The sequence below is a fragment of the Tympanuchus pallidicinctus genome, unplaced genomic scaffold, assembly GCF_026119805.1.
Source record: "Tympanuchus pallidicinctus isolate F22 unplaced genomic scaffold, pur_lepc_1.0 scaffold5, whole genome shotgun sequence".
In the NCBI taxonomy this organism is placed as follows: Eukaryota; Metazoa; Chordata; class Aves; order Galliformes; family Phasianidae; genus Tympanuchus; species Tympanuchus pallidicinctus.
Genome location: NW_026294769.1, coordinates 32,126,065 through 32,227,778, shown reverse-complemented (window position 1 = coordinate 32,227,778; position 101,714 = coordinate 32,126,065). Strand labels below are relative to the sequence as shown.

Here is a 101,714-nt window from a genome sequence, read left to right as displayed (position 1 = left end):
TAGGGGTGTTCCTTCGCTAGTTAGTTTTTTTCATGGTGACTTTAGGGAAGGGGTGTTAATGTGTTCTTCCAGACAAAATACCTTCAGTACTGTCTTGTGTGCTCTCACAAGGGCAGAAAGCAGCAGGACAGACTACGTGTGTAATTATGGTGGGTTTTCTGGAGAGAGGAAGGGATGGCCGGGGCATGATGGAACATTTGGCCAAAAGTTGCCATCATCCAGAAACAAGGCTGTGGTACTCCTTCATTCTTGAGGAGGAGGAAGAGGCTGTCACAGCCTGGAGCATGGCACATTAGTCTCGGCGTGGGGCTTCCTAGGGCAATCTCTGGTCATTTGTGCTCTTCCAAAACATCAGCAGCTCTTCCTATCTCAAGGAGTGCTATTTTGATTGCATGGCCCAGCCTGTGCAAGTGTTTGAATTACTCCAAGAGATGGCTCTGTCTCATTCAGCTCCATGGGTCTAAACTAGAGACTCCAGTTCCTCACCACCCATCTGCCAGGGCTCAGCCTGCCCACAAGCAGGGCAGCAGTAGGAAGGGCAGAGACAGGGAGCACAGCAGCCATGCAGACTGGGGCACTGGGAGGTGGGGACGAGCATCTGGTGCCAAGGAGGATGGCTTCCTGTGAGCCTTGCCACCAACTGACCCCAGAGCAATTGAAAACAATGAGGGAAATACCCTTCGGAAACTGCCCAGATTTTATAGTTGAAATTTAGACCACCAGTCTTGTGATTCCTGGAGATCTGATTCATGCTTTTTGAACGTGTGGGTTTGGCAATCCTGCGCTCGCATTTTGAGCCGTTTCCCAACCCCTTATTTTCCCCAGAGGCATTCTTACTTTTAGCATTTTCGCTCCCATATTCAGGGAACAAACTGCTTGGGGGGCTCCGAGAGTTGTAAGCAAAACCTATCCATTAAGTCTGTTCACTGAACAACACACACAGCCCCTTCCCCAGCTCCGGCTAAGGACTATGGGATGGCACTGAGGGCCTCCCTGGAGTCACAGGACAGAGGGTGGCTGTGGTTAGGGGATGAGCATGAGTTTGAGATCCATATTCAGTCAGGGAACAAAACATCCTGTTGTTTGTTTTTTTTTTAAGGCTGAAGGATTTGGGGTTGCTGTGGGAAAACCTTTTAAAGGAATCTTCATAAAGGGGACTTCAGGAAAGTTAAGAAGGGAGCTTTTTTCAGGGAGTATAGTGATAGGACAAGGGATAATGCCTTTAAACTATAAGAAGGTGACTTCAGATTAAACATGAGGAAGAAATGCTTTACTCAGAGGGCAGTGAGGTGCTGGCACAGCTGCCCAGAGAAGCTGTGGTGCCCCTGGAGGAGCTCAAGACCAGGTTGGATGGGGCCCTGGGTAGCTGAGCTGCTGGGTGACAGCCCTGCCCACAGCACGGGGTGGGACTGGGTGGGCTTTAGGGTCCCTCCCAACTCATACCATTCTGTGATTCCACTCAAATCTTTTTTCATCCAGTTGTTGTTAGACCTATATATTTATCAGCACAGATATCAATCAGGGAATAAGTGCTACCTTCATGCAGAGAAACAACATTAATTACACAGAGCCTCTGCAGTGTGCCACTTGCTTCCCATGGGTAGCCTGCTGCAGGCAGAGTGCAAGGAGAGCTCCACGCCCTGGGGAGTGGAGGCTGTTTTCAGTTCCCTGTGAGAGGCATCCCTGCCTGCTTGGGAAGAAAACTGCAGTCAGAGAGCAAAGGGAGCCCCTCTGTGACACCCAGGGCTTGCAAGCAACGGGCAGCACCAAATTGCCACTGGCTCCAGGGAGCCAGTGTGGGAGGTGCTGCAAGATGTAGCTTTGTTGGAGGGCTTGGGACACAATTATGTGCCAAGGAGATCCCCAAAGTGTGGCAAGTGGGAGGGGGAATTACCAAAACTACCTGCAGGGAAATCCCAGATGCAGGGATGTAGGTTGTCAGGCTGCTGAGAAGTGTTTCCTTCTTGCGGTGTTTGTTGCAATGCTGCAGAAGCCTAACAATAGCAAGCTTTTGTTGGCAGTACAGCAAAGCACATCTTGAAGGAGACATCCAAGAGAGAACAGCTTAATAGCTTAAAATAGCTACAGCTGTGTGGGACAGTCTTCCTCCTCCTTTTTGCTTTTGATCCCAAGAGGGGTCTATGACAGGAAAACTGCTCCATCTCTGTTGCCCTCTGGGGAGAGGGGAGGGCAACACCTCAGGAGGGCTGGAGGGTGTGGGCATTGGGATGATGGTGCATTGCAGACCACTGCGGCCAGTGCTCCCAAGGCTCTCCAGACATCCCATCCCAGATCTATAAGCTCTCAAAAGCTAAAGTGTGATGTTGCCTAACAGTTAACAAAGGTCACCAGAAGAGGAGGTAACGGAACCCTCTTTTAGTTCTGTTGAGTTGTTTCCACACATATGAAGGATATCCAAATACTCACCATTTCTGTCTGCATGGGGGACAACAGGTCTGCCATAGAGATCTGTGACCCCACAATCCGGACATGTGGACATGTGACAGCTGAAGATTTGTTTGTGCACATGCCCTCCTATGGAAGGAAACCAAGACATCCAGCCTAGGGAGAGCTAGGATAGAACGGTCATCTTTTGAGGGGGAAAAAAATATTTCAGGCATGGAGAAAGCTTTGGGGAAAAGATATGCCTGTGAAGCTGTGCAAGATGAGGTTGAAAACAACAACTCTGCCCATTGTGAGGCCATGGGAACTCACTCAGGTCACTGCACCCTGACTTCAGGCAGCCAGATTTGGGGCTCTTAGTTCAAAAAGTCAAGGAGTATTTATGCCATATCCCCAAGTCGCCAAGCCCCTTATATGTGGCATAATGCCCTCAAAGGAATCTGGAGACCTCAGCATGCATCAACAAGCTGTGGAGAGCAGAGGGGCAGGGCAGTCCCCTGGCCCTGGGCAGGCCTGGCTGTCATCAGAAACTCAGCTTTCACTCAGAACTGCAAAAACTTCAGCCTGTTACAGAGAAAAAGCCTGAAAGAGCAGTCATGTACCCCAGAAGCTGAAGGAGCCTCATCCAGGTGTAGCGAGCTCTAGAAGAATTGGATCCTGGCAAACTCTTCTGAAGGTTTGTCTTGATCAAGCATATAGAGACTGCTCTTAAAAAAAAAAAAAAAAAAAAAAGAAAAGCAAAAAAAAAAAGCAGCTTCCTGACTCACTCTCTTCCCAAGACTGCCCTGGCCCAAGGCATTTTCCCTGCCTTGGGAAGTGTTGCAAAATTTGAGCTTGCCCTGGAGGTATCTCTCACTAATTACTGGATATCCTGGTTTTGTGTAAGGACACAGCCAGAACTTCCCACAGGCTCTTCTTTATGGCATGGGAAAAAAACTAGAAACACTGATTTCTGTTTCGGCATCCTACAGCAGACTACTGAAAAGGGCTGATTAAACACTCAAGGGGATCTCTTTCTGGAGCCATCCTCTCCAGCTCCAGGGCATCACTCACCAGCAGTCTCTAAGAAGCAAGGAATTTCAAAGGCAAAACCTACTTCACTTTCAATATTTGCCTTTTGTACCTGAAGCTTGGGTCACTTTCAGTTTTTCTTTTTTTCTTCTCTGTAATAAAGAAGGTTAAAACTTTCAAGTGAGAAGCAAAGACTCTGAGAGCTCTCTGAGACGAGACCCATTTGAGTTTGCACCACCTTCCAGCCAAGTTGCAAAGGGCTAATGAGCCAGCTGGTGAAAGGCAGAGTGCAGAAAATTACAGCCCTCGCCCTGACAAGAGGTAGCGCAACCCTGATGACTGTGTCAGCTCAATGCTAGGCAGATGGGCTATAAGCTTCCTCCCATGTTTGTTTTCACATCAGTACAAACTGCTCCAGCTTTGAGATACTGAACAGATCATGCCATATCTACTCATCCTGGCTTGCCAGCATCAGTCGGGACACTGATCCCCACGGAAAGAACACATTCCCCCACATCTGGCAGCACTCCAGCTGTGTGCCTGGAGTGCAGCACTGGGCTGAAGCTGGTGGTCTCCTTTCATGCTATTCCTTCAAAGTGCAGTGATAGGATTACAGAGGATTTCTCCAAATTTTGAGAAACATAGAGGTGAAAACTGCCTTGAACAGGAAGTAACAATTTAAGGATTTTTCCCAAGTAGTAATTATCCAATAAGTCTGCTTCATTAAAAATACAGCCTGCATACACATACTCACCTACCTCAATGGACCTCTTCTTCTACAATGGCAGTTTTATACAATTTCTGTTTACAAAAAAAAAAAAAAAAAAAAAAAGCCTATGCCAGAAAGCATGTAAATGTATCACCAGAGTTGCTGAGAGAGAAGAGAGCTCAGTTCTCAGTCTCCTTTTCCTACCTTCCTTCTTGAGTACTTCAGCTCATCAGCTCTTCAAGGGGGTCTTTATTCTCTGCACAATTTTGCACAAAAGTATCAAAGGATTTTAATATGCTGACACTTGCAACTTCTTCAGGAATTTCTCTCTCCTTGTTGCTGGAGTTTCACATCCAAGAGCTGTTACAGCTCAGAGCTTAGAGGAAGTTGCGCATTTCTTTTAAAGATAGGTTTTCACCTCAAACTGATTTTAGAGTAACTTTCTCTATGATCTGGCAGAGAGAATAAATTGTTTACTGATAATTGAAATTCTTAAGGAAAACACTGAGCTGCAGAGAGAATGACTTGATAGTGTTGGCTGTATCACAGAGACCAGCTTTGTGGTGCAGGAAAGAGAATGGATGAGTGTCAGGTAGGGTTCTAGGTATGAATCACAAAATGATTTCCAGGTTGAAAGGGACCTCCAGTATCATGAATCTCCAACCCCCCTGCCAAATACTAGATGGCAGAGCCACCAACCTCTCCATCTAATACTAGACCAGGCTGCCCAGTGTCCCATCCAACCTGGCTCTGAAGAAAGATACCTGCCAAGGAAATGTCTTGTAAAAGGTTAGGAAGACTGCTGCAAGGACCTGTAGAAAACCCTTGAATATAGCAGGGTCTAGAGGTAGAAGCCTTGGCCACCATGAAACACAGACTTCCTGTGAGAATGAAAAGAAAGCTCTAAGGAGAATTTATTGCATCTTTTAATACTTAAGAGGAGACTTATAAAGATGAAAAGAGACTTCCTGTGAAGGCATGTCGTGATAGGACAAGAGGTAATGGAAGCTGTAAAATAGAGGATCCTGAGAAGGGACAGGGCCACACAGTTAGCAACTAACACGCAAGAATAGTTACAGATAGCAGGAAAGGAGTAATCAGTTCATGTCTATAACAGAAAAAGCACTAGGAACGATGACCGACTTTTCCTTCCTTGGAAGGACAAATCTGGGTTTCTTGCCTATGCCTTCAAAATAACAGAAAAGCCCCAGAGGGGTGCTTGGCTAGCTGGCAAAGGCCTGCACCAAGTGTAACACAGACCTTGTGACTTGCAGGCATGCAAGGCAGCCTTCTTACTGGATTGAGTGGGACAAACCACTGACTGGTGAGAAGCCAGTGCCAGAAATGGCAGAATGTCAGGTGTGATAAGCTCTTCAGGCTTTGTACTACTTTTGTGCCCATCCGAGTGAACCCTTTACTGTGGATTCCTGTAACCTCCAGAGCTGCAGGCTCCAACCCTGAGTCCACGGATAACAATCTCACATGTGCAGACATCAAGTGTGGTACATACAGAGGTAAACACGTACAGTGCTTGGCCTCAGAAATTCAGCAGCTGTTGTTTGAGAAGTTACTGAGAGCAAGTCCAATCACTTGGACAGCCTATCCCTTTAGGACATCCTCATTTGCTTTTGTCTTTCCTTCTTAATCCCACTGATCGCAAATGAAGAGAAAAGCAGAGAGAACACAGCAAACACATGAACCCGGAGAGCAGCTGACAGCATTTTTTTTCCAGGCAAAGTGCACTCACATGGTAGGACACAGGTGCCTACAAGAGAGCAGGCCTAGAACAACTTGATGCAAACAGTAGCCTTAAGCTACTCGTGTCAGTGTCCAAGAGAGCATGATGGCTTTGAGGAATCATCTAGCAGTCTCCCAGGGCCCTGCTACCTTCCTCATTAAACGTAGAACAAGGCTGCAGGGTGTGTTTGTGTGCTTCAGCTAGTCCTTCCCAGGGGGAGAGCTGGAGTCAAAGACAGTGCAAAGAGCTGGCAAGTGGATCCAGCATTAAGACTCAAAAATGGCAATAAAGGAAAAAAGCAGCAGAGGGAGAAAGAGCGCAAGGCCTCTTTCGTCCCCACGTAACTTAGAAAATCCTGTGTAGTACAATGTTGTTAAAATGGTATTAATTGAGCCAGCAACAACAGCTTTCTCCCACACAACTGGATATACTGTTTTCTCTGAAGGCAAAATATTTGAATGCCATGGATAGTTCCCTGGACAGCTTGGTGCATCAGAAAGAGGCACTACACTAACAGACCATCTGGACAGCAGGAAGTGCCTGGAGTAAGCTTTAGACCCATTGCAGCATCCATGACATAAGTGGCTCTGCTGCTAAGTGCCGAGGCTGGAACACAAGCATCCCAGCAACCAAGAAGCACGGGAGAACAATGTCAGGGTTTGTCTTCATCATCTCATAACTGAGTGTTTATTGTGTAAAAGACAGTTCACCTTCCCATAAATGATGGTGAGTCTGGGAAAAAGGGGAAGATAATCCCATGGTCATCCCTCCTTTAACTCCTGGTGTGGCAGAGCAAAGAGGTCACTTGCTCTTCTCAGAAGCAAAGGTGAGCTTAAATGAGACATAGGAGGTAGCCTCAGGAAGAAGACAAGTAGTTTTAGCCTTTGCACCTTCACCAAGGCTCCTTCTGTCTGAAGTCAGGCTTGAAACTGCTGAAAAGCTTTTGGAAAATGCCTGTTCTTCCTCCTAAAGTTTTGAACAGAGACAACTTGCTGTGACAGCAGTAACGAAAGCACATAATCTCTATTGCAAGCAGGCAATAAAACATTCAGTTGTCTTTTGAAGTTTATTATGTATATCTATTTATCATGTAATTCATTTTCTCTAATATCTTTTATTTTAAAGTCTCACTGGTTTAAAGAACAGGCAGGCCCATATGCAGATGCTCATCTGTGTTCTCCTACCTGCACTTAATTAGTTGCGAGTTGCTTCAAAAACAATCTAGGACAGTGCTTCCATTGCACACCTCTGAGGTCTGAGAAGCTTCCTGTGTTCCTACTTCCCAGAATATGTCCTAAGTACTTCTATTCATCTGATAAAACAAAACAAAACAAAAAACAGCTCTGTGCTGACTGACAGGGAAAGTTGGACAAATGAGGGGTTGCTTTTACTCTGCCCCCTCCCCATCCAATTTTTTTGTAATTTTTTTGCTCTGTCACCCAGTTGTGTTTAAAAACCTTCGAATACAGATGCTTATCATTAACACTTCAGGTTGGGTAACCGTGCCAATCAGCGTGATGGGCAGATAGCTGGGGCTCATTTTCAGAACCATGCCATTAGTCGTGGTGATGACAGCTGCAGACGCTGAATTTCTCATACTAGGAAATAAACAAAGTTAGCTATTTATTATTTTTAATAAAATAATTGCTTTAATGCAGTATTTAAAATAATTTTAAACATCTGATCAATAAGATACAGTACACAAATATGGAAAATGCTGCACTTTACATAAAAAGTAAAGCTAAGCATTTAATTATACAAAACAATTTTGCCTGATGCTATCAATATCTTGCAAACTATAGCTTAGTCAAAGTACTGCTTTTCTTATATATATATATATATATATATGCCATATATACATATATAAATAATTTACAGCATTCATTGGCTAGATTTGTTTACTACTGTTTCAACACCAAAAAAAACCTGACTCAAAACTTACTGAATTTGGTAACTATATGCAGTGGTTCTGATGGTAGAGGATGTTTAGGTTATCACTTTAAAGTTTTGAAGTAGCATGCCAAATAACCATAGGAAGCTTGTTCCTTGAAAGAAAGTAAGTTTTAGCAGGAAGCCATTCAATATATCAGTGCCTTTCCCACTTGTCCTGGGAAGCAGCCATGCTATGCAGCACTGTGTCATGGGAGGCAAAGTGTCTGGAGGCTGGGGAGAAGGGTAACCTGGAGCTTTTCCCTCCTACCACAAGGCAATCTTTACCAGCAGAGCAGAAAATCTTTGAATCTATTCTAGCAGTCTTGGTAGTCTGAGCATCCTCCTCACTGAATGGAAACAAGGCAACTGACTAAACTAACTACTTTCTACTTGAAAAGTTTCCCTGTTATACCACATTAAGGTATGATAAACATTAAGCTGACAACTAAATCAGTATTCTCAGTAAAGCAGTGAATCCTCTGCTTTGCAAACACTATGCTTCTCCTTAAGAGTCTCTAGCTGTAAAGTTTCAGAATATTTAACGCATCTCAAGTCATCCCTTTCTTGCAGTAACCCAGGCTTTGGTTTATTTCTTTCTAAATATATGCTTAAATCCATTGCCTTTTTTTTTTTTTGTTTGTTTGTTTTTGTTACCTACACACCTGTAAGAGATCAGTTTCTTTTTTTACCCTTCTTTTTCAGGCTTTTTTATTCCCGGTATTCAAGTTCAGTAACTCCAAATTTTCCCAAACATCAAAGTATGCCCTACCTACAACTGCTTGGTGTACTTTATCCACAAGAATGACCAATTTGTTCATCCTCCCTCGATCGCTTTTCTCCGCAGAAAGGGGAGGGGGACAGTTTGGAGTGATGTGTAGAAGACGAAGTGTCCCTCACTCCTTCTGTTTGCTACTTTGCTCCACAAAGTAACATTCAGTAGTAATTCTAAACCCAGAACATTTAAGGACATCTGATTTAAGGAGATTTGTTGAGACAAATAGGCATTAAATTAGCATTGACTGCTGGTTCATGAATAAATACAATTGTCATGCTGTGCAGTGCCTTTAAAGAGTTACTTGCCCCCTAGATAAGGTTGGATTAGAAGAAGGCACTACAAACAGATGTTGCAGATTCTGGAGTACTGAAGCAAGTAACATACATAAACTAGTACACACATCGAGCCCTCAGAGCCTGCAAGACACACAAATGCAAGGTAGTCAGGGGCTTGTGTGTACAGCTCAGTGTTTTCACTGGTTTACAGACTGGTTTAAGCCAAACATTATTAAAAACCCTACCGGTGCTAAGTTAGGTATTTAATAAAAATGTTTATCTGTAAACAAGAGTTATCCTTACAACGGATCGTTTTCCAGAAATTGGAATTTCAAGACAGTGCAACAATGCTTCAGTGTTTTCTTTGGCAGTAGACAGCAAGTTGAAATGTGAAATTCAAATCACTTCAGAAGAGCACGGTACAAGGTTAGAGAATGCTTCATCTCCCTCTCTTGTTCCATGCAGAATATCAAGTCCCTGAGACAGACACGAGTTATTCTTGGACGAAGAAGCTGTTTTGTAAGGCTAAAATTTGATGACCCAGGAGCAATTCCATTGCTGTTCAAACCCTAAGAGTAGAAGGGGAAAGAAAAAAGAAAAATATTAACATTTCATGTCAATACAAGTTTTTAAATCAAACTGGTTGGGTTATAATGCCTACGTGCATAGAAGCAACCTGTTGATATTCAGCTTTACTTATTACAAGCCAGAAATCCAGATGCCCTTGGTACATTCAAAAGACAAAGCAAACATGCCAGTTAATGGTTTACTCCAGTCAAAGCAATGAAAAAATTCTTACTAAAAAATTCCTTTTTTTCCTTAAACTGTATTGTTGTAAGATAGGTACTGCTGTTTCACTGAAGTCATACTGAACAGCTGTGCTTTCTCACTACAAGCTCACAACAAAGGTGGTACTACCACTGTTCCTGTGCAGAGCTGTGTTGTGCTCCTAGTTGCAAGAACTCCAGATGTTTACATCTCTTCTTAAAGAAAACCATCACCTCGATGGGCATGAGCCTTGAAACGTGGCCAGGAGAAACTTTTATCCTGGCCATCACCTCTCAAATGTCCTTTACAAAAGCAAGACATAAACACAGTCCAAGCATCTGTGCATTCAGAATGCTGTATCCAAGCCTACTCATTTCAGACAGCAGCCTCACTTGGTTATGAAAGCACAATTGGTGTGCAGATGATGATGTTTAGTAGTTATACATTCAGGCTATTGGAATGAGCAACCCCCATGCATTCCAAAATGTCCCAAGATTTATTATTAGGGGTGGGGAGCAGGAAGAAGATTACCATGAGCTGCACAATAGACTGGCTACTTATCTTGGAGCCAATCTATGCTACACAGCCAGTCTCTTATCACTACTGGAGGGTTCTTGGTAATGAATGCAATTTGTACAAATACGAGTGCTCAGTCTCTGTAACTTCAGCAAGGCAATGCCTGCCAGCATCAACACCACTTGGAGATGGTGTTGCTTGGATGCTGTGCTAACTATATCAATTCTTACCCTAACACTCTGTAAGACTTCAGCAAAATGACTTTGCCCACTTTGCTTAGGGAAATCTGGTTTAAAAACCCATATATTAGATACAAATATCAGTAGTGGACTATTTATAGCCGTGAATGCTACTGTTGTTAGGAGGAAAGCATTGAAATATATTTACCAAAAAAAAAAAAAAAAAAAAAAAAAAAAAAGGAAAGAAAAGGATTCACCAGAGAGCACGTACTAGCCACGGAAAACCCAGGGCATACTGCAGAAATGGAAGCTGTATTTCTTACTAGCAGCATGCAGGGTATTCAGCACCATTTCATTTGCTTTACAGTCGATACTATTAAACACTATGAAATGCCATCATTTGAAACTTTCAGTTTGTTAAATGGCTTGGAACAAATGCGTGTGTGGGGAAGACTGCTGGCCACATAGCACAGAGAGGGCACTGCTGTCCTGGTAAGACACAAGGGGGTCACAGTTCAAGTTTGTCATATGACAGCCCCGAAGGATCCAGGGAAAAGATAGCTCTGCAATGCAGCTGCCAGCACGGGTTGAAAAGGAGGTCAGTCCAACAGGATGCGGCAGAAGGCCTGAGGCAATGTTATAAATGAAACAAACCCCAAGGGTTTGCAGGAACCCAACAGTAATGTCCTTTGTAATTCAAAGAACTTTATGGAGGGGAAAGTATTTTCTCTCTAAATAGTCATTAGACTACGAGACTTACCTTTAGAAAGATGCAAACCAAAGCCACCTCAATGCAGTTTTCCTCCTTACAAAAAGAAGGCAGACATCACAAATCTCCGAGTCTGCTTTGGAAGCTATCAGAACAGCAAGCTGTTAAAACAGAGAAGCTGCCCATGCTTGAGACAGAATTATGGATTTGTTTATGCTTAAATTCTTTCCCAATGCAGGGACACAGAGTGATGTTTTGCAGTAAAGTCACTTCCAAGGCCAAAGCTTCTGTTTGCTAAGACAGTTCACATTTTTCAATTTCACATAGCATCAACAGGCCTATCAGAGCTGAGTACAGTATTTGAGGGGCTCTTCAGTCAGCTACTGAACCTATCTAAACTAATGGCTGCCACGTCCATGTTAAAAAAAAAAAAAAAAGGCCCCTCTGTGCAAGATGGTTTAAAATCACAGTAGTCACACAGCACAGCAGAGGTCATCCCAGCTCAGATTGGACTACAAACAGGCTCTGTATGGTCAGGAAACTCATCCTACGTTACAAAACGTCCTGCATGTCTCTGATCAGTTTACACGGGGATGAGCAGTGACCAGTTGCCTCTCACAGCTGCATGGAAGATGGGTCTTTTACAGGTTTTGAACACTGGAACAAACAGCGCAGGGTGATAGAGTGTCTGTTTTTAATAAAACATTTAAGGAACCAGAAGTAAAAAAGTTGAAGTTATGTTGTCACCTGCATACCACAATGAACCATCACACGCAAGCTTCAGTGTTCCCAGAAGCCTGCTCTTGAGCAAGTTCCTTCATCCTTCCTTAGACAAGTACCAGCAGCCTTTTACTTTGCATTTCATATGCCTCTTCTTGAAAGAAGATCCCTGATGCTGCTTTTCAGACATTAGTATTCATGTTAGAACAACACCAGTCTGCTGTACCTTACTCCCAGATATCTCTATTATGTTCCCTCCAGTGGGGCAGCAAATTGCTATGCAAAAAATAGAAAAAACTGTCTTGTTAGTCTGGGAGGCTCTTCATAGCAGAAGTCTTCTTTCTACCCTCAGACACATTTGTCATCCTTTTCTGAAGAGAACTGAAAAATAAGGCTTTTAATTATCAGTACCTCAATGAGCAAACAAACAGGAGAATTACCCAGCACAGGTACTGCCTGCCCAACAGGGTATCAGCAGCAATGCTGCAGCTTTAGTATAGCTTACAGACCTCATCTGTAAGTTAAGGAAGGTACTGCAGCAACTGGGCTCTGCGCTACTGGAAACCAACTCTCACAGGATGCAGGGCAGCTGGCTTAAAGCCAGCAAAGCTAGGCTACACAGGCTGCAGTTCTGTGCTTCACATACCCTCAGAGTCCAGTCAAATCAGCAGCACTGTCAGAGCAACCGCCTTTGTGATCCTCATAGCCTTCTGTATATTCCTAACAGAGATCAGTTACTTTTACTGACTGTGGCAACAGAAAATACTGTGGAGCTCCTGCAGCAGTTCCATACCTGTTTTGCAGCTCCTATGGTCAGGAGCCTGCTCCCGAAACACAACTTTAAGATCTTTAGAGCTCTCTCCAGTGGCCAGATGAAGAATTAAATATTGATTCTCATTTCAAAGGCAAGAGTGAATTTGACCAGAGCCACAGCTGTTACGACAGTAAGGCAAGACAAGACCCTTCCTTTACCTGAGCTATCATCATTCTCCTAATTCCTAGTCTCCCAGGTACTGGAGCACACAATATAGAAGTCTGCATCTTAAACACTGCAGGAATACCAGAGCTGTTCAGAGCTATTACACAGGACTAGAAGCAACACTCAAAGGTCAACAGAATCCTGCCTTCTACAAACCTGCATAAGGCTCAGTGAGCTCACCTGGCAGAGTATACATTCCCTTCCCAAATTTAATGGCTTCCCATCAACTGCATTCAGAATTTTCAACTCTTGGTGTGGTTTTGCAGAGGTGCACTTTAAGGCAGCAAAACTTCAATCAGATGTTAAAAGTAGAGTCATGAGCTCTCATTTTAATTTATGGCGAGGCATAAATACTTCTAAGCCTCAATGCCAAGAGAGTAAACTATCAGTGCAGCTTTGCTGCGCATTACAAAAATATCACCAAAAAACTGAAACAGTACGGAGACAGTTTTCAATGGCATTTGTAGACACTGAGAAGTTGCAGCTGTTTGTAACAGATACACTGTTGGAAGGCGGTACAAACAGCAGCCAGCACAACTACTCTAATTCAGGTTCAATCCCCAACTCACTTGTGGCCACACTGAGTTCTGTGATAGCCAGTGTGTCCTGTACATCAGTCTCCTGTCTCATAGAAGAGAAATAGAAGAGAAAAAAGGTTAAACAAAAAAAAAAAGCCATAAACATGTAAAATGCTCACTTTTCTGGATCTCAACAAGAAAGGCAACCTGTCAGAATTCTGGAAATGTTGATTATGCAAATAAGTGCATAATTTAGGCTAGAGTGAATTTAGGCAAAGTGAAAGAAGTTGATACTTCAGTGGCAAACCAGCATACTGATTCTGCCTATTCTGTCAAGCCTCACAGTCTGCTAGAAATACTCCCACACTCGCAATGCTAAAATGCTACGCTACTCAATGTTTATAAAAATGATTTATTTTTTAAGAAGTTGTTTTTGCTGTTGTTGTTTTTCATGTGTTGACATTTAAATCTCATAGACCATTAGGACAGATCAAGCTGATGTCTGAAAGGCTCAGATCTGTTTCCTGACTGTTTTCGCATACAGCTGAAAACAAACATGTATATTTATGATGTTATCTGTAGTCTACAAAGAAGTCTCACCAAGCTGTCAGATCTATACAACAGAGAATGCTATCCAACTACACATTTTCCTCAGATTTCATTGCAACATTCCTACAAGTCCTTTCATATGTAGGCAACAACATGCTTTACATATTGAAACAAATTACTGTGAATGCAACGTCAGTTTATTCACTATTATGCCCAAGATTCATGTACGCATGTCACTTCGTGTGGCTACATCAGATGCTTAATCTGTACCTGGAGGTAATGAGTACTATACAAATATGTCATGTTAGTTAATAGACAATTATTAAGCTGAAATTTTCTGGCTCTTTGCCACATCTTTTTAAGCAATGTATTGTCAACTAAATTATAAATTGCTTGACCCTTCACATGTCATCAACATTTTTGCGTTACCAATATGTTCAGCCTAAAGCTACAGTGCAATTAGTCATTTAAATTGCAGATATCTTTCACACATAAGAAGAATTAAGTTCCCATCTAGCACAGAGAGAGCACAATGTGGGCCGATGAACTGTGGTTCTGAAATGAATGAATGGCAGGCAGGAATATTTTGTCCTATTTACAGGGGAAAAAATTCACATCAAGTGTATGTATGGCCTAGACTGACAGCAGCCAGAAAATTCAGAGCTCAAATTGAAACTCCATAGCTGATAGGGCTTTGCCCACGTATCTGCTGCAAGATCTAACTAGTATAGCTTCAGTATCTTTTCTCATACCTTCCCCAGAGGTATAACTACACTGTAGACTCCTCAGTTGTCCAACAGCTTGAATTAAGAACTAGAAATCAAAATAAAAAAAGTCTGCATATGTTATGCATATGCAAAGTAGAAAAAAAGAAAAACTCTCCTGTATCGCTTTAGAACTATGTCAAAATGGGCTAGGACAGGGAAAGGAGAGAGAGACCAACACAGAGAGACACTCACTGAGAGGAAGAAAAAAACCTCTCAAGTGTAGAAAGATTTTGTAGCCTGGCTCTGAAGACCTAATTACATGCGAGTAGTCTAATTTAAAGTGATTGATTTTAAATTCATTTTCTGTAGCTTTTAAGAAAATACCTTAGCAGTAGTTAGAAGCTTCTCTGTACCCCACAGATACAGACAGGGCAGCAAACCCGTCCTCCTTCACCGCAGAATCAAGTTTAATTCACATTCAGGCACAGCCACATCCTTCGCACAAATATCAAGGGAGATGGATTATGCTATTGTGTCCTCTCAGGAAGTCAAAAAGGTGGCATTAAGTTCTTAAGCTAATACTTCTAATAGTGTAAAGCCACATGCCTCTTCCCTTGACTGCCATGCATCCCTTTCTCAAACATAAAAAAAAAAAAACCAACCAAAAAACCAAACCAACATGGTAATTTGATTGTCACACTGTGGGAAAACAAACTCTCTCTTCCTCAATCATTTGGTTTTCCTTCATTTTGCAAGAAAGGACTTGTTGCTCAATGGCTCAGATCTTCCTAGGTCAGCCCAAAAAATATCTCCAAAGCTTAAACATGCACCATTTACAGAATATGTTTGATCCACATGCATACTGGCATCCTAATCTGTAAAACAAGCAGAGTAAATTTAAGTCCTGCTAACAATGATCAGATGTGGCACAGAGCTTGCCCTAAAAGAGGAGACGACAAGCTGGCTTTCTCCACACACATTCAATATTAAAAATGGAACAGTGACCAGCATAGAATATGTATTTCTCTTGTTTCTTCTTGCCAAATTTCTTTCCAGAAAGAAAATGCCAGCTTAGTTGTGCACTGCAATATTGGAAGCTGTGCATCACCTCCAGAAGTACATTATTTTATGCTTGTTGACAAGAGCTAGGTGTTTTACAGAGAGAACGTATCTGAATACCTATTCATTGACCCCAAGATTTCAGCCTCACCATTTGCTTCTGCATCAGTAACCCAATGGGACCAGCCTGGGAGAAGATGAGTGAAGGATACAGCACAAATAGCACTCTGGGGCAAAGCAAACCTCAACACTTCCAAACGGTTGCTATATTATCATTAAGCTAGAAAACAGATGAGGAAAAAAGCACTCCTCCAAAAAGTTACAGTGACATGCAGGCATTCAAGAAAGTTTTACTATGTAAAGTAGGAGAATGGTCCAACCAGTTGTTTTTTTTTTCCATGCTGATCAAAAGAGTAACATTCAGTCTCCTTACTTTCAAAAAATAGTTTTTTCTTCCCTACTGTGTGATAAGGTACAAAACCACTGCTCTTAGTTCACGATGGAAGACAATGTGGGAACTGTAACACTTTCAGTTAAAGGAAAAAAAGCTTACAGATTCAGAACTGCAGCCTGATTCCTCAAGAAAAAAAAAAAAATAAAGGAAGTAATCTGCATGGGTTTTCAAACTTCTAAGATTCCAGCTATAGTGAGAACTAGACAAAACCGTTTTCAGAACGACCTTGACAATCTTGACTATTTCTCAATATTGAAAACATCACAGTGTACGTTACTAACTAATAAAAAAGCCATGAAACAGCACTTGAAATCAGGAAAATAAATCTGTGGCTTTGTTTTTATAAGAAGGGGTCTCCCTTTCTCCAAGATAAGTTATGTCTCAAGTCTTCCTACTGTAATTCATTAGTATTCCCCACATGCCCCCAAGATGGGGAAGCATAAAGAGGTAACAAATATACAAACCCCGAAACACACATGAATCAAATCTAAAAGACTTTCTCACACTTTTGTACTCAGAATAAGGTCCAGAATGAGAGATGAAGATATTACCACTTCTGAAATACCAGAAGCACCAATTACCACAATAGATGTATTTTCTTAACAGGATCTTCTGAAATGGTTATTTCTGAACAACATTCCAGTGTCAAGTTGCAATAAAGTCAACGTGCAAACTAAAATTAACACGAAAAACTACTCCCAACTAGCGTTAGAAACAAGAAAATTGCAGAATTTACAATAAATGGTTATTTTTCCAGGACCTGACTTTTTAATTTTGTGATCTTCATGGATTTGCCCCTACTATTGTTTCAAGTGTGGCAATGTGTAAAAAATAAACAAACAGGGCAGGATACAATTTACCCCTTTTATAATGCTTTTAGTTGAGAATTAGTTCAAATTAGATCATCAATTAGATGAGAGAAACTCCTCTGTTCATTTGTTACCCGCCACTCTGCGAAGTGGTGTGCCTGCTGTTAAACAGACTTTTAATTGTAAAGCACATGCTTGTGCTCCATCACGTTTTAGGTCCTGAATTAAATAATCCATAGCAGGTCTACTTAAGTAAAGAAATCATAATTCAAGAGAATAAGGTGTGGTAAATAAGTAATGATCAGAGATTCAAATACCCCAGGAAAAAGGACTTTCCAGAAGAGGTACAAAGCCCAGTGGTTGAGTGTGAAAGAAGCAGATACTCAGAACAGAGGAACCATCTCAAATAAACTTTCTTTTGTGGAGAAACAGTCTGCTAACAAAATGCTGTTTCACACTCTTTACGCTCACTGTTACTACACCAGAAGATATTAAAACCAACTCCAACCACGTTCTTTAAGCTGCACTCTTTCAGTATCCATTACTTTTTGGTAAGGGATAAAGGTATATATGAAATTTGCTTGCAGTACTTCACTTTTTTAACAGTGTAACTGATTATTTCTTCCCTGCCTCTCCAAATACCTCAGGGCTTCAGTTTACATCAATAACAGCTTGAAATAATTCATTTCCTTTAATTACTACAGTAGGCAATGATTAAAAAAGCTGAATGCACAACTTTGCTGCAACAGAGACTAAAGAGATACAGACTCTGTACAAAGAACATTAAGCAAGTTGAAGAAGTCTGTTAAAAAAACATCAGTGATTTCATTCAATACTATCAAAGGATCACTCATATTCAGGAATAACTCCTTCCATCATGCCTGTCTGTCAAGATATTGGGCTTAAAAAACGGTCACAGGAGTATTATGCACAGATTTACTTTTTGACATTGCACAGTCGGGAAGTTCTGACATTTAATATTATTTGTGAGTGAAGCTGTCTGTATTTGCAATTTGAAATAAGAAAGTACATCCTGCCTGTTTAAATTATTCTCAGACAGGTTGCCCGAAAAAATGATTTTAAAGATGCCCAAATGTGTATCAGCCTAAGGCCATATAGTATTTGCTTTCAGTTTCAAAACCTCCTTTCATCTCTGAAGAATGGAATGTTGTTTACTGCTCAGAATGTTTTGCCATGTTATCATGAATGTATTACAAATGTTCTGCTTCTTGAAATATAGTGTTTGTCTGAACCATTTTTTATTCTACATGGGAAGTCTTAAGCCTTTTATAAATTTGTTTGGATATACTGGGACACTTAAATGCTTAAGTATAAAGAGCCTTCACAAGTATGTCATCCTGCACAATTTCACAGAAAAAGAAATTCTGCAGGGAATTAATTTCTGGTAGCACGAAGCTTAAGTACTAGGCATTGGAATGCATGTGAGAACAAAAGTAGCTTCATTAGCAGAATTACCTTCCCCTTCTTCTCTTACAACTCAATAATTAGTAAGGCAATCCGTGAGAGAAACATCTTAAAAATAGCAGATACATTTGTGATAATGTTTATAGTGAGTTTTAGACACAGTCTGCACATTCCTTTTAAAAATGACAGTGTAAATAACGGATCGCCACCTTACAACTCCAGCACTTTTCCATTTCATTTTGGCACAATTCTGTAAAGCTTTTAATAAAACCGATACATTGCAGCTGATGAGAAATAACTGAAAAGCACCCAACAGGCAGACTTGTTAAATATTCAGAAACAAATCTGGCAATAATTGTAGGAAACCACTATGAAGAAGTGGAACAGTTATTTGATAGAAGCTTAGGAAAAAGAGAAAAGGAAGGGGAAGAGTTCTAATGTTGAACGCTGTTTTCCAAATGTTTCCAGGAGTAGTATAAAAAAATAATCTGTGCTTCCAGCTTCATAAGAATATGCATTAAAAAACAGGAGAGAAGTGAAGAGTAGCTACTCAAAAGCTTATCATGTTGCTTTCTATTGCTTGTTTAGATAGCAATTCCTTCACTTTACTGGCAGTAAATAGTGAACCTTTACAGACTTGTGTGTCTGACTCCTTAACAGAACAAAAAAAAAAAAAAAAAGGAAGTTTACCCCACCTCCTTAGAGAGGTCTTTTGTCCGGCTGAAAGGAAACCAACAGGCCAGATACCACAACTGTCTCAGTTATGTTGCAAATATCAGTTAAGCTTTATACAAGGTCTTCCCAGATTCCAGCATACAATACTGTGAGAGTATTTTCACTCAAGCATATATTTAAGCTTCTGAAAAAAAGCCTTAAGACAGGAAAAGCACTACTTCCACCACAAGTTCCTTCCTGGGGCTTCTGCTCGTTGTGTTTAGGTGACAGGCCAAGCATCCATTCACTCATGCAGCATTGAGGCCTCGTGAGAAAGAATGGCAAATCTGGCAACATTTGTAATGCAGCTGGCAATACCCTTCTCCCATTTTCAGCCAAGATGATGATTTCTAACAGAAGCAGGCTGTCAGTCTTCTTGGAAAGAATTTCAGCAGCCTCATTAACTGTTTCCAGGTTTTGGAAACAGTTAATCTCTAGCAGAACATTAAGAGATATGTTCAGACCAAGGTCTGTTAAAAGCACCTTCAAGGCATTTTAAAGTGCTGGATGAGACAGAAAAAGAGATCTGACTCACTGCAGGAAGAGAACGGTCTAGCTTTATGTATTTATTTATGGTGGGGTTTTTTTTGGTGATTCAGCCAAGGCAAACTCAGAGCATAGTGAAAAAGAGTCCCTATGCATTGCATATAGAAAGAAGTGCACAAATGCCAAACTCATTTCAAAAAGCTATCCAAAGCTACCATGAGTTCAACTGGTGAGCCATGACATCTAGCTACCACAAAAGACTAGTACAGCAGCATTATCCTCCAGAAGTTTCTCTGAGCCACCACTTCATTCAGTCAACACACAACATTCTTCATAGTTCTGGATATAAGACACAAACATGCCAATTAATTTACCAGAAGTAACCCTTGCAAGTATCTAACACATGAACTGGTTTCCTTACTGTAGGTAATCAATCATTTTGTAAAAAGAAAATTCTTTTTCCCTGTACGAATTTCCTCCTACAAGGAAGAACGAAAATAGTTCAGTATGAAGATACAATGCCATCATGTGAGTCTGCAAACCATCTCAGTACCTCCATCCCAGATCCAGCATTTGATGAATCCAGTGGTCTCTTCTTCCTTGGTCCAATGGCTGCCAAAGCTGTGAGGTTAGCTTCTCTTTGTTGCATTTGTGCTAATTCCAACTGTTGCATCTAATTCAAAAAGAAAACACATTAAATACAGTACACAGTATCCTAAAAGGCTAGTGTTTTATTTTTTTTAATCATTGTTTCAGACAGTTCTATAATGCTTACTGCATATATATACTGCATATATCAGGAACATATTTGACAGCATCATTTCCTGTCTTTCTGGACACTCTTGACAAATTCCAATAAGTTGTTCCTGAAATGTTAACAGTCCTACAGGCAGTACTGCATAAATAATGCTTTTTATGGAGACTGTACTGTAATATCAACGGAGTCACAACAGGAGCCTTTCTGCTGGTTCCTTACATCAGAAACCACTGCTGATTAGCAGAGAACATTTCGTCAGAAGTGATGTATGTGACTGCATTAGTATTGTAAGTTGAAGCTATTGAGCTCTATGGAATAAGAATATGCTTAGTACCCAATACCAATTCACAACTGTGAATTCACTGGAACTCTTCAAGCTGTTTTACCCCAAGCATAAGCTTGATGTAACCACTCTGAAATATCTCACTGTTCAGATAAATAGGATGCTTTCAGTTCACTAACGTTTTCCCCTGCCCTCCCCTGATAAATATTTGAATCTCCAAACATATCACACAAGTTAGACATGTAGATTTGTTGGCATATATTTGGTTTTCAGTCACCTCCAAAATCCTTCAATGCAAAGACATTCTTATAGACAACCTCTACCTGAGTTAGGTAGACTTAGGATGGGATTATTTATTTAAAGCCAGACCAAGTAGCCAGCAAATCTCTTCAACAATATTTTTATGAACCTCAAGTAACAAAGTAAGACTTCCCTTTCTTTTACATGTCTGAGGATAGGAAATAGCCTATGGAATAGAGAAGGAAGGAAAGAAGGAAAAAGAAAGGCATATGTCCACACTTCAAGATACATACTATTTTGCTCTGCTCAATAGATGCCAGTTGTTCTGGAGCTCAACCCAGGCAAGACTGCTGACAGACTTGCTAGCTTGGATTGCCCTTTTGCTAATACAGCTACACTGCTTTCAGATGCTTCAGCTGTCCAGCTGGGAGCACAGGCAGAAGGGAAAACTCTCCCTGAAGAAAACACAACTTCTCTATTTCATCAGGCTGAGTTTGTCCTTCAACACAAACCTCTAAGTTTGATACCAGTCTTTGGATTATCTGACGTGCAACTTCAACAGTTCCTCAGCCAGCACTCTCCCTGCTCTCAGAACTTACAAAATCTGTTTGGACCGGAGTTCTCTGCATGCATGTGCATGCAAATGTTTTTAGAAAAGAACACACAGCCACAGCATGGCAGCAAATTATCGAGTTCTCCTCCCTTCCTCCCCCCAAGTCATTAAAAAATTAACAGGGATTCCTCATTCAGTCAGTACAGTTATTTCACTTATCAAGCCTGAAATACACTGCTTTTATTTTTGCTCACTTTTCAGCTGAGATTTCACTTGGAGAAAAAATTCAACTTGAAAGACCACCTGAGCTTGTTGCTCCTACATTAATTATCTCCTTCACTTGCTACTACTACATAAATCAGCATCTGCAATAAAGAAATACTGTTGCTGTTGTTTGTTTGGTCAGTGGCAAAGAGAGGGTTTTTTCCCCTTTTGTAATTTTGCTTTGATGTCATTTTTTCTACCATTTTATTTAAGATAGGCTTGTTCTTATTTTACTGATGCTGGCAGCTTCACATCGAGCAGTGAATTAGCTAAGCTATTAAAAAAGAAGAAAAAAGAAAAAAAGGCACTTCAGAGAATGATTCCTAAATGGATATTTTTCCATTTAAAACTCAAAAAAAACCACACATTCTCAAGATTTTTCATCAGAAATTGGGGAATGAAGGCCCTGCTATGAGTAGTTGCCTTTTTTCTTATGTGAGAATGAGACAAATAATTCAGTTATGTAAACAGCAAAGTTTACAAGTCAGCACTGATCACAGTATTTAGGCTTTTGCTTATAGAAAAGTAGCAGTACTTCTGCAACACTAGTACCATCATTCACTTAGCACATGCTATTCTTGCTCTTCTGCTCAATGTAAACATATACAACTTTATTCATCAAAATTAACATAGTTCTGTGTGCTTAGTATCTTCCCCTCAAAGCATTTTTTTCTTCCAGTTACACCACTTTGTTTACAAGAACATTTTTAGAGATTGTAAGGTTTTATTTATCACTTAAACTTGAGAAGTGTTAGTGCTCCACCTTGTCCAAGGCTACCTCCAGCTGGTAGTATAAAACATATTGTATAAAATGTTTCAGAGCTGATGGATCTTTCACCAAGCAGTCCCAAGATGATGCTGGGAACACCTATACACTATAATCTGCTACTGCAGTAATTTCTCCACTCTGTAACTAGTCGGATCATTCAAATCAGTTAGAACCAGGCACAGACTTCAGAGTAAAAAGAAACAACAAAAAAAGGAAATTGCTGTCTTGTTGCATTCTAGACATCTTAGACTTCTTTTTGAGATCATAATTAAGACAAACGAATTTAAACATTCAGTTTCATAATGTACTCAACAGATTCCCATTCAGAAATAAAGGCAATCATCCAAACTACAGCAAAGCCAGCAAAATCATCATTTCAACAAGCTCTGTTCCCTTTAAAAGTGTGGCATTAATGCCCAAACATTGTGCAAGCAGTTAAGAAAATGGTGAAGATAACATCAAGGGACAGCTGAGGATACTGACTGGCTAGCTATTGTTGCATTTTCCTAAACAAAATTAGGAAAGAGCAAGAGGCAACTAGGCGGAGTCAAATTTTTTTTTTTAACTGGCATATTTGTAGCACACAAAGCAGAATGATCACTACAATACGCAAAAGGCATTAAGACTAGTAACTATACCTTATTGAAATACAAAGCAAATACATCTAGCATTGTTTCTCATCGTTGGACTGCTTTTTTTTAGTATCAGTATCTCTGAATAAAATAGGATATAAATAGAAACTGTCACATTCAGACTTGTATCTTGAAAACAGATTTTTTTTTTTTGTCTTCAAGACAGAAGTATAATGGCAATTTAAGAGAGATAGGGTGAACCTGTCATACATTGACCCACAACGCAGGTTTCCCCCTCAATCTGACCTGCTTCACCTACTGAAAGATGCTGCTGTTTTGCCATGACATGGAGACAAATGCACATTCCATCCCAAATTCAGTCCTCAGGATCAGTGTGAAGAGGGGACAAGCTCCAGGCAAGAGGCAGATGAGTGCTCCTGCTCCCCCTTTTCTGATCTTTATATACACGAAGAATTACAGTACAAAGAGTTCTAAAAACCTGTGTATAAAGATCAAATTGCTATGAAAACGTCTCAGAACTTGTAAAATAGTCTTTGTTGCTGCTGGCCTTTTTAATAATAAAAATAGGGTTTAAAGTCTGGTCTTGCAGCAAGCAGGAATCTCTAGGGTGACACAATAACCATTTTAGCTAATCTGACCTGCAGCACAAATCAAGAAGTAAGGTATGTTTTAAAGGCCTCTCTTATACTGAAACGGCATTTGCAGCATGACTGTAATCACACAAAATGAAAGGTTTTCAAATTGACCTCTCTGTTCTTCACTCAATCCTCTACTGAGGAAAATATTTCTTTTTCTGCTCACAGAAATTGTAGTCATGATGCCTCATATCCACATTTCACAGAAAATATGCAAGATCTATTTTTACTGTTACATCAGTGACATTTTTGGTGGCATTTTAGTATTAACAATTAAATTTCAAGCTGACAACAAGAAGCACTTGGGATGAAGCGTTGAGACTACATGTTGCTTTTAAGCCTTTTGAGCTAAAAACTACATGACACGCGATTGATCACATTATCAAAGCTCTGATAATTCAAACCCTGTAAATCTAGTAAAGTTTTCCTTAAACCTGCAAGGAAGAATCTCTTAAGCACAACAGAAGGAAGGAAAAAGTATTCTCTACTAGAAATAAACTCATTAACACCAAGTAATCCATGAAGCAAATGGCAGCAGGTGACTAATATCAAGTAAGGAAAAAGGAGAGAATTGTTGAATGCATCTCCACTTTTGAAAAGGAGTAACAAAAGCACTTGTGTTCAGTCACAAAGCAGAACACGATTCCATACTCGGTATAAGCTTTCACAGAAGAAAAAGTGCATGAAATCTTTACTCTCTAGATAGTCAGTAACAGGTCTGAGGTTAAAGAGGAGCCAAACAGACAGCAGTCATCCAGCACAATGCTGGCAGATGACAGACACCTCAAGAAATGCATGCCACTGCCCACATCTGCAGGAGTTCTGATACACAAAAGTATTAGGAAAAACACTCAGAAAATTCTGAGAAGAAAAAAAAATAGAGGCGCTAGGAAGTTATGTTTGGGGAAAAAAAAAAAGAAAGTCTTGGCAATGCGGTAACAAGTAGAGATGTACGGAAATGGGCTCAGAAGAAATGGTGCTAAGACAGATGGAAAGCTAAACACTGCAATTCTGGATTTGGTTTTAACTGATACAAGGGAAGAGACTAAAAAGTGTATCTAGAAGATACTGATATCAAGAAAAGCGCAAGGATTGGGATGTCTCCACATACGAAGCTGTAGACTGACGAGTATGGGACAGATTAAATAAAATATTTAAAGTAACAGAAGAACTGGCAAGAAAAGGCCAGGAAGAAAAGAAAGCAGGGAAGGCTGAAGACAAGTTAATGTATGCCTAAGGCTTATGTGTGCTACCCAGCAATAAGTACATCAGGAGTAATAAAAGCACTACAGCAGATGAACAAGAATTTGTGTAAGACTTGCAGGAAGGAAAAAAGTAAGGGCTGCAGGCATACAGAAGAGGTATAAGACACAAATTCTTCCAGCTTCCACAATGAAGAAATTAAACAATAAGTTGATTAATATCAAAATATTATAGATAAGTCAAAGCAACGGTCACCAAATGACAACAGTTCCTTCTAACTAGCTTGCAGCCAAACACACGTGTACATACTCTTGCCCCATTCTAAATGTTTTTAAGCACCTCAACATTCAGTTCTTTAAAGTGGGGCACAAAACACACTGAAATTAATTCTCACCTTTTTATCCATTCTTTTCTCCAACCACCCTTTTCAGTTGAAGTTTCGTTGTGTTTCACTGTGTCCCCCATCAAACGTTTTTAAATCATCCCGTTCTCAGTTGCTTCTTCCCTTTCATTGTCTTTGGAAGAAAGCTTTCCAATTTTCTGCATTCCCTTTAAGCATTTTAAGGAACTTGTGACAAAAATGAAAAACAAACCTTAAAAATCTGTTTTTGGTTCTGTGTCTCTCATACTGGTTGTCATAAAGCTCAATAAGCATTACTGCCTCTGGCCTCTACCTTTCCTATACAAAATGTTCTGCCCTACAGGTGAATGCTGCTGAATAGCAGTTCTCATACAGGGGGTATTCTCTGAAGAAAACTGACATTTGAAGGCAGCATATTTAAACATTTACCATCCTCTCCTCTTCCTATAATGCAATTTCTCTTCTTGCAATTGCTTTCTTTCAAACTGTTTTAATTAGCCATACAATTAGTTTCTGACTGACTTTTCCCTCTGTTGTAATTTAAAAGTAGAAAGACAGAATAGCAGGCACTGAGTTGATAATGCAGCCTAACTTACAGGGTACTACCAACTACTGTAGATTTCTTCCAAGTTAATACTCCACACAGATGCTTCAGTGGCAAAACAGGCCTGAAAGTAGCTGCATCCTCCAAAACCAGATGCCTTAAATATTTATACCATAAAGGCTGCAAAATATTTTGGAAATTTTAGCAACACAACCATGCAGCAATCAACCACAGGTTAGAAAAAAATTGAGAAGTTTTATTTTGCTTCTCCTTCAGTAGATACTCAACATTTTCTAACGTATAAATAACTGGTACCTACAGATTTAAATAAAGATTTAAAGAAAAAATCCAGGAGTTAAGAAGCTACTGCACCCTAATTTTGCCCATTCTTATTAAGAATTTCTCAGGTTTCGATTGCCTATTTCATTTTACTGGCTTTTTAACAAATACTGATGCATTTCTGTGCTCCAGAACAACTGGAGTATGCTCAACCTCTGCATCCCATCAGTTTGCCTTACTTAGAGGCCCAGAGAAGTTCATGTGTGTCTAGCATCCAGCAGCAAGAGCATCAAGCTCTCTTTATGCATGTTGTTAGACACAGCTGAGGCTACTTTTATTGTAGGCCAATAAAAGGCTACAGCACCCTGCCAAAGCTATCAGCTTCTCCATAGTTTTCATTGTTTCTGATGCTATTTGTGAGAAGACTGCTCATCATTGCCATCGGACCTGCATTACCACAACAGAAGAAATGGACTTGGGGGTGTTGATCGATACTCAGCTGAACATGAGCCAGCAGTGTGTTCAGGTGGCCAAGCAGGCCAGTGGCATCCTGACTTGTACCAGAAATAGTGTTGCCAGCAGAAGCAGGGAAACGATCATCCCCCTGTACTCAGCCCTGATGAGCCTGCATCTGGAGTACCGTGCTCAGTTTTGGCTGCCCCACTACAAGACAGACATTGAGGCTCTTGAGCATGTCCACAAAAGGGCAAAAAAGCTGTGAGAGGTCTGGAGCACAGGTCTGAGGGGAGCAGCTGAGGGAACTCGGATTGCTTAGCGTGGAGAACAGGAGGCTCAGGGGAGACCTTACCACTCTACAACTGCCTCAAAAGAAGCTGTGGCAAGTTGAGGGTCAGCCTCTTCTCCGATATAACTAGTCACAGGATAAGAGGGAATGGCCTCAAGTTGCACCAGCAGAGATACAGGTTGGATATTAGGTAAAATTTCTTCTCCAAAAGAGTGGTCAACTACTGGAATGGGCTGCCCAGGGAGGCAACGGACTCACCATCCCTGAACGTGTTCAAGAAATCTTTTTCTTATTGCAACCACCACCAAAAAACCAACAAACAATTATGCCTATTCGATAATCATGCTTTTTCAAATACCATAGAAGCAGGTAAGAAACACCACAGAAAAATAAAGACAATATAAATCAGGTAATTAAGTTGAAGCTCTCAGGAAGTCAATGAAAGCTCATGAAAAGCCCATTTATGGCAATGACATCTTATTTGCTTTTTTGCACTGGAAAGGAAACTGAAGAATTTTATTTTATCCTGCCACAAGAGTAGTCTTACAGAATTCCAACTGTTAGATTCAGAAAACTAAATATAGAAGCAGCAGAAGAGTTGTGGGTAGGAAAGGAAACAATTCAATAGCTCGAAAATTGAGAGATGGAGATGGTAGGGAGAACAATTGAGTTAGAGTTATTTGAGAATGTGAGGGGAGAAAGAGTTAGGATGGACACACGAAATAAAGTGAGATGATTTTTGAAAAAAGATAATACAGAACAACAGCATTTCCAGCCATTAGATAACTCCCAGGAATGCACTGGAATCATGCTGACTTCAGTGTTTTCTGTGGGGTTTATTTTGTCTTTACAGAAAAGTAGTGTTCAATCTTTTCCTCCAAAACAGTTAATGAGAAAGGTAAATTGAATTTTCTCAGTATCTCATCTGCTGCCATCTTTTAACATCTGCACCAAAATCATAATAAAATAACTTGTAGGAACAAAGAACTAGAAAGACCTGTGAAGTCATCAGAATACAAAGTTGCCAGAACAGCCAGGGAGGAAGCAAGCAAGTTTGCTGTTTATCATCAGGTAGGCACTCCACGTGCTCTTCCCCTTGTTCAATATGCAGCTGCTCACCTTTTTCACTGTTGGGTGCATCAAGGTAAGAACAGAGGTGAAGGCCACTAATATGGATTAAACAAAGATGCTATCAGTATCATACCTGCTCACCTGCTTAACGTGAAGAAGCACTCTTGCACACACAAAATCCAAATGGCTTGCCCAGTTTCCACCTTAAACTTTCTACAGGTGTAGTACAAACAGACTCACTTTTCAAGATGACAAAGAACAAAAAAAAATCAGAGTTTGTATTTAAGTTTACAGTACACTGACGCATACTGCCATTTTTACAGGTTGTCTTTGATGTACTATGCATATACCATGCTTGCTGACTTGATAGCATCCTACACTTACTTAAGTGGTCTCCTTTCAGAAATAGAAAGGAAGCTAGAGATAAGCTGTAAATACAACTATAATAATTGTATCAATTGAATATTGTTTATAACTAGAAGTATAGTTGGAAGTAGAACATGAAGTATCAGAAAGCACCTGAAAAAAAATGAATTTTAAAAGTACAAGCATCAAGGACAGAGCAAGGACTGCATCTCTCTCAGTTTGAACCTGCAGCTAAGGGTGAATGAAAAGCAGGGGCAATTCATCCAGGCTTTGGAAATGCAGTTATACAAAGAGCTGGCCTATGAGGTGAGTAAGGACAAAATCCTTGAGTGGATAAAGGAGCAGCTTCAGGCAAGCCTAGCAGCTGTCTCAGAAAGAATGTGCACTTTCTGTAGCTATTAAAATTTACTGAAACAGGTGAAAGGGAGAAGTCAAAGACTTAATTCATAGCCAGCTATGTAGCCTAAGAATATAGCAAAACAAATGATTTATTATAAGGGAAGTTTTAGGTAATAGGTCATGTGAAAAGGGACAAGAAGGTCACAGCAATTACGTATAGTCTTTTAGATAAAAGAATCCACTACCAAGTCTCTGGATGCACTTCCAGCAATTTCAAGAAGCAGCCCCCAGCTACTGGATGACAGTACATCCTGGATTTAAAAGTATTCATTGTTACAATATACACCCTATATTTTGGGAAACACTGCTTTAGAAAACATCCAGAATGTCCAGTGCCATTACCCCACAGTCTTTCCATACTCCCAGCAGGTCACCATTAGCATACAGAAGATAGCTCTGAGGAAGGAAGACCCATATTCATTCTTTAAGACCTACAAAGGGACAATTAGATTAGCTTTTCTAGTGGATACTCAACCACAGTTGCCTGGAAGGGATTCGATTCCAGCTGAGAGATGAATTGCAATTCCTACCTTTGGTTTGCTAGGAACAGTCTACACTCATAGCTTGACCAGTAAGAATGACAATGGTGAGCCTTTTCAGGCTTTCATCCCAGCACATCCTACAACTAGTTTTAGGTTTAGGATGTTTGTTAATTTCAATTTTGCTCTTATTGCAGACCTACTTGCACTTGCATTTTTGTACTGAGCTAACCGTCAATAAAGTGTCAAGACTGACCAGTTTCATGTGGGCTCCTTACAACTTAACCTTGAAACAGACAAAAGAAAGCACCAGGAAGGTGGGTCTCCTGCACTGCTCATGAAATCTGGTGAAGTTCTGGCTGCCCCATACTCAGGAGAGCAGAGGGTAAGGCAATACGCATGAAAAGATCTTCATTGTCTAAAGTGGCATATCTGCCTGCTTTTCCTATGATGAAGCAGTTGGAGACCACTCCGTGATTGGCAAAGCACAGACAAAACACAGGACAAGCACGATTAAGGCAGTGCTAATCCAGCACAAGATAAGATATAGGAAAGATATCTTTCCTGTATATATCTTCATAAGATATATGAACTAGAGGATTTTATACTCAAGCAGTCCTCTCCACTCTGTTGGCTACTTTTTTGTATACCTAGAAGAACCAAAGTACACTGTTAAATTTCCTTCTTCTAAATATCTTGAGTCATGGAATATTTTTCAAGACCCTCTATGCTATTGTTCAAAGGCAAAGAGAAAAGTAGTTGCATAAACTAATTGCTAAAATGCAGGTTTGCAGTGGTTCAATAAAAAAACTACAAAAACAATCATATGATCTAGAAGTAAGGCCACCTACAAGACAAGACAAATCAGCGTTTACCCACTGATTGTTGAACCTGGTGGCAACGAGGGAAACTGGAAAGAGCTTAAAGGCAACTTCTGTACTGACTGATTATTCTGTAAGCATGAAAAAGGAGTTGTAAGGAGGGAAAAGGAATTAAAAGATAGATAGTAAAGCAAGTTTTCTCTCCTCTCATTTTACAAATTTCTTCTACTTTGGTGCAAATCCAGAGCATTGATTCTAATACTATTTTACTGGATTTCCATTTGTTTTGCCTCAGCTCCTACATTAATCCAAACAATAAGGGCCTTTAAAGCACTCATAAATAACCTGCTGCTGCTCCTGGCACCTAGGAGCCAAGTGCAGCAATGTTAAGCAACAACAAATTTCATAGTTCAAGAGGCACAGTTAAGGAAAAAGGTTGCTCAGAAAATCACACTCATTTAGCACAAAGATCCTTAAAAATTGCATGAAATCAGTCAAGTAACTATAGAAACCAATTTCTTCAGCTCTGTATCACACGTCTCACACCTCAATTGTCTTTATTATCATCTGCTGTCAGATCCTTAATCAGAAATGTGAACAGGCTTGATGATTTATTCAGCAGGGAAAAGAATCTGTAGGTCAAGTGAAAAATTTCACACACACATACACACACATCTTCAACCTTAGGTACTTTCATTTCATTCTGTTCCCAGTAGCTCTGGGGGCAACTCCAGTGAGATCCAATATTAAGGCTCAATTAAAATAAGCTCCAATTAGTGGAGCTTTTTTCTCTCAGGCTAGAAAAGTCAGGAAATGGATATTGGGAAATGTAAAAAGTCAGCTACTGAGAGGAGGCTGCAGACATAAATGAACTTATTTGTTGATTTCTACAGTTGCTATGCAGAGGCCTCTGGGAGTAAAAGCTTAACCAGTCTAAGCTATAAACTAAAACCCCTGCAGCTAAACATGAACTGTGTGAAACAAGGGCTCCATTCCAGAACAGAAAACTGCTGGGCCCAGAAAATTAAAAGCCAGAGGCGTTTTCCATTTAAACTAAATCCCAGTACCGCCTCCCAGCCAAAGAATTATAAGCAGTATCAGATTTACAAAACGAACAATTACCCTGGAAAAATGTAGCCTATTGTACAGTCCCAGATGCTAAATCTCAAAGTTTCTTTTTTTTTTTTCTAATCCCACATTATATTCCTACCAAGTGTACTGCTGTAGTTTACAAAGAGCCATTTCTAAACAAGACTAGAACTACGAAAATAAAATGTTGAAAGAGATCTCATAACTCATTGACCTCGTTTAAAGCACTGCCCTTGCCTGTAGCAGTTCCTGTCCTTCCCCAAGGCCTCTGCAAATGGTATGCAACAGCAAAATAAACCCTGACCTAATTGCCAGGACAGGGCTGCCAACCTTCTCTCAGCACACAAAGGCAAGCATGGTAACTTGAAAGACCTACCTCTTTCACTTTCTGCTTTAAACGCAGATGCTCTGGATCTTCTTTATTGGAACGGCTCTACCAAAGGAACAAGAAAAAGATTGAATAGGAATTACTAGCATCCAAACACCACTGCATACATACATTAAATATTTAATAAATGACAATTTTCTCCTGTGATTGAAAGATTTTGCTCCAGGGGTGAATGCCTCAATCCAGACTGGCTCCCCTCCCCCTCCACATACATACACCCTCCCCTCCCCCTCCCCCCATCTGGGCTGGCTGCCTCTGCTCTAGCCTGAAGCAAGATTAAACTGAAAATGATGCTAACGCTGTCAGTCAGGTCCAGTCTAGGCATGATGCTGTTCATGTCAGCAGCAGACACTTACAAAGGACAGGAAGTGCAGGAAAGAAAAGGAGTCATAATTCTGTACTTCTGCAAGTACAACCTGATTCTTTCCAGTCTGGATTACATTTCCACCCAAGGGGATCCAGAAGTCAGCTCAAAAACAAAACAACAAAATAGGAGAGGATCGAGTCTCATGTGATTGTGCAAGATCTACTGATTTGTTGGGTTTTTTTTGTTGCTGTTTGCTTGTTTTCATTTCTGCTCTTGCGGGGAGAGAAGTGGGAAGGATACTTATTTCTGTTCTGATTCTCAGATGCAAGTGTACCAGCTCAAAGTCGAACTCTCTGAACTACAGAAAAGAAATATACCTGTCAGGGCAGCAAATCTCCCCAAATTCCAGGTGTGGAGAAGGACAAGGGCATTTTCTGAACTCAAAACTGAGCCATAAATGAAGTTTATGGCTATGCGAATATTACTTTTATTTCATTTTGTCCAGAAGGAATAATCAAAAGAAGAGCTCACTCTTACCTGAAAGAATTCCTTACCTACTTACCTGAAAGAATTCCTATGGTTTTTAGAAGAATGTAAAAAGCCTAAAACCCTTTTCTGTATGGTTTGAGTTATCCTAAACATTAAAGACTAGTTATAAGGCCAGTGTTTCAGCTCTGAAAAGCAAGAAATGATGTTCTTACCTTGGCTGCTCGTAGCAACATTTCACGTTCCTCTTCATCCTTTCTTTGCTTTTCTAGGTGATCAAGCTTTTCAAGAAATTTTAGCTGTGCTCTGGTGTCACTAGATACAATGTATGTATCACTCCCCTGAAAAGAGAATTTTGTTAGACAGGGCTTTTTATACACCACTAGAACTAATAAATGGAATCAGCCTGAAAATAATGCTGTTTTCTCAAGCTGAGAAACGTAAGATGCTTTAGAAAGACTTCAGGTGGTATCTCCTCTCCACTCAAGCATGCTTCTTTGGATCTGTGACTAGCAAGAGGTTATGGAGCAATTGACAAAATTAACACCTCATTCTACTGTCTATTGACTATAATAATACTACAATTGTAGTCTTTATGAAAGGCTATCATAAATTTCATAACCAGTAAACAAACAAGATTGTCTTCTGGATGGATTATTAAGAGGAAAAAGAACAGAACTGAGAAGAGATCATCATACACTTTCCCATTTAAAGACAGTGGATAAAAACATAAGACCCAAACTTTTGAAGTTTTTGCCATTTAATCCAGAACTTGAAATAAACCTTGCCTGGTGGGGAATCAAACTGGTTATATTAATTTTGTGGTGGGGAATGTGAGGTGATTGTACATAATTTATTGTAGCTCCAGAAATATATATTTCTGCATCAGGGGATGCTTTCAAATCACGGAATAGTTTATGTTGAGAGGTGATCTATAAAGTCACCTGGTCCAATCTCCAGCTCAAAGTTGGGCCAAATGAATATTATTGACTAGTTGTAACACTAACTGAACATGTATGCGTTGAAACAAGACTACAGTCATTTTAGTACGTACATAGATATAAACAGATAGCAATCAGTAGTTTGCTTTTCTTATCATTTTTTTTCCCCTTTGGAAAGACTAAGTAACTTAGATTTAGCTTGTCTCAAAAGGAAGAACAACAGAAGGAAAGATCTGAAACGTTGTCAGCCATGAAAATCTATTTTTTTACTGCTTCTGCTCTTCTGCATTGGGTATTGAAATATACACATCGGACAAAGGACATCAAACAAAACAAGATATTTATTTAAACCACTCTAATGTACATCCTAGAGTTTTCTGTCTCTGTTATTTTGTGATCTTCTCTTTTCCTGATACATTTATATTTAGGCTTTTAGCAACCAAACATATGTATTTTCAGCAGTCCTTCCTTATACTCCATCCAATCTCACACTTAAATGAAGCAACTCTGACATGCAATTCTTATGGAACAAGCACAGGATGTTTTACAGGTATATTCTAAGGGAGGGTGTACTTCACATATATAAACTATCAGTGACTTCAATTTCCAAACACTTAAGTTTTCAGACACAGTATACTCAGACCCTTCTTCCCACACTCATATACTTCTAAAAGTTGGAAGAAAAGTAAAAGTCACATTGTGAGTCACTGCTGTCTTCCAAACTCAATTCTCACAATTCAGACAAAGCATGAAATCAATCCCTCTTCTTGTATTCTGTTCGCTCCTTTCAGTGAGCCACCACATTGTCACGTATCACCAATTGTGGCTCAGACCACACCATGTGTTGCAACTAAGGAGACTTTGTCCTTCTCAAGAAGAGTCTGTGGTTCTGCAAAACAGTCTGACAAGCCTTTCTCTTCCCTCTTGTTACTGCTCTCAACTTTTTACTGCTCCCCACAAAACACACACTCCATGAGTCAGCCTCAGCACAAGTACAATTTGTTTTGGAGCAGTAGTTTATAATCCACCACCATGCTGCAATCCTTTTAACAGGACAAAGAAGAAAGCCATATTACCAGAAGATTATTTTTTGAAGTTTAGAAACGCTTCATTCTGGAATGTTGAAAGTCAGGGTTAGATGATTACATTTTTAAAGTCCAATCAAAGACTCGATGCCAATTAGTGATGCAAGCCACCCAATGAGAAGTACCCCAATGCAGTATCATAAAGCCACAGGGGACAAGAACTAGGAGGATTTATTTATTTATTTTACACAATTTTTACTCAGTAACAGAGGCTTAACACGTCTGAAGTTTCTTAAGAACCTCCAGTTACATTTTGTCCTTTCTATGCAACAAGCTTATTCTGTTTTCTGTTAGCACTGTAATTGCTTAGACAGACAACGCTACATTGTATATGTTCTATACCTGCACATACCTTGTAACCTCTATTGTTATGAGGAAGCAAGCTAGATTAGTTTTTGTTCATATAAATGGATGAATTTGTTCACACAAGGCCAGACAAACCTCACCTACAGCAGTGTGACCCCTGCAAAAACTGAAGTTACACACAGGTTGTAATTAGGGAGAGAATCTGAGGATTTAAGTTAGTGACAAGTAATGCAAGTAACCACAATACAGAGCATGCCTAAATATGTGGGGACATCCAACAACAAATTAAAGGGAAAGCTGTACACCTTGTTCACAGTTTGCAAGCTCCTTTCTAGACTGTCATGTACTTCTAAATGAATTTGAAATCTAAGGTATTTCCAGTTTGGTACTAGGAAAGTATTTTATGTCAAGAGGTACAGAAAAAAAATACGCATGCGGAAGCTTCATTCTTTTCAGTCCTCCAGGAGTGAAGCTGGAAGAATCCCATACAGAACAGTTCTTCTCCAGGAGCTGAACAATTCAAAGCATGTTGAAAAGCCTTGCTGAGGACAGAGTATGGACACAAGAGGTTACGGAGGATCAGCTACTCTGTGGGAACTTAGTGAGCTTCAGCTTTACCTAAGCCAAGTTAAAAGCAGAAAAGTCTCTAAACCTCTCAGGAGTTACTTCTCTCTGCAGTTTGATGGGTTAGAGGTGGGCAGGGGGCAAGGGAAAGAAAAGAAGAAAAGGAATGCTGACACTTTTCACATCAAGGAACATTTACAGCAGAGTTTACCCCTTTAACCAAAGGAGCTGCAACATCATATTGCCATATTGACAGGATGGTCTAGGCTGCCATACTTCATTGATACTGCACACTAAGACAATGTTGTCATTAAACCAGGTTTACAACAGCATACAACTCTCAAAGCCAGGAGTTCATGGCTCCAAATACAGGGAACACGGAATAGTTGTCTGATACTGTGCTAAACCCAATCCACAACAAAAACATTTTTAATCACTACACAGTTTAGCTGTCACTATTAATTCTGGTCTTGGCTATCATATGATGTCACAGGCACACTCATACCTCAGCAGCTCTCCAGATCACAGAAGAGAAGCAGCTGAGGAATGGAACCATTTAGCTGACTGTCTTTATTGTCTTACTAGGCCTTTCTCAAGGAATCACAGTAAGAGCTGCAGAACAGACATCAGCTTATAGCAATTTAAAAGGCTATTCCCTGCTTTGGATACAGATCACCAGAACAGTTCAACACTAATTAAATTAGTAACTTACAATTACAATTAAGTGTGTGGCTTTTCTTTTTCTTTTCTTTTTAAGCAAAAAATGGCAAAAGTGGGAAAGTCTACACAGTAGCAAGCTGTGATACAAAGCCTTTAACCTGCCAAATCTCTTTGAAAGGCTAGTCACCAGATGAAAGTTGCTAGGCACAAGCCTAATACAATACAAAAGGTCTCCTTGGTATTAACCCATGAATTACTAACTTTCACAACAGCTTCTACCCTAGTATAGTTACCTTGATTTCACCACATCTGTCACGATACTCTCTTTTTCTAATGAATATATGCCAATAAAAAGCCCTGGGGGGCAACTATCCAACCCTCATGTAAAGTGTCTGGATGATTTTCTGAAATGCATGGAGTCCACAGAGTCCATAGCCTAGAGGGATAAAAGACAGCAGTGGCAAGCACTGGGGGAGATAGAATACAGGCCTATACAAATACATACCAGTGCACTAAGACCCTGAAGTCTTCTGCTCTTGAACATAGATTTCTAAAAGCCTATCAGCATATTTGCAATATTATTCATGTGAGAATAATCACAAGTGCAATCTTCCAGGGTATTCACCTGTAATCTAATACCACCTTCCTACTGAAAAAGGGCACCTGTGCCTCTAAGATTATCATGACCAGTACAGGTTTTTCCTTTTTTTTTTTTTTTTTTTTTTTTTTTGAGAAGAAGTTTATTGCAGTCATACAATCTTATCTTCGCTTCTGGCAATTCAATCATATCAAAACCAACCAGATTTCCCTCTGTTTTCATTGAGGAAAGTCAGTCTCTCCAAGCCCACTGTCCAAAAATAACCCTCTTGCCATCTTTAGCATTCATAAGGCACTGAGTGCTACCAGAGCCCTTCAAGACTTCAGCTTCAACCTCACTTCAGCTCACAGATATACTGCATTGCCTACTTTGAAGACAGCACAACAACACAGAACAAAGTTTTCTCATAAAAACTGTACACATCTTCTGCACTGAATTTTTTAAAAACTCTTCTGGCAAGGAATAGTATGCTCAGCTGCTCTGGATGTCATCATAATACTTCAAATTTTCCAAACAGTTCCTGCTCTTTAATACTGCTTCTTCATTATCTAGAAGCCTATAAAAAGGATTCTACTAAAAAAATAACTCCTGTCCTGTCAGTTGATTGCTCTTATTATATTGAAATAAAGTTCCTGTTTGATACTGAAAAAAAAAAAATATAAATTCATACCTTTGTTTGTAAAGAAAAGTCTCAAAGTGCTAGCTTGGTCTTTTGTAAGTTAATGCTTCCTATTCGTACCACGCTGGCTCAATGATATCAGACCTCCTTCATACTCAGTGAAGTTAATACCACAGGAAGGAGGCTTTCAGTAACACTGGAGGTACATAAATCCCTGAGACTAACATCAAAGGGTCTCTACTTTCACATGGAACTGAAAATAAAATACTCAAATTCTCCAGGCCTTTTGCTGAGAAGTACCATGGTTCCATCAGCAGCAAACAAAATAAGCAAATGCAAGCCCCTAAATCAATCCAACGACCAATAGCTTTATGTTTACCATGTAAAAGGGAGATTTTTACATGACAGCCACCGTTTCTATGGAAAACTACAAATGCATTTACATTTGGTTTTAAGAGTGCTTATCTAACAAGTTGAATGGAAAGTATAAAGAATAGTTAGAGGCTATTAAACAGTTAAAGAAAATCAGCCTTCGGTAGACACTGAAAAGAATCACATATTGCATATGATGTACCTATGCTTGGAAGAAGTTTAGCTTGAAGGCGGTAAAGCAGGAAAACTTTGGCACAAAACTTGCTTAATGATTTCCTTTACCTTATGGGTTGATACTCTGTGCTGAGCAATTACAGTTAGTTTTTCTAGGAGCCCTCGTAATCTTTCCTGTGTAGCATGGGAGATCAAGTTCACAACATCAGAGTTAAGTTCCATAATGTCATGCCTTTTACCTGTGGAAGCAGAGAAAATCCATTACGTGTTTTAGTAGTAGCTGATAATTGAAATAATTAGCACAGCAGGTATTCTGTTCCCCCTGGAAGTCATACCCATTATGAATAAAGGTTTGGAGATTATGATTTTCCTGGTAAAGTCACAACTTCAAAGATCTTAGACACTACATTAATAAAACTTAGCCTGGAGCTTCAGAAAATATAGACATTGTTTCACTTAGCCTCTAGAATCACTCTCCTTGCAAGGTCATTTGTAGGACAAAGTTAATAAGAACACAAATCAAGCTTCATGTTCAGGGATGGGGAGATGTGGTAGCTGTAGAAATTAGTGCCATATTCTGTTAATTTCAGTAATTAAAAAAAATAGAGAATTACATTTTGCCCTGCTTGACACCACACTTGTTAACAACTCATCACATTTATTCGATGAACAGGGAAGACTTTCGCAGTGCTCTCCAAGCATATGAGACCCAGGCATCCTCTCACCTACCTCGACCAACCAGTCCACAGCAGACTGACCCAGCTATCCTAAGGTAGAAGCTTTAAAAACAAAGACATAAACCAACTGGGGTCATCGTGCCTTCAACCCATTTCTCTCTGGCTGACACCACTCTCCCTGTTCACTGACAAGTACTGCTATTCCTCTGCACTTCAGCAGCTGCTTTTGAGGCTGCCCAGACCCCATGCTCAGGGTGAGATGCCACCTCGCACCTTCCTGCAGGCTGCAATGGAGCAGCATGCCTGTGGTTGACACAGTGCAGCTCCCTCAGGACACCTGGAAAGCACTGCCTTGGGGGTAAGGCTGACAGTGCTTTCACACACTTTCTGCACAGTACCTACCAGAAGCTCTTTTCCTTGCCCCTCATAGCATTTGCAATAGCTGTTAAGACTTTATGATGCAACACATAATAGCATTCAAAATCCATTTTGATATTTATTGCCAAGTGAAGTGTTAAGAATGGATAAACAATACACTGTAAAAAACTAATCACCTATTTCATCTGCCTTTATTATATATTTTCAGTTAGAGTAGCAAGTCGGGGACAATCTACAATGTTTTCCCACACTATGATCAAAATGTTCCCCCTGTTGAATTCACATGGTAAATATTAGACCGTAGTTCAGTTAAGTGCAAAGCACATTTTGCTCAAGCATCTTTTAATGCTTCCTCCATAATTTACCACTAGACAATCAGGACACATGAAACTTCAGTTTAAGACCAGAATTAAATTCCCCCAACCCTCAGAACCACCCTCCACATACACTTCCTGAACAGAAGAGGGATCTCAGCTAAGGAACATAAGCATTTATTTTCTAAGTTGTTGTAATCCCTGACAGTACTCCTTGCCTCACTATCAAAACATTTTTCATTAATAATAATTCATGTCATAAACGTACAACAGCTATCATGCAAGTCTTGAAAGAGTTGTATTTATGTTTTCCATCTTTAAATAAGTTACTTGAACATCACAAAACAGTTGTTGTACAAGCATGTGGGTTTGTTTTGTTTTGTTTTGCTTTGTTTTTGGTTTTCAGAACTCTGTTTTCCTTATGTGTACTGCCTGGATAACTAGATAACCTTCTGCTAAACTATGAGAAAAGCTTCTATGCTCCAGTTCCAACATATATATTCCCCTTTCAATTAGTAACACAGCACTACCTTCACTAAACCATACCCTATGCAGTTCAAACTGCAGATCTGTGCCAGTGCAGAGTACATGGAGTACGAAGTACAGGAAGGTAGCATATAGAATTTGCAAGATACATGCTTTTCACAAGCTAGTTGCATTGCTTGGACTGGGATTAAGTTGCACATAGAAACAGGAAGTCTTTCTGATCATCTAACAAGACCACTTGTATTATGGCCTGAATTATGGCTGCACATATGAACTGGGGGCTTTATATTATAGATGCTGAGCTGCTAAACTCACTGTTACAGAATGGCAAGCTACCAAGCAGGGAACAGGAATAAGGCACTGAAAAATATCCAGCTTGCTGTAAACAATGCAGTGCTATACAAATGCACGCTCCACTCCCTGCTTTGACATAACATACATTCCACAGTATTATCCACTCATACAGACAGATAACTAACATCTCCTTTTGTATGTAACTCAGTGAAAGAGTTTTCCATAGAGGGAGTCATAAGCAAAAGCCTGCCCTGTGCATGTAAGGTAGATGAGCCACCATCCCTGAATGTGTTTTAAAAACGTCTAGATGTGGTGCACAGGCACATGATTCAGTGATGGGTTGTTAAAGTTAGGTTAGTATGGTTGAGGTTGGACTTGATGATTTTTGAGGTCTCTTCCAACCTGAGCAATTCTGTGATTCTATCAGCAGCATGAAATTTCTTCCTAACCACAGGGGCAGGATCTGCAACCTTGGTCAGCAGAATATATACAACCCCAACCGGCTAAGGAATGCACATGTTTTTAGAGAAGTCAATTTAATGTATCCAATTAGGAGCTGCAGGAATAGAAAAGCATACTTCAGCATGTGAAATTAACATCTGTATGTTTTTTATGTACTCCACTAAATATAAGAGTAGTAGTAGCTAACTTCTTGTAAGTAAAAGTGGCACCGGTTTGTCTTCTCTCCTATTGCGCTTCAATCTTCTACATAAAAAAAAAAATTGAAGATTATTTCTCTACTAGAAGGGGTCGATAGATTCAGTAGAAACACATGAACGAAGTTGACAGATCTTAGAGTTCTGACTCCTTCAAAGACGAGAGTCTGGCTAATGAAAGAGGCAAGGACACACTACATCAGCACATACTAATCACGTTTTATTCTCACCGATGTTCAAAATCTTCTTCTGAAGTGCTTCAGAAAACAGAAAAGGTTCATCTGCACAAGAGCGGATCACAGTACCAATGAGCTCTGAATTTGTGGCCAGAATGCATGCGCTCTCTTCGTTAATGTTGACTCCAGCCATGGAAGTCACATCATTTATGTCATCTTCATCTTTTCTAAAGAGAAACACAACATTTTATGCTTCATTCAGAATGGATACAAAGAAAAGGGCGCTTCTATCAACAAGTATGTTCACATATTTTGGAGGCTACCTCTATACTACAGGTTTTTGGTGTGGAAGCGTTTAGGTAAAGAAGCCTCACAACAAGCCTTCACAATTCATTCAAGTTTCTCAAATGTTAGTTTGACTAATGTCTCAGTTGCTAGGTATGCAAATTCTTTAGAAGAAACTTAAATTCTGAATAACCTTGTAAACAAAGGGCTGAGGTAAACCACGGTTTAAAATTCCCATGAGATTCCCCATCTCCACCACTGATCTTACAGCAGTGGTATTTATTAGCGGCATTTATTATTCAGAAGTCAAGGTTCCTCTTGGAGTTATTAAAGTCACAAGTTAAATTGGAATTTGTTATAAAAACACAATTCACTGAATAGCAACAAGTGAAGAATAAAGTTGAACACTTGTTAAACTAGAAGCAAGGCAATTTTCTAACAGATATGCCTGTCCTACAAACTGAAGATAGCAGGAAAAGCGTATTGGCACAAAGCTGATTTCTACTTCTTTTTTCAGAGTTCCCTTCTTGCCTGTATGCTACAATCAACTCAGATCTTCCTCTCTGAATCAGCCCTATTGTACAGCACGTGGCATCCTCCACACCGCGTGCAGACACTTCTGAAGAACAGTGGCAGAGATCTAGTTCTCAGCATTCCCTTGTAAACTGGATTCTGTTGAAGCTCAAAATAAAAATCCAACTGTGGAACTTTGGACTAACAAAGCTAGAGCTTCAGAAAGCACTGTATTGCCTAGATAACTCTTGAATCAGGAGCAGGTCAGAAACTTCCTATTCCTAGATGAAATGGGATCTCTTGGAGAATGCTTTCTGATTAGCAATAGGTATAAATTGAATTTATTGGAAAATGGGTTGGGTTTTAGTGATGCTCAAAAGATGCAAGAAAGTGATGTTTGTTTTTCCTTAAATTATAGAATTCTCTTTTTCGGACTTTAATGGCATTCTGTGGTGTAAGACTTCTCCCACAATATTATGAAGAGGAGGCAAGGAAATTAATCCAGCCTTCCCCTACCCTTCCTGCCTTTCATTTGTATACTTGCATGCCAGACAGCTTCTGTATAATTTGCTTAGGGAAAAGGAGACCAACAGATTCTCAAATCAGTTTCGTACATTAAGTCTTACCTAGACATAGCTTCCTGACCAGGCTTGTGCCTCAGATTCATCACACTAAAAAAAGGACCCTTGTTTATGGAGTCTACATTAGGATGCTTGTAGCACAGGTAAACTATTATACCATTTCAGTTTTTAATCTGGCTACATACTCCAAATACTCAAGAAGGCTACAAGTAACCTTTTGGACTATACATCTAGCTACAATTCTATGTTTCACCTCACATTATCAAGTAACTATTTTTTTCTATATTTCCAATCATTATCTCTCTTATGAGTGCACACGCATGAGAACTCATGCACAAGTAGCCATCTCTACCCATGCTGGTTCTGAAGACCAATTCTAACTTCTTTACTGCAGACATAAGACTGCATTAAGTTACTAGCTTTGATGAAAGATTCTTTTGCATTTAGAAAAACACCGCTGCACTTATTTTACTTAGCTCAAAGAATGCACCACAAAATTTCCCTAGCAATAGTGCTCACTAGCAAATAACATAAGTTTCAGAAGCCAAATGAAGTCTGCACTCTTTACTGTTCATTTTATCTTGTTATTTTAACAAAACTCAATCATTTTAGGCACTGTACCATGTATTTAGAGTGAACTATTAAAATCGTTCCAGTAAAGTGATAAATGAAAAATATTCTAGAACACACATGGAGGTGTTTGGTTAGCTGCTGACTTGCTTTCATCTTCAGCAAAACCTCCACAAAATCCATCATCTTTATCACAGCCATTAATACTTTTCTGCATTTGCTCATATCACATCCAGAGGCCAACAAGAAACACTCTCCTAGCTGTTATAGATCTCCAGTGATTAAAGTTGTCAGGACAAACAATAAAACAGAATGCTCTGCTGTCAATGTTATCCTGTATGGAGTCATATTTGACATTCAAATTGAATACTCAATTGGAGAAATATGTTCAAGCAATGCAGATGTACTTCCTATGTTACAGATTTGGCTGTAGTGGCTGAAAAGTGAGTCTGTGGCACCCTCTGGTGTTTGAACAACGCATTCATTTTCTTCACATTCAATTTTCTAGTTACTCAATGATTTACTTATTTTTTTTTTAATAGTAAAAGTGAAAACTACTGAAAATATACTTAACCCAAACTTCCGTGCACTACCACAGACAACTACAGGGGACAGAACAGTTCCAGCAGAGCAAGACTCACCAGCACTCCTGATCACCAAGGGCAGGACAAGAGGCTGCCGAGATTTTTCCACTCTGCTATCTCACTCCTGCTTGACTAACAGTTCTGATTTCTGGAACTTCCCAATCTAAATTTTCAAATCAGCTGTATCCATTTTTGAAAATAAAAGATACAACAGGTGCAAGAAATGCACAAGTAGTTTAAGAGGTGAATATGCACCTTTTTTTTTTTTTTTTTTTTTTTTTCCCCCAGGGTGCTCCAGTATATACTAGCTTTGCTGTTCAACAAAGCAAAAGGCAAGGTTTTGCACTTGGGTCAAGGTAATCCCAGATACGTATACAAACTGGGAGAACTCTTTGAGAGTGACCCTGCTGAGAAGGACTTAGGGTTCCAGTTGATTAAAAATGTAATGAGTCAGCAGTGTGCATTTACAGCCTGGAAGGCCAACAGTATCCTGGGTTCTATCAGAAGATGGGTGGCCAGAAGGGCAAGGGAGGCAATTGTTCCCTTCCACTCTGTCCTCACGAGGCCTCAGTTGGAGCACTATGTCCAACTCTGGGGTCCCCAACAAAGGAAAGATAAGGAGCTTTTGGAAAGCATCCATAGGAGGGCCATGAAGATGATCAAAGGGCTGGAGCACCTCCCCTATGAAGAGAGGCTGCAATATTCAAAGGAAATTCACAAATATGAAGGAAATCAACTTTTTACATGGGTAGACAGTGACAGGATAAAGGGGAATGGTTTTAAATTAACACCAGGGAGATTTAGATGAGATGTCAGGGGGAAGTGTTTTGGTTAGTTTTTGTTTTTGTTTTTTTTACTGAGAGCGGTGAGGTGCTGGAACAGGTTGCCCAGGAGTTTATAAATGCCCCATCCCCAGAGGTAGTTAAAGTCAGGCTGGATGGGACCTTGGGCAATCTGATCTAGTACTTCACTTAGAAGTTGGCAACCTTGGCTGTAGCAGGGGGGTTGGAACTTAATCCTTGAGCACCTTACAATCCAAGCCATTCTATGAGTCTGGGATACTTTACCAGATAAGTAGAACAGTTATAAAACTCTTGATGTTTGCTTTTAAACCAGACCGCTCCTTACAGTGCATTCTACAGGACAACCGACTCTCAGTGATGTGCAAGGTTAGCTGAAATCTTACTTTTTCTAGGAAGACTTTTCAAAATTGAAACAAGAAAATCACCCCTTCCCATTCTCATCTCTAGCAATCAAAAAAGAAACACTGTGGAGTACTGCATCCAGTTCTGATCTCCTCAGCTCAAGAAAGACAGGGATCTTCTAGAGAGAGTCCAGTGGGTTCGAAGAAGATTACGGAGTATCTCCCTTACGAGAAAAGACTGAGAGACATGGGACTGTTTAGCCTAGAGAAGACAAAGAGGGGATTTTAACACCTAGTGGCCATGTCTCAAGCGGATGGGAACAGGCTCTTTTTGTTGGTGCTCAGTGAGGGGAAAAGGGGTTGTAATAGGCACAACCAAGAATACAGGAAATTCCTGTATCACATCAGTTACGAAAACATGCTCTCTGTCCATAACAAATCCCATCACAAAACCTGAAAGGGGGCCATCGTGTTCTCTACCTCATTCATCAGCTGGCTGATGGATCATAAACCAGGAAAATTAGCTTTGCTAGGAATAATAAATGACAGAAGAGAGCAAACTACTTCAGGACTCAATGGGGAAAGTCTATTGTCAAGGCTAGAATAATGCTAAGTGATGCCAGGCCTGCTTGGTTGCATTGGTGAGTACAAGAATCGAGAAGATATCTGAAGAGATAAATTCTTCAGGGATGAGAAATCTATTAGAAAAGAGTAGGTTAAGCTAGAGATTTCAAACCTGAGTTGTCAAGTACTTCAGCTAATTAAAATTCATAGTCCAGCAGAGCAGAAATCCATCTTGGATCACACTGCAGAAGCACAGTTTTTTCTAAATACTCTAAAAACCTGACAAGATAGAACCTCAAGAAACTCAGTTCAAACTTCTTCATCCTAGAAAGTTAATTTATTTTTACTGGAGGAGCACAGAAAAATCTCATTCCTAGGGAGAATTGGGTTTTGCTTTTTGAAATATTTATCAGGCATTTTGTTGGTTGTTTTTTTTTTTGTTTGTTTGTTTTTATTTGTTTTTGTTTGGGTATGCATCAGAATACACATAGCCATAGCTTTCAAACAATGAGAAGTCAATGGGTCAAAAGCACAAAGGTGTCATGTCTGCTTTTACTTCTGGAAGACTAACTTCAAGTTTGCCTTAAAGTCTTAAAGCTAATAACGCATAATTATGGCAGCCTATTACTATTTCAACATTAGATTCTAGAGCTACAAAAAAAGTATCATTTCTCCTTTTTAAAAGTTAATCAGTTATTAGAACTAGAAGCTTTAAGCATTCTTCAAATCTGAAAGCCTAGAGAACATGCCAGAAGCCACAATTAGAGGTGTAGTCAAAGAGTTCCACCTCTACATATAGGAACAAGCTTGCATGAAGAGTTTATAAAAGATATGTAATACAGCACACAGCTTTAAACAGGTTGCTAGCCAGTCCAAATTGCAGCTCAATGCTATCTGGCTGTCCATAAGAAGTAGTAGTTATATCTGACTTAATACTACGGAGAGCTTTTAATACAGGGTAACTTTAGTTAGCAGTACTCACAGGATCAAGATCAATGTCTCCTCTACAAATGAAAAACTGATACATACTGATGTACACCGTTTGGGTAATTACACTCTTGAAATAACAACGAAAAACCTAACTCACTGAGACAGTTATCCTATATTAGGAATAAGATCTACTACAAGGTCTGAGTTCTTAGATTCCTGTTTGACAATTTATAAGATAAAAACACCAATCATAAGTCTCTAAAGAAAGCTGCTTTCATCTGGGCTCTATTCCCTCTTCTATATGTGCTGTTTCTTTTGTTCCTTCCTGTAGTAAACTATATTGTTTATTTTTACCTGAAGGATGTTGTTCCATTCTCTTTTATTTTAGTTTTCTGAAGAGGAGACGCTTGAAGCGACAGAATTTTATTTCCTGGCAGGGTAACTTGTTTCAGAACAGAGCCTAAAACAAAACAAAGAACATGCCATAGTAGAAAGCAAAATGCTTTTTAATGCTGTTTAATCAGTTCATACTTCTAACAAAGGTACTGCAGACTCAGTAACAACCAGGAAACCAGACACTCTAAAGTGCTACATTCTGTAAGGCCAAAAATCCTACCCTCTCAAACACCCTCCTCTGTTCTGACTAGTGAGAGGTTTAAGTGAAAACTTGTTGGCTGCGACAAAAACTTATGTTATGCATCAACCTGGATCTGCTGAAGGAAAAAGTCTCTTGACACAATTCTCAAGATTATGACAGTTCAAAGAAAGTTTACTGCAAGGATCTTACAGTATTTTAAAAATTAAATTGCTATGGAGGCAACAGAACTGGACATGGTGCTGAGCTTCTTATCGGGATTCCTAAAACAGAACTGAATGCCCCAATATAAAACACCTTACTTCCCTGCAATCTACCAACAGCCCACACTTATTTTTACACCTCAGTAGTGTTCGCCCTTCTCCATTACAAAAGTTTCTCCATACCAGCAGGAAATTGGTTTGTTTGAACAAGCGTATTCAGTGGCATTCTCTTCTCAACAGGTGTCTGAAGAGTCAGTGTTGAGGACTGTGGAAGTGTGGATACTTGCTTTACTATGGTTCCTGGTGGTTGTTGGACTACCTGCAAGTGGGATAACAAATATGAACAGTGAAAAGAGTGAAACAAATATACAGAGAACTAGATAGTATCAACATGTTCATTCCGTCAGAAGTGCTGCAGGGCATGCATGTATGCCTAGCTCTCAGTTTATAAAAAACAGCATGCTCAAAGAAAAATTACTTTCAACTTTAAAGTCAAGAAACAATATCTTAATGACTAGTGTCGAGCTTAAAGCTTATTCAGCAAGCTCTAACAGGCATTTCATCCCTACTCTCAGTAGCTATATCAGGAAAATTTCACTGAATTCTACAGTCTGCTACGCTAAGAACCTTTCCTAAGCTTTTCTTAACAGGCTACCAATTGAATATTGAGACTGTCTGCCAACAAGCTCAAAACAGTAGGTATCACACACATCTAGTTTCACAAAAAATAAAAATCACCAAAACAAACAGAAGCCTTGCATGAAATTCTTTTCCTTTAGTGAAGAGTACAGACTATGAAGTTACTGACGCATTTTTGGAGCTGGAAGGTCAACTGTAAATTGAGATGCCAAGTTTTGAAGTGTTAAACAAAAGTACATGAAATGCACCAGTTAGATGGAACATAAGTACTAACTAGCAACACCTGTACTGAGGTGTTTGCCTCTGTGCAAAAACAGTAGTGCACTGCTGAAGGGTAAAAAGGGAAGGGCTGATAGTGTTGTTTAAAGAGGCTCTTGAAAGAAACACAACCTGACAGCAGGATGTCATCACAACACAGACCTAAAGGCACAGCCTGTAAATACTAATTCTTCCTCTTCAGGGGTAACCATTAAAATGCAAGAAAGCAACAGTGATATCCCCAAAGCTTCATTTCCAAGGCTCCTAGCCAGCAGAAATGTGGACTGCAGCTTTTGATATATCCTCTGCAAAAGCTCTTAATTACAAGTTGCAGAAAGACCTTTTCACCAAGGATTAAAAGTTACCAAAATTACTAACATTTTCAGATTGAATCCTAGCTGGTTAGAGGCAAGAAGTCAACAGAAAAATGGTTGAGAAAACACATTCTCTGCTTTTTAAGTCTAATTTCAGAAAGACTAAAGAATGCTCAAGCAGTGTTTGTATTTAAATAAACTACACAAGTTTAGAGCTAAATGTGAAGAATTGACATTTATTGCACTTAAAAATTAGACTGTCTCCTTCTGCCAACTAACTTCAAAATTTAATCAGCAAACATCACGAGCACCAGAAAACCACATGTTCACAAGAAAATGTGCTCTGCATCTGAAGATGTCAAGGTACACTGCCCAACAGCTCCAGTTATAATATGCTGCTTATAGCATCATGATTTGACAAAACAGTGGTAATGTAGAACAACTGAGCTGAAGGTGGTGTTCAAAAACTAGACAAAGAACACACCATTCTCGAGGAAAAAAACACAAGATGCATATCTCTCTACGTTTTTATGCAGATGAAACAACCATAGGAATACAGACACTGATTGTGGACAAAGTCTCACACACAGAGCACTTCATCACAAACAAGTACAGACACTAATGTTTGCTTCTATTTGTTTTTAACCAAGACACAATTTGATCTTTCTGAAAAGATCCAGCTTCTGTACGCTGGAAGTCAAAAACGTTAAGAATACAATTTATATGTTCAGATAATTACTGAACAACCAAGCAGCTTGGACAAACTACTCACAGGATCTGCCAGCGTCCATACTGACAGGCACCTAGAGATCTTCCCTACCGTCAGTGAGCATGGTGCTTCATCTTCAGCATACAACAAACTGAAACAGCACAGGAGGAAGCATAAGTATTCAAGATTAAGGTGTGGCAGACAAAAGAACAGATGGGCAATGTTAAATCAATAGCCTAGATGGAGACTGGAAAAATATATCAAGTGACTGATGAGACTAGATCAACCTGAAACTAGAAAGGATGCACTGGCAGTAAAGCTGCTTTTGTCTGCCATTCTAGACGCTAGGCTAGCAAAAGCTGAAAGTCCTTGGAACCAGCAAAGGGTAACAATTCTAGAAATTTCAACAAGAATCTAATGCCAGTAACTAAAATTCTACAAAAAGAGGTATCTATAAGAAAAAGAGTTACTGTCTCTTTCTTTCTTCAGGTTAGTATTCCTTAAGGAAATTGACAGAGACATCAGAATAAAGAGCAGCAACACTTAAAGTGCAATTCAACACCCAGCTGACAGCTCAGAAACAGCCTGAGAAAGACCTGAGCTTCAGCCACCAGCAGTAGCAAGTGAGCACACCTTACCGGTGGCTGCGGGGACTGCACCACGAAGCTCTTGTTCTTAATGCTTTAAGTTGCAGTTTCATTAGAAGTCAGCAGCTGGTAACAAACTTTGATTTACCATGTCTTACTGAGAGAAAGCAATGCTATGGCAAGACACGCTTTATTTCTCAGGTGAAAAATCTTTGCTAATAAGTGCACTTAAATTAGTTCACATTAAGGAAAGAAGTCACAGGGAGGGTAACCTGCAGAGTGTGCAGCTGCTGGGAAGACAGCACAGACACTCAATCCAGTTCCAACAGCATCCCATAAGAGCAGATCCCTCAGAGTGCACCATACAGACAGAGTTGTGATAATCATGTTCCAGAAAAGAAAGAGCTGCATGCTGCATCACTCCCATCACAGTTTTAATACGAAATCACTGCAGTGTTGAAATCTGAAGCATCAATGGCATTACAATAGAACTGGCACATGAATGCACAGAAGATGCTCCCTTAAATTCCTTGAGCACAAGAAAGACAAATTAGAAATGGACATGCAGAGAGAATGTATGGCATCAGACAACCCTGAGGGCCAGAAAGGAAAAAAAAAATTGCTGGCAGCACTGCATGGACAGATTTGCACAGCTGGCATGTGCTTCCTTTCAGTTGGCAGCAGGACCCTTCTCTTTAGGGAGGCAAGATCTTGATTTGTTTTCTTGTGGGAACAGGCAGACCCTCTTCCTTTTAAAAGACAAAGCATCAGGGAAGTCCTAGAAAATGCAGCCACTTCCACCAGCTTGCTCCTTGTGCTTACTGGCTGCCTGAACAAACACCAGCATCCTGATATGGCTGAGCCGCCAGTGGTCAACTAAACTCTTCAACTACATCTAAGACCAAAATTAAACACCATTTTTTAAGAGAAATTATTTTAACTGCTATGCTTGGGATCTACTTAAACTAGATTAAAATATGCTCTATATTTTATATAATATAAGTCAATGTTTATAACACAGAATAAAGAAAAGCAATTCATTAAGGATGCCACGCTGCAGTATCGAAGGAGGCAGAAGTCATTTCTGGGTTCAACAAAATTGTATTCACAAAGCATCTTAACTCCCCAGTGCAGAGTTACATTTCCTCATCTAGATGTACAGATGGTCAATCTTTCCCCTGAATTACATGCCTTACCATGGAGCCAACAAACGTTCTCCAGCCTTTGTACAGCCTAAGCAGCTCTCATTTTCTTCTGGCTGGAATTTCAAATTTAGTCCTTGAAGAAAAGGTACCAATTCTTTTTCCAATTTGGCTCTAGCTACTACTATCCAAGTTTGTTACTGCTTAGTTTTTTTAAGAAACACTCATAAAAAGGATCCTCCCCTATATAGTTCAGTATTTTGCTCTTCATTAAGTCTGAAGAGGTGAAAACCTGGTAGAATTAGCTCTTTACTAAGAATAATTCCTATATTACATTTTCCTTACGCACTTGGAAAGGAAGAAAACAAATACAAAGTACTTCAGTGAATCTGAATACTATTAAATCAGGAATATACAGTAAACAAACTACAATGGAAATTCACACAGTACTATACTACTACACCTGATGTAAGCAAATTTAGCTTCAGAGGAAGCATATTTTCCCTTTGTTTGAAGGAACACATTTTTACAAGGAAGTTCTATACAAGAAGTTATTTATCTGCCAAAAGATGACTGTTCTCCCAATTTTCCATGCAGGTAAACTACTTACACAACAGACTCCTCATTATCTCAAAATCTAACTTATTTCACAACGTTGTTCTGATGGACATATATCAGTGGATCCACATTTTCTGATATTTACCATTAGCATCCATAAGAAGTTAACCTATGCCAAGAAGAAATGTTAACACATTGTTTTCAGGAGTATTGTTTTAACACGCTTGTTCCTCCTGGAATTTGTTACCTATTGAGGCCTAATAGAAAAAAATAAACTTTGGATGACATTATGACTAACATATCTTAGTAAAAGTGGGGGTCAGAATTCTCCTCTGAAAAGCTCCTTGAGCTAGTTCATACCTTTCAGTTAGTGTATCGCTACATATCATCAAGTCACCTATTTCTGAAAAGTGCAGTGTCTATAAAGGTAGGGAGACTGGAATCCTTGGGGGTCAACACAGGCACAGCCCACACAGGGCATCTGATAGTAATTAACATAAAGATCCCATCATCAATTTCTTTTTCTGACACAAGCATTTCCTGCCTTTTCTTTCATATACCAAACTAGCACAGCTGCATGCACACCAGGAGTCCAAACACATGTTCTCTCACGTTTCAATCTGGATGCTCAGTCTGGTGGAACAGTGGTCAGTACATCTTGCAGTAGACCTCACAGTCTGGCTTTAGATTGACCTCTTCAACAACTGCACAACACTCACAACTATCTCAGAATTGGTTAACTCATGACAGGCCAGCTTCATACGACAAAAGAACACTTCTAAGATGCAAACTGACAAAATTTAAAGAGTCAAACAAAAGAAGCCCAGTTATAGAGGAAATTAATCTTACCAACTGTTTCACTTTAACCACCTGCTGAGTGGCCACTGGCTGTGCAACGATGGAGTTGGGCTGTGAGATTTTAATACTGATGGGGGTGCCCATGACAGGTTTCAAAGGCTGGAGAGGGGTTGCTGCTGAGGGTGCCACTGTAGAGACGAGCACTGGCTTTACAGACTGGAGAGATGATGTTGCTACTGCAGAGGTAAAGACTGGCTTTACAGTTTGGATAGCAGTGAGCCCTGATTTCGATATTGTTGTGGTGAGGACAGAAGGTGCAGGACGAAGAGAGGCTGTCACCACTGCAGATGCAGGAACAGGCTTCATAGCCTGCAGAGAGGCTGTCACTGATGCACTGGAAAGGACTGGTTTTATAACAGGAGCGGCTGTGACTGTTGTGGAGGCAGACACCGGTTTTATAACAGGAAGAGAATTGGTTGCTACAGGTGAGGTTACCACTGCTGTGGAAGGAGTTAGTGCAGAAGCACAAGTTGAAATGGCTTCTTGGGTCGGAGCAGGCTGCTGCATACACTGCTGGATAAAACTCTGAGCATTTGGCATTAGCTGCCGTAAGGCAAGCATACTTTTCTAGAAGACAAAAAGAAAAAAAACAACAGAATGACACTAGAAGAGTCTTCAACAATAGCGAATATTACATTAGCAACTGAACCCACTTCCTCACATTCCAATTTAATTTCTTAGCATCAGGAAATAATCTGATTATTCCAAACAAAATATTTTGCTAGAATTCATAGAAGAAACACAAGTATTCTTGAAATGATGGAGATAAGTTAAGAATCACCAACACAGGTTGAATAAAGACAACAGTCACCGTGTCTTCAGTACCTGGATGCAAACAGTACTTATGGAGACATTTGTTTCCAAGTTTCTTCTGTTTAGAATGTTTCAATGTGCAATTTATGCTCCAGAATAAGACCAATTGAACTATTCTATCTCAACATTTTTCATTTTGCCAAAAAAAAAAAAAAAAGTCTGCTATATCATAACAGCTGTGTTTACTCCATTTAGCTTCTCCAACAGAGAGCTACAAATTATCCAATAAGATCAGAAGCAAGTCTGCAAGATGCGAGCACTTGTACACCAATACAGCTGTATCTACACTAGGGGGGGATACCACTTTACTAATGTCTGAATAGCTGCAGCAGTACAGCTTAAGCCAGTTAAGTTTTCTGCAGCTCGAGAACACTAGTAAAGATATCTGGCAACATCTCACTTTTAGTACAGCTATGTTTGAGAAGGTTAATGGACAGAATAATCTTCATGCCCTCCATAGATTTTCTCCTTGACTATTTACAATCTGTTATGGCTCAGAATCAGGGGAAATAATTTCTACAGCTACCAGCATATTCACACAAAAACTTTTTTCCCTTGACAATTTTTGAAGTTTGTATGTCTCCAGCATAGTACTGTTGCTCTGGGCTTCATACAACAGGAACGTGATGTCTTGCTAATATACTGAGTGAGTAAATTCTTTGTACATCTGGGCTTTCTACAGCACTTCTATCTTTAATGTTTGCTTCCTCATCTTTTAAAGGATTGCTTAACTTTCCTAATGTTCCTGATGCAGTTTATTCAGGAAAAGCATCCAGCACAGATATGAACATCAAGATGCACATCAAGCACTGCAGCCAAAGTCAATGCTCTTTTCAACCTGTTGGAATCAGTGAAACAAAATACATGCAACAGCTGCATTGAAAGCCGCAGCTCAAAAGATAAGGACAGAGAACCTTCCCCAAAATTACACTTCACTAGTTAAAATGAGTTGGCAACAACCCTTATCAAACCTCTTCCCAGACTTGAGACACAAGTGTTTCCCCCAAACAAAGTCGGCAGTGAAGAGAAGTGCCTGTGAAGTCAGCTGCCATTTGGCACTCAGTCCCATAGCAGCTGCCCACAGCACGTGCCAAGCAAGCCTGGTCTGTGCTACATAGCCTTAAGGTATGTCAGAAAAAAAGCAACCAGGGTACAAGATGCTTTAAGGGATGGGTAATGCTATTACATCAGTTAAATTCAACCATTGTGCTTGAACAATGCTGAAGTCACAGTATTTTGTTATTAACATAGTGTACAACTGGGAGAGGGTACCTCATTAAGGATTACAGGGATGTGGATACAGCTGAAAGCAGAAAAGCCTATGTGGTACCTGACAGCACACAGCAGCTCTGTGTGACACCAGCCCAGGCCTTACACACGTCAATCTAAGTCCCATGGAACTGCCCTGAGGTCCTTACACCAAAACTGACCTGCTCCCCACACTGTGGGACAGCGTATTAACACGGGATAAGCATTTACATCAACACATGAGGACAGGGCTACATGTAAACTAATGAACATCTGAGGAACTCAAAGGGTTGTAGAAGTGTTAGTAAATGCAATGCACCAGCTCCCTGGTTCTTAGGCATGAGCTGGTCCAGGGAGCTTGCTACCTCCAGGCTGAGTTCTGGCTGTGCCAGATGCATGCTAGAGCTCTGCAGTGATACTGAGATTCCTCCACACTGCTCTGGGAACACAGCTAGTGTCCAGCAGGGATTCTTAGCCAGGGCCCTGCAGAAGGCAGACACATTACTTACAAAGCCAAACTTGCCCTGGCAGCTACCAGAGCTCAAAGAAAAGCTTTGTTAGTTGTGCTGACCCTGCATGCACAGCCTGGTCATTCTGACGCCAGGATAAAGCTGTCCAAAAGTAACAGAGTACTCTGTGCTGCAATTGTTGTACATGTTATTCCAGAAAGTTTACATGAAAAACTACAATATGTCATAATAATGCAAATAGGATAAAGGGAGAACTGCCTTTTGAGTTGCCCTTGAGTTTTTATAAGGAAACACCAGGAATTTAGACAGAGTAAAAAAAAAAAAAAAAAAGACAAATAATTTCATTAAATCTAACAGAGAATCATAGATTGACTTAGGTTGGAAGGGATTTAAAGCCCATCCAGTTCCACCCCATAACATGGGCAGAACTGCCACCCAGCAGCTCAGCTGCCTTAGGGCCCCATTCAACTGGCCTTGAGCACCTCTAGGGATGGAGCACCACTCCTAGGAGTGGTTGCTCCAGCCTTTCAATCATCCTCATGGCCTTCTTCTGGATCTCTTCCAACAGCTCTACTAGCTTCTACAGCTTCTATTAGAATACTGTAGTCTTCTAGTCTAGCAAACTTACTATCAAAGCATTTGAAGGCTGCCACTATAACAGAAATATCCCATACCTGAACAGATCAGCACTATGCACCCAAAGTAGTAGCAACATTGCAAGATCATTGTTGTATGAACCTTCAAATATTAAGAAAACACCACTTAACTATTCTTCCTTGATGCACCACTGTGCCTATACTGAATGTCAAGGAAGTACAGATCTATCAGTTCTGAGAACACTGTACATTGCAATTAAGTAAATATAATGAAGTTTCCCAAGTTTGCTGGGATTTAGTGATTGTTACATGACAAAGACATTCATTTTTTGTTTTGTCAATAAACTATTCTACCATATGATTAAAAAGTATGGTAGGCACATACACAGAAGAAAGGATTTTCTTATTTATACAATTATTTCCCTGAATGGAGATAGTTATCCTCAATTACTTTCTCTAAGTTGCAGCAACCCTGTCAGAAACTTTCTGGAGAAATAAGAACTTTTGTTTTTAAAAAAAGCAAAACAACTGTCTGCAATTAAACACAAGCCAGCAGACAACAGAATGCCAGCGTTATGCAGATTCTTTAAGCTTAAATACTGCAAAACAGCTTCTGTTGTCGCTCTTCTGTATTAGAATTCAAAGCAACTACAGCTTTGCTGAGCAAGTAAAAGGTCATCTTAGTGTAACTGTTCTACTATAGATGTATCAGCTTCCAAAAGATTCGTCTCCAGTAATAACTGTAATTACTCTCCAACCTGAGAATACAGCTGAAGGTAGCTCTTCTGAAATCCCCCCACAAAAACCTCTGTCTGTCCAAGCGCAGCAGTCACACAGCATTAGCTTGGCTAAGCACCATTTCCTCAACTGATTGGAGGAAATAACAATTTGAAAGCAATTAAAACATTTTCTGATCCTCCGCCCTCCCCTCCAACTAAATACTTTATATCCACAATCAGACACTTACCTTGAGAAAAGGAACTAAATAGGGCTGTGGAGAAGACTTGAGCTCTACATACAGTTTCTTTGTAAATTCTTCTGGTTCAATTTTTGCTTCCTAAGAGAAAAGTGTAATTGCAACAGTAATTCATAGGTATGAATCTTTTTTTTTTTTTTTTCAGGTGTATCAACAATTCATGAAAGTTTACACTATCATGATGTTGTTCATTTTCAGTACTCAAATACATCTTTCCACCTGTATGTTTAAAGAAAGCATTTTAGGATAGACTGATGTTATAATCTAGATATAGTATTAGAAAATTAAGTTTCTTTGTTTACCCACAGACACTGCAGCTGCTAATACACATGAGGATATCCGTTCAAATATTCACTAACGTGATTCAAAAGAAACAAATTTATAAGTAACATTGATCCTTTTGAGTACATCTTTCATGCAGAAATACGCAAAATCCATCAGGAGTACTTATTGCTATAAAGGTAGTTTATCAGCATGAGGATCAAAATTTATGTAGAATGGAGACAAAAGACAGCTCCATAGCTTTTGTAAAATGATTTCAGTCTAATGCTCACGAAAGCATAATAAAGTGTAATACTTAATGTTTCTTTCTGAAGAAAGGGAAAGATCAGAACATCACTTCTGTATACCATTAGGGTAACAGTCCTCTCAATCGCTCTCTTCAATGCTCTTTACTCTTCCTGCCACAGACATCTATTTTAGTGGCTTCAGGTTAGGAAGCTGCAGCAGACTCCTGTGATCCCCTTATAGTTCAGTGCCCCAGCAACCCAGATGAAGTGGCATGCAGCCTCAGACTGGTGGCTACTGCTCACCCTGCCAGGTAAGACCTTTCCTTCCTTCAGAAAGGTACAGAAGACAGAAGGCAGAGAGGCCCTCTTAACAAACCAGAGAAGTCAGCAGAGAAGTTATGCCTTTCGCCTCTATCCTCCCACAGAACAACTACGTGGTCAGAGCAGGGGGCTTAAGGACCATGAAGAACAGAACTTCAAGCAGCTCAATTCTTGTCATTGGATCTGCTGCCTGTCTGGCTGTGGATACAGGTCACTGAGGTCCCACTGATACAACTGCAGGGATTTGGTACAGCACATCTCAGTGCACATTAAGGTTCTTGACACCCACTCCATGAAATGCTGCCTTGAGGACCACTTTACTTTACAGCTGCTGTTTACGTGTTTCCCCTATGCATATGAAACATTAATTTATTCTGCATTCACACCATACACACATACTGAATAACAGAAAAACAGCATTTTAAAAATACTGCAAAAAGCAAACAAATGCACAGTTAAACAATTTATTAATGGCTGGTAATTACTGTTCTTTATAAAAAGCACTGTAAGCACAACAAGGATTAATTCTAGCACGCTCCAATGGAATTGTAGTGTATAGTCCAGCAGGGACAAAGAAAAAGGCAGTGGGAGAAGGGAAATAAAAGATTTTTGCAAGGCTGCATCTTAAAGCAATCTGTTCTCTCAAATTACACCTCTTTCTACACTATGCTTTTCTAGACTAAGAAATTCCTTCAGTACGACTTGCAAAATCATCTCCCTCTACCAGCACATATCCTTCTGCTAAAGTGGTGTTATGGTTTTGTGATTTTTGGTTTTGGTATTCCACATCATAACATCACGTGGGGCACTGGGAGTTTAACAGTTAATGCTCAACTCCCGGGTACCTGCCCAGAAGAGAAGAAGAACTACATTCCCTAGGGGAGAGGAGATACAACTCCTGGCAAGGTCACTTCATGCGCTCTTTCTTGTTTGCTCTTCGTCAGTTCTCTTCCCGTCTCCCTGCTGCTCAACTGGACTGCGCATCTCACCTCAGCTTTATGGTGAGGCCTATCCACCTTTCACACATTCTCTCTCTCATTATATTTGATTTATTAGCTTCAATTCTGATTATATTGTATTATGGTGTGTTATCTTGCATTCCGATACTATATTCAGTAATTAGTTAGGCAAGCAGACAGGCTAGCAAGCCATCACATTATTTTCTCCATCCCACTGTCTAAAGACATGGGTAATTTCACACTCATTTCAATGGAGCTTCACCATCAGTGTGCAACTCAGTTCAGTCCTGGAGTAATAGAGACTCAGTAGTGAACTACAATCACCACAGCAAAACCCTTGCTATTGAGAATTCAAACCTACACTAATGTAGTCTAGCTCAGACCCAAAAACTACATAAAAACAATAAACTGTTCCTGTTGTCACAGTTACCTGTGTGCATAAAATGAAATTGGAATGAGAGGGGAAATTACAGTATGGAATCCATTTAAAATGCATATTATAATGAAATATTTTGGAGGATCTGATGTACTCTACCACAACTCGAGCTGTTTAAAAAACAACACACCAACACAAGTAGAAAGAGAAGAAACAAAATTATGAAGTCAAAATTAAGATCAATATAAAATCAATATATAAATGTCACAACTTTGCTTTTAAAAAAAAAAAAAAGTCTCACCAATAGATTTTGCACCAGATTCTTCACATTCTGCCCCATCTCAGTGGCTTGAGGTCCACTACTAGATGCCAGTTTTATTAGCGTAGCAAGGAAATTCTTGCATTTCTTCACATTCTCTAGCATCTCCTATGGTGGAAATAAAGACTGTTAGATGTCAAGTTGGCTCTCCAACCTCTGATGAATGTAGAGAATGTTAATTTTTAATTAAAAACTTTTTTTTTTCCTTACTGTAGAAGTGCTGGTCTGTGCTACTGTTGTGCCCTCTGCTTTCACAGAGACTGCCTTTTGGGAGATGGATTGTGCAGGTGGTCCTGTAACTGGAAGTTTTACAGGTGTTCCAGTACTCAAAGGCTTTACAGCAGTAACTGCAGTAACACTAGCTGCTGCAGCTGCTGGCTGAAAAGAAAAATTTAACACTTCTGAAACCAAAGACTAGCACAAATAACACACGCTATATTCTGCTAGCATATTACGTAGCACCCTTCCTCCTCACTCAAGATTATTATTTAAAACATAAATGAACAAATCTTATCTTTATTTTCAGAATTTTGATTTTTTTTTTATTTTTTTTATTTTTTTATTTTTCCTTTGAAAGACTATTTAATAATCTAAGTCACAGAACCTCCATAGCAACCTGTTTTTAAGTCTGTGAGTGGTAGGGAAGGACAAACGCTTACCAATATTAAAAAAAGTGCCTGTAACTTCAAGTGAAGGAGAAGAAAAAGTAGTTGTGAAGAAATACATAGTTCAAAACCAACGTTCAAACTTTGCCATGCTTCTGTAGTTTAAGACTAATCAATTTAATACTAAGCCAAGTGACAGTACTCTGAAGATAAATACAATTTCAGGTAATTATTTATATTCCTTTCTTCCCATTTGTGATATTCCTTATGTTTCCTGTCACACAGGCACCAGATGAAAAGTGTCGTGTCCATTTTGGAAGGATGCACCAGCAAAAACCAGATGAACAAAAGCACCTAAGTAGTTCTTCCTGTTTTTTCTTCATGGGGACCAATGTCAAACTGTCTCAAATTCATCAAGACACAAACCCTGTCACAATTCATGTATGAGTTTGAAATCTTTTCAAATCTCTTTATCTATCAACGAAACAGAAGCTCCAGTAGAATAAGAGTCGTGAAGGCTTAGAAAAAACAATACACAAATGTCTTTCTCCTTTGCAAACTAGGCTAAAAAATACTAGTTGCCAAAGAAAACCTACTAAATATGAGTATTTCTATTTCAGGTCTAATTAGAATAAAAAACATCCAGTCACATCATTCTTCTAATACAACATAACACAAGTAAGATTTTGTCCCCCACTCCTTTTATTTTCTCAAGTTGCCTACTAAAAAGCCACAGATTGAAGCCATAGAATACAGAAACAAGCAAAGGTTCAGTTTAGCATTTGAAGCCTGCAGTTAGGTTCTGTTTCTTCCTCCAGCCTTTCCCCAAAAGTCTCAAAAGAAAGGCTGTTTTGTAGGTCAAATTAATGTTTCAGATCTGCCCAACACAGCTGCTTTCACTGACTCCTAATACATTTAAACATCACCTTCATTTAGCAATCACACTGCTAATTGACAGTTAGTCATAAGATGGTAATGCAAGAGCCCAACTTACCTCATCATCAATTAAAAAAAAAGAAATTAAAAAATCAGAACTGGACAGAACATGTGTAGAATATCAACGTGTTTTTAAATATTTCAGGACAGGGAAAATTAGTGAGCAAATGCTTAAAGCTAGAGCAAAACACTGGCACTTTTGTTAAATTTTCTTTTTCCTGGGTGTATCCTGCTCCCCCACAAAGTGCTGCCAAGCTTGATATGAAAGAAGCAGTCAGCTACCAGAAAGCTTTCCAGCTTGGGCTCCCACCATTGATAACACTTTAATAGCTCTCTGCAGGATCTTTGCCACCACCACTGCCTCTTCCAAGGATGAAGCTCATCAGCTCTAAGACCACAGGGAGGCAAACTGGGCATGAGAATCCCACAAACAGATGGAAGGGAGGAAGACAGAAGGGGACAAAGTACAGAACTGTCAAGCTGCAATGCCCTGGGCTTTTAAAAACTGAAAACATGAGGTTTGCTGGAGCTGCTCTCTTGCAAATTCCAGTGTGTTTACACATCAGGTCCAGAACAGTATTTTATCAGCTGAGGGAGGAAACAACAGGAAGTCTGCCGGACCCTTTTCCCAGGAAGACAAGTATATGGGAATTAACTTCTGTCATCTGCCCTCAACCTTTTTACACTACTGACAATTCTCATTCTCACTTTGAGCAACAGAAAAACAGTCACACACACACACAAATGGCATTAATCCTGCACATTTTGAAGTCATTTCAAGAGAAGTGCTCTGCATCTAAATGAAAGTGCCCCAGCATGACGCTAATTAGATACTTTGCAACCATGTTATTCCATCTGGGAAGAAGGAAAAAAATTAAAAAGTGCAGGTATTTTGTACAACCTCTGAGCTCAAACATTCAGGAACAAAAACAAATATTTTTGTAGATGAGGAGAACAGTCCTCGAGCCAGCAATCAGAGGGAGTTTTGCAGTGTACATCAGGTTATACTTCAAACGGGATAAGAGACAAATGAAGGCAAGTATCATTTCATCTCAACTTTTTATGTTCCCCACTTTTTGTGAGGACATGCTTATACACCAACATTCCCTTTCTGGACCTCAAAAAACATCTAAGGCTAAGACCAACGAGTTCTTTTAGAACTTCTGAACAACTTTGTAACCAAGGAAGCCAGGCTCAAGGCCTCTCTTCCTTTCTTTCCACAGGCAGTTCGTGCTACCTTACGTGCAGGCTCCCTTGACACACCTCTTCCTTTTGGCTGCCCCAGAGCTAACACTGTGGCCCTATGATAGTGTGTATCCATACTGCACTTATTTACTCTATTATAAAAGGGACTTGTGCAGAGTATTTTGCAAATACTGTGCAAGACATGCTCTGAGAAAGCCATTCCAAACAAAAAACAGCAGTATTAACTTTTCCTAGTCATCCCTCCTGCAGCCTAAATCAAGTTGTGTGCTCATTAGAAGTGTTCAAGTTTCTACAAACTTTCTTGCCAAAAATACTGTCTACCTCTTTAAACACTTCACAAAAATCACAAGTTGAACTGATTACATCAAAGATGAACCAAGAAAGTACAGAAGAACCTTTTTAAACACAAATGTAAGTGAAATTAGTTAACAGAATGATCAACATTTATTCACATTAAATGGTGAGGATGTATGCAGCTTCACCCATCTAATGGAAAAAAATCTTTACATCCATCTCTTCCCTGCAGTGTAAGGATAGCACAGCAGATGATTTTTGCTTTTACATTCCAAAGACTCCTGTGTAGAGATCACAAGCACACAGTTTGCAAGCTAGTAATCCAAAATAAAAATAGGTCAGGAATATCCACTATTATTCTTGACAGACACAAAGCATACATTGCTTCCAATTCTAAGTGAAATAGAAAATGTATTAGAAGAGGTCTCTGGGTTTCCCCTTCCATTCCAATACTACCCACCTATAGCGAGAAGGAAGAGAGAAAACATCACAGACAGAGCTGTGGGTAGTTCTCAGTTACTAATACAGAAGAACAGCAGGAGGACAAATCTGTAAGTCAGACTATTAGTTACTGCTGTCAGCAAACTTATCTCTCCATCTTTCAAACACCCAAGGTCAAGAACATACATCCAGATTGGATTTTTTTTTCTCCTCATTTTCTGAATGCTTGGTCAACTGTTACTGCTCAAGTCAGCTTGGCCACAAAAAAAAAAAAAAAAAAAAAAAAAAAAAGACAAGTACAAACAAAATCTCTGATTTCTCCCCCAGTCTACAGGGAGAACAGAACAGAAAGAAGCAGTTCGCTTTTCGTCACATGTGCACACACATATATCCAAACCCGTGGTCCCCTGGAACAGAGAAACAACTGGATCTGTGTCTCATATTCTACAAGTATCAATGGGCTCATTGGAGTAGTCCTATATCATTTCACTCTGCTAATGAGAAACAAGACAAAAAACACAATAGAAAAACAGTAATACATTTCCAGTAATTGTATATCTACATATTTTTGCAATCTGTCTACTAAGTTCACTTAATTCACTTGGAGAAAAGAGGTCTTCAACCTATAATGAGAAAAAGGAAACAAAATCTCAAAATCTCAAACTTGAGGAAAAAAAAACCTGACTGGTGTTACAGATAGCTCATTTTCCCTTCAGCACCATTCTTAACTATACTTCCTCCCCACCCCCCAAAGTAATCAGGGAACCCAAACATAAAAGCATTAGGAAGTCTCCACTCCCCAGAAAAGCTTCAGCTGGAGCTTGGAGGAGCTCAGTCACAGAGCACAAATGCACTGAAAATGGTTCTTTAGACTATTTATTTTACACATTGTTCAATGCTATTGTGAGAGTGCTTTCTACTACAGTGAGGGAAGATGATCTGACACATGCTGGCAGAGGCATAATTAAATTAAGAGCAGAAGTTATCAGCTTAGTGAAAACCACATTAGTTAGAAATAACAAGAATGCATCTATGTTTTCTTCAGTTCTCTCCATCACTTCTTCCATTGTACAATGAATCTTGCCACCTACCTGCATAACAGCAGGTGACTGAACAGTAGAAGTCACAGCATTTGTTGTTTGAGATAATGGTTTCAAAGGAGTAGGTACTGCTTTCTTTATTAACTGGGTTCCAGAGTTCTTAAAAAAGAAAAGTAATAACAGTATTCATACACATGCAGAGAACAGTTGTCAGACAAGCCAGTGACAAAACATACCCTGAAGTTAGGATTTGTTCTTGTTGGATATAAACCACTCATAAAATAACAAGACAAGTAACATTCATACAACCAGTATGCTTGAAACGCTTTCCAACAAAGCTATCTGCCTACTGGTTTTCTATGTGAGAACATATTCAGAGACAGTTAGCCACTAATCCTAATCAAAATTAAATGATTAAAGGATAATAATGTTGGTTGTATTAAGTAGATGCCTCTTTTTTGGATCAACTCTTACTTTCCATTGTAAAAAATGTAAGCAAAAAGCCAGCAGAGTTTAGGGAATGAGAAGGAACATCCTTCAAGGGAAGAAGCAAAAGGTTCTCAGTTTCCTTTTGCTCCAGAGAAGTATCCCATCAGAAAACCAAAAAGCTGCAGTTACACTAGCAGTAACCATTTAGGTAGCAGCTGGTTTAAAAAAAAAAAAAAAAAAAAAAAAAAAAAAAAGGAAAAATACAGAACATCGTTCTTGTAATACAGGAATTCCTTACTTTGTACAAACCCAAATGTAACAATTAGCAGTTTGAAAGACAGAAAGATAGGCACAGTGATGTTCATGTACAAAACACACCAATCACACTGCTGAGAAAACATTCAAATGCTTAGTTAACTCTTAACAGCTTATTTGCAAGCCCTGCTATGACCATGTTAACATACAAATTAAACCTGTGAGGGAATTTACCTGTACAGCACATATTCTCACTGCAGGTGTGCTGCTAGGTACAGACACTCGTACACTTGTGTTATTTTGTGGTTGAGGTTGTGCTCGTGCTATTGCTTGTTGAGATACTAGCATCAGTTGACCATTACTGCTTCTGATAAGAACAGTTCCTGTTGGAGAAAAACATCCAGTGTTAGAAATTAAGGGATGTTATGGCTTTGCTGTTTCTGTGGAAGAAATAGCTAGACCACATTGATAAGCAAATGTAACATTTAGTTTCTTACTCCAAGGAACAGCTGCTCAAGAAGTAAGCACTAAAAGCCCACAACAGTTTTACTCTGCATTTTATGACAGTAAACAACTCCTAAAGTAAAGTGACAAACTTGACCAGACAGCCATACCAAAACTTTACACGACTAATTGCAAATCAATCCATCATTTGAGTCAAAAGAAATCTGGGATTTTGCCATTCCTCCCCACCACCATACAGACTTTCTGGAATCACTTTAACAGTAAACACCCTTCAAACAGTTCTTCAGTCTGAAAAATGCATCACCACTATTAGAATTAGCCGCTTCTACACATTTTGACTTTCTGAACAGTTAGCTGCACGCTTACAGGTGAAGACACAGTTTAGAGGAAGCCTGTACAGGAAAATGGAGCCTGAATAATGGCACTTCGCCTACCTACATCAAGGCCATCCCCTTAAACAGAAGGCAGTGGTCCCTCACTGAAAGCTAAGCCTATTCACACATATGAAGGTGTCCCTCTGTCAAGGATCTGTCCAAAAACATTCAAATTTATGGATTTAATCAAAGTTGAGTACAGCCAAACAGGAAGATTTCTTTGAAAAAGTAGACTCTTCTGCTTTGTTTCTTTAGTGTTTATTTTTCCTTCTAAGCCCACAGAGCACAACAGAACACAAATGAGCCTACCACCTTTCTCTCATCCTGTCAAGCAATAATGACCAACAATTTAACAATTAACAAACAGAAGTATTTTTTATTAAAATATTACTTTCAATTAAAAGTACACTAAAGAAAATCATATGCTACAACACAAGTATCATGCACTCTGCATTTGGAAGCCACTCAGCTACCAATGCCCTCCCTTCCTCCCTGTCAGTCCTTACAAGGGCTGGACTCCTGAAAATCCAGATCTTTCATCAGGGTCACAATTACAAAAAGCCAGATGGATTCCTGGCCTCAACTGCTGCAGATCCTTTACAGCAGCTACAGAGCTGCTTGTTTTTGCTGGCACATCACCTCCTTTTACCTCCTTTTACAGCTACTACCATTGCCCCACACAGTAGTTGCTCACACATCCCAGTACATAACTACATCCCAGTAAATAAATAAGAGTCAGTAAAAGTATTTAAACTTATTTTTTTTCTTAGAGGGTTGCATAGAACTCCAGAGAATCTGCTCTAGCAGGGAGGAGATTGATCCCATCCCTTCCAACTCCTACAGTTCTGTAAAGCTGAGAATTTTCTTGCAGGCTAGCCAATATCTGGAGAATCCCATATATTCAGTGCACACTTATAATATTTTCTGGTGTATAATAACTCTGTATCAAGAGAATAATCTTTTCACTACCTGGCTTGTTTAAAGAAGTCAAAATACAGCATACAATATAACCTAAAATTTTTCTTTTGAGTTAAAATAAACAGCACACTTAAAGCAGCAAGCACACACAAAAAAGCCAATAAACACAAAGCTATAGCTATGTGCTTAGAAGCAGCTTTTCATCCCAAAAGCGAAAGAGGAAAATGCAAGGCAGCAAAAAACTTTGCATAAAACTCTGAAAAGACAACACATCACTACTTAAATAACACAAACTAAGACTGAAGAAGCCGCATCTAGAATGATTCCCCCCATTCTCAACCAACCTTGCCAGGGCAGATTCACAAGACAGTTGCAAATCCAGAAAAACACTTGCTCCATTTGACAACTCAGCTTTCTCCTGCTCCTCTGAAATCTTGACTACAGTTACATTTCGGTACAGATGGATGTTTTAATCTAATCCATGAATGCCTGGAATCACAGAAGACATACCTGGTTTTCGATTTTCCTTTCACACTATCTTATTTAAACAGTGATTCATTGCATGCAATTTCTCATCAGTCAGAAAAAGTGCATTTTTCCTTGTTCACATCACATGTTTATGCAGATTCCAGGGGAAGAGAGAAAGCTGATGATGCACACATTTTGATAGCAAGAGCATTTCTCTCTGCACTAGGTCTATATCCAGGACTGTAGAACTATTACTTCTACTAGTTTTAGGTTTTCTCTTTCTCAGCTTACTTAAAAATGTTAATGCTAGCTCTACTCTAAGAAGGTGCCTATAAATTTAATTCAATTCCTTTTGAGATTTGGAACATATTATACTCTTTGTTTTCATATATTTGGATATTTTATCGTTTGATTTTTTTCTTAGCAAAACTGACAGAAGCACAGATGCTGTATCTGTGAATTCTGTTCCATACGATACGATAATTACCACAGTTAGCACAGTTATATGGTTCTTTTTTGCACTGGTGTGCAAAGTTTCAGTTAAGCTCCACCAGAAATGAACATCATGCCTGAAGAGTATTCTCTTCTCCAGTCACCTCAATGGGAAGCGCTTCCAGCAGGCTCCGCTTGACAAGAAATTAGCACAAGAGATACACTGGCAGCAAGCTTATGCAAATACAGTACAGTTTATAAGCAAATTATTGAGCAATTAAAAGAAAAGCACAAAAAACCCTTCCAACCATAAATACTGACAGCTTGCAGTAACCCATTTCATTGTGACAGTCAACTAACCCATCAGCATCATGCACTGAAACACAAGGCAACTTTCCACCCAGTAGCAGAATTAATTTGCAAAAGGACATCCATGCTTCATCAAAGCTGTTAAAAATGCCTTCAAGCTTGTTTTGGGTGAGAGCATCCATAGCAGAAGTTACCCAAAGCTACTCCAGTCTTGTAGGCCTCTCTGGCATAACAGGAACCTTTCCACTTAGAACAAACTTAAAATTCTGCTCTATTTGTACAACTCAGCAGAACTTTTATACAGTGAAAGCCTCTTCACGTTCATAGTTTTTTGCAACAACTAGTGAAACTAGAACTCTAAAACCAACAAGCCCAATGCGATGGTAACTCACCACTATTGTTCTTGCAGGTATAATACCCTAAATGGCTGACTTTAGAAAATATATTAAAACAAATTTGAAACTTCCACTATTGCAATCGGTGTTACGAAAAGCCATAAGACATCACTTCAAAGCCTCAAACACACAGTTTGGCCATTACAACCCAATGTTAAGAATTGACAGCAAACCAAGAAATGGACCATCTAAAGAATTTCCATTTCTGATTGTGACAAATTATACTTTCCCATATCTTCAAACAAAAAAACCCACAACCCTTGGATACTTCTCTTCCACCTTGAAACAGAAGAAATGACCTAATGCTGAAGTTACTAATCCTACCTCCAGATGCAGTCCTGGAGGAAAGCCAAGAGGGAAGGAGCTGACAACCTGACCCAGCTCAGCTCCCTCTGAGGCTAACCAGAAGGAACCACACTACAGGTTCTCACACTGAAGTCTCCCTGACAGCTCTCCTCAGTGACCTGGCTTCTCCTTTAGAGAAGCTCCGGGAGCTCAGCCTTCAGAAAGGATGCCCAGCACCACTCAGACCAGGGCTGGGCAGTCACTACTCACAGCACGTCTTACCCAGCCACAACAGCAGCTTGTGCTATGGAAAACCAAAACCTGTCTATTAAATTCCCATTTGCTACTTCAAATACAAGAAAACCCAGCTGTAAGTTTATGCTTTGCCAATCGTACCTGCCAAGGAAACCAAGCTTTTTCTAAACATATTAGAATCCAATTTGAGTTTTCTAAACCATGGCTGTGCTTATCATCCAAGTTGGAAATAAAAAAAAGAACAAACACAGGTTAGTGGAAGGAGCAGCTTCCAGACACCTGATAAAGTTGAGGGACAAGTATCTCTTCATTATAACCAGAAACATCAAAGACAAAACATTACCAGATATGTAAACAAAGTGAGATTAAGGCAGAGATCTGCTTATATCATGGTAACATCACCTGCATGGCTTCAGGGAATAGTGTCAACAAAACTGCACTATTGCAAATAAATTTAAGTTGTGCTACCAAGCAAAGCCCAGGGCTTCCCCAACAGTGCCAACAACAATGAACCTTAAAAGCATCCCACAAGGGCAACTTTCACCATTCAATTTCTGTCAAGGCCACTTCCAAAGGAGAACAGCCAAAAGGAGTTTGCAGGTACCTGAGATGCACTAGCTAGCAGGTGTGCTCCTGTGGAGATGCACCATATGTTGTTACATTTGAAGCTTAAACTGTCATGTTGAATTGCTGCTTTGATTACATGATTTCCAACAGAACTGCTTAGCACAACAGCTCTTTAGAACTGCTTTGCAATAGTAGACTGCAGTGCAACATAAGAAAGTGAAAAGAAGTCTCCTACTTAGGAAATCATACCTTTCACACCTGCTTCCTAAATAAAACACAAGCAAGAACAAACTAAAAAAAAACAAAAACAAAAGGCATTTTTTCTTGAGTCATTTAAAAGTTACAGATTTCAGGAGTAAGACAGATCTAAAACGCTCGTTTTTAAAGACTGACTACTTAAACAGTGACCACAGCAAGGTGCACTGTGTTGTAGATAGGCTGTAAAAGTCCACTACAGATAAAGTTTTTATGAAATACCATGAAAGACAGGATAGGTGAGTTAGATACTGTGTAACCCAACTTGTACATGACTCAATATGCTGGGACCCTATTTTTTCAGATTAAGTATGGACCCCACAGCATGCACAGTAACTACTTAATCCTCACAGCCCCCCAACCAGTATCTGAATTTTCCTGAATATCTACTTCAGATTCCTGTACTGAGTACGAAGAAAGGAAGACAGCCCAATCCAGAGACAACATCAACAACAAGTGTAACTTCTCACTCTTAAAATGATGCAACCACAGAGGTTTAGCTGCTAGGTTTAGCACCTAGTCCACCGAGATGAATGCTATCTTCTATTCTAAATTGAATACAATTGTATTTGGACAACTGATCTTCTGGAGAGCCACAGGTATCTCCTGCTTGGGATTTCTTGTGACATCTCTTAAGAGTTTCCAGACAAGCAGGACAGAGGGCTTGTCTACACTACACAGACCAAACTGACTTGCTCAGCTTGTAGTAGACTGCATTCATAAAGCACTTCACTGCATGAGACAATCATCACAAACCTGTGGAAGATGATGTCAGTAGATGCAAGAGAAATTCAATCATGATTGGAACTCAGGAACTGTGATTTGGATTTTGCAGTACCACCTTAAGATACTTAATGTTTACTTCTAATTGAAGACTCCTTGTTTTGCACAGAGGTACATGGATCTCCACATCAAGAAAAGTATTCAAAGGGAATAATCCTAATTTGCGTTTATGCTACAAGAGAACAGAGATAGGTTTGATAAAGCACAAGGGTGCAGGGAAATACCATATCCAACAAGTGCTTAAATGAGTTGACTGCATCTTTGCCAATTGCACAAACACCACAACGTGAACTTATGAACTCTGTCTTCATTTCAGCTGCAACGGAATTGGTTTCTTCAGAGCACCTGATATGATGCTGTTTTGGTTCTAGGAGAAAAACACTGTTGGTAACACACACGTGTTTACAATTGCCTGCTAAACTGTTGTGCAAAGGCAAGGCCATTCACAGAGAAGGGTCCAAGGAGCTAGGAGGGAACAGAATTAGGACAGCTGACTTAAACTGGCCAAAGAGATATTCTATACCACATGATATCAAGCAGAACAGGTCTTGAGGGAGGGGGGGAGTTCATCTCTCCCTCTTCTTCCACAGCTCAGAGGGCTGGCTGGGCATCAGTCAGAGGGTAGTGAGCAGTTACTTGTGCATCATTTGTTATGTACATTCATATATACCTACAGCCATAATTATTTTCTTTTTCTCTAACTTAGTAAATAGTTTTATCTCAACCTGTGAGTTCTACTTTGGTGGGGCATTTTTTTGTTTAATTCTCTCCCTCACCCCACTGAGAAGAAGGGGGAAGTGAGCGAATGATTGTGTGGTGATGAGCCAGCCACCTGCTAGGTTAAACCACAATGCTCTGGCCTATAACTTCTAATGTAATAAAATGCTAAAAACACAAATATCTGAAGTCAAGTTTCGGGCACAGCTTAATGAGTAAGTTATCCAAACTGCTGGATGCTAGCTGCTCACTAATGCATTTTTTGTGCCCAGACAGATATCTGTTCCACAGACCAGCAGTCCTGCCCTCTCCTCCCCACAGCATTTACACCTTTTCACAGATTACATGCCCGTGCTCCCATTAAGAGTTTTCCTGCACTCTGCACAGAGTTAAAACTTCATTATTTGAAAGTATACTAATATCCATGCAATTTTACAGAGTTACAGTAAAAACCCCATACAAAAACATAACCAGCCCATCTGCAAGGTAGAGCACTCTTACTTACAGCAAAGAAGAGATGTTCATATCAAACACTGAAGACAACCTGGACATTGTGTTGGATTTTGGAGGGGCTGTAAATAACTGACAGATCCTAGATGTTTTCTGGGCCTAGTTCCAAGATGGCACTACTGCTTCTATTCAAATTCGAAGCGTATTTATTACACTAGAATCCCAAGAGTTTCTGGTTTTATTACGGGCAAGCATACGGGATTCCAAGCCAACTCTGCATTCCACTAGGCAGTCTTCTCTGATATCATGAGAACATCTAACTCACATTCTTGAGCCATGTCTTTCAGCTCCTGGGATCATTCTATGGTTCTATGATTTCCCATCAGCATTTCCACATCTTATCTCCGTGGCTTGCAACTTCACTACATAAAGCTTGGCTTCTTGCCTGTCTAAGGAATCAGTTATAGGACTTTCTATAGATGAAGTGATCTGACTGAGTTCTAATGGACCCAACTTACTTCATGAAGGAGTTCTGTGTATTTGTAGAGGACTCTGCTGATAGCAACGAAACACTACCTCAGAGGAGCCCATTTCCTTGTTTTCTAGAGAATTTCTGCTACAAAAAGGTACTGAATCCATATTCCACACCCTCTTATAGCTAGCCCTGAAGTCCTAGTCTTTACTGAAATTATTTAAATCTGCAGTTTGAAGTCTGAGACATGGCAGCACACAGCTTCCTAAGAATCAGTACCCTGCACTTCCCATTTCCAGAACGCTCTTACAGAGAAGTTGTTAGAAAGAAACGGGAAACTCATTCAACAAATATAAAAATTTAAAATCAAGAGATGGTTAAAAAAAAAAAAAAAAAAAACTGGCACCACGACAGAATTCTAATACAAGGCAGCATCATCCCCCTTTAGATTCCTGTCTCCTTTAAATAAGAGGAGAATTAACTCAATCCAGATTAGCTTTACAATGAGACTTTTGTTTTCTTAGAGTTCACGCAGAGAACAGCAGCAGCAGCAGGTTGAATTCCACTTGATTTTCTAACAGCACAAATTCACCCCTCTTTTGAATGGATTTTCATATATTTCAGTAAGACAGGCAAGGGGCTTAACACTGAGTTTTAACACTGATTATCGCCCTTCTCCTAAACAGGATGGAGCAAACAAAAATTCTCATAGAAGACAGCAAAACATTTATGGAAGTAGTAACTCCTCTCTACACAGATACTGTTGAAACTGTAACTAACTGTGTGATATTTCAACAGTAATAAGAAGTTACATAAAGGCATTCTGAAGAAAGAAAATGGAGATGTGAAGGGTCGTATGGGGAGCATCTGAGATAACTGTGATGGCTTGGTGGAGACTTTATCACTAAATTCCCTGAAAGGAGGTTTTACTGAGGTGGGAGTCAGCATCTTCACCCAGGTAACAGCAATAGGATGAGAAGTAATGGCTTGAAGTTGTGCCAGGGGAGGTTCAGATTGGACATTAGCACAAATTTCTTCTCAGGAAAAGCGGTGAGGTATTGGAACAGGCTGCTCAGGGAGGTGGTGCAGTAACTGCCTCTGTAGGCTTTCAAGAAAAGCATAGATGTTGCACCGAGTGATGCGGTTTAGAGCAGTAACAGACATGAGTTGATGTTTGGACTAGATGATCTTGGTGGTCTTTTCCAAGCTTAGTGATGCTATGAATACACTTAACTCTTTCAATACAAACATTCCCTTGTAGTACACTACCAAATAGACGGATCTGGCTTCCTGAGGGCTCCACATCAACTATCTGGCATCTTCCACTTGGCAAGCTGCAGGTGAAAGCCTTCAGGAGGTGTGCCAACCAGAGGATATTGCATCACCCACCTTTCAATTCTGCCTGAATATCCACACAAGAAACTTTCCTATGAGCAGCTAATACTAACAAACCCACTTCTCCTGCCTCCGACAAATTGGGACTGTGCACTGAAAGAGGCCTGCAACCACGAGCTGTGAAAACCAAGTGCCATAACATCCATCTGCTCCACCAAGTTACCCAGCAAGAACACTGAGCTTCATGAGTTTTCCAGGCTTAACAGCAACTAGATTTGCTCATTAGTAACAAGGATTTTCTATTTGCCATCATGTTTTCCTTACTTCAGTCTTGATTACAGAGTACTTTCCTGCAATACTGGTAGAAAAAATCTGCCAGAGAAGAAGTACATTACCTGCCTCTATTGTGGTATTTTCACCTTTGTAAATTAAACATCTTTTTCTGGAGAAATCACCAGAATTTTCAGAGAAGTAGCTTTATGCAAAAAACTTCAGATGACAAAAGACAAAGACAAGCCCTAGAACAATACAAATTACTCATTTTTTATATTCCTCAAAAGCTTTGCAACTTATACCAAGACTTGCATAAGTAACTGTAAGATGCAATTCTACTCAATAAGCTTACCACAGATTTCCACCACATGGCACAGCAAATACTTGGTTCTGTAAAAGAACTTAAAGAAAGCTGTTATTTCAAACTGCTTGAAATAAACAACTCAAAGCTTATCTACTTCACCAGTCTTTGAGAAAGTAATACTGAATTATCTTCAGTATTTTTTCATCCATTTGTGCATGGATGATGCTATTTTTACTGCTGTAACCTAAAGGGTCCTCTAAATACCGCAAAGGCAATCGAAGTCAGGCTCACATTTTCTAAGGATTAAGTTAAGCACTCACCAATCAACAGCTGTAATTCTGTGCAATACAGCCCAATTGACTTTAAGATTGGAACAGCCTAAAACACTAATTTTCCTGAGCATCGTATTTCAGTGCTTCAGTATTCAGAGCGCATTTGTTTTTATGTGAAAACCATAAATCTAGAAATTAGCTTTATATCTACTGCCAAGATTGAAATCATAATTCCCATAGGGCACCACATTTAATGATATGAAGGCATTGTTGTGCTAGACACATTCAGTTGTGAAAGTCAAATCAAATCCTATGGAGCAGTTGAAATTCCCACTGGCTGCAGCAGAAGACTTTTGCTCACTACCTGCTAAATTTGAATTGGTTCCTCAGGTCTGCCACAGCTTTGACAAACACTCAGGAAAGAGCTGACTGGCATTGGTGCTTTTGAAGAGAGAAGTTTTCAATCAACTCAGGTAAACCTGGCTAAGCAGAGGATACCATTGGGATATTAAAGTTGAAAGAATGCATCATTTAGCACCTTCTGGTCATCTACAGGACGAGTTTTATACTTAGAATTCAAGAAATTGTCCACATCCAAGAACTGCAGACTTTGAAGCAAAGTCTCTAGCTTCCTGATCTGCTGGAAGAACATTTTGACTAACCACTTACTAAACAATCAAAACATAAGAAGTTAAAAATTAGCACTTCTATTCTAAAGCAAAGGACTGATGCAACTATGAAAACATCAAGCAGCTTTACAGCCAAGAAACAGCATCAGAATGGAACAAGGGAGATTCAGAGTGCAGTACAGGAAAGCCACTATGCTGGCTGAGACGTGAATGATGATATTTGTCTGCTTTCACCTACACAAACAACCTTAGAGCCACACAATTAGGAGAAACACAGGGACACTGCTTCAGTTCCCTCCTCCTTCCTGCAGGTGCCTGCTTCACTGTTCACCTGCCTCCTGCCACAACACTCAGTTGTGCCTTCTCAACAGCTATCTGCTATCAGCCCAGATAAGCTGCAGGCAGCAGAAAGCTTGCCAGGGACAGGCCAAAATAAACAAGTGAAGACAACTGAGCTGCAAATAGGAGCCAAGGACCTGTACCTGTCACTGTTTGGCCTCCAAGGCAGATGGAGAGGAGATTTGGTGTAGTAGCTGAGCCTCACACAAGCATGCTAGCCTAAAGTAAGGCAGAGTCAGGACACAAGCCCAGATGTGTGAAGTGGACACCTCCAGCGGTACTGGCTCACCAGCAGCACCAACCAGAGCCAGGCAGATCAGCTCTCTCCCACAGAAAGCCCACCACAGTAAGCAGATCCAAAGGTAACAACAGAGGATCAGCCAGATGAGCTCTGCAATGTTTTGTCCCTTTGGGAGAGAAGCAGATACAACTGACTGTCTCTTCCAACACCTGTACACAATTTGAGGGACAGGGACAGTGTAAAATCCACACAGACACAGAATTGCATTCAAAAAAAGAAAAAAGGAAATCAAATGCAATAAAGATAACCAGAAACCTCACCACTCCTTCTCCTCCCCAAGCCTTTACCCATTTCCTTCTTTTAGCAGCACAACCCAACAATTTCCTCCTGCAATAGGAAGCTTAAGTTAACCAAGGGTTCAATTCCCCATTAAGAATGTGGACTATGACAAGATATTTGCAGTTTGGGGAAGAGTTTTGGAACAGCACAGACCACAGCACCCAGAGCTGGGGTCAGAAGCATATGTTATTGGCAGCACTGCACTCTGTCACTGCCTGGCCTTCACCAGTCATACAGACAAGTTGATCGAGTACAAAACTCTGAAATGCTGCAAAAGTTAACAGTGACAGTAACTGACGATCATAGATATTCCTTCTATTTAGGAAGAGACAGACCCATCATCCAGTCTAAGAGCTAATAGCATTTTAAGGGCAAAACACAACCACCAAAGCTTCAGGGTAAAATCTGTCTTGTTGAAAGAGGTGTGTGAAAGAGTCCTTGGCTGAAAACATAGCACAGGCAGGCAGGGTCTCCCACCTCATGACTGCTGGTACAGGAGATACTCTAAGGACAAAAGAGGAACACAGCACTAGTCTGGCTATTCAGCCCCGAACCTGCATTTTGAAGAGGAAAATGATTAAATACCCTTGTTAGTCATGTACAAGTCTGGTTCTGTATGCAGGGCAGAACTTGTGAAGCACAACAATCTTCCATGGGAAACTCAGTGAAGTAGCATTTGGCAGAAGCATAATCCAAGCTCAGAGGAGTGAAATACCTGGTCATCAGACATTAACTTTCCCACCTCTTCGCTTTACTCTGGGCAAGGAAGAGAAAAGCAAAAGCTGAAAAAGAAAGAACAGCCTAAATCCATGACTTTCAAGAACTTTTTCTGCCCCCCAGACAATAGAGTCAAGTTCTGCTGTCCTGGATGCCTTTCTTTTCTGCAAACAGCAACTGTCTATAAAGCTAAAAGAGCAAAACCTGCTCTAGACTGCAAGTTCACAAGTACTGCAAAATGACAAATAAAAGTGCTGTTGTCATCCACCTTTTCTTAAAAGAAGCCATTTTCAATGCCTCCAACTGCAGTCCAGAGAGAGCACACTTTCTGCATGCATTTTTCTTACCAGCTTTCACAGGTACTGCAGGTTGAATGTCACTGTTCTAAAGCCAGGTGCAATCTACCTAGCTCATTTTAGGCCATATGGCTAGGTTTTATAATTTCTTTGGAATAAACTCTGCAAGCTTAAGGATTCAGTATTTTATTCCACTGTCTTTTCTAAGTAGTCCAACACTTGTAGTTTTAATGCTATACCATCTTACAGCACCTGGATGATTTTTACATCAATTCAATTTTTAATGAGTAATAAAGACAGGGGTAGAACATTAACACTTTATCAAGCAAGAATGCATTTTTAAAATTGTCCTTAGGATGATCATTCTGAAGCATTTCCTGGAGACATTCACCAATTCATAAGAAATCCAACATCTTCGGTGCCCTTTTTGGTGTATTAAATTCTAGCTAAAATGTTGCAGAGTACTGGTACCTCTGAACTTTCAACACAAAGTCTTCTTTCTTAGTTTGTCCCAAGAGCAAGGAAAACAAGATGATGCAACAGAATGGTAACACCACTTTTGTTACATTTGCCAATTGCCACAACACAAGCCAGTTTATACCCTGCACTATGCCTTCACTTACCTATATCAAGCTACAGCAGAGAAAAAAGAAAGAAAAAAAAAAAAGAGAAAATAAAAAGTATTGCTAAGTTGCACTTCCCAAACTACCAGCTAGTTGTACATGCCTTCACCTGCATGGAAAGATGAATGCCAGTACATTCCAGAGAGTAAAGCATTAGGTAAAAACCCTGAAAATTTGAGATCCTGACTATTAAATAATAAAGAAATAAACAAACATTTTCACCACATTTCATTTCAGAGGAAAGTTGGCAGGGAGTTAGACTCATCCCTGACTGCTGACTTACCCAGATATTACAGCACATGTGAGTGCTGGGAAACCCAAAGCAAAACTTACTTATTAAACACTTTCTTTCCCCTTATATTAACAAATCCCAAAGAGACATGTGTCTTTGAAAAAGAAGCGGAAAAAATAAAGAAAGAAAAATGAAAGAGAAACAAAAAAGAGGAAATGCAAACATGCAGCAGCAGAGGACAGAACGTACAGTCAGACCTCCATTTAGGCAGCATCCTACGTGGAAGTAACTGAAAAAGATGCTCCAACAAAGGAGCTGTCCTAGCAGAAAATAACTGCAGCAACAATCGCACTGAGGCAACTGCGTACCTCAGGAGAGTAAGAGTAGTGGTATCAGTCACTGTGGTACAGGTAGGAACACCTGGGCAGTCCCTGATAGCATCCCAAGTCATAGCTACCACAAAGGTAGCACTGGGTGCTACACCAGTGTTCACTTTGCTGCTCCATGAAGTACATCCACAAACTTATTTCCTGCACAGGTGTGATAAAAAGACAAGCCCCTCGAGCATTCTCACTGCACACCTTACACAGAGTGATGCTTTGCTCCACGAAGGTCTCGCAGGGGCCTGGTTAGCCACCACAGCCATAAGAACTCCACTGTAACGGCTTGCGCGGAATGCAAAACAGTTGCCTTACGCGGCAGCTTCCACATCCATCCTGAATCCGCCTCAGGTGCTCTAAGCACCCCTAATAGTGCCCGACTCAAGCCACCCGTGCTCTCCACGTCCCTCAAAGCAAGCGAACACCCCACCTCACCCACCCTCCTCACAGGGCAGAAAAGCGACCGGCTCCCAACTCCTGGGGCACTCGTCCCAACTTTCCCCATCTCACCCAGCTTCCTGAGCTCCCATTTGCCCACGCGGAGGGACGAGGCGGGAGGACACGCGTGGGGCCCCGCGGCTGGGGGCACGCACTCACCTGGGGGCAGCTGGAAGTTGGCCGGCAGCTGGATGGTGGCGGTGGGCGGCCCCTTGGGTACCACCAGCGGCCGCGGGCCCCCCGCAGCAGCCGCGCGCATCGCCGGGGGCCCCGCGGAGGGAGCGGAGGGCGCCGTACAGCCGGACACCTTGGCGGCGGGGCTGCCGCACGCGGGAGCCGGGCCCCCGGCGGGAGAGCCGGCGGGCGGCTGCTCCGGGTGCCCGCCGGGCATCAGCCTGACGGGGGCCGCCGCCGCCGCCGGGGCGCTCATGGAGAAGGAGAAGGCGAGTGGGGCGGCCGGGTCGCGTAGGGCCCCGCGCCGCCCCGCAGCATCGCTCAGCGATCAGGCGCTGCCCCGTCCGGCGGCACGCCGCCCAGCACACATGGTCACCCCGCTGCCTACTGCTCAGCGGCCCCACGTGGGCCCGGCCTCCCCCGCCGGCGGGAGGGAGAGAGGGCGGGCGGAGGGCGGGCCCGGACCGCCGGCTCGTCCTACTGCGGCGGCGCCCAGCCCAGCCCTGCCCCGAGCCTCTCAGGGCCCGCGCCCGGCCGCCGCCCGCCGTGTTTATAGCGCCATGCGGAGGACGCGCAGGCGCTTAGGCTCCGCGCCGGGCCGCGTCACGGGGCGGGGCTGCAGGCATCCCGTGGCGCTGCGGGGGTTTGGGGTGCGCGGCTGCCCTTGGGAAACAACCGCGGCCTTTAATGGCGCTTCCCGTCACACGCTGAAAGTTGTTTCAAAAAGGCAGCCGGCGGGTCGTGCTGCTCTGCTGGGGATGTCGGCGTGACCTTCAGCTATTTTAGGGCTGTGTATCACTGGGTTCTGAAGCGTGCTTATGCCCATAAAGCTGAAGGAGCTCTGTTCACCTGCTCAAGGTGAGTGCAGCAGGAGTCAGGGCTTGGTGTGTAGTACAAAAAGCACAACGTGCAGCAAAGAGCAAGAAAAGCGGGAAAAAAAAAAAACCACGAAAAGGAAGTTTCATTTGAACTCATATTACCCGTGTAAAATGTGAATCCAAAAAAACAAAACAAACAAAAAAAAACCTGCCCTCTGTGCCCTGAGAGATGGCTCGCTGTACTGCTGCTCACAGTTCATCCCACTGCAGGAGGAAGACAACACTCCCTAATCATTTCCACTTACAACTTTGTTTAATTTCAGTGTTACTGCTTTAAAACGCTGTCAGCAGTTGCTGAAACAGAACAGGGCACTTCAGAGCGCTCAGAACTGCAAGCACGTGGTCACAGCTTCACGTCTAGCAAGGTCAAGCCATACTCTCCCAAACTGCTACAAGCAGCAGCAGCAGCACAAAGACACACCACAGAGCCTGGCTGAAAAAATGCCTTGATATTCACACACCTCAAGCTCACCCTACCCTACCTGCTAGTTACACTGCTAGCTGTAGCAGATTGCAGAAAAGGCTACTATCCTAAAATTTGCAACATACTAGGTCAGACAAGGTGCCAGAGATATATATTCCTACCTTTCCTACCTACTATTTGGGATCTAAGCACAGCACTTGCTCTCTTGCACAGCACCTCCTTGCCCTCATCGCCACAGCTCCCATTCCTCCAGCCTCAATCGTTCTCCTGCTCATCCAGAAGAAACTCAGACCAAAATCCCACAGAGGGAGCAGCAACAGAGCAGCTTGTGGAGAAGAGGAAGCTCGGGAAGACCTTATTGCTCTCTACAGCTGCCTGAAATTAGGTTGTAGCAAAGTGGGGGTCAGCTTCACCTCCCAGGTAACAGCAATAGAACAATAGGTAATGTCATTAAAGTATGGTTCCAGGAAAGGTTCAGGTTAAATACTCAGAAAAAAATCTTCTCAGAAGAGCTGTATGGTATTGAAACAGGCTACCCAGGTTGGTGGTGAAGTCACTGTCCCTGGAAGTGTTCAAGAACAGGATAGAAAATGGTGCTGAGGGACATAGTGGGCAAGGTTGTAATGGGTTAATGGTTGGACTAGATGATCTTGGTGGTCTTTTCCAACCTTAATGATTCTATGAATGGTTACAGTTTCAAAGCAAAAGAGTGGATGAAAAGGACTCTGGAAGAGGAGGCTATGGAGTACCTCAGGGAGGAGGAAGTCTCCATACCTCTTACGGATCTTCCAAGTCTGAGCAAATTAAATCACAATTACTTATGTGTATGAGCCTATGTTCCATGCCTAAGGTAACAACCAGGGCATGAGTTACCTCCCACGCACTGAAGGATGTTCAGAGAAGATGGAGAAATTTCTGTTTCAGCAATCAAAACCAGTAATGACTAGTGACAGAAGGAATACGATGCACTGAAAGGCATGCTGTGCAGAAAACAAGTTCTACTGCGCTGGAACTTCAGGGAAGAATGGAGTAGGCTCATTAGTTAAGTCCAAGCTTTCTTATCTTGGGGCCATTCATCTTCTGAAGGAATCCCTGAGACCACCACAGGAGTGCTCAGGAGTGAAATCATACCTAGATGAGACCAAAAGAAAAAGCCGAAGTCAAAGAACGTGCATGAAAGCTGGTTGAACCACACTGTGAAGATAGCAAGCAGAAAGTACGGCATAGTGAGAGAAGACATCCCAACTCTGCAACAGGAACAAAGTAAGTGACATGAAAGACAACAAAGGAAAAGGTATAAGACAGTGATAATAAAAAGGGAAACTCCTCTGAACAGAGTAGAGAGGATCTAGAAATATTACAAGGGCTGCTCCAAAAGTAATGCTTCCTGTTTTATGATGTCAGAGGCAGATGGTGGTGGTATGGCAGTACAAACTGAGCCTTCACACCAATATTCCATCACATTTTGTTGCCAGGTCACAGACAGCAGCAGAGGAGCAGTCTGACAAAACAACATCTGGCATGGAAGTGCATAGGAAGCAAAGCTGTGTTACTGAATTCCTCCATGTAGAAAGATTGCACCCACTGACATTCACTGACGCTTGCTGAATGTTTATGGAGACCAACCAGTGGATGGTGTAATTCAGCAGGAGTGAGAGCAACAGTGGGTCACCTCTGCTAGTGTAGATTTTTGCAAGCATGGCATGCAAGCTGTTGTTTATCACTGGCAAAAACACACAGCTAATGGTGGTGACTGTGTTGAAAAACAGTGTTTTGTAGCTAAGAATTTGCTTTGTCCAACAGAGGGGCAACTGTCCAACAGTGTTATTATGCTCTTTGTATCTGCTTTATGAAAATAAATAAGAGGCATTACACACATCTCTTAAAAATAATGATAAAATAATACTGGGCTATGTTGAAGTACCATAAGCAACCTCTCCAAACAAAGCAGATGCATCAATTACTCTGTGAAACTGTACAAGAAGTAAAAGGAAGAGTTCTTTCTCCACAATGGAAAAATGTATTATGATAAAGGACTGAATACCACAAAATTCCTGTCCAGACAAGCATGCTTTAACACTTCAAACAATAGACTTCTATAAACTCCTTAAACTAGAAGGCAGTTTGACATCAAATACCTTGTTATAGTTTCCTACAACACTATAAAAAACATCTAACATGCTTCAGTGTTTTAATCTGTCAGTAATCCTCTTCACAAAAGTTGTATTTTTTCTCTGATTGATAAATTATCAATTATGTACAAGCAATGAATTAGCTGGAATAAGAAACTTTTAATATTTACATTAAATCTTTCTTAAATGACGGACCTGGAAGCACTATGGAATAAAATTAAGCATGTAAATGCAAAACAAGGGAAAGAAATACTTGTGACCATTTAATCTCGTTTGTTAAATTAGATGATTTTAATTGAAGAAATGAAAAGGTCACATCTAGATTTACCATGAAACATGTTTGATATTAACAAAGAAGATGAGCTCTTCATGAAAAGATGCTGAAAGAAGTGAGATACTGAAGATAAAACTAATAAGAATCAGAGGAGAGAAAATTTCACACCAAATAAAAAAAGGAAAGAGTTAGAATGACTTAGCTGGAAATCACTGAGTAGAAGATAGGACCAAAAAGGTTAAGTAATGGGATAAGTTTTGCAAATGTTAACTTATTTACTAGTGAAAATGGCCAAGCAAAACTATGACAGGATGTTTAATATCCTCAAATAACCATGACTTTACATTATATTAGCAATTTCAGTAGATTTGTTCAAATTTATAGTCGATGTCACAGTCTGCCCTATTTTTTTCTTGACTGATGATCTTTTATGGTCATGTCTTTTTCTTTTTGAATCTTCAGGCTGACAGATGCCAAAGCAAATACTGCACTTAAGTCAAACTCTTTGTTCCATGAGGTACAGTGCACTACAGCTTTAAACCTCATGAAACATTCAAAAGTACAGTAGGAAGGTAGAACAAAAGAATCAGGCATATACTTGTCTATTGTTCTAAGCTATAATGTTTGCTTGACTATACTGAGTTAGTAACAGCAAGTGAGCTTACTGAACACTGAGCTCAGGCACAAGGGAAGCCATACGAAGCAGAAGTTTTACCTGCAAGTGCATTGTCTGGTCTGGGGAACCAAAGCAGCATCATAAACCGCAAGACACGATCTGATGAGGTTGAATGATCAGGTGCATATGCAGCTCACAAGCTAGGTTTTAAAGCAAATAACATTTTAAGAATTATATAGCTGTATTACAAGGTCATAAAGGATACCACTTGTTTTCCAGAGGAATTCACTGAGGGAACGTGGTTTTCATCAGCTCCTGCAAAACACGTTAATAAATTTTTGCGGCAAATGACATGTGCAAGAAAAAAAAAGAATAGGCAGGCCTCTCAACAGTGCAGGGTGAACAAGCATATCAGGATTGGCATAACTGCAGCTCCCCTAGGTTTCAAGAAAAATACAGAGCTCAGCTTAGGAAGAAGCCAGTTCATTCAGCAGCTAAATGCACTGCAGACAGTTACTGCCTGTTAAAATTTCAAAAACTTTATAACAGCCATCACAGCTGTTCTGGGACACAGGTATTTTTCTTCCTTTTCAGATTCTTTCCCCCTCTATTTCTGAAACTTTTATTTCAACATCTTTTACACTAAAAAATAGGAATAAGACAAATAATCATCATCATCATCATCATCACAATTTCCATATGCAGTGCTGTAATCTATTCATTCATTTATGTTCTGTAGCAAAAACAGTGCTGCTAAATATCTGTGAAGCATTTCAAAATGATGCCAACCATCAGAATCAGATTTTCTTGATTTTATATGAGAATCAGATGATAGTAAATTAAGATACTGCCTGCAACCAACAGAAGAGTTACCAGAGAGACTAAATGGGACTGCATTTCCTTCCCACCATTAACACTGTGCAACAAGTGTAGTCTTGTGTTATGCTGCAAAACAATAGCCATTTCACTGAGGTGCATCCTACTGCTGATGAGGCTGAGGAAATGCTGTAACACAAATTACTCTGCTAATTCCTGAACTCCAGGTGCAGATAAATCAAAATTGATTGGTGTTCTCCTACATCCTTAAGCAGGGATTGGAATTCGGTTGCTGTAGACAGAAACAGCATGAACAATCCTAAGTTCAGATGTCAGTTGTAACTACATGCCACAAGGTACTTTCTAAAATTTATCTATATCTATTTATCTATGTTTAATTGCCTCAAGAATTATTATTATTATTATTATTATTTTACATCGGTAGTTGTGCCAGCTATTAGACTTTTTAATTTTAAAAAAGTCTAAGAATTAATATTTATTAATATTCTGGTGAATATTTCAACTTTGCTGGGAAAATAAACCTACAGCACAAAATTATTTTCTCCATGTGAAAAAAGAAAACAAAGCGAACAACAACAACAAAACCAACCAAATAACAACATCAAAAACCACCCCTCCCAAAACCCACTACTGATTGGGAACATAACTAATCAGTTTTATCAGGGTAAATGATTAATTCTTGTTCAAAAAGCAGGTTTGTGTCTACATTTTCCTCAAAAGCATTAAGTTGCAGGAGACTGTTGGTGGTGTGGTGCACTCATTTAACTTCCACTTTCCTGTGCTTGAATATTTTTTTGCATTCAGCAGATACGTGGTTTTTAGCTGATCTGCTCACCTTCCATTGGCAATTCAGAATTTGGTTCACTGTTAACACATAACGAATAAAACCATGGAAATACCCAATTTCTGAACTTGAACTGTGATCTTGTTTCCTCCTTTTAGACTTGTGAATGTTTCAAATAATTTAGACTTGAAAAAAATAAAAAGAACAGCTGGTCTTAATGCTTTGTTATTTTCATGAGGAAGGAAAAAATCTTTCTACTATTTGTCTTCACCCTTCACCACTTATACTTGAAAGGACAGAGATCTCACTTAAAACCTCAGGCAAAGGGGAAAACTAAAACATTAGTCTAATGTCAAAAAACATTAATGAAGAGCATTTAACTCTATTAATAATTATATTAATTGTTATAGTTATTATTAATTTATTTATATTTATAATTCTTTTATTTATTTATTAATATTTATTTTATTTAAATTTATTTAAATTTATAAAATAATAATTAATAAATTAAGCATTTAACTTCTTTACATATTTGGAAAAACATTTAGTTATAGTTCCTCCACCCTTTTCCTCTATGCTGTTTTCCTAAACATCCAAGTCACAGTCACTTATCGTACTGTTTTAGGATCAAATGTGTGATGAAATGCACAGCAGATCTCAAAGCACACTCACTGAAATTTGTTACTTGAGCTGAAGGCCTAGATACAGTTAATAGGAAACCCCGTGTATCTCTATTTAGGCAGGGTAGAAATTCAATGCACCCTTTGCTCCTGGAGATTGTCTTTCAAACAGCTAAACGAACTCCTGAGAATTGCTGGGCAAAGACGTATGGTGAACTGGAACAATTAACACAGTTTTGAAGATGTTCTTGTTTCTTCCACTGCTATCACAGAATCTCAGGCTGAATTTGGAAGGGATCTCTGGAGATCCTGCTCAAGCAGGGCCACCCAGAGCATTGTGTTCAGGCCCATGTCCAGCAGCTTCTGAAGATCTCCAAGGAGGAGACTCCACACCCTCTGCACCTTTGCCAGCGCTCCATCATCCCCACAGAAGTGCTTTCAGGTGTTCAGAGCAAACCTCCTGTGCTCCAGTTTCTGACTGCTGATTCTTGTACTGTCACTAGGCATCACTGAGTAGAGCCTGGCCTCAGTCCTCTTTATACCCCTTCAAACATATATACACACTGATGAGAATCCCCCCCAAGCCTGCTCTTCTCCACACTGAACATCCTCAGCTTTCTAAGCCTCTCCTCACAGGATAGATGCTCCAGATCCTTCAGGAATTCTGTGGCCTACATTCATGTCCATGTTTTTCTTGTAGTGGGGAGCCCAGAACTGGATCCAGCATTCCACATGTGGCCCCACCAGTGGTGTTAGCCGTACTTGGCCCAAGGTACTTTCTTTGCTGCAAGGACACATTACTAGCCAATGTGCATTTCTCTTAAGCAGTCAAAATATTCTGTTTATCACATCTCATGTCTAGAGTGGGAGTTCTTCCAGACACAGCAGAAATAATTACAAGCTAAAAAAATAATTTGTCATTTGATACTGATGAGTTTGTTTAGTAGCTCAATAAAGTCCTAGGTAGCTCAGGATTTTATGTATTCCCTTTTTGTCACACAATATAATCAGTAGTGAAAATATAGCTGTTCGAAAAAAAAAAAAAAAAAAAAAAAAAAAAAAAAAAGATTAAAAACACCAAAACAATCTGGTATTTTTAATGTTAATTTTTTGTATATATTTTAAAGTTTACATTTCCTACTTGTGATTGAAACAACAGCTATCAGACCACAGCATATCAGAAGTGCTGTGATACAAATTACTGCAGGACAAAACATTCCTAGTACTTCCGTCATTTTCAAAAGTAATGGTAATGTGTTATAACCAATGCAAATAGCAGGTTGCCATACACCTTCCTACATTGCTTCTGGAATGGAACATTCCCAACAGTGTCTTGCTCTATTGTAAATTAGCAGCAATCACTATAGCTCCCAGCATTATCAATCTACAGAGACACTATAAAAGTCACCTAACACTGTACCACCATATGTTAGGAGAGATTTCATATTGCAGACTGAATGCACAGGTGTCACCTGGAATAACTGCCATGAGGTTTTGTATGAAGTTTTATACTTGTTTCCTACAAAGTCGTTAACGTATACCTGTAAGAGGCTGGTTTCTCGTTTTTATAGGAAGTTCAGTAGAACTTTCCACCAAATTTCACAGCACACTGTACAATGAAATCATTAAATCAAATAAGTTCACCAAGCATTTTACATTTTCATAATGGAAATAAATCCAAGCATTTCTTCAAGCATTTACCTTTGCATTGTACTACATTACTTATATTACTTCTACCTTTGATGGTGTCCTTTTGAGCTTTCCTCTTCCAAAAACTTTTATACCACTTCACATCACATTGGCCAGTGGAGTACAGAAAAGCCAGTATCTCACCACAACATGAACAAATTTGCCTGCTGTTATCAATCCCAAAAAGACTTGTGTACATTTCATACTGGGATTCCACCAACATCATGCAATATGCAGTTCAGAAATTGCCTTGCTCTCAGAGATTTTCCCTCTCTACTTAAAATCTCATAACAGTTCAAGATTTGATATTATATTTATGTTCCTAGATACTCTATCAGAACAGCAGTTCTCAACTTCTTCATGCCACACACCTTTTTCTTTAAATAGAAAACACAAGCTATTCTGTGTTTGCTAAAACAACTTCTGATACAGAGCTAGGAGAAAGACAGACATTTTGAAACTCTTTAACAGTGTCCCATGAGCAACAGTTGAAGAAATTCAAATTCTGTTTATCAGAGAAGCATTCTGAGTAAGCAGGATGTAGAATACTTCACTAAGCAACGCAGAGCTATATTTAGGATTTTACAAATGCCATGGTTGATTTCTTTACATCTGGTTTTAAAAGTGTTAATTGGATTTTCCTCAAAAGGAATTCAAAACTTGTTTCAGTTTCATATGAATTATGAATATATGAATATGAATTACTATTGGTGAATTGAAGTGTGTCTGTGCAGCTTGATGTGCAAAGCTGGTTTCTATTGTTTAAACTATTGTCTTTTCTTGCAATATCTTGTAAATAAATAATTGTAGTGATTCAAGAATTGTTTTCCCTTCTCTAAAGTTTAATAAAACCAAATAATTAAAATAATAAAATAGCATAAGGATAGTAAAACCCTAGCATTAGTTCTTTTACAAGAAAATGAAATGGTGGGCAGAAGTTTCACCGGAGTTTACGGAGCAGCTGATTACAGATATTTCCTCCCATACCATTACTTCATCAATCAACCGTTGCCCAACTGCCATAACACACCAGTGCCAATCCTGTGGTCAAGGTTCCATCAACATTTTTGCAAATTACAATGAGATGGAGAGAATGTTCCTTGGACTATTTACAGTGGAACAAGTACATGGATCTTCTTCATATTTACAACACTGTAATTGTTAAAACAGTTGTTGGATCCTGTAAATTCTCAGCTTTTCTGGGGCTCATTCCTTGACCTATGTAATGTCTGTCTCCATGCCCCAAAATTCTTGTCCAGTGAGCTCAGAAACTCCTTTGAAGTATTATGGTAGCTCATAAGAGCAGTGTTCTGTGGTTTGGTCTGAGTTCATTAGAGATGAAAGAAACACACAGGACAGGGGAAAAGCAGATGGTAGCTAGGAGTTCTCTGTTTTCTTGCTCTTGGGAATCAAGCAGAGAACATGAACTGTAATCCAATTAATTACACCCCTGATGCAAAAAATCGAGAATAAAAAGAAACTACAGAATGTTCCCAGTGGGACAGAGAACCAAAAACAAGGCGTGATGGGCACATCACAGTACAAAACAGTAAAAGATTATAAAACAAAAATGTTACCACTTGCATCACTAAGTTAGCTCTGCTACCATACACTCACCTTGGGGAAAAAAAGAAAGAAAAACAACCATGCAATAAGTAAAAAAGGAAGAAAGAAGGAATTAGTATTTCTGCTTACCTTTTGTCTGTAACTGCCAGGAGATAACAGTAAAATCAAGAATAGCTACTATCTGACCTATGAAAGCTATCGATAATAGCTAATTATCGATAATTAGTAATAGCTAATTTCCTCCACAAAGTTTTATAAGTAAAGACAACATGAAGTGCTTATTTACTTGTCAACAGTAGCAGCTATGTTAAAGCCATCAGTGGCTTTAAGATGTGTTGGAAAAGGACAAAAATATCACATAGATAAAACTAGAATATTAACGAGAAAAACATGCATTAACACTGTCTACTTGGAAACAAAGATAGGCCAGTACATATACATGTACATATATAAACTTTCTGTTTTGATTTTTTGTTTCACTGATGGCCAGAGATAGCAAGAAATTCATGAAGTACACAGAAACATAAAGACAACCTGCGTAAGACTTTAAAGGATCATTGTGCCCTTCAGTCCTTTGCCTCAAAGTAAACGTGATCTTTGATTTTTAGCATACAAGTGCATGTTTGTGGATGTTGTGTGTATATTCAAGTGTATGTATATAGGTTTGGGGAGGTTTAATCCATTTTACAGGAAATTTTTCCAGATTTATACACAACAAAGGACAGACAGTATTAAAATATGTTGACTTACTATCTTTTCTCCACCTCTTGTTCTACTAAGAAAAGATACCTGTATCATACTGTTCAAGAGAATTAAACCTAGGCATTCTGAATAGGTGGACACTGCTTCTGTCTGTGGTGGAGAGATCACTCTGCTGCAGCAGCTTTCAGTCACCTATGTCACAAAAGTTATCAATCCATGGGTCCAGACACTAAAGCTGGATTATCTCTATTGGTGCAGTAGTCCATGGCATCCTTTCCTTCAGCTTAAGTAGTCCTCCCCCAGACAATGCCTGATCCGCAGTCAGGAATAGTTAGATAGAATACAGATGGTCAATTCCAGAGATAAGGAGAGCCTGGTATAAAAGCATGCTCTTGGGGACAGAAATTGGCCATTGGCAGTCTTGTTCAGTAACAAAGATGAACCCCATGAGCTCATGCACTACAAGAGCCTTCAGCAGCCACTAGGCAAAAAGAACCAGCCATGAAGTTATTCCAGTAAATTAAAGCGGTAAATAATTTGAGCACAAAGTATAGGCTGTAGCCAGATATGACCACTCCTTTAGTGCCAGAGTGCTCCCTAAATCCTACCTCAGTCTGCCTTCCTTTAATAATAATTAATAAAAATAATACTCTTGGACACTGCTACCATGAGTAATCAATACGCTCAAGAGTTTCCATGTTGGTCTAGAAACTTAAGTATAACCACCCAAATTAGAAGCCTGCACCATTTGTGTCCCAGTCCTGCTCAAGTAAGTTTTGAAACCCATGATCAAGATCAAAGTATGACTCAAAATCCACTAGCACAAAATCTCTTGCAGTGTCTTAGTTGCTTTTTCATCCCCTCAAATACAGTTTGTGTGAGAATTTTCAGCATCGACAAACAAAAGTTTCTATAAAAAGCAACAAAAGAATCAGAAAGAAATAAATTTCAGATGGAATCTGCTTATTGTTTGCTGTGTGAACAGGCTGCCATTTCTTGAGGAGAGCATCAAGCTTTGTTGATCCTTTAAAACTATTCATATATCTTTGCTGTAGCTTATTGTAAATTTATTGCCAAACCCAAATACACTTCCCTAGCTCACTTGAATTTTCTAATCCTGCTGATATTTCATTCAGAATTCATCATCCACCTTTTAAGAAATGTATTGACTTTTATTGCACAGAAGGGATTGTCCATTCAGTCCATTTATGCATGTATATGTATATATATATAATTGACACCTTCCAAAACTGCTAGGTACAACCCAGGACACCCAGTACTATCAAAATCCGCAATCAAGACAGACATACCCAAAGGTCTACAGCCAGTGCTTTATGGCTGGCACCATGAGGAGGTTGATCGGTATTAGCATCCCATAAAATTAAGATGCTCGCCCAATATACAAGAAAAACACAGAATTGAAAAGGCTAGATGTGGAAGTTCACCACAGAGCTACTAATTTCTCATGTACCAACAGATTCTTTTTTGTGATCAGCAATTAGTTTGTAGATAGCATTCCAGTAGAGAAAATCCACTCAAGTCATACAGAAATAACGGAGGTAGAATTGGTAACCATTCCCTGTTAAAATCACAGAGACTACAGAAATTAAAGCTTAATCAAGTTATCCTCTAACAGGACCTCAGGCAAAGATGTGAACAGATTCAAAGGAGCATCTCAGCAATCAATCAGCGAGCTACAGGTGTTGCACCAGTCTTCAACATTAGAAATTATGAATGTATCTACTAGTTTTCATTTCACTTTGGCTGTTGATACTGCTCTCTTCTGAAAGACATTTCACTGTTGTTTTTAAGTTTGTAGTTTCAGCTCAACTTTTTTATACAGTAATTTTATTTGCATTATCATTTCTGGCTTATGCAAGAAAGCTCTCAGCTAGATCTATAAACAAGGAACAGGTATGTTTAAAATAAAAAAGCTAATAATAGCTAGTATTTTCTTGTGAAAAACAGTTTTTAAAGAAGTCATGCAAAGACAATTTAAACTGACTTCCTCTTTTTACAGGTAAAAATAGAAACAACTGGTTTGCTTTCAATAATAAGGATCACCTGAAGCTTTTACACAAAAGACAAAAAGTGTTCAACTGCTTACCTGCAAGAGTTGCGGTATTGTATGAGATGTATTCAACTGTTTCTGGATCCTGAAGAGACAGTTTATGGTGTTATAAATCGCCAGTCTAGCATTAGGTGACAACATAAATGTGATGCTAAAGAAATCGTGATGGTTATTTCATGAGTTAAGAAAAAGTCAAAATTCAAGAAGCAAATTATTGTCATGATTTCTTTAAGTCAAAAACTGCTGAAAAAGGAATACAGGGAAAACTGAAACACAAATTTAAAAGGGCATGCAGAAGTAACTATGTCATTCTGAGGAATGTTTATGAATTTTATTTAAAATAAAAGGTTTTTTTTGTTTGTTTTTTAAGCTTAGTGAAAGTTCACTTACAGAATTAATATGGATGTAGACTCTCAAAAAACACATAAAAAATATCTGGCTCCCTACTGTACCACACATCATGTTTTTTGTATTGTATCACTCCTTGCGCCCCACCGCACCACAAAACCAGGCTGGCAGAATCACAGAATGGCCAGGGTTGGAAGGGACCTCAAGGATCATGAATCTCCAACCCCCTGCCACATGCAGGGCCACCAACCTCCCCATTTAATACTAGACCAGGCTGCCCAGGGCCCCATCCAACCTGGCCTTGAACACCTCTAGGACGGGGCATCCACAATCCCTCTGGGCAGCCTGTTTTCCAGCACCTCACCACTCTCTCTGTAAAGAATTTCCCCCTGACATCCAACCTAAATCTTCCCTCCCTCAACTTAAAACCATTTCTCCTTGTCCTGCAGTTATCAACCCTTTCAAAGAGTTGATTCCCTTCCTGTTTGTAGGCTCCCTTTAGGTACTGGGAAGCTGCAATGAGGTCACCCTACAGCCTTCTTTCCTCCAGGCTGAACAAGCCCGGCTCCCTCAGCCTGTCTTCGCAGGGAAGGTGCTCCAGCCCCCTGATCATCTTTGTGGCTCTCCTCTGGACCCTCTCCAACAGCTCTCTGTCTTTCTTATACTGGGGGCTCTAGACTGGACACAGTACTCCAGATGGGGCCTCATAAGAGCAGAGTAGAGGGGGCAATCGCCTCCCTGTCCCTGCTGGCCACCCCTCTTCTGATGGAGCCCAGGATGCCATTTGCCTTCTGAGCCACAAGAGCACACTGCTGGTTCATGTTAAGCTTTTCATCTATCAAGACCCCCAGGTCCTTCTCTGCAGGGCTGCTCTCAAGGACCACTCCTTCCAGTTTGTATAGATGCCAGGATTCCTCTGGCCCAAGAGAAAACCCTTGCACTTTTCTGTGTTAACCTCATCAGATTTACCCAGGCCCACCTTTCAAGTCTGCTGAGGTCCCTCCCAATGGCATCCCTTCCTTCACCGTATCAACTGCACCACTCAGCTTGGTGTCACCAGCAAACTTGCTGATGTTTCCATCAACAATGTCATTGATAAAGATGTTAAATAGCACATAAAGATGTTGAAGTAGCACCATTATAGCATGTAACCAGAGAGAGAGAGAGAGAGTTGCTGAGGTACATCCTTATTCTTCTTCATTACAAACTACTGTAGAAAATGCAGAATTTCACATTTTAATTTGCCTAAAAGTAAAACCAGCTGAAGAGGTGTATGATTTCCCAATTTCCTATTCAGTTATCCACTCACTAGCATAGCTCTTCATCCTCCCATTCTTTTGCAAATCTGTCTACTTGGGAGGCCATTAAAAATACCTGGTTTCCAAAACTAAAATATACATTCAAAAAAAGTTAACTCATTTTGCTGAGCCAATTATTATAAACCATTAAAATTTCTCCTTGGAATACCCTTCCAGGGGAGTAGCTTGGTCAGTATCAGCCAACCTAAAACCACACCGCTATCAAGAGAAAAAATTCCCCCAACTCCTGTCCCTAACTGCACCTTCTTCTCCCCTGTGCCAGGAAAAGCTGTTCTGCAGCTGTTAAGCCAGATCCGGGTGTTGACCCAACTCATAACTGATTGTTTTTTTACAATCTAAGATTAGTTTTCATCCGTTTTGAATGCAAGCTAAGAGGAGTGTTTCACATCCTGACACCACCACCTAACTGGAGATTGCCAAAAAGCAAAAAGCAGCAGTTCTATTCTTCCCAACCAATTCTACATATACAGACTATATATACAGCTTCCCTTGAACTAGATTTAACAACCATGCAATTTGCAATTACACAATTTATTATTATTATTATTTTTAATGAATCAGTGCTTTTTGATGTATGATTGAGTTTTCTTCAGTAGCAGCTTGCATGCATGGTATTAAAATTATTATTAAAATTTGCTCTAACATCAAAATACAGTCTCAGTGGGTGATAGTAATGGTTTAGTCACCAAAAATTAGAGTTCCAAACTTCTTCCCTCACTCTCACTTATCCTCACAGAGTTAGGAAGATTTCAGTTAACTCACAAGAATCAACGAAGCACCAGAGGCAGCACCAGGGAGAAAATGTAAGTGCCTCGCTTAGAGCTGATACAGGAGAAAAAAGTGGCACCCAGGAACACATACACCAGGTATGTGAGAGTGCAGGCTTACCTAAGTCAGTGCTATACAAGTTCCCTGTGTCTGAGCTGTCTCTTGCCCAGCCTGGGTGAGACCCTGGTGGAAAACTTTTCTTCTCGGATTATTTTACTGCTGGTCTTGCTTCCAGCCTGAATTACCATGCCTTAGTAGACAGCAAAGCCATTTTGATTATGACAGTGGGAGAGCATAGACTTCGTCTTGCAGCGGCAAATAGCTACGACCAGGCAGTTTAGAAGTCCCATAAAACTTTATGTTGAGATGAGATGCATGCTCCAGGCAGCTTTGCTAATCAGTTTGCTGAGTTTCCATGCAGTCTTCCCTATATTCAATCCTCATCTGAAGAAATATAACATCTGGGGAGGCAAATATTCACAGGGATTACTTCATATATGGTGCAGGTGTTTCATAAAAGAGAGGGAAATATCAAGAAGTAGTTCCTAGGGCAGAAGAGGAGGACAACAACACAGACTCAAGCTCAAACTTATTTTCAAATTCTCAGTGGGATGATATTTCCAGTGTTATCCCAATTTTCTCTGCTGAATTCATTTCCTGGGTTTGCCTTTCTCCACCTCTCCCTGTCAGTCTGCTTATTGCAGTTGCAGCCAGTCCAGAGCTGCTTTTATTCTCCATCAGATTTGTTCAGGCAGATGAGATGCAAACAGACCTGTCTAAGATGGATAAAAAAAATAACAAGGGATCAACAAGATCTGTCTTTTAAAGATCAAGATATTTTGCACAGTTCTCATAAGAATCCTTCTGCTACTTTTAGATCAGTTATGTAGGAATTCAGGTCCTTTTCAATCCCCGACATGATTCTGTGATTTCCTAATACCAAGCTCCCAAACCATTGTGTCTGTCTCCACAATGCTTTTCACAAGAGCAGTCTTTAAAGGTGTTTTTCATACCATAAACCTGCAACAGAACATGTTGTAGAGTAATAAAACCAGGAAAAATACCTGCAAAGGTCAAACAGACATGGTCATCAAATGTATACATTTTCCTTACAATTCTTTTTTTCTTAAGGATGTTGACAGATAATGTGTGCATCCAACACAGCTGTATCCAGCACTAAAATACCAAACTATTAAATCAGAATAAAGACATGTTCTAATTTTCAATATTAACTTACATTATTTTGAGGAGGTATAATACTAAGCCTTTTTACAATGATCTAGACATACATTTCTGTGAGGGCTGTGTCATCCTCACCAAGCAATAAATAGTAATGTCTGGCTTCTGTTAGGAAGGAAAAAAGATACATTGTGGTAAACATAACAGCAAAAACTTGCAAAGTTGCAAAACTTGTGGTTTACAAAGTCAATACAGATGCAGCCCCAGAACAAAACACTTACAAGCAAAGTAGAAGATAAAGGAAATGAAGTGGTTACAGACACACGGGTGCAGGGAGGTAGCAAGACAACACGGATCAGTGTGATAACCAGTATTCTCAGTGTACTATGTGTTTATAGCTGCAATCATGGCTAAGCTGATCTAAAAGTTAATTGCTGACAAAGAAGGGCAACTCTGCTCAATTCTTCTGCCCCAGTTAATTGTCTTCCCTTACTTTGACACTGAAACTCATCTACTCCCAGTTCATGAAATAAAACAGGCATAAAACTACTCATATAAAAAAAGCAATTGTTTTTCTAATATTTTAACTTCTTTAACCATCTCATTACAAGATCAGATGAGTAACAGTGATGGCACAGTAGACAAAGTGGGAACATGTGGCCACAAGTGAGTGTAGAGTGGCTGTAGGAAAAAAATTGCTTTTGAGAATAACTAGCTGTGAGGTTTACTTTGCTATAGGATAATGCCAAATCGCGACTTAAGTGCTGACCCTGGTTTCATGTGGGTTTCAGCAGGGAACAGTTTTGAATGTAGACAGTGATGTACTGCAGACAGTTATGAGAGAAGCTCCTTTCACTCATGTTCGTAGGAAAAAAACACAACATGAGGACTGCAGCTTTGAAAATTTCTAAGAAGGACTAATGGAGAGGATGCTAGAGTCAACAGCTCAACAGCTGATAGGAAGATAAAGTTGATAAAGAGCATAAAGGTTTTTTTAGTGGTTGATTTGAACCTTAGTATTTCCCCTCAGAAAACTTTTTTTCTTAGAAGATATAAATCTATAAATTCTGGAAATTTTGAGCAGTGCTTTGTCAATGGGCTGAAGAAAATAAATGAATGACAATGATCAGTGATTAAGTTAGGATGCTGAAAGTCTCAAGCATGATTGAAATAGCATATAAGCGTCCCTTTCTTTGCTTTCTCAAAATCCATTTGTATGCGCTACCTGCTTTTCCTAGAGCTGACCCTTCCCAGCACTTTTTGTTGGGCCTGCTCCTGCAAGCACACAGGGAGGTCCTCCTGGGCAGGCAGGAGGACAGCTTGCACTAGGGCAATACCCAAACAGTTTTTCCTCACTGGGATGTGAGGAAACAGCCTCAAGTTGCACCAGGGAAGTTTAGATTAGATGTTAAGAATAATTTCTTCATGGAAGGAGTGTTTAGGCAATATTTTGCCTAACCAATACATATTTTATATATACGCATCTGTACAGTAACACAGAATGGAGACATTACTGTTTCAAACAACCATTCCCTGTTCCTGCACAATCTATGTTAGAAATTTGGACAAGGCAAAGGAAACATTTCAAAATATCTTAGTCTTTTTTGGCTCTTGAAAATACATACCTACTCTGTTTCCACCAATGATGGAACTACTCAGGACAGAAAGCTACAAGTGAGCAAGCAAAGGAAACAAGATTTAGCCTTCAGTGAGTCCTGTGCCTTACGTAGTCCTGGTGACTAAATTACTGGGCAAGTATGAAATACAGAAATGGAGCCAAAGGGAAACAGAGCCCCTTCTGGAAGGATGAATACCATGGTACAAACAATGACACAATATATTTCTTCAACATAAGAATATCTTTGTTTCCTCTAAAGTATTATAAAATATGAATATTCTGTATCTCTCAAGCTAAGAGTGAAATGTATATGCAGTGTATGTAAGAAGTGTTGAAGACCCTCACCTTCCAACTGGATCAACAGTCATAATGATTTTACCCTTGAAAATACTTGGAACATAGAAAAAAAAGCAAGCAAGCAGCAAGAATATCAGACATTAAAAGTGGAGAATGATAAATGTACATTCAATACAACAAGATTTCAGTTAGCGTATATTTTCCCAAATTGGTTTCAAGCACAGTAATACTCACAGATGTTATTTACAGGAATCTAAGTATATTGTTTCTTTGCTGAGTTTTGTTGTCACTGAGGTGCTGTATAAGAGAAATTACACTGCTGGTTATTAAGAGTGACAAGATTTTCTCTGTAATCTATTTTTGGACAAATAAAACTGTATTCCCTGATTTGTATTTCGTTGTATAATTTACTGCTTTTTATTTACCAAAATAATTAGTCTTGAATAGCTTCTGATAAGATATATGGTGACTTTGAGAAATCTTACATATAGAAAGTTAAAGAACACAGTTTTAGATGGCAATGCTATTTTTTTTCTATAATTTAAAGAGCAATATAGAGAGTATATAAAAAAATGAGCAGAGATAAGAGAACAAAAACAAATGCTGTTTACGTGAGATCACAGCAGAAATGGAGTATGGAGCTCTGCCCTGGGATGGACAAGGAGTCAACTCAATTATATTTGTCCAAAACTAGATTAGAGACAGTGTTGTCACTATTAATAACTAGTGGTGCCACTTCTCTCATACAGCACCTCAGTGTCAACAAGCGGTGCAGAACAGCACTGGTGAACTTGTTCTGGGTGTCCGTATTCAATCGGGAAGAAGTACAACCAGTGCTCTATTCTGCACCAGAACAGCCTCACCTTGAGCATTGTGTGCAGTTTTAGGCATCACAGTATAGGAAATATATAAAACTATTAGATAGTGTCCAAAGAAAGGCTACACAGATGGTGTAGGATCTAGAGAGCAAGGTGTGTGAGGAATGGCTGAGGTCCATGGGTTTGTTTGGCCCTAAGCAGAGGAGGCAGAGGGGAGGCTATGTTGTGGCCTGCAGCTCCTCACCAGGGGAGCAGAGGGGCAGTGCTGAGCTCTGCTCTCTGGTGATTGTGACAGGGCATGAGGAAACAGCATGGAGCTGCATTGGGAGAGCATTGGTTGGGGGTTAGGAAAAGTTTCTTCACCAGATGTCTGTAGGCATGGATCAGGCTGCCCAGGGCAGTGGTCACAGCCCCAAGCTGCTGGGGCTTAAGGGGTGTTTGGACAATGGACAAATATATGATTTGAATTTTGGGTGGTCCTGTGTGGAGCCAGGAGTTCAGCCCCATCCAACTTGGGATGTTCTATGGTTCTATGACTGTATGTAGAAGGTCTTCTTCACACAGTTGGTAGAAGTCTCACATTTGCTCTGATCATCACAGAGGTCTTTAGCACTCTTGCTGTCTGATGGTGTTGCAACACAGCAAGGCACAAGCCACACAAAAGGCTTGGGGAGCACATCGATGACAAATCTCTAAAAAAGATGATCGAAGAGCCAACAAGGAGAGGAATTTAGCTGAACCTCACACATACAAATGAGGAAGGATTTGTCAGGGATGAGAAGATCCTGGACAGATTTGGCTGCATTGACCATGAGATGCTGGAATCCTGGAAGGATGGAACAATGCAAAAAGCAGGATTACAACTGAGATTTCAGGAGAGCAGAATCTGGATTGATCAGGGACCTACTTGAAAGACTCCCTTGGTATATGGTCTAGAGAGAGGAGGGATCCATGAGAGATGGCCAATTTTCAAAGATTCAGCTCCTCCAAACTCAAAAATGGTCCACCTTGACAAGCTGGAGACTGAGCAAGGATAAACAAGGAATTCCTAATAGAACCCAAATACAAAAATAGTTGATGTAAGGACAGAGGTGGAATCCTGGAAGAATATACACACTGTCTGAGTATGCAGGGAATGAGTTAGGAAAGCCAAAGCCAACCTGAATCTGATGAGGGATGTGAAACACAAGAAAGACTTCATGAATTTATCAGTAGCAAAAGGAAGACTGGGAAAAATGTGAGCCCAGTGCTGAGTGGGGCAGCAGCCTTGTGACAGTGGACACCACAAAAGCTGAAGTATTCATTATGTTCTTTGCATCAGTCTTTAAGACCAGCTTTCAAAAACCACCATGCTTAGAGACATGGGATATTCTGGAACAAGGACAACAAGGTGGAACAGGATTAGGTTAGGGAATATTTAAACAAAATAAACTTACATAGGTCCATGGGCCCTGATGGGAGGCACCCATCATCAAGAAAGGCAAGAAAGAGGATCCAGGGGACCATTCAGCCTCACCTCAATCACTGGGGAGGTAAAGGAACAAATCCTGGAAACCATGTCTAAGTACATTAAGGACAAAAAGGTGATGGGGACTAGTCAGCATGGATTTATGAAGAGTAAATTGCATCCACTTGATAGCCTTCTGTGAAGAGACAACAGGTTTGGTGGAAGAGGGAAGAGTACTGGATTTTTTAATCCCAACCTTTATGAGATTTCAGACAGTATTTCCCATACCATCCTCATAGACAAATGGATAAAGTACAGATTAGGTAAGAGTAGAGTGTCTTACTGAAAATGAGCTGAACTGTCATGCTCATAAGGTTGTTATCAGTATGGTATGGAGTCCAGCAGGATAGTCAGTAGTGATATACCTCTGGAGTCAGTACGAGGACCAATACTGTTTAACTGAGAGGAGTGAATACTGCCATTCAGAGGGACTTCAACAGATTGAAGAAATGGTCAGATATGAACCTCATTAAATTCAGCACAGGGAAGTGCAAAGTATTTCACCTCAGTAAGAATGACCGCATGTATCAGTACACACTGGGGCCAACTGGCTGGAAAGCAGCCCAGCATGAAAGGATGTGGGGATCTAGGTGGACAAGGTGAGTGTGAGTCAGCAATATGCCCTTTTGGCAAAGAACAAGAGTATCCTGGGCAGTACTGGAAAAACTGACAGAAGAATGAGAGAGGTCTCAGTTAGGTCATGAGATCAGTCTTTCTTCAGAGAAAGAAAACTACATGTGATTTAATTATCTTTCTGTATTCCTTCATCAAGTGGTTGATTAGAATTCCAATGACAAGGCAGAAGTACTATCCTGTAGCTGCACAGTGTGCTTTCTGCTTTGCTTCTGACATTCAAAAAATGAAGAAATCAGGAACTATGGTACTTTGTTTCCATGTTCTAAAATAAAATATTAACATCTAAGAATTCTTGAAGAATTTTCAGCTCCAAAGAGGCTTAGATTAGATGTTCTGCTATTCTTTATTTATAGCATACGTTCCAACTAGCTGGAGATTCCCTTTTGAAGAATAAAATCAGGACACAGAAAGATTTTCTCTATTCAGCTGCTGCGCTTACTCCCACTAGTGCAAACTACTGAACATGATGTGAGTGCCCTTATTCTAAATATTTACATTTTCAGACTAAAATGACAGACACTAGAATAAAAATTTAGCATCGCATTGATTTTTTCCTGTTTTTGTTATTGCCCCACTGGAACACGGCAGAGCCACCAATATAATTGTACTATGCAATCCTATTTGAGTAATCCACTTTTTATCAAAACGTAGAGGCTTGCATTTCAGGTGCTACTTCTTATTAATATTCTATACAATAGCCAGTGCAAAATACAAATGGCAAAATTTAAAGTATCAAACAAGAAGCTGAAAGAATTAATTCAAGACAAATTTACCATTAGTGCAATCCCAAGAAAACCATAATTTACCCTGACATTAATATTGCCGTATTTTGATAACAAATTACTGCTTATCAAGTAGAATCCAAATCGTTCTTCAGAATCAGCCATTTAAACAGACAGACACTAGCTCTATTTCCAGCAACATGAACCCCCATGGAGACTGGGCATGTAGGAAATCCCACCAAAGTCATGAGGTGACACCAAGTTCAGCTGGTAAAGAAACACTAAACCAACAACAGTAATTCTTCCTTCTGCTATTTTCCATCTTCATCTATCAAAAGAAAGTGCTTGCTTGGGATTTGCTGTAACTGTTACCTGATTGTATTGCTGATGTTACAAAACACACACAGAAACACCCTGATGTGCCCTAAAAAAAAAGGCTGTAATTCAACCTATCATCCTACTAGCAGATGGTCTATCGTAGTAGAGCAAGGAGAGTGGTTTTTTTTGCACAAAATGCATAAAGCATAGTGCTGTCAGCAATATGTTAAAAGCTTTATTTGAGAAAAATTAACATCAGGAATTATTCTCAGGAAACATTCTCAACTGACACCTTTAGTCAAGCAAGTCTACGCAGACAAAGCTATCATAACATTTTTTGCTGTCCTTTGTCTTGTGAATATCTCAGTAAACATCAATTATGAAATCTGAAATGTAAAAATAATAATGATTTAGCATTCTCTATTGGCCTGCTCATGGAAGGGAATGTATGCTGATTCCTTCTCTCACCTTTCCATTGTATTCCAGAGAAAGTATGGGAATTCAGGCAATACTGCTAGAAAACATAGGTAGAAACTGGAGATAGCTTACAATTTTTTTTACCCTCATAATTGTTCAAAGAGTGGATTACTGCAAACATTGCATGTTTCTCAGAAACTAACTGAAACATGATTCCTCTTGTGATGAGGAATTTGATTTCTCGTGATGAGGAATTTTGACTCAGTCCTGAGAAGACTAAATCCACTCTACCTTTATTCCCTTCACTTTCTTTCTCAAGAAACAAAATGTCAATACTTTCAAGACTCCACACTTGAGGCCTGTATCATAACCTGCTACTTACCATTAAAAAGTATGAATTGGAAGCTTGAGGAAAAAGTATCTTTCAGAAAAGGGCCCATCCTTCTCTGTGTTCTTCTGTCTCGAAGGAAATAAGGAATACTCAAATGCACATAAACAAAAAGGGTAATACATTGATGAAAATAAGAACAGCAGTGGAAGAAAGATCTGATTGAAATATATTTGTATTTGAAGCTCTTGGTGATGATCTGGATTTATGCATCTAAATTGCAATTAAATAATGTTAAAGTTGTGAGTAACTCACAAGAGCAAATAAATATGCAATTAAAGAGAAAATATACCATATGTCCTTTGATATCTAGGCATATTGCAGTGCATTAAGAAAGTCATAAAAGAGACACCCTGTTGTGGTTATTTGTTCTGAGACATGTGGCACATTTCCACTGTAGCTATCTATTTCCTTACTTGTATGTGTCTGTGCCATTATTTACAATGTTGTTTTTAAAGTAGAGCTGTAGAGTCTTTTTCCAATGTCTCTTTAGATCTGTTGCTATTTATGAATATGGAAATCCAACATTTTAAAAATGGGAAGGAAAAATCATCACAAAGAAAAGGCAAATAATTCGATTTAATTTAACTGCCTGACAAAACTAGGACAAAGATGTGGTTTTAATTATTAGGAGTGAATGCTCTTACGCACATATCAGTTGAATCCTATATATCAATCTCCCATATTTTGTGTGGAAATACGAAAGCACTCAGAAGTTTTTCATATTTAATTTGGTCTATTTTTGCAAAATACAATGGCCAGTTACTCCATTCATTCGATGATTTCTCATCTGTAGAATCTCATAAGCCTATTTTTTCTCCTTTCCTCATCATCAAGATGAAAATGTGGGAGAATATGGAGCAACATTTAGATTTTCAAAGCAGTACTTCTATGGCTGACGCGTTAGCATTATTTTCTCCAATACTGCCATCACCAAGATACCCCTATGCAAAATGTTCTGCAGACAGTAGCTGGGTAAACAGAGAATGAGAGAAAGATAAGTTATGCTTGTGAGAAAACACTTTGCTGAGATCTTGGTGTTTAGTGTATTTCATGAGAACACTTACTGTCCAGTTAATGAAGGGGCCTGCTGCCTTAGGACACATTCACACACCTCACCAGTTCCAAAGAGTCACGAGTATACTGCTAAAAAGTGAAGTCCTTGTTTTTCTACTTGCAGCTAGCTAAGAGATAGCACATTCTACAGCTGTCGTGCATTCCTCATTTCTAGAGAGCTGGAGGCCCTGTCCTATGAAGATGGGTTGAGGGATCTGCGCCTGTTTAGCTTGGAGAAGAGAAGGCTTTGGGGAGACCTCATTGTGGCCTTCCAGTACTCGACGGGAGCTTATAAAGCAGGAAGGAAACTGATGTTTTATGTGGTCTGATAACAATAGGACAAGGGGGAACAGCTTTAAAATAAAGGAGATTTAGGTTAGATGCCAAAGAGAAGTTTTTCACTCAGAGGTTGGTGAGGCACTGGCAGAGCTGCCCATGCAAGCTGTGGTGCCCCATTATCCCTGGAGGTGCTCAAGGCCAGGTTGGATGGGGTCCTGGGCAGCTGAGCTGCTGGGTGGCAGCCCTGCCCATAGCATGGGATGGGACCGGGTGGGCTTTAGGGTCCCTTCCAACCCTGTGATTCATTCTAGAGATTCCTCACTGTTTGTGATACTTAAAACAACCTCATCAGTTTAAGCAGAGCTGCAACTGAGTTCACTCAAAGACCACAGAATGGTAACCATGAGTCACCGTGATGGCTATCAACTTGAGCAGAACAGGTTTCTTCAATCTTCTCACTTTTGCTGTGCTTCGAGTGCGATAGCCGCGATGACGGTGAAGCGTGTGGGAGACAGAGGAA

At 40.0% G+C, this 101,714-nt stretch overlaps 1 protein-coding gene across 3 annotated transcripts; it reads right to left on the bottom strand.

Annotated features, from left to right (window-relative positions):
• Positions 1 to 6,935: 6,935 nt before the first annotated feature.
• On the bottom strand, positions 6,936 to 77,438 carry TAF4B (TATA-box binding protein associated factor 4b). Of its 3 annotated transcripts, XR_008211366.1 has the most exons (16): positions 76,917 to 77,438; positions 63,429 to 63,577; positions 62,562 to 62,669; positions 58,199 to 58,366; positions 57,971 to 58,096; positions 55,496 to 55,585; positions 51,393 to 51,968; positions 46,520 to 46,655; positions 45,893 to 45,998; positions 40,422 to 40,594; positions 37,495 to 37,625; positions 32,283 to 32,408; positions 31,263 to 31,319; positions 19,989 to 20,108; positions 9,147 to 9,412; positions 6,936 to 7,459 (listed from the first exon to the last, which is right to left on the bottom strand). XR_008211366.1 is itself a non-coding variant. In XM_052704456.1 (15 exons), exons 1-15 carry the CDS (start codon positions 77,185 to 77,187, stop codon positions 9,245 to 9,247), a joined length of 2,505 nt encoding a protein of 834 aa, XP_052560416.1. In that variant the 5' UTR covers positions 77,188 to 77,438; the 3' UTR covers positions 7,495 to 9,244. The 3 variants fall into 3 exon arrangements, 2 of the variants coding, with proteins under 2 accessions (XP_052560416.1, XP_052560418.1); XM_052704456.1 differs by lacking the exon at positions 6,936 to 7,459 and having other exon boundaries at positions 7,495 to 9,412; XM_052704458.1 differs by lacking the exons at positions 6,936 to 7,459; positions 76,917 to 77,438 and adding an exon at positions 65,296 to 65,409 and having other exon boundaries at positions 7,496 to 9,412.
• Between the last annotated feature and the right edge of the window lie 24,276 nt (positions 77,439 to 101,714).

Excerpts from the sequence above, each read along its gene's own strand:
- TAF4B (XM_052704456.1), bottom strand. The coding sequence starts at position 77,187 with ATGAGCGCCCCGGCGGCGGCGGCGGCCCCCGTCAGGCTGATGCCCGGC. Across the intron at positions 32,409-37,494 it reads ACAGAGTATCAACCCATAAG|GGGAGTGATACATACATTGT; the intron begins GTAAAGGAAATC and ends TTCTCTTTTCAG. Across the intron at positions 20,109-31,262 it reads TAAAGCAGAAAGTGAAAGAG|ATGCAACAGTTGGAATTAGC; the intron begins GTAGGTCTTTCA and ends TTTTTGAATTAG.